At 40.4% G+C, this 118,138-nt stretch overlaps 5 protein-coding genes across 9 annotated transcripts; 3 read left to right on the top strand and 2 right to left on the bottom strand.

The window, feature by feature from the left end:
• Positions 1–32,176: 32,176 nt before the first annotated feature.
• Positions 32,177–36,292, bottom strand: LOC125381163. Its single transcript, XM_048397582.1, has 3 exons — positions 36,128–36,292; positions 34,032–34,369; positions 32,177–33,745 (listed from the first exon to the last, which is right to left on the bottom strand). Exons 2-3 carry the CDS (start codon positions 34,365–34,367, stop codon positions 33,347–33,349), a joined length of 735 nt encoding a protein of 244 aa, XP_048253539.1. The 5' UTR covers positions 34,368–34,369; positions 36,128–36,292; the 3' UTR covers positions 32,177–33,346.
• A 9,879-nt stretch (positions 36,293–46,171) lies between these two features.
• LOC125381162 lies at positions 46,172–51,812 on the top strand. Its single transcript, XM_048397581.1, has 3 exons — positions 46,172–46,282; positions 49,660–50,021; positions 50,330–51,812. The coding sequence occupies exons 2-3, from the start codon at positions 49,662–49,664 to the stop codon at positions 50,726–50,728; spliced, it is 759 nt and encodes a 252-aa protein (XP_048253538.1). The 5' UTR covers positions 46,172–46,282; positions 49,660–49,661; the 3' UTR covers positions 50,729–51,812.
• On the top strand, positions 46,994–97,685 carry LOC124124536. Its single transcript, XM_048397584.1, has 4 exons — positions 46,994–47,042; positions 47,336–47,748; positions 95,682–96,043; positions 96,422–97,685. The coding sequence occupies exons 2-4, from the start codon at positions 47,352–47,354 to the stop codon at positions 96,827–96,829; spliced, it is 1,167 nt and encodes a 388-aa protein (XP_048253541.1). The 5' UTR covers positions 46,994–47,042; positions 47,336–47,351; the 3' UTR covers positions 96,830–97,685.
• On the bottom strand, positions 62,655–93,174 carry LOC124124537. 5 transcript variants are annotated; one of them, XM_048397570.1, is made up of 3 exons: positions 93,042–93,174; positions 91,253–91,829; positions 88,170–90,435 (listed from the first exon to the last, which is right to left on the bottom strand). In XM_048397570.1, exon 3 carries the CDS (start codon positions 90,112–90,114, stop codon positions 88,714–88,716), a length of 1,401 nt encoding a protein of 466 aa, XP_048253527.1. In that variant the 5' UTR covers positions 90,115–90,435; positions 91,253–91,829; positions 93,042–93,174; the 3' UTR covers positions 88,170–88,713. The 5 variants fall into 3 exon arrangements, 4 of the variants coding, with proteins under 4 accessions (XP_048253527.1, XP_046343684.2, XP_048253526.1 ...); XM_048397569.1 differs by having other exon boundaries at positions 92,890–93,168; XR_007221725.1 differs by lacking the exons at positions 88,170–90,435; positions 91,253–91,829 and adding exons at positions 62,655–62,720; positions 62,847–63,066 and having other exon boundaries at positions 92,890–93,168.
• On the top strand, positions 64,323–67,784 carry LOC124124538. The gene is made up of 3 exons (XM_046487729.2): positions 64,323–64,476; positions 66,234–66,571; positions 66,857–67,784. The coding sequence occupies exons 2-3, from the start codon at positions 66,236–66,238 to the stop codon at positions 67,253–67,255; spliced, it is 735 nt and encodes a 244-aa protein (XP_046343685.2). The 5' UTR covers positions 64,323–64,476; positions 66,234–66,235; the 3' UTR covers positions 67,256–67,784.
• Positions 97,686–118,138: the final 20,453 nt, after the last annotated feature.

Genomic DNA, 118,138 nt, shown 5'->3' with positions numbered 1-118,138 from the left:
TGAGGATACACTTGAGGAGAGAATTGACCATGTCAACTCTCCTACCCAAACTTCTAAGTTCGCTGATGACGGAGCAATATGGGTAAAGCACAGAGATATCTCACAAATCAGAAAAAAACTCCAGTCAGCCCTGGACGGAGTAGATCAATGGTGCAATAAATGGGGATTCACCCTTTCAAGTGAAAAAACTGTTGGAGTTCTATTCAAACGCCGGGGGAAAGATGCTATGATACCCCGTGTCTCCATAAAAGGCAAACCTATCAAATTCGAAAAATCTGCAATATTTCTTGGAGTTATCCTTGATCAACACCTCACTTGGCGCAAGCATATCGAATATGTGGAAAACAGATGTCAAAAAGACCTGAACGTATTACGGGCAATTTCAGGCACATCTTGGGGCACATCGAGGGACACTCAGCTGGACCTCTACAAAGCTCTTATCAGATCAAAAATTGACTATGGTTGTGAGGCTTTTCACTCAGCATCAAATACTGTCTTGAGGCGACTAGACAGAATACAATACAAAGCCCTAATACTGGCCACAGGCGCAGCGACAGGCACCTCACTAGAAGCACTACAAGTAGAAACGGGAGAACTCCCATTGAAACTAAGACGAGAGCAGGCAATATTATCGTTCTGGGGACGAACATCAAACCCTTTGGTTAAAAAGATATGGCAAGACAAAAACGCTCGAGATGAGGCCCTAGCTCGAAAAAATCCCTCACTAAAGCCATCTGGGATATTAGTACGTGAACTCATTCGAAGTCACAATTGCGATGACATTCAGCCTCCAGAAAGTCACTACAAAGGGTTACACCCTCCCTGGACTTTACAAACTCCCAAAGTTGACACTGCTTTAACATCAGAAGTCACTAAAAGAGAAAACCCAACCCTACTACGTTCAGTAGCTATCACTAAAATTCAAACTACCTGGGACAGCTGGGCCCATATATACACTGATGGATCCAAGAATCCTATCAACAACAGTGCTGGTTACGGGATCCATATCCACAGCTCCAAACCCCAAGCACATTCAGTTCGCTTGCCCGATGGTCAGTCAGTATTCACGGCTGAATTGGAGGCAATTCATCATGCACTCAAACTCATACCGGAACTCCCGGAAGCAAAGGCAGTCGTCCTATCAGACTCGCTAAGTGCACTTCAGGCCATCAGTGGAAGAAACTCAAACTCCAGGCCAAACACAGTCAACAATATTCTATACGAATATACAAAACTATCGGACCAAGGGCAACAGGTGGAGCTGTGTTGGATCCCCTCTCACATAGATATTCATGGAAATGAAAAAGCAGACTCACTGGCGAAGCTAGCTCTAGACAAAGCGGATATACAGCCTATTCCCTTTAGTAAACTAGAGATAAAAAGCAAAATCAAAGCCTCCATAGCAAAAAGATGGCAAACCCAATGGGACGCAAGTAAGATCGGCAGATGGCTATACAAAATTCAACCCAAGGTCCAACAAAAGCCAAACTCATACTCAAATGAAAGGAAAATTGAAACTGCTATCTCACGCCTCAGACTTGGTCACAAAAAGCACTATGACAAGGTTTGTTCATCTTGCAATCAGGCTGAAACCATTGACCACCTGTTACTAGAATGTCAAGACCATGCCCCGGCCCGGGCTAGGTTAAAACAAGAATTGCAGTTAGATCCGCTATCTGTCATAGATCTCCTAAAGCCAAGAGATGCAATAGCGAAGGCCAAACTAACTCTATTTCTGAGAGATGGACAGCTGCTCGAACGTATATAAACAGAGCAGCCAAGGATAAAAATGAAATCATATCAATATAAGAAAATAGAAATCATATCAATGCAAAAACAGAAATTATGTGAACACCGAACTCACAATAGATATGTGAACCCTTCTCACACACAGGAGTCCCAAAGAGGGACAGGTCAGCCGAAATTGCCTAGGCAGAAGGCGACCTCTTAAACACCTAATGCAACAACAACAGAGGAGAGAATACTAATTACCGTACTACAGGAAGAGACCTGTAGACGTAAGCGCGGGGTTGTGTTTTAGCTGGCCGTTCGATAATGGCCGCCAGGAGAAGTGAGCTTTGACTGCGTCATCTAAAATAAATAGTAAGATACAGCAGTGTTATTTTCACGGGTCTGTTGAATAAACTCCCAGCGCTACGGTCAATGTATCTTCTACTTGATCCTTGATACATCATTTTGGCATTCACAATATATAGTATTTCAACGTACAAAGGAGCACTGATCTAAAGCAATTCCGCGGGAGTAGTTGTTACCTGTGCATCACTGTATTTTCCCAGTGAGTACCCGGATGATATAGCAGAAATCTAGACTTGTTCGCGACCTGTGCTCGCCATTCGTAAGCGCATTTTTATTGATAGTAGAAGGACGTATGGTCACATTGATCAACAAAAATGAAATACAGTTTTGGAAATGTAGGTATATTTGTGGGGAGCATCGGTAATGGTGATGCAGTTTTTGTAAGTCACTTGCTTGGTAATTGTGCGATCTTTGTGTACACTATTTTGACTTGCAACACTAAGTAAATATTTTATCTGAACATTGCTTATTTTACCGTGTGTATATGTTTACATTCAAAATGTAAACATATTTCACTAAGTAAATTTATTAAACGCCTAAATATTCAGTTTATTTTACAAATTAACTGAAAAATATGTCCATCTTTGTTAATATGATAACGAATTCCAAATATTTGTTTATGTTTAATATCATCACCAAGTACAGTTCTGTATTGTTGGGCTTCTTTTCTTAGCATAATTAATATATTGTGATGTGTTTAAGCTCTTTTGATCGTCTTTATCATTTTTAGTCAGTCGGTTAAATAAATGAATGGATTATTCAGTCAATTTGTAAAATGACTGAAATATTTAGATATTTAAAAAATTGCCTGAGTGAATCATATTTTACACATTGACTGTAACATATACACGCTTACAAAAGAAAATACTTGCGAAAACAACGTCTATCGCGCATCGAAAAACTTCCCAACCAAACGGAAAGGAACAAGAATGATTCTGTTCAAAGCTGCAGCGAATGAATGAGACAAAATGCAAATATAATTATTACAACCTACCAAAGTTATAATGTATCCGGGAATATCAACATAAAGGAACAATATCCATTGCGTCTGCAGCTGTACAAAAATACTTATCCGATGTCAAATGTCTATGTGAGAATCAAATACTTTAATAATAATTATTTGGAAACAATATTTGGAATATATATGAAATATATTTAAATATTTAAATATATCGTTTTTAAACGTTATTTAAATGTATCGAATATTATAACCCGTGTTTGTTTCTTAACTGATCACTTAGTTTGTTTCAATTGTTTCACATAGGTGCCAAGTTTGCTGAGAAAGCCCACGTGACAACTATTTTTATAATGTCCTCGGTTCTTAAAAACATACATTGTGTTAAATAACAATGAACAACCAGTCAGTGTAATATCGGTTACTCTTTGAACAAAGTATGTTGTTTTTACATCTGTACTTCACGCCATGATATGAGTGTATTGCCTAGGTCTAGTAAACCTACCTTCACATGTAAACACTTACTTTTGACATATCCACTGTGCAAGATAACAGTAATTAATCAATCAACGTATTTCCTGTTGATCCTTTGATGTCTGGGAATGATCAGTTGATTTACAAAAAAGTAAAGCAACTGACCATGCATCTCTTGCTGGGCTGCCACGTGCATATCACATAACTCACATTCCACCTCACTTCAAACCTGGATTTAGATTGAATAATTACCCCAGGTACAAGAAAGACCAAATTTGAACCTTTATAATCTGAGTGGTGCTACAACTAAGTATACATGTTATAAAGTCATTAACTGAGCAGCAAGTGAATTACGACAAATACACAAGTGTAGGGTTATACCAGTAAATGTGGATGACAACAAGGGAGTAGTAATTGTATCATCCACGCAATCCGAAATCCGCAAATGCTTTCACTCAGGGATACTTTTTTATTAATTAACTGTAACCATCAGGGGTATTTCCAAATAACGACATCCGATGAGCTTTCGCCGTTATTTGTCTGCTTGTTTAGGCTGATGAAATTAATTACCATGCGCCCTTTGTTGAAATCTTCATAGATCACGGGTAACCAATCAGTTTTAAAAAATGCGTAAGCTTATTTAGCTGTCCTTGCAGACTGGTAGCCCAGTCTCTTGTCACGCTCGGTTGCGTTAACGAGCAAATTGACTCACGGCAGCTAGAAAGCCCAAGCGGAAATCCAAAGGTCGTATTACCTGAAGAATCAACCTTTATTTGCGAAATATCTACTGCTCTCAAAATTAAAGTCAGAACTTTCTAACCAAGGATTACCAGTTGAAACAGGTCGATGGCTGAACATTCCCAGGGAAGACAGCCAGTGTCCACTCTGCGAATCTATCGCTGTGGGAGATGAATTGCATTATTTATTCCAATGTGAAGCTTTTCACCAACGGCGATATGAACTCTTAAATAAGCAATATCTTAAGTTTCCAAACATTTAAGAAAATTATGACCACTAACAGTGTAAGAAATCTAAAAGGCCTATCTAAATTCCTTAACAATGTGTACAATACAATTGGTAAATTGTATTAGTATCCACGTATCCTATTTTTATTATTTTTGTTAAATTGTACATAATAAAAATTGTAGATAATTGTATGTCATGTTATTCTAAGAATAAATGAGTTTGAGTTTGAGTCCGACATCCGAGAAGAAGCCAGAGATTAATGCCCCTTTTTGAATAGTTTACAATCATGTGTTTTAGGGTTAGCTGTGTTGGCTTAAACGTATTTTTATTTCAAAAGAAATATGGATCGGTAAACAAGCATAACTTGCTTATGTAATACCTCTCCAGGTAACAACTTAACAACAGCTGGATATATATAAGAGAGTGATGAACATAAACATACAAAATGCACAAATGAAAAACACGAAGCCAATACACTGAAGCAAGTGGTGTCTGTGAAATAAGGTAATGCAGTTTTCCTTTACTACATGCATAAAATTAAGCTACTCAAACCTTTTTCTTTTGACAATGATGTCGTGAACTGATTTAAGAAGAGTCATGTTCGTAGAACTGCTTAACTACTGCCACGTAGTATCATTTTTAGACCATACCCATGTGTGTAGAAATACACAGTGTTTCTGATATTATCGTATTTTTTGACAGTTATAGAAAAAGTAAATTGCATCTTCAAGGTGATATCCACAAGTGCAGTCTGGTATGTCTGATACATGTCGTCTAAACTTATCAGCGTTTAAGTCACTGCATCCGAGCCTAAGTCGACAGTGGACAATTTGGCATGATCTATGAAAATATTTGAAGTCAAAATTATTAGTAATTGCATCAGAACGATTAATTAATGATTTGATTTCTTTTAATGAGCGAGCATTAGTTACTTCATCGGATAGAGGGTTCCGCAGGTTGATCATATCCAGAAGAAATTATTATTAAGCATAGGTCTGTGTTCTACATTTGATTGTTTGTATGTTGAATCTATTTCTAAGGTTATATATGCTGTTATCAGAGAATTGAATATACACTTTTCAAATATTTTGGCTGAGCAACTTGTGAGTGCTACAGGACTATAATTTGAGCATTCATGTTCATTGCTGACACTGACACCGCATCAGCCCGGCAGTGGACTTGACACAGTTATTTGCGCACCGATTATATAACTCCTACAGACAGGGTGGGGTGGTTGTTTAAAGCGAAACGGACGACCCCGTCTGTTATCTAATAAATGCTGTGCGGCGCCTTTGATCTTGCCTCAAAACATACACCTTATAGTAGTAAACGACGATCAGGATGGCCTGGAAATAAACACAATTCTGTCTGCCCAGTGTATCCACAATTAACTAGAATGCTTCATATCCAAAAATTATATATATAGAAAATAGATATTTGCCCACAGCAAATATTCATTTGCTTAATTGCATCAGTATAGTTTATCAGAACATGTACAATGCTTTCTTACGCTTGGTTAGGCAGACTGAAATTGAACATTAGGATAAGGTCAGCAGGGATAAAAGAGGTCATACCAAAGAACTTTAATTACTAGTGGAAAAGTCAGACATTCCGATCAACCACTACAGGGCCCGGCCGGTGTCACGAAATATATTCGCCCCCAGAATAAAATCTCCCCCCCCGGCGAATTTATACCGGTACAGTTCCGCCCCTCTCGAAATAATCTCTCCCCCACCCTACGAAATAAAATCTCCCCCCAGAATATTTCCTCCCCCGGTCGTTTTATAAATACTTGCCATGCAGTTGCCAATAGTTTTAATGTTCATTTGTTTATGTGTTTTTTTATTCTTTTTTTTTATCTCCTTTATTTTTTCTGAATTATACATTTAGTTACTTGTGTGGGGTGTGGGGTGTGGGGTGGGGGGTGTCCCACCTTTCCTTTCGTTTTTCATAATATTATAGTTTTAAGTTGTATATAACGTATGAATCCCTTCTCAGATTACTTTATCTCAGTTCTATATGACGTACTATTTTACTTTTCTGTGTCGTTCTTGTTTTCTCTTCAGTGTTAGGTTAAACTGTATCATTTTTACTATTTTGATATTTTGCAATATGTTGTGGTCATCAGTTATGCAAATCAGTTTCGGTGTGTCTTTTTAACAAGATGTTCTTCATTAATATTCACCGCCAGCACCATTGTAACAATTACATGTACACTTTGCTTTGACGATGCCGGTTGATGTTGTTCAATACAGGTGTTTTCGAATCTATTCTACATGCTAATCATTTCGGGAAGATGATACACATTATCTATATTTTGGGTTACTTTGCTTATAAAGATTATACATATAAACGAAAGGAGTCTTAGTAGATTTTAAAGTAGATTTAATCAGTGCTGAATTAGATAGTTATGATGTTGTATGTTTAACAGAAACCTGGTTGCACCATGATATTCTAGCCCCTGGTATTACACTGATACCATTTTCAAATGGTAGCCTGTATTAAGGAACATATTTTAGATCTTTAATCAGAGTATAACGGCGTGGATATGTTGACAGTTTTTACGTAGTTAGTGTTAAAACCGCATGTTTGCGAGGATTAATAAGATCTCTGAAATCAGTTGCATCAGTAGTTCCGGTGTCACGAAATATATTCGCCCCCAGAATACAGTGATAAAGTCTTATATCAACATGTGGACAATACTACACCATACATGAACTGTTTCGATTTGCGCGGTTTCACCAACCGTTCAAGATAACTAATACTCTCTGTCAAATGCGTTCAACGTGTAAATGTATTTCATACCTGATATATTGACATGGTCCCAGCTGGCAAACAAGACTTCTAAGAGCTTACTGTTGCGGCATAACTTCATCTATTCATCGGAGGCAACAGATGCTCAGTGATCCATTAATATATTTGTACCGCTATTGTCAACGTTCACGCCAAAAGGAATTTTCTCGTTGGAAAATCGAACTTGGTTATTCTCTAGTATTGATGTTTCACATTTCTATGGTTGTTTTCGACATGAGTATTGGTTCATGACAACATCTGGTGTCACATGACACAAAACAATATGTGTATGCCTGAAGTAGATAATATTTTATTCAGGAAACAATAGCTAGAATTGGTTACCCGAACAGACTAAATGGTTATATTTCCCTTTAATATAACAGTGTTTCAACACACAAAAATGTTAAACAAAATACGGTCATCAATTGTTTCTTTCCAATTACCAAGAAGAGTATATAGTCTGGTCTCCTAGTAAAATGAACGAAGAATTTAGTAAAAATGTTGAATATCACTTTGTTTAAAAATTATGGTATGCGTATGAGTAAAAATAATAGAGAATATTTTCATTACAATTTAGTTTAGTCTCATCATCGTTTTTGTGCTAAAAATTCCCTCTATGGTATCATTGATTGACTCAAGGTAGTGGTGAGCTAGAGTCAATTTAACTTAATCTCATGACGATCGTTGAATCGCATCAGCGTTTACACATAAAAAATTCCCCCTGTAGTAGCAGTATAGGTATATAAATCTGGCTCCACTGGGGTTGCGGCAGAATCACCATTACCTATACTACTTTCTGTGACGTTCCTTGTAAGAGCTGAACATTTAATATTGGAAAAAGGCTCAGGGTAGATGAAATGGAAATTTGCAATAACATATTGTGTGATGCATAAATTGGGAGCTTATTGCAATTGCAAATATCGTCTTTCTTTTTTGACAATAAATAACAACAAATTCAATCAAACGAGTCACAGCACGACTGTATGTGCTCATATTTCAACGCCATCATCACTGTTCGTGTGATGATTAACCGATCATTATTGACTTATCAACACTGACTATTGGGCAATCTTTTTGTTCCAAAGGGAAATAACTCTCCTTTGGAAATGACATAAGCGACGGTCCAAACTGTCACTTCCGGTCTGGTTCCCGGATCAATGCGCGCTGCGACAACTACACTCTCCAACCCAGAGTTCCATGTGGCCGGTGTCAATAATACCGGTACAGTTCCGCCCCTCTCGAAATAAATTCTCCCCCTCCCTACGAAATAAAATCTCCCCCCAGAATATTTCCTCCCCCGGTCGTTTTATAAATACTTGCCATGCAGTTCAATAGTTACACCATAGAAGAACTAAATCACGTACTAAACAATAGAAAAAAAGGAACAGCCCCTGGCCTAGACCTCACCTCTTACCAAATAATCAAACACTTACCTACCAAACTACTCCAAACTTTACTTAAACTATACAACCTAGTTTACCTAAACGGACAGGTCCCATCCTCATGGAAGGAAGCTCTAGTAATCCCAATACCTAAACCAAATAAACCAGCAGATCAGACAAACTCCTATAGGCCCATATCCCTAACCTCAAATCTCTGCAAAATAATGGAACTTATGACTAAAAATAGGCTACAGCACTACCTAGACCAAAACAACATCATAAACCCCGACCAAAGCGGCTTCACTCCTGGCCGATCAACTCTCGATAACCTTGCCTGACTAGAACAGGATATAAAAACAGGACAGCTAAACAAGCAATACACCATAGGCATATTCCTCGACTTCTCTAAAGCTTTCGATATGGTATGGCACCACGGGCTAATACAAAAACTAAAAAAAATAGGACTAAAAGGCCAAATAATAAACTTCATCCAAGATTTCCTCAACAATCGCAAAATTACCGTGGGTATAGACCATACGCTATCGGACCAGTGTCCCCTAGAAAATGGCACTCCCCAGGGCAGCATTCTCAGCCCAACCCTCTTCAATATAATGATAAATGATCTATTCGAGGGCTTATCCCCTAAACTAAACACTTCAAAATTCGCGGATGATGGAGCCCTATGGATCCGCACTAAAAGCATTAAAATGGCAGAAAACCTAATCCAAAAATCTCTAAATAAAATACAACAATGGGCAGACAAATGGGGCTTCTCCATTAACTCAGATAAAACAACAGGAATAGTATTCAAACATAAAAACATGAAACCTGCCTACCCAATCCTCCAGCTAAACAACCAAACAATCAAATTCCAAAAACAAACCAAATTCTTAGGACTTATTTTCGATCAACACCTCACCTGGGAGGCTCACGTCCAAAACCTAAAAACTAGATGCAGCAAAGACCTTAACACATTAAGATGTCTCACCGGCTCTAACTGGGGAGCCTCCAAAGATACCCTCCTCTCACTATATACAACACTAATTAGATCAAAACTAGACTACGGCTGCGCCATATACAATACCCTAAACAACTCTCTATCTAAAAAACTTGACTCAATACAATACCAAGCCCTTAAACTAATTACACGCACCCAACATGGCACCTCCTACACCTCACTTCAGGCCCTTACAGGAGAAATGCCACTAAATCTACGCAGGGAACATCTAAGCCTTAATTTCTGGGCCGCGTCCCAAACAAACCCTCTCATCCAAAACCTAATTAACCAAAACATTAGCCCAAGAAACCAAGCTCTAGCTCGCAAACACCCCTTACTCACCCCAATATCCCAAAGAATAACTAACTACCTCAATGAACACCAAACTCAAAATCTTAAACAAAACTGCAAAAAATCAAATATCTTCACCCCTAAACTCAAAATACCCCAAATAGACACAACGCTAACTAACCAAATAAATAAACAAACCGACCCAAACATAGCTAAAACCACCACACTTTCTTACATACACGAAAATTGGCCAAATTGGTGTCACATATACACTGACGGATCTTCAGACCCGATCTCCAACCACACAGGTTTCGGAGTCCATACCACACAACCAGTTATATCCACACAATCTTACCGACTCCCTAACAACCAATCTATATTCACGGCCGAACTTATGGGCATGGCCTCAGCCCTGCATAACCAACAATCAAAAAACAAACAAAAAATCCTAATTCTCACTGACTCGCTTCGTGGGCTACAAGCCCTCCAAAACAAAAATACAAAAAAACGACCTAAATTAATAAACCAAATACTTAAAAGCTCCAACGACCTAACAAAAGCAGGCAAACAAATAACCTTCTTGTGGATCCCCGCCCACGTAGGAATTTACGGCAACGAAAGCGCCGATAAAGCAGCTAAATTATCTCTCAAAATACCAGAAATAAGCCTAAACCTACCCATCTCAAAATCAGAAATTAAAAGTGTAAACAAACAAAAAATAACCAAAAAATGGCATAATCAATATCAAAACTCAAATAGCCAAATCCAAAAAGTGCTCAGAAAACCACTAGCCAAACCTAAAATCCTACACCCCTCTAAAAAAATTGACAGATTAATTACAAAACTCCAAACAGGACACACGAACCTAAATAACCACCTAAAACAACTTAAAAGACACACCACAGGCAACTGCCCCCACTGCAAACAACCCGAAACCACAGAACACGCACTCATCCACTGCACCCACTACCAAACACACAGAACCACACTACAAACCAACCTCAATCTAAATAAGGTTCCTACTCTAGATGAAATACTAAACCCTCAAAATAAACTAGAAAACTTCAAGGCCCTAGGCGTATTCCTAATCAAAACAGGCCTAATTAAGCGCATCTAAAAACTAATTAATCTACCAATCCAAAATCCAATAAACATACAAACACCCACCTCAACCGGCTCCCTTAGTTCCCTCCTCCACCCACCTCGGCATTTATTCATAATTTTAAAATTTCAAAAATCGATATAAGCAACCCCTAAAAGCCCCCTCTTGGGTTGCACACACCACTTTCACCCTTCTCGGAATACACTAAATGGTCCGGCCAGGCCCGTGTGCGAAATACGCTGCAGTCGGAAAGCGCACGTTAAATCTTCTATATCAGTCAGTCAGTCAGTTCAATAGTTGCCAAACACTTCTGATAGAGACGATGTTGGGAATGTGGAGTGAAAAGGGCTTCACTTTCAGCACTGTGTTTTCTTTACTACCGCAATATGAGACAATAAAGTGGTATATAGGTGGATATAATATTAGTCGTTAGATATAAAGAATGTTTAGTAACTTAAGAAGTTCTAGGACAGTTATTAACACATGTCGTGTCAGCCCTATTACATTCGCGATTGTCCACTTCCAGAAAACATCCTGTGTTGGTTTAACATGAATTAGTAAATGTTAATTAGGGATGCCCATAACGTTAATTAATGAAAGACGAGTAGTCAAAACACTGTCATTTCCTGCCCAGGACATCACACCCCTACACGCTAAGGTCGGTGAGAAACATTCTCATAAAAAAACACACACACAGTCAAGACTGTAGATTCCCGTCGTCTTGCTACAAATCCCTGTGATGTATTAAAGGTTGAAGAATTTTGAACTGAACTGTCCGAAAGTTTATATCTAAAATGTTGGAATTGGATACAGTGATAAAGTCTTATATCAATATGTAGACTCATAAATATTGGTTTTATGTTTTAACGGAGATATGATATTTTCTTATGAAATATCGCGTATTAGAGTAATTTGCATGCTTTACCATTCATTGTACCATTCTAAACCATGTGAATGTTGTATGTCAGTCAGTCGGGTGAGAAAACAGCCCAATCCTCGCTCTATAAAGGACTATGTCAATCATTTTGCAAGTTGAAATGACCCCTGATACTTTATGAATATTTTATAACAGTTTATTCATAAACTTAATGCTTCGTACTATAGGCCTGTGGCCTCTTCAGTGCTGAATAAAGATTGAAAATACATCAGTCAATCAAAGATGAAGGTAACTTTATACATCAGAGTTCTTTAGAATTAGTTCATGTTTTGTTCTTAGACTAACATTTCAACCATCGATTGTGTTCGCATGTAGACTCAAACTGGTATATTAAAAAAATGTATACAGACAACAACAACTGTATTAGAAACAACAAGTTCTGTAGAGACACATGTCTCCCATCCTTTGTTTGGTATGATTATGTCTTATAATTATTTTAGGATGGAAGGTACAGTTACCAAATAAAATATTCTGAAATATCAATTCATTATGACCATATTTCATAATCTATTTTTTAAAGTAACCCTCCTTACATTAAAGATAACTATTTAAAGAATATAGTACTTAAAGACATTGCAACAAACCGAATAATCAGGGGGGAGACTTTATACTGAGGGGGGCGCGAAATATATCCGCCCGGGGGAGATTTTATTTCAGAACAGATTCGCCGGGGGAGAATCTGTACCGGTATAAAATCTCCGGGGGGAGAATTTGTACGGGGGAGAGTTTATACCGGGACACCGGATCTCAAGGTTGACCAGATCAACACCCCAAAGGAACATCTCTACGCCAAACAAGGAGTCCCTTTCGTCATGGTGCACAAGAAGGGGGGACAGGACATCGAGTACGACATCACAAACTACACAGACTTGTACCACTTCTTCCAGAGTAGTGGCGTACCGACCTCAAACCACTTCGTCGCCAATACCGCCGCCCTCCTTGCCAAGAGTCTCTACCAGAATCCCAACCCCCAGGATGAGAAGCTGACCAAGAGACTACTAGAAGGATACCGCCACACATGCTCGCCAGCCGACGCCGTGCCCCCCCCCCCCCCCCCCCCCCCCCACCCCCACCCCCAGGCCCAAACTTTTCCATATTATTGAATATTCTTTTATCACCCACTCCAACCAGCCAAACCCCAACCCCTTTAACTTTATTAGAATAGGCTGCAAACTTATATATTTGGGGGGGAGGGGGTGCACTTCTTTATTTAATCATTACACTTTTTTACCCTAATTGTATAAGTGCTTCCACGTGTGCGAGATAGGCTTAAGTCGGAAAGCGCACGTTAAATCTCCGAGGTACCTATCTACCAGAGCTTTATTTGCTGTTCTGGTCATACATAAATATATGTCAGTTACGTACATGGGGAGGCTAGATTATTTACAGCTAACAGCAATATAGTGCAAATATTATGTTCAATAAAAGAAAACGTTGATAGATCTATGACACACTTTTTGTACTATTAAACACTTTTTGTACTATTAAACAAACTGTGGACTTTTAAGACATTTTCGCTTATTGTAATAACATCTAGCTAACAAATCATGTCTATCGCTGAAATCCACAAGCATAGTTGCTGTCAAACCTAAAAAACATATTCAGGGAGGTCAGTTTTGACTTGCCAAGCACCTTAAGGTGAGTTTATTTTTAAACTGTCAAAAGCGATTGTCCCTTCAATACTAGTATATGGCTGGAAGCTGTTTCTCGGACTGTTATGAGTTATGATGTATTTTATGATATTACTGGGGAATGTTCAAATTAGTTACTGTCATTTAATCCAACGTTCTAACTGTCAACTGTCTCAAAAGGACCATAGGTTTGGTTATATATCTCCTCCCTGTCTCTATGTCTTAAGTTGTTAATCGGTAACTGCGGTCCAAATGTATCAACTTATTCATCTATTGTTGCAAACTTGACTGATTTAAACATATCTAATTGATCATGAACTACTCAGTCAGTCAAGCACCTGTATCAGAAATGTAAAACCAGCCAGTTTAATGTAGTCCCAATATCACTGAAAAATGCCGATGAAACGTGACGTATAAATTTACTCACAGACAATATATTTTTCGTGAGAGTGAAGCACAATTTTATTAAAGTTTTATTAACAATTTCATAAACTATAATAATATTAATATTAAAATTCATCATCACTTGCCAAGTTTATGAACATGTCCCCATTTGGGAGATGTCACATATAAACAAGGATTCGAACTAAGTTTGATCGTCTTTGACACTGAGGTTTATCCCCACTTTGCCAGCAAACTGCAGAAGATTAACAGTGAGTGAGCATCGTTTCTATGTTTATACAAGAAGGATGTTATGCCAAAAACGTTCACAGTAGTTAGTGAGTAAACTCACGACCTGTCATGACCTGGTTGAGTGACTTCCTCCAATCAACGTGAAAGGATTACCCACAGAGAAAGAAAGGATTAAAGTCACCCACAAATCTTATCCTAACGTAGTACTCCAACTTCTAAATGCCTCTCAAAGAAGGATTAAAATCCTAAATATATCCTATCTACGTGGTGTAGGTACTCACAACCTCTAATAATAAACTGTTACGTTTGGTATCCCCAGCAATACTCACTATGGTCATTGGGCAAATGTAAAAATCACAAACCCTAACGAGATTCTGTCTACATGGTCACACCCGGTGATTGTGAAGATCTCAAATTCTATCAACAGTCAGACAGCATGGCTGTTCATATTCATTTACAACATCCTCTTATAATTAGTATAAAAGTGTCCCACACAAAACCTTCTTTTATTTATTCTTTCAAAATACAAAACAGAAAGTGGGGTGTGGGGAAATGTGACATATTTCTACGTGAAATAATGAGACATTAGTGTGGTGACGGCTATATCATAATTGTACTGTCTAAAGCATAAATTTGGCGAACGAAAAACGTTATATTTGCAATCAAATGGAATGACTCGTGTGGGCAAATGAATATGTTCGCAATCCACAAACAATCATTTTATTAATGGCGAACATTTACCAACCCGCGACAATCGTGTCAACACGGGGGTTCCCCTAGCAATAAACTCGCATCTAAATTCACTACTGTTCTACTGTCGGCTAGCCACAATGGCTAGACGGGACCCTAGTGGAATGGTTCATGCCATAAAAGTCTAACAACCGAACACTAATTAAGACGGGCCGACCTTGTATTTACGGTCTGGTGAACACAGCTCAATGGCCGCTCATTAACTCAAATTTCACATCTCACTGTTTTGTTTTATCTCATTATTCATTTGATAATTTTGTCAACTTCAACTGGAACCCGGTCCCGTGTTACACACCTGCTACCCGTTGAGCACCCGTGTCACATGCGTGTTACACGCGTTCTCAACGCGTGTTAGGGGAATGAACTTTTAGGCAGTAGTGTACGTCCATGGCAATAAATGGTTTGAAAGTTTGACGGAATCAATCAATAATTATTGACACGGTGATGTAATTAAAATTTGTCACTATTCACAACTCCTATTTTTATGTTTCTATTGTTGAGCTGTATTTTCGACCAGTTTTATATGTATAAAAAATCTTCTCTTGTATTTATAAACCAAACCTAAAAACATTATATAAGAACAATTGTGTTTTTAAACCGTAAGTTTTCTATTAAAACAACCATGCAAGTAAGATTTCAGCCGTAATATTACTTTAGTCACTCCACAGATTACACATCTTATATGCTGCAAACGCAGCGAATGTAATGCTACTACGTCACAGCTGCCTCGGTAATTAAGGGCTGGAATGTTTTTGTGAAGGCAGTTAGAGCAGACGAATTTCCCCCCTCGCTGTATAATGTGCGTGCGTGAGTGCGTATGTATATATGTGTGTATGCATGAGTGCATTATGTGATTGTGTTAGTGAATATGTGTATATGTAGATATTAAGAATGTGCATGATTACTTTTTATATCTAATTGTATTTTAATATTTGTAATACCTTAAGGTGTCATTTCGGCCCACTGAGGCCTGGTGTTTGTATTTTAAGTATGTGCTAAATGTTGTATTGCTTTGTAACACATGACACTGTAATAAACTATATTATTATTATAAATGACGGTCGCTAACCATATATGTGTATTTTTACTGTTTTTGGCTTGATTTGATTGTCCTTTGGTGAAAACAAATGTTCAATTGTGAAAGCAAACCCTTTTCCCTTGAACGTTAAAAGACGGCTGACTTTGTTTTTGTCTGAAATATCAACGTTTGGAGTCGTTTATAAATTCGGAAATCCATATTATGGTTAATACTTATAATATAATATAGACAATGGTAAAATTCATTATCACAGTTTAAGTGCTATTCACAAATGTATGTAAATCTACTTCGTGATAAATGAAGCATGGCAATAAATGTATGCATCTGATTCTTCATTTGTTCTGTATTCTTTGACGAGAATGAGTTTCGTTAATGATGATCACTCTCACAGATTTTTTGATAAGAGGATAGGACTTTAACTGGAGAATAGTTATGAAAATATATATATATATATATAAGTATAGGCGGTCTGTGCACATGTGGTGAAACTGATACCTCATTGATTTGCTAATCGGGACTTGGAAATCATAGTCTGTCATTAAATTGATTTTAAAATATATGGTTTTGAATGTAGTACGTCCTGACATCATAATATTATGTTATAAACAACTTATCTTATCTTATCTTAAGTAAAACAATTATTGATAACTTCCTGAATTCCAATTGTTCAATGAACAGAATTATTCACAGCTCTGGCGTGAGACAACAATAAATTAGATGTTACCAAAGATTGTCCATTTTATGATCTTAGGCACATGTCGGCGCACTTACATGTGAGCCGTCTAGACGACTGTCTGTTTTGTAATTAAATGGCAGCTGTCATCCAGCCGAATACTTAATCTTGGGACCTATTAGTTGTCTCATAATTAACCAAAACATAAGCCCAAGAAACCAAACTCTAGCTCGCAAACACCCCTTACTCACCCCAATATCCCAAAGAATAACTAACTATCTCAATGAACACCAAACTCAAAATCTTAAACAAAACTGCAAAAAATCAAATATCTTCACCCCTAAACTCAAAATACACAAAATAGACCCAACGCTAGCTAACCAAATAAATAAACAAACCGACCCAAACATAGCTAAAACCACCACACTTGCATACATACACGAAAATTGGCCAAATGGGTGTCACATGTACACTGACGGATCTTCAGACCCGATCTCCAACCACACAGGCTTCGGAGTCCATACCACACAACCAGTTATATCCACACAATCTTCCCGACTCCCTAACAACCAATCTATATTCACGGCCGAACTTATGGGCATGGCCTCAGCCCTGCAAAACCAACAATCTAAAAACAACAATAAAATCCTAATTCTCACCGACTCCCTTAGTGGACTACAAGCCCTCCAAAACAAAAATACAAAAAAACGACCTAAATTAATAAACCAAATACTTAAAAGCTCCAACGACCTAACAAAAGCAGGTAAACAAATAACCTTCTTGTGGATCCCCGCCCACGTAGGAATTTACGGCAACGAAAGCGCCGATAAAGCAGCTAAATTATCTCTTATCAGAAATAAGCCTAAACCTACCCATCTCAAAATCAGAAATTAAAAGTGTAAACAAACAAAAAATAACCAAAAAATGGCATAATCAATATCAAAACTCAAATAGCCAAATCAAAAAAGTGCTCAGAAAACCACTAGCCAAACCTAAAATGCTACACCCCTCTAAAAAAATGGACAGATTTATTACAAAACTCAAAACAGGACACACGAACCTAAATAACCACCTAAAAAAACTTAAAAGACACACCACAGGCAACTGCCCACACTACAAACCACCCTTAATCTAAATAAGGTTCCTACTCTAGATGAAATACTAAACCCTCAAAATAAACTAGAAAACTTCAAGGCCCTAGGCGTATTCCTAATCAAAACAGACCTAATTAAGCGCATCTAAAAACTAATTAATCTACCAATCCAAAATCCAATAAACATACAAACACCCACCTCAACCGGCTCCCTTAGTTCCCTCCTCCACCCACCTTGGCATTTATTCCAAATTTAAAAATCTAAAAAATTCAATACAAGCAACCCCTAAAACCCACTCTTGGGTTGTACACACCACTTTCACCCTTTTCGGAATACACTAAATGGTCCGGCCAGGCCCGTGTGCGAAATACGCTGCAGTCGGAAAGCGCACGTTAAATCTTCTATATCAGTCAGTAGTTGTCTCAGCACTAGACAATCAGCAATCTAAAAAACAACAAAAAATCCTCATCCTAACCGACTACCTCAGTGGACTACAAGCCCTCAAAAACACTAAAAAACCACCCCAAACTAATAAATCAAATACTCAATAGCTCAAACAACTTAACTAGGGCAGGGAAACAAATAGAGTTCCTTTGGACCCCCGCCCACGTAGGAATCTTTGGAAATGAAAAGGCAGATAAAGCAGCAAAATTATCCCTTTAACTCCCAGAAATAAGCTTAAACTTACCCAGCTCAAAATCAGAAATCAAAGGTCTCACTAAACAAAAAATCAACAAAAAATGGCAAAATATATACCAAAACTTAAATAGCCAAATCAGGAAAGTACTCAAAAAAAACCCTAAATAAACCAAAAATACTACACCCATCCAAAACAATCGACAGAATTATTACTAAACTACAAACAGGCGGCACCAAACTAAATAATCACCGTAAAATAGCTAATCTACACAAAACAGGAAACTGCCCACATTGCAAACAACAAGAAACACCAGAACACGTACTCATTCACTGCACACACTACCAAACACACCGAACAACACTACAGACCACCCTAAATCTTAAAACCGAACTTACACTAGAATCACTCCTAAATCCATAAAATAAATTAGAAAAATTCAAAGTCTTAGGTTTATACCTAATTAAAACAGGACTAATAAGTCGCATTTAAACCCCAAATTAAATAATAAAACCAAAACTACCTTATCTAACAACCACCCAACACACAGCTCCCTTAGTTCGTCCCCCACCCACTCTTGGCATTCTTTCCAAATCACAAAATTTCAAAATTACTGTATAAGCAACCCCCAAAAGCCCCTAATTCATAGTCTTTTTATTGTTCAAATTACTGATAAAACATATTTTAACTTGTTCCTTCTAACCATATTTCCAAACATTTCCAAACAATTCCAAACCATTCCAAGTCATTCCAAACATTTCCAGTGTTGGAAATATGTTTGGAAATGTTGCCATTCCAATTTTGGATTTTTTGGAAAGATCGATCTTTCCAAGCTTTGGAAAGTTTGGAATGAGCGATCTTTCCAAAGCATTCCAACGTTCATTCCAAATTGGAATGGACGCTATTTGGTCTTGTGAGTGTTCGGGGTGGTCGCCCTTCAAAATGGGTAACAAGAGACGTTGACGCCTGTTGTATTGTTTTGTTATATATGTGTCCTGAATTGACTTCTATTATTTCATCTTGTATCAAGTACAATTAATACCTTAACGAATCGCAATTATATATCAATGAAATATCTCATATATTCAAGGTCACTGGTGAGTCCTCATCGGGCAGGTTATGCTTTTGCGAAGACTCGCGATGATTATAACTGGGACTGAACCGACAGCATTCAAAAGATGCGGCCTTTTTATACAGCCAGTTGTGATATTTGTCAATTGATATCAAGTTATATTTTCAAGGTCTTGTTTTCTTGCATTAAATGAATTCTTAAGTGTACAGTGATCATCAATTCAGTTTATGTGTATGGTTTCGTAAGAGAGGAGCAAATAGTTAACTTAATTTTGCTCCATGTTTAGAACTGACTTCAACATTTCTTTTGCGTTTATGGAACGACAATTTCGGGGTGCACACTGTGTAAATCCGTATAGTGGTAAATGTTAGATCGTCTGGGGAAACTTCCAAGTCAGGAGTGGTTGGTACATCAGACATGTCTTCACAAGGGGGTATAAAGTCGACGCCAAAGGTGTTTGAAGACGGCAAACGACATCATGGAGATTCTGATGGACCAATGTGGAACCAGAGAGTCCTGAGAACAGGCATTCGTTGCAGGCGAAAAAACGTCCATTATCGATACCCCTGATGGAGGCTAGTGATCTATCGACTTACGTTTATGTTGTTCGTTTTTCAGTGTTAATGCCCCAATATGGATTCCGTATTTAATCAAAGTTGTTTGTTACATTGTTTCTTCAGCATATATTTGCTGTGTACTGTATACTAGTGTTGACTATAAGTAATGATATCTTGTAATAGGCGATTGGCTAATTACAAGCACAGAAACCCATTTCCATATGCTATGAAATCTGTCACAAATTTGAAGATCTCCTTATAGCAGGGACGTTGGTTTCCTAGTAACTCTCGGTTCAACTATGAAGCATGTTTCCCTATCTTCTCGGCACCTTCCGCGGTTTTCTTTTGTTTCTGAAAATATGTTCACGGCTGTAAATACCACTTCAAATGATTCCGTGTACAGTCTAGTATAATCCTTGTAAAGAATATAGTACTATGTATGTGTATAGGTATGTGTTTAAAAGTAACATCTGATAGTGTTGGTGTATCTCTGCAGTGGTGGATATTTGTTTTAAGCGAAGCGTATTCTTTTCTCAGCATACAAAACATAATATTATTGAAAATAGTTAAGTACCATGAAGAATATTGTTTGTTGGAATCTTACAAGAAAATCATATGGACAAACAATTGTTTCGAAATAACAGCATACTGAATCGCTAAATATTACATCGTCCATTATATACACAAAACTGTAAATTTGTTTCACAATCTAAGACCCCGTTCATATGCACATGTATTTTACATAGGTATGTAAAATAATATTCTATGAAAGTTTGTTCTGTCAGCAAACTACATGTATGTATCATATGCTATGAAATGTATGAAAATGCTGGTATTATTTGTAGCTGGTGGTATACATGTATACTGAGTTTTACCTTTTATCACGTTATGTTTTCAGTAATTTAAAGAATAAAAAATTATCAACTATTTTATAAGTCTTTGAAATCCATGCTCCAGAGACTACACATGTGTCTGTTGATGCTCCAGAGACTTCACGTGTGTCTATTGGTGCTCCAGAGACTACACATGTGTCTGTTGATGCTCCAGTGACTACATATATGTCTGTTGATGCCCAAGAGACTACACATGTGTCTGTTGATGCTCTAGTGACTACATATATGTCTGTTGATGCTCCAGTGACTACACATGTGTCTGTTGATGCTCCAGAGACTACACATGTGTCTGTTGATGCTCCAGAGACTACACATGTGTCTGTTGATGCTCCAGTGACTACATATATGTCTGTTGATGCTCCAGAGACTACACATGTGTCTGTTGATGCTCCAGTGACTACATATATCTCTGTTGATGCTCCAGAGACTACACATGTATCTGTTGATGCTCCAGTGACTACACACATGTGTATGTTGATGCTGCAGTGACTACACATATGTCTGTTGATGCTCCAGTGACTACATATATGTCTGTTGATGCTCCAGTGACTACATATATGTCTGTTGATGCTCCAGTGACTACATATATGTCTGTTGATGCTCCAGAGACTACACATGTATCTGTTGATGCTCCAGTGACTACACACATGTGTCTGTTGATGCTCCAGTGACTACACACATGTGTCTGTTGATGCTCCAGAGACTACATATATGTCTGTTGATGCTCCAGTGACTACATATATGTCTGTTGATGCTCCAGAGACTACATATATGTCTGTTGATGCTCCAGTGACTACACATGTGTCTGTTGATGCTCCAGAGACTATACATGTGTCTGTTGATGCTCCAGAGACTACACATGTGTCTGTTGATGCTCCAGTGACTACACATGTGTCTGTTGATGCTCCAGTGACTACATATATGTCTGTTGATGCCCAAGAGACTACACATGTGTCTGTTGATGCTCTAGTGACTACATATATGTCTGTTGATGCTCCAGTGACTACACATGTGTCTGTTGATGCTCCAGAGACTACACATGTGTCTGTTGATGCTCCAGAGACTACACATGTGTCTGTTGATGCTCCAGTGACAACATATATCTCTGTTGATGCTCCAGAGACTACACATGTATCTGTTGATGCTCCAGTGACTACACACATGTGTATGTTGATGCTGCAGTGACTACACATATGTCTGTTGATGCTCCAGTGACTACATATATGTCTGTTGATGCTCCAGTGACTACATATATGTCTGTTGATGCTCCAGTGACTACATATATGTCTGTTGATGCTCCAGAGACTACACATGTATCTGTTGATGCTCCAGTGACTACACACATGTGTCTGTTGATGCTCCAGTGACTACACACATGTGTCTGTTGATGCTCCAGAGACTACATATATGTCTGTTGATGCTCCAGTGACTACATATATGTCTGTTGATGCTCCAGAGACTACATATATGTCTGTTGATGCTCCAGTGACTACACATGTGTCTGTTGATGCTCCAGAGACTATACATGTGTCTGTTGATGCTCCAGAGACTACACATGTGTCTGTTGATGCTCCAGTGACTACACATATGTCTGTTGATGCTCCAGAGACTACACATATCTCTGTTGGTGCTCCAGAGACTACACACATGTCTGTTGATGCTCCAGTGACTACACATGTGTCTGTTGATGCTCCAGAGACTACACATGTGTCTGTTGAAGCTCCAGAGACTACACATGTGTCTGTTGATGCTCCAGAGACTACACATGTGTCTGTTGATGCTCCAGAGAATACACGTGTGTCTGTTGATGCTTCAGTGACTACACATGTCTGTTGATGCTCAAGAGACTACACATATGTCTGTTGATACTCCAGTGACTACACATATGTCTGTTGATGCTCCAGAGACTACACATATGTCTGTTGATGCTCCAGTACCTACACATGTGTCTGTTGATGCTCCAGTGCCTACACATGTGTCTGTTGATGCTCCAGAGAATAGACATGTGTCTGTTGATGCTCCAGTGACTACACATATGTCTGTTGATGCTCAAGAGACTACACATGTGTCTGTTGATGCTCCAGTGCCTACACATGTGTCTGTTGATGCTCCAGAGACTACACATGTGTCTGTTGATGCTCCAGTGACTACACATGTGTCTGATGATGCTCCAGTGACTACACATGTGTCTGTTGATGCTCCAGTGACTACACATGTGTCTGTTCATGCTCCAGAGACTACACATATGTCTGTTGATGCTCCAGTGACTACACATGTGTCTGTTGATGCTCCAGAGACTACACATATGTCTGTTGATGCTCCAGAGACTACACATGTGTCTGTTGATGCTCCAGAGACATCACATATGTCTGTTGATGCTCCAGTGACTACACATATATCTGTTGATGTTCCAGAGACTACACATATGTCTGTTGATGCTCCAGACATTACACATATTTAGTCTTGATACTCCAGAGACTACACAAGTGTCTATTGATGCTCTCCAGAGACTACACATGTATCTGTTGATGCTCCAGTGACTACACATATGTCTGTTGATGCTCCAGGGACTACACATGTGTCTATTGATGCTCCAGAGACTACACATGTGTCTGTTGATGCTCCAGAGACTACACATGTGTCTGTTGATGCTCCAGTGCCTACACATGTGTCTGTTGATGCTCCAGAGACATCACATATGTCTGTTGATGCTCCAGTGACTACACATATATCTGTTGATGTTCCAGAGACTACACATATGTCTGTTGATGCTCCAGACATTACACATATTTGGTCTTGATACTCCAGAGACTACACAAGTGTCTATTGATGCTCTCCAGAGACTACACATGTGTCTGTTGATGCTCAAGAGACTACACATATGTCTGTTGATGCTCCAGAGACTACACATGTGACTGTTGATGCTCCAGAGACTACACATGTGTCTGTTGATGCTCCAGTGACTACACATATGTCTGTTGATGCTCCAGAGACTACACATATGTCTGTTGATGCTCCAGAGACTACACATGTGACTGTTGATGCTCCAGAGACTACACATGTGTCTGTTGATGCTCCAGTGCCTACACATGTGTCTGTGGATGATCCAGTGCCTACACATGTGTCTGTTGATGCTCCAGAGACTACACATGTGTCTGTTGATGCTCCAGTGACTACACATGTGTCTGTTGATGCTCCAGTGACTACACATATGTCTGTTGGTGCTCCAGAGACTACACATGTGTCTGTTGATGCTCCAGAGACTACACATATGTCTGTTGATGCCCCAGAGACTACACATGTGTCTGTTGATGCTCCAGAGACTACACGTGTGTCTGTTGATGCTCCAGTGACTACACATGTCTGTTGATGCTCCAGAGACTACACATATGTCTGTTGATACTCCAGTGACTACACATATGTCTGTTGATGCTTCAGAGACTACACATGTGTCTGTTGATGCTCCAGTGCCTACACATGTGTCTGTTGATGCTCCAGTGCCTACACATGTGTCTGTTCATGCTCCAGAGAATACACATGTGTCTGTTGATGCTCCAGTGACTACACATATGTCTGTTGATGCTCAAGAGACTACACATGTGTCTGTTGATGCTCCAGTGCCTACACATGTGTCTGTTGATGCTCCAGAGACTACACATATGTCTGTTGATGCTCCAGTGACTACACATGTGTCTGTTGATGCTCCAGTGCCTACACATGTGTCTGTTGATGCTCCAGTGCCTACACATGTGTCTGTTCATGCTCCAGAGAATACACATGTGTCTGTTGATGCTCCAGTGACTACACATATGTCTGTTGATGCTCAAGAGACTACACATGTGTCTGTTGATGCTCCAGTGCCTACACATGTGTCTGTTGATGCTCCAGAGACTACACATATGTCTGTTGATGCTCCAGTGACTACACATGTGTCTGTTGATGCTCCAGTGACTACACATGTGTCTGTTGATGCTCCAGTGCCTACACATGTGTCTGTTGATGCTCCAGTGACTACACATGTGTCTGTTGATGCTCCAGTGACTACACATATATCTGTTGATGTTCCAGAGACTACACATATGTCTGTTGATGCTCCAGACATTACACATATTTGGTCTTGATACTCCAGAGACTACACAAGTGTCTATTGATGCTCTCCAGAGACTACACATGTATCTGTTGATGCTCCAGTGACTACACATATGTCTGTTGATGCTCCAGAGAATACACATGTGTCTGTTGATGCTCCAGAGACTACACATGTGTCTGTTGATGCTCCAGAGACTACACATGTGTCTGTTGATGCTCCAGTGCCTACACATGTGTCTGTTGATGCTCCAGAGACTACACATATGTCTGTTGATGCTCCAGTGACTACACATGTGTCTGTTGATGCTCCAGTGACTACACATGTGTCTGTTGATGCTCCAGTGCCTACACATGTGTCTGTTGATGCTCCAGAGACTACACATATGTCTGTTGATGCTCCAGTGACTACACATGTGTCTGTTGATGCTCCAGAGACTACACATATGTCTGTTGATGCTCCAGAGACTACACATGTGTCTGTTGATGCTCCAGAGACATCACATATGTCTGTTGATGCTCCAGAGACTACACATATATCTGTTGATGTTCCAGAGACTACACTTATGTCTGTTGATGCTCCAGACATTACACATATTTGGTCTTGATACTCCAGAGACTACACAAGTGTCTATTGATGCTCTCCAGAGACTACACATGTGTCTGTTGGTGCTCCAGTGACTACACATGTGTCTGTTGATGCTCCAGAGACTACACATGTGACTGTTGATGCTCCAGAGACTACACATGTGTCTGTTGATGCTCCAGTGACTACACATATGTCTGTTGATGCTCCAGAGACTACACATATGTCTGTTGATGCTCCAGAGACTACACATGTGACTGTTGATGCTACAGATACTACACATGTGTCTGTTGATGCTCCAGTGACTACACATATGTCTGTTGATGCTCCAGTGACTACACATATGTCTGTTGATGCTCAAGAGACTACACATATGTCTGTTGATGCTCCAATGACTACACATATGACTGTTGATGCTCCAGAGACTACACATGTGTCTGTTGATGCTCCAGTGACTACACATGTGTCTGTTGATGCTCCAGAGACTACACATATGTCTGTTGATGCCCCAGAGACTACACATATGTCTGTTGATGCTCCAGTGACTACACATGTGTCTGTTGATGCTCCAGAGACTGCACATATGTCTTTTGATGCTCCAGTGACTACACATATGTCTGTTGAAGCTCCAGAGACTACACATGTGTCTGTTGATGCTCCAGAGACTGCACATATGTCTGTTGATGTTCCAGTGACTACACATATGTCTGTTGATGCTCCAGAGACTACACATATATCTGTTGATGCTCCAGAGACTACACATATGTCTGTTGATGCTCCAGAGACTACACATATTTCTGTTGAAGCTCCAGAGACTACACATGTGACTGTTGATGCTCCAGAGACTACACATATGTCTGTTGAAGCTCCAGAGACTACACATATGTCTGTTGATGCTCAAGATACTACACATGTGTCTGTTGATGCTCCAGAGAATACACATATGTCTGTTGATGCTCCAGAGACTGCACATATGTGTGTTGAAGCTCCAGAGACTACACATATGTCTGTTGATGCTCCAGAGACTGTACATGTGTCTGTTGATGCTCCAGAGACTACACATGTGTCTGTTGGTGCTCCAGAGACTACACATATGTCTGTTGAAGCTCCAGAGACTACACATGTGTCTGTTGATGCTCCAGAGACTGCACATGTGTCTGTTGATGCTTCAGAGACTACACATATGTCTGTTGATGCTCCAGAGACTACACATATGTCTGTTGATGCTCCAGAGACTACACATGTGTCTGTTGAAGCTCCAGAGACTACACATGTGTCTGTTGAAGCTCCAGAGACTACACATATGTCTGTTGATGCTCCAGTAAATTCACATATGTCTGTTGATGCTCCAGAGACTACACACGTGTCTGTTGGTGCTCCAGACTACACACGTGTCTGTCGATGCTCCAGAGACTACACATGCATGTATACCTATGTCTGGGTGTATAAGTTCGATAAGTTATGTATTTCTCCTCCAGACTTTGTGTTCTGGTGGCCTTATATTTCATGGCCTTGCTCCGACAATACATTTGTGACACACATCACCCCAGGACAAGCCGAACGTGGACTCGTGTCCTTTCTCGAATGATTCCGTGATGGACAAATCATGAGAATCTGTAGAAACCGGTAATAGAATCAACGAGCCCCAAAGGGTCGAGTTGATTCTTCTTCCGGAATGAACAGATTCGAGTGATTGTTTTCCGACTTAAATCATGGTATGGTTGATATAATTTCTCTATTTTGCATAATGTTTTTGCTTTTCATCTTTAGAGTTTAAATATTGGCGTATAAACCCTGAGAACAACTTCAAATAAGAATGATAACTATATTTATGTTTGAGTCCAGTTGTACTCATAAAGTGTTACAGTTGTACTGACATCTTCTTGTTGTGAAAACGATGCAACCTCTCTATAAAAAGAAACATTTTGTTATAGAATAGAGCCAGGTACTTTCTTTTAACGTCTTTAGGTATGGCGCGAGCGGGGATCGAGCCGTCTCAAATGTTTTTTTGTGTACATGGTGTGCGGAGCCTTGTAACGCTTTGATGATGTTTGTAATGTTTTGGTCAAGTCCACGTTTGCAGTGTATCCTTTCTTTTGCCCGGCAGTTTGTGTTAGTCTAGGGAGAGCCAAGCTTAAGGTATATCACTATATGTTTGCCCAGCCTAAGTAAGGGTAGCCACGTTTAGCTAGCTATCAATCCTTGGCAGAGGATCTCAATTTTGTTCTTTGGTCACAAAAATATTGGTTGATCCAGAAAGTTCTTTCTTACAGAATTTCCCATTAACTTGTCCTGTAGCAGATTCAAACAAAGACCTGCATCGCGAATATTAGATTCTGACGCGCACTTACATAACGCACACGCAGGTAAATACATGTACGCATTCACACATACATACACGCACATAAACACGCCATACATGTTATTTCAAAGATATGTCAAGGTGAGTCCAACTAAACTATACACATGAGTGAGATAGGATCAAGACCTATATCACTCCGGGTTTTCCACCCACATCAAGCTGACACACCGTGATAAAACTGGAATACTGTTCAAAGCTGCATGAAACCCAACATTCACTCTTCTTCATAACCACAGCACATTTGCATAGCATATTCTCAAAGGATAATGTAGCTTTGGTCATATATACCCACAGCAGGACATAAATAATAATAAAAATAATATTAATAAACTTGTATTGTGCACTTTTGCACTCATTTACTTGCCTGATGATCTTTTTGTGAAGCATATCAAGACTCATGATGAAAACAAGGCATTCCACAGTTTTCTTAAACGAGCTAAGTATGTAGGACATAATCTCAATGTCACTGTTGATTTTGTTGATTGTTCTGTACTACTGGGCGGTACAGAAATTAGTGTGAACCAAGCGAAGTGCCATATCAAAATCAGTTTTTCAAGGAGAGGCTATCTGAACGACCGCTGCATCGAGTTTATGTGCAATGTGAGTGAGTGAGTGAATATGGTTTTACGCCGCTTTTAGCAATATTCCAGCAATATCACGCTTTAACCACTAGGCTACCCGACCGCCCCTATGTGCAATGTGTTGAGAAGTCCTTCGCTTGGATGAAGGCGGCTGGCGGCTGGCCTGAAAAATGAAACAGAAGGCTTTCTGTTTGCTGCTCAAGACCAGTCACTTCCCACTCGAAACCGTCAATGTGTGATTTTGCATCAAAATGTAAATATACTCAACAACAAAAGTTCCTGTGACACCAATATTTTAGTGTATTTTTCAAACAAGTAAAGTTTGGTTTTCAATATTGTAGTACATGTATGGAATCATGTCATAAAAACGCAACTGCTACAAAAAAGCATGCATTCCATGCAAAAGTTGACTTTTATGCAAGCCCCATGCATTTCACTACCCAAGAATGGGTATAAAAACATGTGCGTTAACGGGATTCCATATGCATTGTTTGGCATCGTGCTGACAACAACCACTCAGAAAAACAACAAAATTACGCAATTATTCAACATTACGAAATGCCACGCCTGTCCCAAAATGAGCGTCTGCGAGCCATTGGTATGCTTGAAGCAGGATCGAGTCAACGTGATGTTGTAAGACAATTTAACATCCACAGAAACACCATTTGGTGTTTATGGCAACGTTGGCAACAGACGAATGCAGTCAGATACCATCCTCGGAGTGGCAGGCCACGCGTAACCAATAATCGACAAGACAACTGGATTCGAACAACACACCTACGAAATCGATTCCAGCCAGCAACAGTGACTGCAAGAAGCATCTCTGGCCTTGGAAGAATATCTTCACAAACCGTACGTCGTCGCCTCAGATGTGCAGGGATTGTCGCAAGAAGACCCGCCAGACGTCCCATTTTGACGGGAAACCTCCGTAAAGCTCGTCTACAGTGGTGCAGACAGCGTCTACGTTGGACGGCCATGCAGTGGGGACAAGTTCTATTCACTGACGAGTCTCGTTTTCCCCTCAGCCACAGCGATGGACGGATTCCAGTGTACCGACGTCGAGGTGAACGTTACGTCAATCATTGTGTCATGGAAGTAGATCGGTTCGGGGGCGGCAGCGTTATGGTATGGGGGGGATTACAGCAGGACAGAGGACCCGTTTGATAGTGGTAGAGGGAAATCTCAATGGACGGTGCTACCGCGACGAGATCATCTGTTGTTCTACCGTTTTTACGTCGTCATGGCCCAGGCATTACCTATAAACATGACAACGCCCGGCCTCATATTGCTCAACTTGTTCAGGATTCTCTTCAACAAAAACAACGTGAATGTCATCCCCTGTTCGGCTCGCTCCCCTGATCTCTCACCAATCGAGCACATGTGGGATGAGATGGATCGACGTCAACCACGTGTTCCACAGACACTCCAGGAACTTCGAAACATGCTCCAGCAGATATGGACAGATATCCCACAGGACTTTGTGCGACGCCTGGTCCATTCCATGAGACGAAGATGTGTTGCTTGCATCGCAACCAGAGGTGGACACACACGCTATTGATTTGTAAATTGACATTTTGGCATGTTCATGGTGGGTTTTTTTATGAAATCACGCATTTTCGCAAAGTTTGTGGTTTTGATACACCCATGGTACGACCCGGAATATGTAGAGGGCGGGTCATAGAAAAGGATAAATACAAAATTCTTTGGAATAGGTCCGTTCACAGCCTCAGACGTATCCAAGCCAACAAACCTGATCTTGTCTTTTTTGATAAATCCAATCATTAATCATTTCTATCATTGACGTTTCTGACTCTTTTGACACTAATGTGATTGACAAGATTCAGGAAAAACATGGCAAATATGCGTACCTCGCTTTCGGAATGTCACGTTTGCATCCCAAGTACCAAGTTGTCCGACTCGGGTTTGCTACCAGGAATACAGCCCTTCTTACAATCTGGATAATGCAGAAGGCTGCAGTGTTGGGGAGTCTGAGTGGGTTTGACAAGGCAGCGCTTCATGGGAGGAGTCCCATTCGCAATCTGGGCTGCGTGTCGAGGGGGCAAGGGCCTTGAGCTGATGATGAGCTTAACCAGCCTGACTGTTCCAGGATCACCCAAACTCTCTTTTCTGCATTTTTCATCACATGTCTTGACTGACTAGTGAAGCGTGATATTATCTAAATGCATATTTCGGTCAAAGAGTAAGTCACGCCCTGATTTTATCCCTTTTAAATTACTGGACACGTAAAGCCATATTGAAAACCCATTTGTATGCTCTTTACTCAAAATGTAATGACGTTTAGAGTGTAGTAGTCGGATTCAACATAAACATATATATCCCGTTTTTGGTTATATTATATATTTTGACATTTGCATTTTCGGGTGTGTAAATACCATCCTCTGTCGGATTGTGGAAGCGATATTTTGGCATGTATGCTTCTTCATTTGATGACATCATACTTTCAAATCATTCGAATTTCATTTATTTTATTTTGCCGAAAACATTAAAAGATGCAAATGTCACAAAAAAGGTTTTGTTCACAACCACGAGGTTTAGATAGCTGAACCTTTGAGAGCATGATAATGACAAACGAAAAATTCAAGGCATAATGAAATGCTTTAACTTCGGTAGACACAGGCGATGTTGCAAAAACAAGTTTTTTCTCTACTTTGCTTAGAAATATTCAAAGAAGAGAGCAAGAATAGTGGAGTCATAAAAGTGTATGAATTGGTTTCCCTGTGAACATGCGGCATGAGTTCGGGAATTGTTTTGCCTACATAGTTGGATCAATAGAACATGCATTGCTTTGCTGATATAGTTTGCTCATGAGTGAAGGAACTGTTTTGCCTATATAGCTGTGTCGTGAGTGCAGAAACTTCATTGTCCATATTAGGTCATGAGGGCAGTATTTGACCCCTAGATGTCGTGGCAGAGCAGGAGCTGCTGAAGAGTCAATCTAATGTTTGTTTGTTTGTTTGTTTAACGCCGCACTCAGCAAAATTCCAGTTATATGGCGGCGGTCTGTAAATAATAGCGTATGGGCCAGACAATCCAGTGATTGACATCATGAACATCGATCCACGCAAATGAGATAGGATGACATGTATCAACCAAGTCAGCGACTCTGACCATCCAATCTCGTTAGTCGCCTCTTATGACAAGCATAGTCACTTTTTACGGCAAGCATGGGTTGCTGAAGACCTATTCCACCCCGGATCTGTCGATCTCATGATCCACGGTACTGGCTTTCCCATGCTCCAGTACAAGTACACATTGTTCCGCCTTGCTTTCCTATTCATGTTTGTGGGGCGGTCGGGTAGCCTAGTGGTTAAAGCGTTCGCTCGTCACGCCGAAGACCCGGGTTCGATTCCCGACATGGGTACAATGTGTGTAGCCCATTTCTGGTGTCCCTCGCCGTGATATTGCTGGAATATTGCTAAAAACTGCGTAAAACCATACTCACTCACTCACGAATTATGTTTGTCTTTTTCGCTGTCGAGGTATGAGGCTACTGTAATTTCAGCAACAGTGCCCCCAGGAATAAAGATGACAGTCTCTGAGCAAATTTTATTTGAATATAAGTTTGAAGGAAATATTTTTTATAAAACAAGTTATGATAAGACCATGTCTTTTCTGTAAAATATGATTATGAGAACAAAAAAACATATGCAAAGTGCAAAAGTTAATGTCAAACATATACTAGTCTAAAGTATAAACATATAAAAACAGTGTACTGTGCACAGGAAGGCAGTAAATACCTCGGATGCGATTGTCTAGCAACCTGTACTTATTATGCTGCCTGAGACGTCATGATAACGATAATGATTAAGTCAAATGTAAATCGTTTACGTCAATATGACGGCGATCGTAGATAACCGATTCTGAACCAGATAAACCGTTGATTGATATTTTAAGTCCCACGTACGCCTTCGGGATTATTCCTGCTCGGGCATCTACTCATAACACATACTCACAGGCATACAGTAAACTACGGTTATAACGAACACGCTTATAACGAACTAACGGATATAACGAACTAACTTTTTAGTCCCGACTATATGCTATAGTTATGCTGTATATATGCTGATAACGAATTACGGTTATAACGAACTAAAATTGGTAGTCCCTTTGAGTTCGTTATAACCGTAGTTTACTGTAGTTCAAAAGTAGGGAAACAGTACATATTAAATTACTGGATACTCTCGTATTTCCTTTGCCTCAGGTTGTATCATATCTAAATATGATGAGTGAGCGACTTAACATTTTACATCGCATCGGCAATATTGCGATGAAAACAAGTTAATTATTTGATAATACCTATCGACAAAAACAGTAAAACAGTATGCCACTGGCAACCAAAGCTAGAGCACCTTACTGGGGATCACACAAAATATGATGAGGTGATTCTAATTCACATTCTGCCCAGCATTATAATGTTCTTATCACAAGATATGTAGAAATGTCTTGTAAATAGAGCTTTGAAAGGTAAAGGAACTTTGAGATGTGACATTTTCCTTCACCCAAATACATGTTCAAACATCATAATCTTCTGTTATACCCTGAGTGGTTTGTTGCATACTGGGGAGTTGGGATTTTACCTACAAATATATTTTCCCAGAAAATCCTTAAAACCACAATTATGCTACAGACTGTTGAGATAAAGAGACATACAGCTACAAAGACGATGCCAGGAGTAGAAAGGTTTCAAACTAAACACTACAATTAGTGGTCAGTTGAAACACGAGAAACATTTTGATTCTAATGGAGTGAAAATTTTGTCTTGAGATCCAAGAGGACCTTCCTTGGATCCTTGCTTTGCAAATTTGAAACACAATGTCGATACGAAAGCTTTTTCCTGCCTTCTCTGCACGTTTGGCAGTGTGGGTCGTCATCCATGTGTGTCAGCCAAGCGATTCGGACATGCTTCTCTTTCAAATTGTTGGGTAAACTTTTCAAATACTTGCTGATGTCTTGTTGGCTTCCACCAGTAAAGATACCACGAAGGTTAGTTAATAGGGGCGTCTTCTTTGGCTCCCCAACATAAATTATTTTTCCCTTCCATAGGATTGTAAACACGCCGCGTTGAGTTTTTGTAAGTTTCTCTTGAAGATGATAATATGTGACGCCAGCATCCACAAATAACGTCTTACAACGTTTCTGAAACATTAAAGTTAAATTTTAAAAGTGCAGCTGATAGAAACCTGTTCAATCAAGTCAATTTCATCCCCCATTCCATAGGTTTGTGGTGTAACAACAAATAACCTACGTATGCACGTGCTTATGTTCAAAGCCTCGGTCGCAGCTAAGATAGTTATCATGTTCTCCATCCATTACTGATGCTTACAGAATATAAACCATACAGAAAAGGTTACATTAAAATGAAACCTCACGAATGACAAACTAACTTCTAAAACTTTCTAAGTTAACTGGGTTGAAATGATACCTGGATTACTGTACGTGATGTACCCTGGTGATTTCGTGAGCCAGTGGGCGACTCATTTCGCCTGGAGGTACTTGGCTGGGCTCTTCTCGACGGACCGCGTGGTGGTCGGTCATCACTCCGCCCCGAAGATCCTGCCCCCTCCTCCCCTGGTTCTATCTTGATGATGAGTTCAGGTCGAGGTTCCACCCTCTCATGATGAGCCGCCGGACACCCGCAATATGTACAGTTGTGTCTGAGGACAGGCTGGGAATACTGAGGACAGTCCTCGGGGCAGTCTCGACACTTACCCCGAACAACTCCGTGCTTGTCTCGGTTGATGTCCGTGAACGTTGCCATGTCTGAAACGTGACCAAATACAATAGGTTTTGCTGTTTGTTAGACATCACGACTCGAAGTCGTACAGAAAAAAAAAAAGTTTTAAAAAAGATGCCATCATGTAGCTGGACTATAGCTGGGCTGAATGCAGCTTTATACAACAAATAACATTAATACTTAAATTTACCCTAAACAATATTGTCATTTAGAAATGTAACCGAGTAAAATGCTGTTTCAACCAGTCAGCAATATTATGGCGATAACGGCCTGTGGCCTGTTCCCAATCATGAATGAGTGAGTGAGTGAGTATGGCTTTACGCCGCTTTTAGCAATATTCCAGCAATATCACGGCGGGGGACACCAGAAATGGGCTTCACACATTGTACTCATGTCGGGAATCGAACCCGGGTCTTCGGCGTGACGAGCGAACGCTTTAACCACTAGGCTACCCGACCGCCCCGTTCCCAATCATGCCAGGTCCGGACAAACTAATGGACGACAGCACGCATAATGAATCACACAATATGACTGCCATGACGAAATCACCAATGTTACACAATATAACACATTTCGTAAGTGTATGTGTTCGAGACAGGTTATTGTTTTGGTCACTTATTATTATATAAAAAATAAATCTTTTAAACCAATACAAATGGTCTGTCGTTCGCTCGTCACGTTGAAGCTCTTTGTTCGATTCCCCACATGGGTACAATGTGTGGAGCCTATGTCTGGTGTCTATCGCCGTGATATTGCTAAAAGCGACGTTAAACTCAATTCACTCACTCACTCACTTTCATGGGCTGCCTGGCTATATTAATAACCAAACTTGTCAGTAAACGTGACGACAACCCTTCTGATGCCATGTCAAATATATGACCTCAAAAATAAAGAAGTTAATCTTCCTTTTGACGATATCTTTATTCAGCTCAACCAAGTCATATGAAAATAATAGGTGAGACAAAGAAACAGTAATTAACCACAACTTATGCAAATGAGAATACATTTGCCCTATTCAAATTCAAAATGTTCGCAAAGTATCCTTTACTCCGATTTTTCGATTTCATGAGTATCCATTTTGTGATCATCTGGGCCAGATTCAGAACAAGAACCGACTCGCTTTGGTCGCGCGATGAAGGCATGGCCCTGCATGTTGTACATTGGCTTTCTTCCTTCCATTCTTTCAAAACACTTAAGGTAGCTACAATTACAGGCATGTTTGATGTTAATATCAAGCCAAAACACTGTTATAAATTCCTCTTTGTATTCTTCGTGTAGGGTGCTTAGATATGCTCCAATGTGTTGTTTGTCCATTCCTTTGAAATGTCTCCTCAGTGCTCTTCTGATTGATGCACTTTCGGCATTGCCCACATAGATTGTCCGACCATTCTCAGCAATTTTGTATGAGCCATTTAGTGCCTATCTACGTTCTCCCACCCCTGTCACTCACACTGTCGCCGATACCAACAAGTGAGGTGAGGTGGGTTTAACGTCGCGTCCAAGATTATTGCACTTATATAGCGACGTGCATGCACGCGTGTGTGTGTGTGTGTGTGTGTGGCTGGTTGTACTGGTCCGGACTGATGCCGATTTATAGTGCAAGCTCACTGAGATACCATGCCGCAGTTTAACATGAATACCCCACTCAGACACAGCATACTTACTCCGAGCCGACCAGTCCTTGTTTTAGCCCCTTAATGCCGAGCGCCAGACAGGGTAACAACAAGTTCCATCTTTTAACGATAAGAGCAATTATACATAAACACTGAATAAACATGTCTTACCTGTGTGGAACGTGAGGGGTGTATTTGGGTTCTGAAATAGGAATCTAGGATGTCTGCACACTGCGTCTCCTGCACCCGGTTGTAAGACTGTGCACCTGACCTACATATAGGCGTCAGTGTTCTGGGAAATCTACTTTCTCTTCCGTTGTGATAAATTCTTAGTAGTGCAGCCCTGCATAACGACAATTAAATCAGTCCTCAACAGAGGTATGCCGTCAACAACAGCCACCCTGTGATATAAGGGTCGAAGAGTGAGTGAGTTAAAAGTTTACGTCACATCGGCAGTATTTCAGCCATATCCTGACGAGAACAGCCCTGCATAACGACAATCAGTCCTTAACGTGTGTGTGTGTGTGTGTGTGTGTGTGTGTGTGTGTGTGTGTGTGTGTGTGTGTGTGTGTGTGTGTGTGTGTGTGTGTGTGTGTGTGTGTGTGTTTCTACTTGCTTGAACAAGTTCGAATTAATGTCGTATAATAGTGCGCTAAATGTCAGCAATTATGAATGAGGGATTTAGAACGGATGATATATAATGTAAGGAGGAGTAATCATAGAATGATTCATCTGAGCGATTCAGTGTTATGAAACAAGCTGTATAATGTCACCGTGACCCTGATAACACACAGTCGGCCCCTGCCAGCATTCTTAGCATGCAGCTGAAACCCACACTTTTTAGGGTCAACTGTTATTGAACGTTATTTCACACGCACACTTTATTCTAGAGAGATTTTTTTACTTTTGGAATGTTGAAACTTTAATAATTGTAGTAAACACTACATTTCCGATCAGCATTGTTATTAAGTGAGACAGTGAGTTGGGTTTAACGCCGCTTTGAACAATATTCCAGTCATATCACGGCGTGTCAGCTTAATGTTGGAGGAAAGGCTGAAGTGCTGCTGGTCACAGACGTTTACCACTTTTGTCAAACGGTAATGGGTTTGGTGCTAGATAAACTAGAAACATAATTGAACACACCGGTATTCGAACCCAAAATCATAGGTTTCTGGCATACCCAAGGGACGCAACTCAACACAGCGAATTGTGGCGACTAAGACGACTGGGTCACCCGTGCCCCCATTATTATTAATGTTTATTATGTGTTAATATGTAATGTTTATCAAGTCTTGTTTTCAGCAATATAAGTCAAGGTTGTGACTTTATTACAGTTATGAAGTAATGGGGTATCAATTGTATGGCGGCCCAGTCTTCCAACGCGCCGCAATGCGCTGTGCAGAGTAGTGGGTCTTTGGAGCGTATCGTTCATGATCGTTTGTTCGAATCCCGTGGTCGTGGACTGCACTAAACGTTTAAGACCTGCATCACTTCGGGCTTTACTACCACTCGTTGGAACGCCATGAAATAACTGAAATATTGTTCAAAGCGGCGTTAAAGCAGACTCACTCACCCACTCGCTCAATACATTAATGTACACTTTCCATTTCAGCACAGTCATGAATAACCGTGGTGTGTTGCCTGGGACGAATGACTCTGGAAAGCCACAGGTGCATCCTCTCTACAACTCACACAACATAAAGCTGTACTCACACTTCATACCAGTGTATGTCCAGCACCCATGGCCGACTAATCTGGAGCTGGTTGAACCGGAACCGAGCCAGGTCTCGACATCTCGTACGAGTTTGCACGGTTCAATCCAACAGACAAAGGTTGTTGCTCATGTTCGAAACAGCTCTGTTCCTCGAGAAAAACCAAGAGATCACACACAGAGAAATGACTGTCCGCCTCCTGCAGCACATGGGGTATTGCATTGCCAGGACGAACAGGGAACAAAGGTTGTTGCACATGTTCGAAACAGCTCTGTTCCTCGAGAAAAACCAAGAGATCACACACAGAGGAATGATTGTCCGCCTCCTGCAGCACATGGGGTATTGCATTGCCAGGACGAACAGGGAACTGCTGAGACAGCACTGGGGCTGATAGCTAGTGCTTCTGATGACGTTACGTCGCAACCTGAAACAAATACCAAACAAGAGTGTGAACGTTTAAAGGACTTCCAGACACCGTGCATTAATAAAGGACAAGATATGGACACAGAGAGATCTTCGAAGACAGAGCGGCCATTGAATAGAAAACAAGACAAACAGGCTATGGTGCCAAAAACAGTCCGCATGTCGATACCCTTGATTGCCGTAAGTAGTTTTAATGAATGAAGTGGTATGGCTTTACGCCACTTTTAGCAATATTCCAGCAATATATCACGACGGGGAACAACGGAAATGGGATTCACACATTGGACCCATATGGGGAATCGAACCGGGCCTTCGGCGTAACGAAGTAATAGGAGTGACTGAGTGAGTGAGTTGGGTTTAACGCCGACAGTTATATCGCGGCGTCTCGGCTTAATGTAGGAGGAAAGCCCGAGGTGATGCAGGTCTTAGACGTTTACCACTTCGGTGAAACCCACGAGCACGGGTATGGTGCTGACAAACCTAGAAACATAATCGGGGCGAACCGGGATTCGAACCCACAATCATAGGTTTCTGGCGTGCCCAAGGGACGCAACTCTGCTGCACAGCGGATCGCGGCGCCTTAGACGACTGGGCCACCCGTGCCCCAAGAAGTAATAGGAATGTTTCATGAACAATATTAGTTAATTTACCATTGATTTCATTTCGTAATCAACTCGTCATGAACACCAACAATGTGCCTCTTGTCTATGTCATAGTCGCCTAAGGCGCTGAAATTCCTTAAGCGTGCCAGAAAACTATGATCGTGGGTTTGAATCTAGATTCTCCTGATTATGTTCCTAGGATTGTCAAATTCGTAAACATCCAAGACCTGCATCACTTCGGGCTTTCCTCCCATGTCAAACTGACACCCCGTGATAAGACAGGAATACTGTTCAAAGCGGTGTTGAACCAAACTCACCCACTCACTCATAATGTTTTACTGGCTCGCTTACTGACTTGTATTGAGGTGTTACCAAAATACTGCTTTTTATTCCAGATGAAACCATGTAAGCTGTTGCACAGAGGTCATGTACCATACTCAGTCATCGTGCGGACGACGCGCAGGCCAAGTGGTGTGTACAAGATAGCCTACAAGTGGGAAACTATCTATGTCAGTTCGCCAACAAGCAATATCATCAAGGAGCTTCGGAAACAGTTCAGTGGTGATGGCAAGCAGGAGATAGTAAAGTTCTTGCTGAATCTTACCAAGGAGGAACTTGAGCTGGTGTCAGTGTTCTGGCTTAATGAGAGCATACACGTCCATCACTGTGGAAGGTCCTACCTGGAATGTATTAGAGACCTGCAGGGAAAGAAACCAATGCTTAACGACATACAACCGATTCTCTGCTCAATGACAAATGCCGGTGTGACAGTTATCAATAATGAATCCAAAACTTCAAAAGATGATAGAGAACAATCACAGCATGTATCTATCCTACCTAGCCATGCTACTGAAGATCCAGACAGATATAGCCCTTTAGATGATCATAGTGCACCTACATTCCGCTTGATGCCGAGAAAGAGACCTGCGTGTGATGATGGAGAGAAATCACAGTTTCATACCGATGCAAAGAAAATAAAGTATGATCAAAATGGACAACTGTCAAGGCATCTTCCGACAAAGAGTCCCAAGGACATTCCCATCTGTCGACGTCAAACAACCTTATCTTCTTCAGCCACAGTGCCGAGTACAGTAATGAACTTGAATATGAAAATAACTGAGATGTCACTGAGCAATGTTTCTACAATACCAGCCTTGGCCGTCTCATCCGGACGAAGATCTCAACCAATACGACCTTCTGAAGATAAGTCAATGAACCTTCAAAACTTTCATGAAAATCAGACAACCCATGATGTGCTTCAGCAGTTAGGTATTTCTCCCCGGTCACCAGAATTTGAAGCCAGGACCGAAAATGATAATATTGGGAAAGTGACTGGACATGCTGTACCAACGAACATCATTAGAAAAGATAAAAGAGTAGATGCGACACTTTCAACTGTCACTAAAGAGTACCAACCTGCCTGTCCTTCCACAATACAGGTAAATAAATATTCCCCAAAGAAGCTACAACGACAGAGCATCAGAAGAAAATGTAAATCTCCCAGTAAAGAGACATTAAGAGATCACTCAACGGTTCTAGGGAAACATTCACAGACAGGATCCCCTTGTTTCGAACCATCCTCTGCAGAGAAGGGCCAGAAACACACTGTCGGTTCTGTACATTCTCAACACACAAAAATAACACCTCGATATGAGCTTATGCAGCCTGAGAAGAGAACGAGGGGCAATGTCTATTCAGATCAAGAACAGAAAGTATCAACAACAAGTGGAAATGACCCTACCAAGAACAAGAAAATGACTCCAGTGTCTTCCGAATCAATTTCCGATAACAGTTTTGCAAACAAACCGTCTGTGGTCACGCCTAATGCTGTAAACCAGAAACCAGAACTAAATGTGTCCAAACTGTTGGAGAGAATGTTAAAAGCTGCACCAACCCAACAGAACCCACCAAACTTTCTTGGTCAGACAAAAACGCCTGGTGAAGGTAGAGGCTGTAAAACCAAGAATCCACAGTACAAAGGCCGAGGCTCCCATACTGGAAAGACTTTGGTTTGTGAGTCCATTGTCTCCAGTACGCAAACATATTCCTCAATCCAACACTCTCAGACAAAAGTTAGAAACAAAACATCCGGAGAAACACGTAAAATCAGGGCACGACAATTGCTTACGAAAGGCACAGATTCAACGCAAGGTGTTGGGGTATTCTCAGTGCTCAAGATCTTTGGCTCGAAAGTTTTGAATATGATGAACCCATTTGTAACTTCAAACGATGGTCAGTAGGGTTGCAAACGCTCAAACAACACTGAGCTTATACACTGCTTTAAACATGAGTGCAGTTGATGCGCGGCAGCAGCCCAAACTGATGTACTCTGTCGGACAAAAGAAAGTATTCACCCGAGGTTGATGATGAATAAAACAAACAGGAAATGGTCATTCGATGGTGATGTGTTTGATACAGGTATCACAGTAAACTGTTGTGTTTTAGACCTTACGTCTGCAGTGCCGCTATTCGCTGTGCAGATTGGGTCCCTTGGGCACTCCAGAAACCTATGATTGAGGTTTCGAATCCCGGTTCGCCCCAATTATGTTTCTAGGTTTGTTAGCACCATACCCGTGTTCGTTGGTTTCACCGAAGTGATAAACGTCTGAGACCTGCATCACTTCGGGCTTTCCTCCCACATTAAGCTGACACGCCGCAATATAACTGGAATACTGTTAAAAGCGGCGTTAAACTCAACTCACTTACTCTCATCCTTTCTGACAAACTTGTTTTATCCCTGATTGTGTTTTGCGGAAGTGTCAGTAATTTATTCCTTGGGGTTTTGCTGCTGATATTACAGGAAGATAATAACTCATACCCCTGCAATGAAGAAGCCAAACATGAATGTGAATGTAAGGTGGAACAATGTGTACTTGTCTAACTGGAGCCTCGGATGATAGAAATGCCAATACGTGAATCATCAACTCATTGGTTAATAATTATTTTTCATGATTTCCTCCACATTATATTATCAGCAATTCTTTTTATAAGCCTGGATCTCACTGGTTCAGAAGACATCCTCCTTTCAGATCACGACCTTCACAGAAGAAATAACGTAATTTTTCCAGCAATACTTTCCGCAAGTTTAAGGAAGAGTTGGAAAACTGACGGGCCAAATCTGGTGAAAACGATCTGTCCTGCATTGTCCTGGTGGAACCAGACACTTCTAGTGAGTTTTCTACAATGACGACGTTTTCCTTGCCATTCACACGTAGTTACCTGTGCAGATGAGCATAATATAGGCCTTTAATAGTCTGACCTTTCGGGAGATACTCCATCAGTTTGACTCCTTTGGAAAACCAGAAAAATGAAGTCATCATGGTCACCTTGCCAGCTGATGGAACAGGCTTTGCCATTTTCGTCGGAGGAGACGTCAGGTTGGTTGGTTGGTTTGTTGTTTAACGCCGCACTCAGCAATATTCCAGCTATATGACGGCGGTCTGTTAATAATCGAGTCTGGACCAGACAATCCAGTGATTGATATCATGAGCATCGATCCACGCAATTGGGATCGATGACATATATCAACCAAGTCAGCGAGTCTGACCACCCGATCCCGTTAGTCGCCTTTTACGACAAGCATAGTCGCCTTTTACGGCAAGCATGGGTTGCTGAAGACCAATTCTACATCGGAATCTTCACGGGTCAGGAGACGTCAAGTGTTTCAACTGCTTTGACTGTTGTTTAATCCGATAGTGGGGAAGCCAAAACACGTCCATGGTTACAAATCACTCAACTCATTGAGCTGGGTCTGCTTCAAAACGATGTTAAGTCTCACTAGAGAGGATGAACCTGAAGCGTTTCTAATCAGAATTCAGAAGACTTGGAACCCAGCGTGCTGAAACTGTTCACCATTGAGAATGTTTTTAACTCTGTTATGAGAGATGCTGATTGTATTGGCTATGTCGCGTATGGTGAGTCGTCAATCATCCCTTATCATATCAGTGAGTGAGTGAGTATGGTTTAACGCCGCTTTTAGCAATATTCCAGCAATATCACGGCGGGGGACACCAGAAATGGGCTTCACACATTGTACCCATGTCGGGAATCGAACCCGGGTCTTCGGCGTGACGAGCGAACGCTTTAACCACTAGGCTACCCGACCGCCCCCCTTATCATATCAAATATTTATATGTTTTCTTTAGCCGTGGCAGTTGAAGGTCTTCTTGATCTTGAAACATCTTCGAGACCGTCTCTCGTGTCTTCACCTCTTGAACTCCGCTGCCCACCTCTTAAAATTGGCAAAGGAAGGATCGTTATTAGATTCAACCTTAACATGAAGGGATATTTATTCGGTGCAAGGCCGATCGACTTTCAAGTCAACGGTGGGTAACTACTGGGCACCTTGGTAACTGATACAATGTAAGAGTTTGTAATGAGTGAGTGAGTGAGTATGGTTTAACGCCGCTTTTAGCATTATTTCACCAGAAATGGGCTTCACACATTGTACCCATGTCGGGAATCGATCCCGGGTCTTCGGCGTGACGAGCAAACGCTTTAACCACTAGGCTACCCGACCGCCCTGATTGTTTTGGAAGTTGTGAGAGATATTATGTTTAATGGCTTGAATGAAGTTCGGGTCGCCTCGTGGTCGCCAAGTCTATAATTGCATAGGCTGCCTATTGGGTATCCTCCCATTAGTTACACGTCCCATTTGTCACACACCTTAAAACAACATTGGTCATGGCTGAAGGCACTGACTGATCTGCACTATGTTACTTAAGTATTAGAGTGGAGTGATCAAAGAAAAGTAGAAACGTAATGTTGAACTTTATGTCGGGTATGAGAACTGCATGAAGTATATTAAATAGACACTTAAGAATTAATTATTTTAAGCCGTTTAAAATTCAGGCATGAATTTTATACTGTTTGAAATTCATGAGGCACAGCATATGAAGAGCTTCCATACTTAGAAGAATTTTCGATAATAATACATTTAATAGTTTTAAAAGGAAGAGAAGATTAATCACATCTATAAAATGATTAGTATACAACAGTATACTACAGTAGGATGCGTATTGTGTTGAGTAGGGGTTAGCCCACAGTGTGAGAAGAAAATTGTCGGGTTTGTGGTGGTAAAAAAGACTTAGGTAATACGTCAGAATCATTTTCTGGCAAAGCACAATTCCAAGTGACCGGAAAATGTATGCGGCTGTGTACAGTGAAACAGAATATGCTGATGTTCCAAACGGCCATGGTCAGCAAGAAGGGGAACACAACTGATGCCCATGGAGATGCCTAGTTCGTGCCCAAATGTCTCATACACACATTTCACTAAGGTGTTATTGGTGAAGAAGTCCATGGCCAGAATTTCACTTATTGTGTTTCCGTGGGTCTCGTAGCGACAGTCCAGGTTTGGCATATAGCATGTCTCCAACTGTCTACACACTGCTGGGCGATTTTGGTGTCAAATGAAACCCTATAGCGGGGCGTATTCATATGGAGTTGGATTATTTAAAACGTACGCACAAGCAAACACACACGCACGCACGAACACACACACACGCACGAACACACACGCACGCACAAACACGTACGCACAAACACACGCACGCATGAACACACACGTACGCACAAACACAGGCACGCACGAACACACGTACGCACAAACACACGCACGCACGAACACACACGTACGCACAAACACGCACGCACGCACAAACACAAGCACGCACGAACACACGTACGCACAAACACACACACACACACAAGCATGCATACACCCAAGCACACACACACACATACGCGGATACAAATGTATGAACATACACACGCACGTATGCACGCACACACTCACGCCTTTACATACACATACAGATGCTGCAATCAACTGGGTGGAGCCATGTTATGAGACCTAAAAATCCTTCCTGTTGGTTCTTCCGTCGAAAAATTTGGTCATGTACTTCCTGGCTTTGCGATCGAAGGGGCATTGAAATATCAATGCTCACACACATAGCAACAAAAATCAATGTGTTAATATATTAAACGATGTCAAACGATACGCGTGATCCCCAACCTCGTTGACAGCGGGGCGGTCGGGTAGCCTAGTGGTATAAGCGTTCGCTCTTCACGCCGAAGACCCGGGTTCGATTCCCGACATGGGTACAATGTGCGAAGCCCATTTCTGGTGTCCCCCGCCGTGATATTACTGGAATATTGCTAAAAGCGGCGTAAAACTATACTCACCCACTCACTCGTTGACAGCGGGTTACCGAGAGAAGACAAACACCGACTCGCGTTGATTTCGCCAACGGCCAGGCGTGATCTGTGGAGGGCGTCTTCTGGGTCAGAATCTTCATCATAGCTTTAAACATGAGCTGGATCAGGGGTATCTCAAAACTAAATTGCGGTCCGCAATATTTCAGCTTAATCACGGTGGCCAGAGCCACGCAAACCGTGGTTGAAAACATAAGCAACGACCCTTGCTGTTGGTGTACGATGACGCCGCCAGCCTTCTCACACAATATTACCACCCGGGCATAATTTGGCCTGACGGTGCGACGAGCTGGGGAACTATTCTACCCAGGAATAGTCCACGGGTTACAATGCTCTGTAGTCTGTCTTACAGACCCTGATACAAATATATCAAATAAAGCCCATGCAAGTCTATAATGTTTGGCAAGTCTAGATACTGCAGTATCTGAAAATGAAGAGAGTCTCTGGGCTCCCCTTTGTTATATTTTTATTAAGATAATTGAACAACTGTTTTTCTGTACGATATGTTCATTTCAGAGACAAGATGTTAGTCTTAATGCTCTGTATCAGGGCGTGTGTCGTGGCGCACACAAATAGGTGTTTTCCCAACCATAACATGAAATAATTATATTACTTTAACTTTTGTCTGTCCAAATTATATGGTCAAGATAATTTCGTTTTTATTTTGAGGCTTTTAACCACAACTATTGAGGATTAATTATTTATGTCTTATATTAATGGCGGGTTATGAGTTACTAAACTCAGTATAGTCCTGTATCTGTATAAGATACTCAGCTAACCTTGGCGATGTGAGATATTCCCCTTTTTGTTTGTCAAAACACTTGCCACCTGCCTCCGTGGTGGATAGAGCGTCTGCCCGGAGACGGAAGGTCGGTGTTCGATCCCGTTAGAAGATGGTACTTGTTGTTACCCTGACTGGCAGTCTGTGGGCTAGCGCACTATTATACGGCATTAGTCCGGACTAGTACAAGCGCACGCACGCACGCACGCACGCACGCACACATACGCACATATGCATACGTGTCGCTTTAGATAATCGCAATAGTCTTGAATGCGACGTTAAAACCCCCATCAACTAAGCACAAGTCTTGCAACATCTCCATGCATACACGCACGATCAGCGTTTTTTCCTCGACCCTTATATCACAGGGTGGCTGTTGTTGACGGCATACCTCCGTTGAAGACTGAATGAGTTATCGTTATGCAGGGCTGCACTACTAAGAATTTATATAAGTGAAAATAGATTTCCCAGAACACTGACGCCTGTATGTAGGTCAGATACACAGTGATAACGCCGGGAGCGGGAGACGCAGTGTGCAGACATCCTAGATTCCGACATCAGCACCCAGACACACCCCTCACGTTCCACACAGGTAAGACAAGTTTATTCAGTGTTTATGTATAATTGTTGTTATCGACGTTTGTTGGTATCCGCGACAGTGCGAGTGATAGAGGTAGGAGAACATAGGGAGATTAATGGTGTGTGTGTGTGTGTGTGTGTGTGTGTGTGTGTGTGTGTGTGTGTGTGTGTGTGTGTGTGTGTGTGTGTGTGTGTGTGTGTGTGTGTGTGTGTGTGTGTGTGTGTGTGTGTGTGTGAGTGAGTGAGTGAGTGAGTGTGTGTGAACATGTCCTGTTATGTGTTTTCTTCTCTACATGACACTCTTTACTTTTGAAACACTAGTAGGGTGTCCTCACCTCGAAGCCACTTACATTGCTCTGTGTTACCCCCAAACAGACATTGAATAAACTTTGACAATGCAGGGGAGGCAACTCTGAGTTGGCGTCTGAAGCGAATTTCCTAAAAATCGGTGGCATGTTTGTTGTTTAACGCTGCACTCAGCAACGATTGTGAACTGTGGTTTGCTCACTTATTTCATAATTCGGGATCCGTCTCCGAATTGTATTACACATCAGTGCAAGGGAAGCAAGTCTGTTTTGTGCAGTTTTTCACGGACAAGATTCAGTTCGACCCCAAACGAGTTAGCGACCGGTCATTATATATTTTTTTCAAAGCGATTGGTGATTTTAAGTGTCATACGGTTGGAATTTTCCGAGGTAAGAGTCTGACGCGATTCCCCCTTTTTCATTCAATCCTCAAAGAAGACGATTACATTTGGACAGTCATTCATACAGGTAATGATAAACCTATTTTGTTTCATTCAAATACCACTGATATTGTTACTGTTTATTATTATCATCATTATTATAATTGTTGTTGTTGCTGTTGCTATTGTTATTATAATACAGGCCAGTATATGCTACAGTTTCAAAGTTCCATTGAATATTTCAAAGATGCAGTTTTGTGACCGATGAATACAGCGATCTTTAAATGTTGGCTTGTGAAGGTGTATGTCCAATGTCTCTGCTTTCAATTGTTTTTTTTACTTGATTGCAAGGTGTAATTATGAGATTGTTCATATCCATAGACGCAATTTGTCGACGATGTCATTCATCGGGCGAGGAGGATGTCGCCACTGTGGATGTAGAGAATACGTGAAGCCACCAGAGGGAGAGAAATGTTACCACTGCAACCACGAGATGGACCTTCACGTCGTCAAATATCAACCACAACCAACTGTTGGGACACCAACCAGCAAGACCGGTGAATCATCTGTTCAGAACACAATGGATGCTGCCACGGTGGATGTTAGTCTGATGCACACGGGAGAGGCGTTTGAACAAGGAGCCCCTGACGTATGTTTCGAAGAGACGTGGGAAGTCCGCGCACCGTCTGACTTGGCGCATGGACATTTCGTCAAGCCCCATGATAGAGGTGCAGTCATCACAAAGCGAGTATCACCAATGACAGGAAAGGATGGAGATATCGGATCTAGTGAAGGTAATAGTCATTCTACTGCAGCACCAAGATCAATAGATGCGAAGCCAGACAAAGAACAGTTAAGTCCAGTTCCTAAACGAACAGCGTCTGAGATCAGTACCACAAAGAGGACACCGATAAAGGCATCCAATGTGTTCGTAGCTCCAGCACCTTACAATGGACCGGTATGTATTGGTACTTTGTAATAGATGTTTTTATGACATATCATACAAAAGCTATAAAGCTTCGACGTGTGATGATAAACTTTGAAGATGATGATCATGGTGTTGGTGGTGGATATATGATGTTTGATGATGATGAAGATGATGAAAAAAATACTATTTTTTTTCGGAATACTTTTTTGAAGACCTTTCAAGTTGATGAGTCCTTAATTCGGAGCCAACACTGTGAATCATCTTGCCCAGTCACCCAAACATGTCTTGGTCATAAACACAGTGTTTGCTTTGTTTGTAGAAACCATCTTGCTGGCGTCTTAGAATGAGCCATCTTGCCTACGGAACTGAACCCTCAGAAGCACTAAATGGCTCATACAAAATTGCCGAGGATGGTCGGACAATCTATGTGGGCAATGCCGAAAGTGCATCAATCAGAAGAGCACTGAGGAGACATTTCAAAGGAATGGACAAACAACACATTGGAGCATATCTAAGCACCCTACACGAAGAATACAAAGAGGAATTTATAACAGTGTTTTGGCTTGATATTACCATCAAACATGCCTGTAATTGCAGCTACCTTAAGTGTTTTGAAAGAATGGAAGGAAGAAAGCCAATGTACAACATGCAGGGCCATGCCTTCATCGCGCGACCAAAGCGAGTCGGTTCTTGTTCTGAATCTGGCCCAGATGATCACAAAATGGATACTCATGAAATCAAAAAATCGGAGTAAAGGATACTTTGCGAACATTTTGAATTTGAATAGGGCAAATGTATTCTCATTTGCATAAGTTGTGGTTAATTACTGTTTCTTTGTCTCACCTATTATTTTCATATGACTTGGTTGAGCTGAATAAAGATATCGTCAAAAGGAAGATTAACTTCGTTATTATTGTGGTCATATATTTGACATGGCATCAAAAGGGTTGTCGTCACGTTTACTGACATTTTTGGTTATTAATATAGCCAGTCAGCTTATCAGAGTGAGTGAGTGAATTGAGTTAAACGTCGCTTTTAGCAATATCACGGCGATTGACACCAGAAATAGGCTCCACACATTGTACCCATGTGGGGAATCGAACAAAGAGCTTCAACGTGACGAGCGAACGACAGACCATTTGTATTGGTTTAAAAGATAGGATATTTTTTATATAATAATAAGTGACCAAAACAATAACCTGTCTCGAACACTTACGAAAGGTGAGGGATAAGGGTGTTATATTGTGTAACATTGGTGATTTCGTCATGGCAGTCATATTGTGTGATTCATTATGCATGCTGTTGTCCATTAGTTTGTCTTGACCTGGCATGATTGGGAACGGGGCGGTCGGGTAGCCTAGTGGTTAAAGCGTTCGCTCGTCACGCCGAAGACCCGGGTTCGATTCCCGACATGGGAAGAATGTACGAAGCCCATTTCTGGTGTCCCCGGCCGTGATATTGCTGGAATATTGCTAAAAGCGGCGTAAAGCCATACTCACTCACTCACTCATTCATGATTGGGAACAGGCCACAGGCAGTTATCGCCATAACATTGCTGACTGGTTGAAACAGCATTTTACTCGGTTACATTTCTAAATGACAATATTGTTTGTGGTAAATTTAAGTATTAATGTTATTTGTTGTTCAAAGCTGCATTCAGCCCAGTTATAGTCCAGCTACATGATGGCGGCTTTTTTAAAACTGTTTTTTTTCTGTACGATTCCGAGTCGAGCTGTCTAACAAATAGCAAAACCTATTGTATTTGTTCACGTTTCAGACATGGCAATGTTCACGGACATCAACCGAGACAAGAGAGGAGTTGTACGGGGTAGGTGTCGAGACTGCCCCGAGGAATGTTCTCAGTATTCCCAGCCTGTCCTCAGACACAACTGTACATATTGCGGGTGTCCGGCGGCTCATCATGAGAGGGTGGAACCTCGACCTGAACTCATCATCAAGATAGAACCAGGGAAGGAGGGGGCAGGATCTCCGGGGCGGAGTGATGACCGACCACCACGCCGTCCGTCGAGAAGACCGGACGGGTGGTCCAAGGCCCAAGTCCAGCCAAGTACCTCCAGGCGAAATGAGTCGCCCACTGATTCACGACATCACCAGTATACATCACGTACAGTAATCCAGGTATTATTTCAACCCGTTAACTTAGCTCTTTAGCTTTAGAAAGTTTTAGAAGTTAGTTTGTCATTCGTGAGGTTTCATTTTAATGTAACCTTTCCTATATGGCTTATATTGTGTAAGCATCAGTGATGGATGGAGAACATGATTAACTAACGTTTGATCTTAGCTGCGACCGAGGCTTTGAACATAAGCACGTGCATACGTACGGTATTTGTTGTTACACCACAAACCTATGGAATGGGGGATGAAATTGACTTGATTGAACAGGTTTCTATCAGCTGCACTTTTAATATTTAACTTTAATGTTTCAGAAACGTTGTAAGACGTTATTTGTGGATGCTGGCGTCACATATTCTCATCTTCAAGAGAAACTTACAAAAACTCAATGCGGCGTGTTCACAATTAAGTGGGAGGGAAAAATAATTTATGTTGGGGAGCCAAAGAAGACGCCCCTATTAACTAACCTTCGTGGTATCTTTACTGGTGGAAGCCAACAAGACATCAGCAAGTATTTGAAAAGTTTATCCAACGATTTGAAAGAGAAGCATGTCCGAATCGCTTGGCTGACACACGTGGATGACGACCCACACTGCGAAACGTGCAGAGAAGGCAAGAGAAAGCTTTCGTATCGACATTGTGTTTCAAATCTGCAAAGCAAGGATCCAAGGAAGGTCCTCTTGGATCTCAAGAGAAATTTTTCACTCCATTAGAATCAAAATGTTTCTCGTGTTTCAACTGACCACTAATTGTAGTGTTTAGTTTGAAACCTTTCTACTCCTGGCATCGTCTTTGTAGCTGTATGTCTCTTTATCTCAACAGTCTGTAGCATAATTGTGGTTTTAAGGATTTTCTGGGAAAATATATTTGTAGGTAAAATCCCAACTCCCCAGTATGCAACAAACCACTCAGGGTATAACAGAAGATTATGATGTTTGAACATGTATTTGGGTGAAGGAAAATGTCACATCTCAAAGTTCCTTTACCTTTCAAAGCTCTATTTACAAGACATTTCTACATATCTTGTGATAAGAACATTATAATGCTGGGCAGAATGTGAATTAGAATCACCTCATCATATTTTGTGTGATCCCCAGTAAGGTGCTCTAGCTTTAGTTGCCAGTGGCATACTGTTTTACTGTCTTTTGTCGATAGGTATTATCAAATAATTAACTTGTTTTCATCGCAATATTGCCGATGCGATGTAAAATGTTAAGTCGCTCACTCATCATATTTAGATATGATACAACCTGAGGCAAAGGAAATACGAGAGTATCCAGTAATTTAATATGTACTGTTTCCCTACTTTTGAACTACAGTAAACTATGGTTATAACGAACTCAAAGGAACTACCAATTTTAGTTCGTTATAACCGTAATTCGTTATCAGCATATATACAGCATAACTATAGCATATAGTCGGGACTAAAAAGTTAGTTCGTTATATCCGTTAGTTCGTTATAAGCGTGTTCGTTATAACCGTAGTTTACTGTATGCCTATGAGTTTGTGTTATGAGTAGATGCCCGAGCAGGAATAATCCCGAAGGCGTACGTGGGACTTAAAATATCAATCAACGGTTTATCTGGTTCAGAATCGGTTATCTACGATCGCCGTCATATTGACGTAAACGATTTACATTTGACTTAATCATTATCGTTATAATGACGTCTTTTGCACTTTGCATATGTTTTTTTGTTCTCATAATCATATTTTACAGAAAAGACATGGTCTTATCATAACTTGTTTTATAAAAAATATTTCTTTCAAACTTATATTCAAATAAAATTTGCTCAGAGAGTGTCATCTTTAATCCTGGGGGCACTGTTGATGAAATTACAGTAGCCTCATACCTCGACAGCGAAAAAGACAAACATAATTAGTGAGTGAGTGAGTATGGTTTTACGCAGTTTTTAGCAATATTCCAGCAATATCACGGCGAGGGACACCAGAAATGGGCTACACACATTGTACCCATGTCGGGAATCGAACCCGGGTCTTCGGCGTGACGAGCGAACGCTTTAACCACTAGGCTACCCGACCGCCCCACAAACATGAATAGGAAAGCAAGGCGGAACAATGTGTACTTGTACTGGAGCATGGGAAAGCCAGTACCGTGGATCATGAGATCGACAGATCCGGGGTAGAATAGGTCTTCAGCAACCCATGCTTGCCGTAAAAAGTGACTATGCTTGTCATAAGAGGCGACTAACGAGATTGGATGGTCAGAGTCGCTGACTTGGTTGATACATGTCATCCTATCTCATTTGCATGGATCGATGTTCATGATGTCAATCACTGGATTGTCTGGTCCATACGCTATTATTTACAGACCGCCGTCATATAGCTGGAATTTTGCTGAGTGCGGCGTTAAACAAACAAACAAACAAACATTAGATTGACTCTTCAGCAGCTCCTGCTCTGCCACGACATCTAGGGGTCAAATACTGCCCTCATGACCTAATATGGACAATGAAGTTTCTGCACTCACGACACAGCGATATAGGCAAAACAGTTCCTTCACTCATGAGCAAACTATATCAGCAAAGCAATGCATGTACTATTGATCCAACTATGTAGGCAAAACAATTCCCGAACTCATGCCGCATGTTCACAGGGAAACCAATTTTTACACTTTTATGACTCCACTATTCTTGCTCTCTTCTTTGAATATTTCTAAGCAAAGTAGAGAAAAAAACTTGTCGCCTGTGTCTACCGAAGTTAAAGCATTTCATTATGCCTTGAATTTTTCGTTTGTCATTATCATGCTCTCAAAGGTTCAACTATCTAAACCTCGTGGTTCTCGTGAACAAAACCTTTTTGGTGACATTTGCATCTTTTAATGTTTTCGGCAAAATAAAATAAATGAAATTCGAATGATTTGAAAGTATGATGTCATCAAATGAAGAAGCATACATGCCAAAGTATCGCTTCCACAATCCGACAGAGGATGGTATTTACACACCCGAAAATGCAAATGTCAAAATATATAATATAACCAAAAACGGGATATATATGTTTATGTTGAATCCGACTACTACACTCTAAACGTCATTACATTTTGAGTAAAGAGCATACAAATGGGTTTTCAATATGGCTTCACGTGTCCAGTAATTTAAAAGGGATAAAATCAGGGCGTGACTTACTCTTTGACCGAAATATGCATTTAGATAATATCACGCTTCACTAGTCAGTCAAGACATGTGATGAAAAATGCAGAAAAGAGAGTTTGGGTGATCCTGGAACAGTCAGGCTGGTTAAGCTCATCATCAGCTCAGGGCCCTTGCCCCCTCGACACGCAGCCCAGATAGCGAATGGGACTCCTCCCATGAAGCGCTGCCTTGTCAAACCCACTCAGACGCCCCAACACTGCAGCCTTCTGCATTATCCAGATTGTAAGAAGGGCTGTATTCCTGGTAGCAAACCCGAGTCGGACAACTTGGTACTTGGGATGCAAACGTGACATTCCGAAAGCGAGGTACGCATATTTGCCATGTTTTTCCTGAATCACATTAGTGTCAAAAGAGTCAGAAACGTCAATGATAGAAATGATTTATGATTGGATGTATCAAAAAAGTCAAGATCAGGTTTGTTGGCTTGTATACGTCTGAGGCTGTGAACGGACCTATTCCAAAGAATTTTTTATCCTTTTCTATGACCCGCCCTCTACATATTCCGGGTGGTACCATGGGTGTATCAAAACCACAAACATTGCGAAAATGCGTGATTTCATAAAAAAAACCACTATGAACATGCCAAAATGTCAATTTACAAATCAATAGCGCGTGTGACTACCTCTGGTTGCGATGCAAGCAACACATCTTCGTCTCATGGAATGGACCAGGCGTCGCACAAAGTCCTGTGGGATATCTGTCCATATCTGCTGGAGCATGTTTCGAAGTTCCTGGAGTGTCTGTGGAACACGTGGTTGACGTCGATCCATCTCATCCCACATGTGCTCGATTGGTGAGAGATCAGGGGAGCGAGCCGAACAGGGGATGACATTCACGTTGTTTTTGTTGAAGAGAATCCTGAACAAGTTGAGCAATATGAGGCCGGGCGTTGTCATGTTTATAGGTAATGCCTGGGCCATGACGACGTAAAAACGGTAGAACAACAGGGCCGATGATCTCGTCGTGGTAGCACCGTCCATTGAGATTTCCCTCTACCACTATCAAACGGGTCCTCTGTCCTGCTGTAATCACACCCCATACCATAACGCTGCCGCCCCCGAACCGATCTTCTTCCATGACACAATGATTGACGTAACGTTCACCTCGACGTCGGTACACTCGAATCCGTCCATCGCTGTGGCTGAGGGGAAAACGAGACTCGTCAGTGAAAAGAACTTGTCCCCACTGCATGGCCGTCCAACGTAGACGCTGTCTGCACCACTGTAGACGAGCTTGACGGAGTTTCCCGTCAAAATGGGACGTCTGGCGGGTCTTCTTGCGACAATCCCTGCACATCTGAGGCGACGACGTACGGTTTGTGAAGATATTCTTCGAAGGCCAGAGATGCTTCTTGCAGTCACTGTTGCTGGCTGGAATCGATTTCGTAGGTGTGTTGTTCGAATCCAGTTGTCTTGTCGATTATTGGTTACGCGTGGCCTGCCACTCCGAGGATGGTATCTGACTGCATTCGTCTGTTGCCAACGTTGCCATAAACACCAAATGGTGTTTCTGTGGATGTTAAATTGTCTTACAACATCACGTTGACTCGATCCTGCTTCAAGCATACCAATGGCTCGCAGACGCTCATTTTGGGACAGGCGTGGCATTTCGTAATGTTGAATAATTGCGTAATTTTGTTGTTTTTCTGAGTGGTTGTTGTCAGCACGATGCCAAACAATGCATATGGAATCCCGTTAACGCACATGTTTTTATACCCATTCTTGGGTAGTGAAATGCATGTGGCTTGCATAAAAGTCAACTTTTGCATGGAATGCATGCTTTTTTGTAGCAGTTGCGTTTTTATGACATGATTCCATACATGTACTACAACATTGAAAACCAAACTTTACTTGTTTGAAAAATACACTAAAATATTGGTGTCACAGGAACTTTTGTTGTTGAGTATATTTACATTTTGATGCAAAATCACACATTGACGGTTTCGAGTGGGAAGTGACTGGTCTTGAGCAGCAAACAGAAAGCCTTCTGTTTCACTTTTCAGGCCAGCCGCCAGCCGCCTTCATCCAAGCGAAGGACTTCTCAACACATTGCACATAGGGGCGGTCGGGTAGCCTAGTGGTTAAAGCGTGATATTGCTGGAATATTGCTAAAAGCGGCGTAAAACCATATTCACTCACTCACTCACTCACATTGCACATAAACTCGATGCAGTGGTCGTTCAGATAGCCTCTCCTTGAAAAACTGATTTTGATATGGCACTTCGCTTGGTTCACACTAATTTCTGTACCGCCCAGTAGTACAGAACAATCAACAAAATAAACAGTAACATTGAGATTATGTCCTACATACTTAGCTCGTTTAAGAAAACTGTGGAATGCCTTGTTTTCATCATGAGTCTTGATATGCTTCACAAAAAGATCATCAGGCAAGTAAATGAGTGCAAAAGTGCACAATACAAGTTTATTAATATTATTTTTATTATTATTTATGTCCTGCTGTGGGTATATATGACCAAAGCTACATTATCCTTTGAGAATATGCTATGGAAATGCGCTGTGGTTATGAAGAAGAGTGAATGTTGGGTTTCATGCCGCTTTGAACAGTATTCCAGTTTTATCACGGTGTGTCAGCTTGACGTGGGAGGAAAACCCGGAGTGATATAGGTCTTGATCCTATCTCACTCATGTGTATAGTTTAGTTGGACTCACCTTGACATATCTTTGAAATAACATGTATGGCGTGTTTATGTGCGTGTATGTATGTGTGAATGCGTACATGTATTTACCTGCGTCTGCGTTATGTAAGTGCGCGTCAGAATCTAATATTCGCAATGCAGGTCTTTGTTTGACTCTGCTACAGGACAAGTTAATCGGAAATTCTCTAAGAAAGAACTTTCTGGATCAACCAATATTTATGTGACCAAAGAACAAAATTGAGATCCTCTGCCAAGGATTGATAGCTAGCTAAACGTGGCTACCCTTACTTAGGCTGGGCAAACATATAGTGATATACCTTAAGCTTGGCTCTCCCTAGACTAACACAAACTGCCGGGCAAAAGAAAGGATACACTGCAAACGTGGACTTGACCAAAACATTACAAACATCATCAAAACGTTACAAGGCTCCGCACACCATGTACACAAAAAAAAACATTTGAGACGGCTCGATCCCCGCTCGCGCCACACCTAAAGACGTTAAAAGATAGTACCTGGCTCCATTCTATAACAAAATGTTTTTTTTTATAGAGAGGTTGCGTCGTTTTCACAACAAGAAGATGTAACACTTTATGAGTACAACTAATATAGATATAAATATAGTTATCATTCTTATTAGAAGTTGTTCTCAGGGTTTATACGCCAATATTTAAACTCTAAAGATGAAAAGCAAAAACATTATGCAAAATAGAGAAATTATATCAACCATACCATGATTTAAGTCGGAAAACAATCACTCGACTCTGTTCATTCCGGAAGTAGAATCAACTTGACCCTTTGGGGCTCGTTGATTCTATTACCGGTTTCTACAGATTCTCATGATTTGTCCATCACGGAATCATTCGAGAAAGGACACGAGTCCACGTTCGGCTTGTCCTGGGGTGATGTGTGTCACAAATGTATTGTCGGAGCAAGGCCATGAAATATAAAGCCACCAGAACACAAAGTCTGGAGGAGAAATACATAACTTATCGAACTTATACACCCAGACATAGGTATACATGCATGTGTAGTCTCTGGAGCATCTACAGACACGTGTGTAGTCTGGAGCACCAACAGACACGTGTGTAGTCTCTGGAGCATCAACAGACATATGTGAATTTACTGGAGCATCAACAGACATATGTGTAGTCTCTGGAGCTTCAACAGACACATGTGTAGTCTCTGGAGCTTCAACAGACATATGTGTAGTCTCTGGAGCATCAACATACACATGTGTAGTCTCTGGAGCACCAATAGACACACGTTAAGTCTCTGGAGCATCAACAGAAACATGTGTAGTCTCTGGAGCATCAACAGACACATGTGTAGTCTCTTGAGCATCAACAGACATATGTGTAGTCACTGGAGCATCAACAGACACACGTGTAGTCTCTGGAGCATCAACAGACACATGTGTAGTCTCTGGGGCATCAACAGACATATGTGTAGTCACTGGAGCATCAACAGACACATGTGTAGTCTCTGGAGCACCAACAGACAAATGTGTAGTCTCTGGAGCACCAATAGACACACGTGAAGTCACTGGAGCATCAACAGACACATGTGTAGTCTCTGGAGCACCAACAGACAAATGTGTAGTCTCTGAAGCACCAATAGACACACGTGAAGTCTCTGGAGCATCAACAGACACATGTGTAGTCTCTGGAGCATGGATTTCAAAGACTTATAAAATAGTTGATAACTTTTTATTCTGTAAATTACTGAAAACATAACGTGATAAAAGGTAAAACTCAGTATACATGTATACCACCAGCTACAAATAATACCAGCATTTTCATACATTTCATAGCATATGATACATACATGTAGTTTGCTGACAGAACAAACTTTCATAGAATATTATTTTACATACCTATGTAAAATACATGTGCATATGAACGGGGTCTTAGATTGTGAAACAAATTTACAGTTTTGTGTATATAATGGACGATGTAATATTTAGCGATTCAGTATGCTGTTATTTCGAAACAATTGTTTGTCCATATGATTTTCTTGTAAGATTCCAACAAACAATATTCTTCATGGTACTTAACTATTTTCAATAATATTATGTTTTGTATGCTGAGAAAAGAATACGCTTCGCTTAAAACAAATATCCACCACTGCAGAGATACACCAACACTATCAGATGTTACTTTTAAACACATACCTATACACATACATAGTACTATATTCTTTACAAGGATTATACTAGACTGTACACGGAATCATTTGAAGTGGTATTTACAGCCGTGAACATATTTTCAGAAACAAAAGAAAACCGCGGAAGGTGCCGAGAAGATAGGGAAACATGCTTCATAGTTGAACCGAGAGTTACTAGGAAACCAACGTCCCTGCTATAAGGAGATCTTCAAATTTGTGACAGATTTCATAGCATATGGAAATGGGTTTCTGTGCTTGTAATTAGCCAATCGCCTATTACAAGATATCATTACTTATAGTCAACACTAGTATACAGTACACAGCAAATATATGCTGAAGAAACAATGTAACAAACAACTTTGATTAAATACGGAATCCATATTGGGGCATTAACAATGAAAAATGAACAACATAAACGTACGTCGATAGATCACTAGCCTCCATCAGGGGTATCGATAATGGACGTTTTTTCGCCTGCAACGAATGCCTGTTCTCAGGACTCTCTGGTTCCACATTGGTCCATCAGAATCTCCATGATGTCGTTTGCCGTCTTCAAACACCTTTGGCGTCGACTTTATACCCCCTTGTGAAGACATGTCTGATGTACCAACCACTCCTGACTTGGAAGTTTCCCCAGACGATCTAACATTTACCACTATACGGATTTACACAGTGTGCACCCCGAAATTGTCGTTCCATAAACGCAAAAGAAATGTTGAAGTCAGTTCTAAACATGGAGCAAAATTAAGTTAACTATTTGCCCCTCTCTTACGAAACCATACACATAAACTGAATTGATGATCACTGTACACTTAAGAATTCATTTTATGCAAGAAAACAAGACCTTGAAAATATAACTTGATATCAATTGACAAATATCACAACTGGCTGTATAAAAAGGCCGCATCTTTTGAATGCTGTCGGTTCAGTCCCAGTTATAATCATCGCGAGTCTTCGCAAAAGCATAACCTGCCCGATGAGGACTCACCAGTGACCTTGAATATATGAGATATTTCATTGATATATAATTGCGATTCGTTAAGGTATTAATTGTACTTGATACAAGATGAAATAATAGAAGTCAATTCAGGACACATATATAACAAAACAATACAACAGGCGTCAACGTCTCTTGTTACCCATTTTGAAGGGCGACCACCCCGAACACTAGTACTGACACTTCCGCAAAACACAATCAGGGATATAACAAGTTTGTCAGAAAGGATGAGAGTAAGTGAGTTGAGTTTAACGCCGCTTTTAACAGTATTCCAGTTATATTGCGGCGTGTCAGCTTAATGTGGGAGGAAAGCCCGAAGTGATGCAGGTCTCAGACGTTTATCACTTCGGTGAAACCAACGAACACGGGTATGGTGCTGACAAACCTAGAAACATAATTGGGGCGAACCGGGATTCGAAACCTCAATCATAGGTTTCTGGAGTGCCCAAGGGACCCAATCTGCACAGCGAATAGCGGCACTGCAGACGTAAGGTCTAAAACACAACAGTTTACTGTGATACCTGTATCAAACACATCACCATCGAATGACCATTTCCTGTTTGTTTTATTCATCATCAACCTCGGGTGAATACTTTCTTTTGTCCGACAGAGTACATCAGTTTGGGCTGCTGCCGCGCATCAACTGCACTCATGTTTAAAGCAGTGTATAAGCTCAGTGTTGTTTGAGCGTTTGCAACCCTACTGACCATCGTTTGAAGTTACAAATGGGTTCATCATATTCAAAACTTTCGAGCCAAAGGTCTTGAGCACTGAGAATACCCCAACACCTTGCGTTGAATCTGTGCCTTTCGTAAGCAATTGTCGTGCCCTGATTTTACGTGTTTCTCCGGATGTTTTGTTTCTAACTTTTGTCTGAGAGTGTTGGATTGAGGAATATGTTTGCGTACTGGAGACAATGGACTCACAAACCAAAGTCTTTCCAGTATGGGAGCCTCGGCCTTTGTACTGTGGATTCTTGGTTTTACAGCCTCTACCTTCACCAGGCGTTTTTGTCTGACCAAGAAAGTTTGGTGGGTTCTGTTGGGTTGGTGCAGCTTTTAACATTCTCTCCAACAGTTTGGACACATTTAGTTCTGGTTTCTGGTTTACAGCATTAGGCGTGACCACAGACGGTTTGTTTGCAAAACTGTTATCGGAAATTGATTCGGAAGAAACTGGAGTCATTTTCTTGTTCTTAGTAGGGTCATTTCCACTTGTTGTTGATACTCTCTGTTCTTGATCTGAATAGACATTGCCCCTCGTTCTCTTCTCAGGCTGCATAAGCTCATATCGAGGTGTTATTTTTGTGTGTTGAGAATGTGCAGAACCGACAGTGTGTTTCTGGCCCTTCTCTGCAGAGGATGGTTCGAAACAAGGGGATCCTGTCTGTGAATGTTTCCCTAGAACCGTAGAGTGATCTCTTAATGTCTCTTTCCTGGGAGATTTACATTTTCTTCTGATGCTCTGTCGTTGTAGCTTCTTTGGGGAATATTTATTTACCTGTATTGTGGAAGGACAGGCAGGTTGGTACTCTTTAGTGACAGTTGAAAGTGTCGCATCTACTCTTTTATCTTTTCTAATGATGTTCGTTGGTACAGCATGTCCAGTCACTTTCCCAATATTATCATTTTTGGTCCTGGCTTCAAATTCTGGTGACCGGGGAGAAATACCTAACTGTTGAAGCACATCATGGGTTGTCTGATTTTCATGAAAGTTTTGAAGGTTCATTGGCTTATCTTCAGAAGCTCGTATTGGTTGAGATCTTTGTCCGGATGACACGGCCAAGGCTGTATTTGTAGAAATATTGCTCAGTGACATCTCAGTTATTTTCATATTCAAGTTCATTACTGTACTCGGCACTGTGGCTGAAGAAGATAAGGTTGTTTGACGTCGACAGATGGGAATGTCCTTGGGACTCTTTGTCGGAAGATGCCTTGACAGTTGTCCATGTTGATCATACTTTATTTTCTTTGCATCGGTATGAAACTGTGATTTCTCTCCATCATCACACGCAGGTCTCTTTCTCGGCATCAAGCGGAATGTAGGTGCACTATGATCATCTAAAGGGCTATATCTGTCTGGATCTTCAGTAGCATGGCTAGGTAGGATAGATACATGCTGTGATTGTTCTCTATCATCTTTTGAAGTTTTAGAATCATTATTGATAACTGTCACACCGGCATTTGGCATCGAGCAGAGAATCGGTTGTATGTCGTTAAGCATTGGTTTCTTTCCCTGCAGGTCTCTAATACATTCCAGGTAGGACCTTCCACAGTGATGGACGTGTATGCTCTCATTAAGCCAGAACACTGACACCAGCTCAAGTTCCTCCTTGGGAAGATTCAGCAAGAACTTTACTATCTCCTGCTTGCCATCACCACTGAACTGTTTCCGAAGCTCCTTGATGATATTGCTTGTTGGCGAACTGACATAGATAGTTTCCCACTTGTAGGCTATCTTGTACACACCACTTGGCCTGCGCGTCGTCCGCACGATGACTGAGTATGGTACATGACCTCTGTGCAACAGCTTACATGGTTTCATCTGGAATAAAAAGCAGTATTTTGGTAACACCTCAATACAAGTCAGTAAGCGAGCCAGTAAAACATTATGAGTGAGTGGGTGAGTTTGGTTCAACACCGCTTTGAACAGTATTCCTGTCTTATCACGGCGTGTCAGTTTGACATGGGAGGAAAGCCCGAAGTGATGCAGGTCTTGGATGTTTACGAATTTGACAATCCTAGGAACATAATCAGGAGAATCTAGATTCAAACCCACGATCATAGTTTTCTGGCACGCTTAAGGAATTTCAGCGCCTTAGGCGACTATGACATAGACAAGAGGCACATTGTTGGTGTTCATGACGAGTTGATTACGAAATGAAATCAATGGTAAATTAACTAATATTGTTCATGAAACATTCCTATTACTTCTTGGGGCACGGGTGGCCCAGTCGTCTAAGGCGCCGCGATCCGCTGTGCAGCAGAGTTGCGTCCCTTGGGCACGCCAGAAACCTATGATTGTGGGTTCGAATCCCGGTTCGCCCCGATTATGTTTCTAGGTTTGTCAGCACCATACCCGTGCTCGTGGGTTTCACCGAAGTGGTAAACGTCTAAGACCTGCATCACCTCGGGCTTTCCTCCTACATTAAGCCGAGACGCCGCGATATAACTGTCGGCGTTAAACCCAACTCACTCACTCAGTCACTCCTATTACTTCGTTACGCCGAAGGCCCGGTTCGATTCCCCATATGGGGCCAATGTGTGAATCCCATTTCCGTTGTTCCCCGTCGTGATATATTGCTGGAATATTGCTAAAAGTGGCGTAAAGCCATACCACTTCATTCATTAAAACTACTTACGGCAATCAAGGGTATCGACATGCGGCCTGTTTTTGGCACCATAGCCTGTTTGTCTTGTTTTCTATTCAATGGCCGCTCTGTCTTCGAAGATCTCTCTGTGTCCATATCTTGTCCTTTATTAATGCACGGTGTCTGGAAGTCCTTTAAACGTTCACACTCTTGTTTGGTATTTGTTTCAGGTTGCGACGTAACGTCATCAGAAGCACTAGCTATCAGCCCCAGTGCTGTCTCAGCAGTTCCCTGTTCGTCCTGGCAATGCAATATCCCATGTGCTGCAGGAGGCGGACAATCATTCCTCTGTGTGTGATCTCTTGGTTTTTCTCGAGGAACAGAGCTGTTTCGAACATGTGCAACAACCTTTGTTCCCTGTTCGTCTTGGCAATGCAATACCCCATGTGCTGCAGGAGGCGGACAGTCATTTCTCTGTGTGTGATCCCTTGGTTTTTCTCGAGGAACAGAGCTGTTTCGAACATGAGCAACAACCTTTGTCTGTTGGATTGAACCGTGCAAACTCGTACGAGATGTCGAGACCTGGCTCGGTTCCGGTTCAACCAGCTCCAGATTAGTCGGCCATGGGTGCTGGACATACACTGGTATGAAGTGTGAGTACAGCTTTATGTTGTGTGAGTTGTAGAGAAGATGCACCTGTGGCTTTCCAGAGTCATTCGTCCCAGGCAACACACCACGGTTATTCATGACTGTGCTGAAATGGAAAGTGTACATAAATGTATTGAGCAAGTGGGTGAGTGAGTCTGCTTTAACGCTGCTTTGAACAATATTTCAGTTATTTCATGGCGTTCCAACGAGTCGTAGTAAAGCCCGAAGTGATGCAGGTCTTAAACGTTTAGTGCAGTCCACGACCACGGGATTCGAACAAACGATCATGAACGATACGCTCCAAAGACCCACTACTCTGCACAGCGCATTGCGGCGCGTTGGAAGACTGGGCCGCCATACAGTTGATACCCCATTACTTCATTACTGTAATAAAGTCACAACCTTGACTTATATTGCTGAAAACAAGACTTGATAAACATTACATATTAACACATAATAAACATTAATAATAATGGGGGCACGGGTGACCCAGTCGTCTTAGTCGCCACAATTCGCTGTGTTGAGTTGCGTCCCTTGGGTATGCCAGAAACCTATGATTTTGGGTTCGAATACCGGTGTGTTCAATTATGTTTCTAGTTTATCTAGCACCAAACCCATTACCGTTTGACAAAAGTGGTAAACGTCTGTGACCAGCAGCACTTCAGCCTTTCCTCCAACATTAAGCTGACACGCCGTGATATGACTGGAATATTGTTCAAAGCGGCGTTAAACCCAACTCACTGTCTCACTTAATAACAATGCTGATCGGAAATGTAGTGTTTACTCCAATTATTAAAGTTTCAACATTCCAAAAGTAAAAAAATCTCTCTAGAATAAAGTGTGCGTGTGAAATAACGTTCAATAACAGTTGACCCTAAAAAGTGTGGGTTTCAGCTGCATGCTAAGAATGCTGGCAGGGGCCGACTGTGTGTTATCAGGGTCACGGTGACATTATACAGCTTGTTTCATAACACTGAATCGCTCAGATGAATCATTCTATGATTACTCCTCCTTACATTATATATCATCCGTTCTAAATCCCTCATTCATAATTGCTGACATTTAGCGCACTATTATACGACATTAATTCGAACTTGTTCAAGCAAGTAGAAAACACACACACACACACACACACACACACACACACACACACACACACACACACACACACACACGTTAAGGACTGATTGTCGTTATGCAGGGCTGTTCTCGTCAGGATATGGCTGAAATACTGCCGATGTGACGTAAACTTTTAACTCACTCACTCTTCGACCCTTATATCACAGGGTGGCTGTTGTTGACGGCATACCTCTGTTGAGGACTGATTTAATTGTCGTTATGCAGGGCTGCACTACTAAGAATTTATCACAACGGAAGAGAAAGTAGATTTCCCAGAACACTGACGCCTATATGTAGGTCAGGTGCACAGTCTTACAACCGGGTGCAGGAGACGCAGTGTGCAGACATCCTAGATTCCTATTTCAGAACCCAAATACACCCCTCACGTTCCACACAGGTAAGACATGTTTATTCAGTGTTTATGTATAATTGCTCTTATCGTTAAAAGATGGAACTTGTTGTTACCCTGTCTGGCGCTCGGCATTAAGGGGCTAAAACAAGGACTGGTCGGCTCGGAGTAAGTATGCTGTGTCTGAGTGGGGTATTCATGTTAAACTGCGGCATGGTATCTCAGTGAGCTTGCACTATAAATCGGCATCAGTCCGGACCAGTACAACCAGCCACACACACACACACACACACACGCGTGCATGCACGTCGCTATATAAGTGCAATAATCTTGGACGCGACGTTAAACCCACCTCACCTCACTTGTTGGTATCGGCGACAGTGTGAGTGACAGGGGTGGGAGAACGTAGATAGGCACTAAATGGCTCATACAAAATTGCCGAGAATGGTCGGACAATCTATGTGGGCAATGCCGAAAGTGCATCAATCAGAAGAGCACTGAGGAGACATTTCAAAGGAATGGACAAACAACACATTGGAGCATATCTAAGCACCCTACACGAAGAATACAAAGAGGAATTTATAACAGTGTTTTGGCTTGATATTAACATCAAACATGCCTGTAATTGTAGCTACCTTAAGTGTTTTGAAAGAATGGAAGGAAGAAAGCCAATGTACAACATGCAGGGCCATGCCTTCATCGCGCGACCAAAGCGAGTCGGTTCTTGTTCTGAATCTGGCCCAGATGATCACAAAATGGATACTCATGAAATCGAAAAATCGGAGTAAAGGATACTTTGCGAACATTTTGAATTTGAATAGGGCAAATGTATTCTCATTTGCATAAGTTGTGGTTAATTACTGTTTCTTTGTCTCACCTATTATTTTCATATGACTTGGTTGAGCTGAATAAAGATATCGTCAAAAGGAAGATTAACTTCTTTATTTTTGAGGTCATATATTTGACATGGCATCAGAAGGGTTGTCGTCACGTTTACTGACAAGTTTGGTTATTAATATAGCCAGGCAGCCCATGAAAGTGAGTGAGTGAGTGAATTGAGTTTAACGTCGCTTTTAGCAATATCACGGCGATAGACACCAGACATAGGCTCCACACATTGTACCCATGTGGGGAATCGAACAAAGAGCTTCAACGTGATGAGCGAACGACAGACCATTTGTATTGGTTTAAAAGATTTATTTTATATATAATAATAAGTGACCAAAACAATAACCTGTCTCGAACACATACACTTACGAAATGTGTTATATTGTGTAACATTGGTGATTTCGTCATGGCAGTCATATTGTGTGATTCATTATGCGTGCTGTCGTCCATTAGTTTGTCCGGACCTGGCATGATTGGGAACGGGGCGGTCGGGTAGCCTAGTGGTTAAAGCGTTCGCTCGTCACGCCGAAGACCCGGGTTCGATTCCCGACATGAGTACAATGTGTGAAGCCCATTTCAGGTGTCCCCCGCCGTGATATTGCTGGAATATTGCTAAAAGCGTCGTAAAGCCATACTCACTCACTCACTCATTCATGATTGGGAACAGGCCACAGGCCGTTATCGCCATAATATTGCTGACTGGTTGAAACAGCATTTTACTCGGTTACATTTCTAAATGACAATATTGTTTAAGGTAAATTTAAGTATTAATGTTATTTGTTGTATAAAGCTGCATTCAGCCCAGCTATAGTCCAGCTACATGATGGCGGCTTTTTTAAAACTTTTTTTTTTCTGTACGACTTCGAGTCGTGATGTCTAACAAATAGCAAAACCTATTGTATTTGGTCACGTTTCAGACATGGCAACGTTCACGGACATCAACCGAGACAAGCACGGAGTTGTTCGGGGTAAGTGTCGAGACTGCCCCGAGGACTGTCCTCAGTATTCCCAGCCTGTCCTCAGACACAACTGTACATATTGCGGGTGTCCGGCGGCTCATCATGAGAGGGTGGAACCTCGACCTGAACTCATCATCAAGATAGAACCAGGGGAGGAGGGGGCAGGATCTTCGGGGCGGAGTGATGACCGACCACCACGCGGTCCGTCGAGAAGAGCCCAGCCAAGTACCTCCAGGCGAAATGAGTCGCCTACTGGCTCACGAAATCACCAGGGTACATCACGTACAGTAATCCAGGTATCATTTCAACCCGTTAACTTAGAAAGTTTTAGAAGTTAGTTTGTCATTCGTGAGGTTTCATTTTAATGTAACCTTTTCTGTATGGTTTATATTCTGTAAGCATCAGTAATGGATGGAGAACATGATAACTATCTTAGCTGCGACCGAGGCTTTGAACATAAGCACGTGCATACGTAGGTTATTTGTTGTTACACCACAAACCTATGGAATGGGGGATGAAATTGACTTGATTGAACAGGTTGCTATCAGCTGCACTTTTAAAATTTAACTTTAATGTTTCAGAAACGTTGTAAGACGTTATTTGTGGATGCTGGCGTCACATATTATCATCTTCAAGAGAAACTTACAAAAACTCAACGCGGCGTGTTTACAATCCTATGGAAGGGAAAAATAATTTATGTTGGGGAGCCAAAGAAGACGCCCCTATTAACTAACCTTCGTGGTATCTTTACTGGTGGAAGCCAACAAGACATCAGCAAGTATTTGAAAAGTTTACCCAACAATTTGAAAGAGAAGCATGTCCGAATCGTTTGGCTGACACACATGGATGACGACCCACACTGCCAAACGTGCAGAGAAGGCAGGAAAAAGCTTTCGTATCGACATTGTGTTTCAAATCTGCAAAGCAAGGATCCAAGGAAGGTCCTCTTGGATCTCAAGACAAAATTTTCACTCCATTAGAATCAAAATGTTTCTCGTGTTTCAACTGACCACTAATTGTAGTGTTTAGTTTGAAACCTTTCTACTCCTGGCATCGTCTTTGTAGCTGTATGTCTCTTTATCTCAACAGTCTGTAGCATAATTGTGGTTTTAAGGATTTTCTGGGAAAATATATTTTTAGGTAAAATCCCAACTCCCCAGTATGCAACAAACCACTCAGGGTATAACAGAAGATTATGATGTTTGAACATGTATTTGGGTGAAGGAAAATGTCACATCTCAAAGTTCCTTTACCTTTCAAAGCTCTATTTACAAGACATTTCTACATATCTTGTGATAAGAACATTATAATGCTGGGCAGAATGTGAATTAGAATCACCTCATCATATTTTGTGTGATCCCCAGTAAGGTGCTCTAGCTTTGGTTGCCAGTGGCATACTGTTTTACTGTCCTTTGTCGATAGGTATTATCAAATAATTAACTTGTTTTCATCGCAATATTGCCGATGCGATGTAAAATGTTAAGTCGCTCACTCATCATATTTAGATATGATACACAGCAAAAAAAATGCAGTTTCCGGTATCCGGATACCTGCCGGATACCACCGGACACTTACCCAAAACGCGTCCGGGTATCCGGTGGCAGATACCTTGCCGGATACCAGATCTGTGGTATCCGGCATGGACACCTCACCGGAAAGTATGTCACCTGGAATCCGGGTATCCGGCACCGGATACCTCACCGGATACCTCAATCTGGGTGTCCAGGGATCCGGCACCGGATACCTCATTCTGAGTTTCCAAAAACATGTCACAATTTGGGGGGTGCATTTTGTTCAATTAAGTGTGAAACACCTAAAAATATATTGGAAACTAACCATGAAAATTGAACATTGCTGAAGGTATCCGGCAGGTATCCGGCAGGTATCCGGCAGGTATCCGGATGCAATTTTTCGAGATGTCTTTCTCCTAGTAAATAATGTTAGCCTGGGCATAGCAGATAGCTGTAGTAATATGCTGTGCTATTTTAGTTGTAAATATCCCCTTGAAGTTGAGATCTATGGGCATGTACTTTTGGTGAAAACATTTTTCAAGTTCATATATATTTCAATTTAGATGTTCAGCGTATTAAATGAAAAGCATTCAGTCCTGGTATGATGGTATCCTTACATTTCATCTTCATATTCCCCGTTTGTTCTAGCCTAGTGGTTGAAGCATTCGATTCACCACATCGGTACATTGCTTGGTGTCACCCATCATGATATTGTTTGAATTTTGCTCATAAAGTGGCATAACACCATACTCACTCTGACAAAAAAATGAAAGTCATTGGCTATGTGCTCACTTGGGCCTTTGTTCCTGATGAGATTAAAAGTTTATTTTGGAATTGTATCAATACTTGTTACATCTTGACAGACGAGTTTCATTGAAGTTCGAAACAGAATATCATTAACCCAAATGGGTGCATAAGACTAATGGCATCCACAGAAAACACCTAATAAAGTACTGGTACATAAAAATATCAATGTAACTTTTCTACTGACATGGAACTAAAAACTTTGTTCAGTGAGCTGTATTAATTGTAGGAAAACATTCAGGGCATTAGTATATTTGATATATGTTAGCACCTACGTTATGAATGATCAATATCATATTTCTTTAAAGAAGCAAAACAAAAAATTTGTTAAGATAAAAAATCATATTTATTGATTTTATGACATTTCATTGGTTCAGTAACCAGAGGTGTTTGCAAGAACATTCAAAAACAGAAACAGATGCTTCAATGCCATTTTCTAAATAAACAAATTAGTCAAATCTCACAAGAATTTCAAGGTAGAAGAATATCTAAAGTCAATTATGTTTGTGCAGTAAACCACAAAAGTCATTCAGATTTGTATAGTCAGCTTCAGTGTACACCACATAAACAGTCTCACTGCTGTGGTATTAATTCCTTTAGACTTGATTAATGTCGTAATAAAACAACCTACAGAATCACACTGATGTGGCATTATTCATTCAGAATCATCACTTTCTGAGGTGAACCTGTTAGTTGTTCTGGGGAGGATTATTCATCATCCGGAGAGTCCTTTGTATGACTTGTCTGATCTGGTGTCATTGTGAAATTCAGGTGCCTGAAACAATTTATAACATCTTTAAAAGCATGTTATTAAAAATATAAGAAACACACATATATTGACAAAGGGTAAAAAGTTGGTTTCTCAATGAGTAAGGTAATGACAATTTATCAAGCAACTGTTAACCAAACCATGTTAACCAATGTAAAAAAGCCATAGCAAACAGTAAATTTTACAGAAAATACAAAATTGTAATTGATCTTCTGAAAACAATTCCTGTAGTGCCATAAGGCAGGCTCACCTGATTTTTTCTCAAATGTTTGCATTACATCAAAACATAAGGAAAGGTAAACAAGGCAATGCAAATTGCATAAAATAGGTTCTTATACATAAAAACAGAACTAAAGTATTTGACGTAATAAGCGCCTCGCTCTAATAAGCGCCCATGGGAATATTTGCTAATATATTGGCTAGTGAACAATCCCAATTAGCACCCTTTCCAATTAATCTATTTATACAAGACTTATTTATTTGCGTATAATACACACTTGTGTGTGATATGCATTATCATATTTTTATCATTTATCCTATCTTTAATTAAGATTTACAATAACGGCAAAAACTGCCAAATATATTGGTCAAGTGTAATCATAATTTAAGTAGTTCTATTTGGTTTTGGAACTTTTCAAGGGTAATTGTAAATATATGTGTATTCCTATTTGAATACTCATTTGATTGTTATAAAATTACACAGTATTGCATCTATCGTCTGTTTCTTAATACAGTGGAACCTATCTTTGACTTGTGTGACATAATTGAATCATACCCCAAGTTCATAATGCATTGTTATGCATCTGCACAGAGTGGTCAAAGTCCTTGTCACACACATAGTTTGCTACAAGGCAGAATCCAATAAGTACAGTTGAGACATCAGGTTGTATCCAGACAAACTGTCTGATAATCTCAAGTATGGTCTTGGTCGCATCAAGGGATGTAGCTAATCCTAAATAAACATTAAACAAGTGACATAATCTCTTCTACAGAACACTTGATCAAAGCCTGCCCCACCTTTGATGTTTATCATCTCGTTACGCTCACAACAGCTCATTAGCATGAGCAAGATGAGCTCAATGTCAACTCATGGTGGATTAGGGATTAACAGGGCAATTAGTGTCAGGTCGGTATTATCACTTGCAATTGTCTGTTAATAACTTAATTGAGTAGTGACGGCTTAGTTAGTTTCCAACCACACTGACTGTTATGCTACTTATCAAGTCAGTTTACTGGTAACATGTGTCTGTGGACCAAGGAAATGTATCATGCCAGATACTTAAAAAGTTCTACTCATAAGTAATAAAATAATGACAGTTTTGATATGCAATTCTCCCTACAAAGACATTTAACATTTGATATACATAAACTGTCTGTTGAAACTATGATGATGCTAATATACAAGTCGCACAAAACAACCTATTCATATACTGGTACCTAGCCAAACAAACATAATTTTTTTACGTGTATGCACATGCTTGTACACATATACCTCTACTGGCATATCACACATACAAACAATCATTAGATGGATGTAATCGTTCAAAAATATTTTACATACAAAAACAAGTGAACAAATTCTGTAATAGCATGGTTAATATTGGGAGATGTTTTAGCATTTCCATTTTCACCGAATCGAAGGCATATCCTTTCATGACTCAGATCAGCTTGTAGTGATTTAAATTCACATAAAACTGATTCATGTCAAATGACCTATCCCGCATGTGTGGGACCTGTTATAAAAATACCATTCATTACTTATTTGTGTGTCCAAATTATGCTATTATTAGAAATAATAGGTATTATTATACAGCATGGATATGATATAAGAAAGCTTTATATGGAATTGTTGAAAATTATGTACAGGAAAACATTGAAATAAATCAATCAATACGTGCATTTATCTCAGAATCTGGTAGATTTAATCAATATGGACTTCTCCTTCATTATCTACTTAAAATCAGATGATTACATTATTGCTCAACTGATAGTTTGCAATGGTATAGAATAAGTATTTTATTAATACTTATTTTGTATTTCAGCATCATTTAGATAAGCCATCGGCTTGTTTGCAAATCCAGTTCACTATAAAAAAAATATATGTTTAAAACACATGTAGTAGAACATATTGCAATAGTTAAGACCAGAAAAGAAGTTATGTGAAGGATCTTCAAAATGGTATCCACAAGAGCAGGTTGTAGAATCATGTTGGTGTTTGTTGTTTAACTCTGCACTCAGCCATATTCCAGCTATATGACGGCGGTCTGTAAATAATCAAGTCTGGACCAGTCTATCCAGTGATTGACATCATGAGCATCGATCCACACAATTGGGATACAATGACATGGATCAACCAAGTCAGGGAGCCTGATCACCCGATCCATTAAGTTATCTCTCACAACTAGCATAGGTTGATCATGTTGATAGGGACTAACTTCAACCTGGAATCCCCACGTGAGTAAGTATGCGGCTGTTAGCTTTGTTTGATGTTTAACGCCACACTCAGCAATATCGCAGCTATGTGGCAGGAATCAAACCTGGTTCTTCAGCACAAAGAGTGAACGCTTCAACCGCTAGGCTACCCCACCACCAAAAATTCCCCCATGATAAAGTTGTCATCATGGTTATTGTTCAACTAGTTCAAGTGAAAATGTTCATACCCTTAAAATGTCTTATCTTCCACTTCACGATGATCTCTGATGCAAAACTTCCCTGTTATTAAAGCTGTTCTTGATTCTTCACATCTGGAAAAATATGTTGAGGCTATTAATCATTCTCACAGAGTACAGGGAGTATATGAAATAAGACAGTGAGTCACATTAGCATACAAATTATCCAGTTAAAGTAAACATATTTCTACATTATATACATAAGCAAATACTAACATATGATAGACAGGCTACTTGTCATATAAAAATATAATTATACATTTACTTACATGTTGGCTATAAAAGTTAATGTGTCACATGTGACAGGCTTACATGTGGTAAATTACTTTAATACGTGATCATTGTAACATTCACATATTCCTTACCTTAATGTGTCACTTCAGCTGCCAGCATGACCTCAGCTGCAATCTCAATATTTGGCCAGTTTTGACGAAATGACCGATCGTGTTCAGTGTATAAGCTGGGCCTCGTCTCTAATATAACTTGGCGCAAGTTGACGACGCGCATAGAGAGCCGGGAACCAGCTTATGTCGTGTTAACCTGGTTCCCGGCTCCCTATGCGCGTCGTCAACTTGCGCCAAACAATAATGTGATATTAGAGACGGGGCCCAGCTTAGTGTTAACCCGGAACAAGCCATTTTACCCATATTCCCCTACGGTCCAGGGCGCCATTTTAGAACATGGATGTAAACAAACCTCGTGTATCGATATACACTGTGATGCTTGATTACGATAAGCTTACCTCGTGTATCGATACATTGTTCTCATTCACCTCCACCACGGAAATGCCGGCCGAAGTTCCTCTCAGCCATCCACAACGCGGAAGTCAACAGTATTTGGAAAGGCGATTGGCATTGCCAGGTACGTAGCAGGGCTTCGAGGCCTTATGATTTCTGTGCAGAGATCTTATGGAACGGATTGATGTAGATATTTTCCTGCTCTACATACTTTACCGTAAACGCCAAGGGTCCTTTTTTTAGTATTATGGTCAACTGTTTGTTAGCATAAGGGGCGTAATGGATTTGTGGTCAAAACAAGATGATCCAAATTAGATCCGCTTTTTTATAGATAATGAAGAAAAATATCAAGATCTAGGAACGATTATTAACTCTAAACTTTCGTGGGATGCTCATACAGATTATAATTTACAATAATGGCCACCAAAGACTTTATTTTTTTTTACGCTTAGGATATTGTTATAATTACACTGTTATGTCCTTGTTTTGTATAAGCTTCATAACTTAATCATTCAATATTTCATGGAATGACTCTGACCTTGGCGAGGATCCTTTTTGCAACAAGTGATTCCTTATGTAAAGTGTATGTTGAATGACCCTGGCTTTGTTGTCAAATAATTGTTTGACAGTTGTTAAATATGGGGTTATGTTTTATCTCTGAATGTTTGGGATGAAATATTTTAATAAGGACAGTTCTAAGTTGGAAACTCAACTGGGGCCTTTTCAATTGAATTCAATGTACAGCATGTACAGTTTGGACATTTCTGTAATGTGAATGCTACTTATGTTTGCAGAATGTCTGGATGAATGAATGAGTCAGTCATCTGCACGGCATCAATGGAAAAAGGGAAGCAATGAGGAACAAGAGAAGAGTAGCAGTGAGTGGTAAATATTTGAAATTATTCTGTTTGGTTCATCATGTTCATGTAGCTATTCTGCAAATATTTCTTCAGTTTGCTTGTTCTTTATCACCTGTTGGCATGGATGGCCTAATTATCAAAGGCACTACAACTTGCTGTGCATAGTTGCATCTCTTGGGCTTGACAGAAACCGATGGTCGTGGGTTTGAATCGAGGGTAGCATCATACACTTGCTTGTGGGTTTCATCAAAGTGGTAAACATGTAAGACCTGCATCACTTCGGGCTTTCTTCCCACATCAAGCTTACATGCCGTGATATAACTGGAATACTGTTCAAAGAGGCGTTAAACCCAATTCACTCATTTAACACCACATCCAGCAATAGTTCGGCTAAATGACAAGGATTATAGATTAATCAAATCTCACTTCTCAACTAGACAAACCAGAGATTAATGTTATGAGCTCAATCCAGACGCACCGATGATGACTGTTATGGACAACATCCCACGTTATTGGGTACGATTACGAGCTTTCAATGAGCCCACTTGCTACCTCATCTATTACTTTGGCTTGTATGGCAAGCATAGGTTGCTAGGAACATTTTTAAGAGATGTCAGTTAATGATTGTTTCAACTCATCAGCATGGAACAATATATATCTCAAATGTTTGGTATATAACAAAACTCAAAGATGATAAATTAAGTGAATTTGCTGCCTTTTATCTGTAAGTACATGTTGCAACAATTCTTTTCTTTTGCTACAATCTTTATACATAATTTTGCAGAAACTGAAGTCCAGCTTGAGATACCCGGATGACAGGTTGACAGTCTAGAAGGACCCTTCCAGATATCCGAAGTGATTGGCAGACAGCGATGAGGAGAGTCCTGTTATTTCAATGGGAGCCTACCGAGAAGTTATATGCCAATTGGCACTGGGACACACTCACAAAGGGTGGTCAGGCTAATGTGAGAAGACCACCCAATGCCAAGTCGGAGTGGGACCCTTCAAGGACGTTGAAGAAATTATTGTCTTTGGCCATGTGGTAATCACTTGAAAGGAATGATGTTTGCGACTACTTGTCTATAAATGTGGACCAAAACACCAAATAGAATGTTCACAATTCTACTAACACAATGCAACAGGGATAGAGCCCATCTGGCCTCCCCTCATCCTGGTTCCTGTTTTTCCATGGCAATATAGAAGGAAAAGGATGTTTGAGGGCAAGTAACTCTGAACTGGTGAGCATGGTCTGCTGATGCTTTCAAGCGAACAGTTATCCCGCTCTGTTATGAGTATTGAAGAATAGGAGGAAAGTGCATACTGCATCAGGAACCATTATGTGAACACTGTTCAATGTGTGATATATGCATATAAATTAAAGAAATTAATAATTTGTTTGTTGTTTGTTTCTTTAGCCAGCTGTGTAAATGGGGATTTTCCAATATTTTGCCTCAGTTTGATAGCCACAGTTATCGTATAAAACCATGCATTGCTTGGACATCTTTGGAATAACACATTGATCTGCTATGTCAAAGGTCAATGTCACAGCCAGACAAAAAAATTGTTAATGGCCAAACTCTTCCTTAGGGCAGGGATAGAAGTTGGCAAAAGGTCATACACTGACTTTTTATCCCCCGGCATATAATACGGGGGATATAGTGATCAGCCTGTCTGTCCGTCTGTCCGTCCGTAATCATTTCCTTTTCCGGGGCAGGATTCCCAAACCATTCAGTGTATTTGATCGAAACTTGGCAACTCTTATCAGGCACATACTGAAGTGGTGCCTTTTGATATTTTGGGATTTTTCTAATTTTTATTTTTTTAAATTTTTATGGAATGAAGTTGGACATAGACTCAATTGGGGATGGGGTTCGTTTCCGGGGCAGAATTCGAAAACCATTCAGTGTATTTGATCGAAACTTGGCAAAGCTATCATGCACATACTGAAGTGGTGCCTTTCAAATTTGGGATTTTTCTAATTTTTATTTTTTTATGGAATGAAGTTGGACATAGACTCAATTGGGGATGAGGTTCATTTCTGGGGCAGAATTCGAAAAACATTCAATGTATTTGATCGAAACTTGGCATTCATATGGATGCGACCATGGTGGATCTTTTTTGGGTAAACAATGTATGCTTCTTAAAGAACATTCAACTGTTGACTCATTACATACAGAATTGCACTAGTGGTTACTTTACAGACAGCTGCCGGGGGGATATGTCATCTTTGTGATGACTCTTGTTCTCTAATGTGCCTTTTCCTGCAGAAGTTTAAATAACTCTTATACATATAGTTGTATATCATTGTCATATGTTTGTCAATATTACACTGAATGAAGCGCTTTACAATTGTTTTTGAAATAGTCGCAACTGATATTGAAGGTCAAATTAGCTTTCAATGTCTTTCAGTAAAAATGTTCAGTAACTGAGGAACAGCTCTCTGTAGTGTGATGAAATCTGGTACATGTCACCCTCAGAGTGAGGCATATTGTGTTTCAAACTTAAATGAAGCTGGTATGCTCATAACAAGTACTTGTACCTTTACAAATAATCATATTATCATCTCACTAGGACCAAAGGCCCAAGTGAGCACACAGTCGATGAGTTTATACTTTCGCTCAGAATAATCTGGAAGTCTGAACATGAAATTTAAGGATATCATCATAAATGTATTAGAACTGATGTTTGTGCATTAAACAGCTTAACATCTAAAAAGAATTATAGATGAAATTGAAAAAAATTGTCTTCTCCAAAAGTACATGCCCATAGATCTCAACTTTAAAGGGATATTTCCAACTAAAATGACACAGAATATTACTACAGCTATCTGCTATGCCCAGGCTAACATTATTTACCAGAAATAAGACATCTCGAAAAATTGCATCCGGATACCTGCCGGATACCTTCACCAATGTTCAATTTTCATGGTTAGTTTCCAATATATATTTAGGTGTTTCACACTGAATTGAACAAAATGCACCCCCAAATTGTGACATGTTTTTGGAAACTCAGAATGAGGTATCCGGTGCCGGATTCTTGGTATCCGGTGCGGATCCTTGGACACCCAGATTGAGGTATCCGGTGAGGTATCCGGTGCCGGATACCCGGATTCCAGGTGGCATACTTTCAGGTGAGGTGTCCATGCCGGATACCACGGATCTGGTATCCGGCAAGGTATCTGCCACCGGATACCCGGACGCGTTTTGGGTAAGTGTCCGGTGGTATCCGGCAGGTATCCGGATACCGGAAACTGCATTTTTTTTGCTGTGATACAACCTGAGGCAAAGGAAATACGAGAGTATCCAGTAATTTAATATGTACTGTTTCCCTACTTTTGAACTACAGTAAACTACGGTTATAACGAACTCAAAGGGACTACCAATTTTAGTTCGTTATAACCGTAATTCGTTATCAGCATATATACAGCATAACTATAGCATATAGTCGGGACTAAAAAGTTAGTTCGTTATATCCGTTAGTTCGTTATAAGCGTGTTCGTTATAACCGTAGTTTACTGTATGCCTGTGAGTATGTGTTATGAGTAGATGCCCGAGCAGGAATAATCCCGAAGGCGTACGTGGGACTTAAAATATCAATCAACGGTTTATCTGGTTCAGAATCGGTTATCTACGATCGCCGTCATATTGACGTAAACGATTTACATTTGACTTAATCATTATCGTTATCATGACGTCTCAGGCAGCATAATAAGTACAGGTTGCTAGACAATCGCATCCGAGGTATTTACTGCCTTCCTGTGCACAGTACACTGTTTTTATATGTTTATACTTTAGACTAGTATATGTTTGACATTAACTTTTGCACTTTGCATATGTTTTTTTGTTCTCATAATCATATTTTACAGAAAAGACATGGTCTTATCATAACTTGTTTTATAAAAAATATTTCCTTCAAACTTATATTCAAATAAAATTTGCTCAGAGACTGTCATCTTTATTCCTGGGGGCACTGTTGCTGAAATTACAGTAGCCTCATACCTCGACAGCGAAAAAGACAAACATAATTCGTGAGTGAGTGAGTATGGTTTTACGCAGTTTTTAGCAATATTCCAGCAATATCACGGCGAGGGACACCAGAAATGGGCTACACACATTGTACCCATGTCGGGAATCGAACCCGGGTCTTCGGCGTGACGAGCGAACGCTTTAACCACTAGGCTACCCTACCGCCCCACAAACATGAATAGGAAAGCAAGGCGGAACAATGTGTACTTGTACTGGAGCATGGGAAAGCCAGTACCGTGGATCATGAGATCGACAGATCCGGGGTAGAATAGGTCTTCAGCAACACATGCTTGCCGTAAAAAGTGACTATGCTTGTCATAAGAGGCGACTAACGAGATTGGATGGTCAGAGTCGCTGACTTGGTTGATACATGTCATCCTATCTCATTTGCATGGATCGATGTTCATGATGTCAATCACTGGATTGTCTGGCCCATACGCTATTATTTACAGACCGCCGCCATATAGCTGGAATTTTGCTGAGTGCGGCGTTAAACAAACAAACAAACAAACATTAGATTGACTCTTCAGCAGCTCCTGCTCTGCCACGACATCTAGGGGTCAAATACTGCCCTCATGACCTAATATGGACAATGAAGTTTCTGCACTCACGACACAGCTATATAGGCAAAACAGTTCCTTCACTCATGAGCAAACTATATCAGCAAAGCAATGCATGTACTATTGATCCAACTATGTAGGCAAAACAATTCCCGAACTCATGCCGCATGTTCACAGGGAAACCAATTTTTACACTTTTATGACTCCACTATTCTTGCTCTCTTCTTTGAATATTTCTAAGCAAAGTAGAGAAAAAACTTGTTTTTGCAACATCGCCTGTGTCTACCGAAGTTAAAGCATTTCATTATGCCTTGAATTTTTCGTTTGTCATTATCATGCTCTCAAAGGTTCAGCTATCTAAACCTCGTGGTTGTGAACAAAACCTTTTTTGTGACATCTGCATCTTTTAATGTTTTCGGCAAAATAAAATAAATGAAATTCGAATGATTTGAAAGTATGATGTCATCAAATGAAGAAGCATACATGCCAAAATATCGCTTCCACAATCCGACAGAGGATGGTATTTACACACCCGAAAATGCAAATGTCAAAATATATAATATAACCAAAAACGGGATATATATGTTTATGTTGAATCCGACTACTACACTCTAAACGTCATTACATTTTGAGTAAAGAGCATACAAATGGGTTTTCAATATGGCTTTACGTGTCCAGTAATTTAAAAGGGATAAAATCAGGGCGTGACTTACTCTTTGACCGAAATATGCATTTAGATAATATCACGCTTCACTAGTCAGTCAAGACATGTGATGAAAAATGCAGAAAAGAGAGTTTGGGTGATCCTGGAACAGTCAGGCTGGTTAAGCTCATCATCAGCTCAAGGCCCTTGCCCCCTCGACACGCAGCCCAGATTGCGAATGGGACTCCTCCCATGAAGCGCTGCCTTGTCAAACCCACTCAGACTCCCCAACACTGCAGCCTTCTGCATTATCCAGATTGTAAGAAGGGCTGTATTCCTGGTAGCAAACCCGAGTCGGACAACTTGGTACTTGGGATGCAAACGTGACATTCCGAAAGCGAGGTACGCATATTTGCCATGTTTTTCCTGAATCTTGTCAATCACATTAGTGTCAAAAGAGTCAGAAACGTCAATGATAGAAATGATTAATGATTGGATTTATCAAAAAAGACAAGATCAGGTTTGTTGGCTTGGATACGTCTGAGGCTGTGAACGGACCTATTCCAAAGAATTTTGTATTCATCCTTTTCTATGACCCGCCCTCTACATATTCCGGGTGGTACCATGGGTGTATCAAAACCACAAACATTGCGAAAATGCGTGATTTCATAAAAAAACCCACCATGAACATGCCAAAATGTCAATTTACAAATCAATAGCGTGTGTGTCCACCTCTGGTTTCGATGCAAGCAACACATCTTCGTCTCATGGAATGGACCAGGCGTCGCACAAAGTCCTGTGGGATATCTGTCCATATCTGCTGGAGCATGTTTCGAAGTTCCTGGAGTGTCTGTGGAACACGTGGTTGACGTCGATCCATCTCATCCCACATGTGCTCGATTGGTGAGAGATCAGGGGAGCGAGCCGAACAGGGGATGACATTCACGTTGTTTTTGTTGAAGAGAATCCTGAACAAGTTGAGCAATATGAGGCCGGGCGTTGTCATGTTTATAGGTAATGCCTGGGCCATGACGACGCAAAAACGGTAGAACAACAGGGCCGATGATCTCGTCGCGGTAGCACCGTCCATTGAGATTTCCCTCTACCACTATCAAACGGGTCCTCTGTCCTGCTGTAATCCCACCCCATACCATAACGCTGCCGCCCCCGAACCGATCTACTTCCATGACACAATGATTGACGTAACGTTCACCTCGACGTCGGTACACTCGAATCCGTCCATCGCTGTGGCTGAGGGGAAAACGAGACTCGTCAGTGAATAGAACTTGTCCCCACTGCATGGCCGTCCAACGTAGACGCTGTCTGCACCACTGTAGACGAGCTTTACGGAGGTTTCCCGTCAAAATGGGACGTCTGGCGGGTCTTCTTGCGACAATCCCTGCACATCTGAGGCGACGACGTACGGTTTGTGAAGATATTCTTCGAAGGCCAGAGATGCTTCTTGCAGTCACTGTTGCTGGCTGGAATCGATTCCGTAGGTGTGTTGTTCGAATCCAGTTGTCTTGTCGATTATTGGTTACGCGTGGCCTGCCACTCCGAGGATGGTATCTGACTGCATTCGTCTGTTGCCAACGTTGCCATAAACACCAAATGGTGTTTCTGTGGATGTTAAATTGTCTTACAACATCACGTTGACTCGATCCTGCTTCAAGCATACAAATGGCTCGCAGACGCTCATTTTTGGACAGGCGTGGCATTTCGTAATGTTGAATAATTGCGTAATTTTGTTGTTTTTCTGAGTGGTTGTTGTCAGCACGATGCCAAACAATGCATATGGAATCCCGTTAACGCACATGTTTTTATACCCATTCTTGGGTAGTGAAATGCATGGGGCTTGCATAAAAGTCAACTTTTGCATGGAATGCATGCTTTTTTGTAGCAGTTGCGTTTTTATGACATGATTCCATACATGTACTACAATATTGAAAACCAAACTTTACTTGTTTGAAAAATACACTAAAATATTGGTGTCACAGGAACTTTTGTTGTTGAGTATATTTACATTTTGATGCAAAATTACACATTGACGGTTTCGAGTGGGAAGTGACTGGTCTTGAGCAGCAAACAGAAAGCCTTCTGTTTCACTTTTCAGGCCAGCCGCCAGCCGCCTTCATCCAAGCGAAGGACTTCTCAACACATTGCACATAGGGGCGGTCGGGTAGCCTAGTGGTTAAAGCGTGATATTGCTGGAATATTGCTAAAAGCGGCGTAAAACCATATTCACTCACTCACTCACATTGCACATAAACTCGATGCAGCGGTCGTTCAGATAGCCTCTCCTTGAAAAACTGATTTTGATATGGCACTTCGCTTTGTTCACACTAATTTCTGTACCGCCCAGTAGTACAGAACAATCAACAAAATCAACAGTGACATTGAGATTATGTCCTACATACTTAGCTCGTTTAAGAAAACTGTGGAATGCCTTGTTTTCATCATGAGTCTTGATATGCTTCACAAAAAGATCATCAGGCAAGTAAATGAGTGCAAAAGTGCACAATACAAGTTTATTAATATTATTTTTATTATTATTTATGTCCTGCTGTGGGTATATATGACCAAAGCTACATTATCCTTTGAGTATATGCTATGCAAATGTGCTGTGGTTATGAAGAAGAGTGAATGTTGGGTTTCATGCAGCTTTGAACAGTATTCCAGTTTTATCACGGTGTGTCAGCTTGATGTGGGAGGAAAACCCGGAGTGATATAGGTCTTGATCCTATCTCACTCATGTGTATAGTTTAGTTGGACTCACCTTGACATATCTTTGAAATAACATGTATGGCGTGTTTATGTGCGTGTATGTATGTGTGAATGCGTACATGTATTTACCTGCGTGTGCGTTATGTAAGTGCGCGTCAGAATCTAATATTTGCGATGCAGGTCTTTGTTTGAATCTGCTACAGGACAAGTTAATTGGAAATTCTCTAAGAAAGAACTTTCTGGATCAACCAATATTTTTGTGACCAAAGAACAAAATTGAGATCCTCTGCCAAGGATTGATAGCTAGCTAAACGTGGCTACCCTTACTTAGGCTGGGCAAACATATAGTGATATACCTTAAGCTTGGCTCTCCCTAGACTAACACAAACTGCCGGGCAAAAGAAAGGATACACTGCAAACGTGGACTTGACCAAAACATTACAAACATCATCAAAACGTTACGAGGCTCCGCACACTATGTACACAAAAAAAAACATTTGAGACGGCTCGATCCCCGCTCGCGCCATACCTAAAGACGTTAAAAGATAGTACCTGGCTCTATTCTATAACAAAATGTTTCTTTTTATAGAGAGGTTGCATCGTTTTCACAACAAGAAGATGTCAGTACAACTGTAACACTTTATGAGTACAACTGGACTCAAACATAAATATAGTTATCATTCTTATTTGAAGTTGTTCTCAGGGTTTATACGCCAATATTTAAACCTAAAGATGAAAAGCAAAAACATTATGCAAAATAGAGAAATTATATCAACCATACCATGATTTAAGTCGGAAAACAATCACTCGAATCTGTTCATTCCGGAAGAAGAATCAACTCGACCCTTTGGGGCTCGTTGATTCTATTACCGGTTTCTACAGATTCTCATGATTTGTCCATCACGGAATCATTCGAGAAAGGACACGAGTCCACGTTCGGCTTGTCCTGGGGTGATGTGTGTCACAAATGTATTGTCGGAGCAAGGCCATGAAATATAAAGCCACCAGAACACAAAGTCTGGAGGAGAAATACATAACTTATCGAACTTATACACCCAGACATAGGTATACATGCATGTGTAGTCTCTGGAGCATCTACAGACACGTGTGTAGTCTGGAGCACCAACAGACACGTGTGTAGTCTCTGGAGCATCAACAGACATATGTGAATTTACTGGAGCATCAACAGACATATGTGTAGTCTCTGGAGCTTCAGCAGACACATGTGTAGTCTCTGGAGCTTCAACAGACACATGTGTAGTCTCTGAAGCATCAACAGACATATGTGTAGTCTCTGGAGCATCAACAGACATATGTGTAGTCTCTGGAGCATCAACAGACACATGTGCAATCTCTGGAGAATCAACAGGCACATGTGTAGTCTCTGGAGCTTCAACAGACATATGTGTAGTCTCTGGAGCACCAACAGACACATGTGTAGTCTCTTGAGCATCAACAGACACATGTGTAGTCTCTGGAGCATCAACAGACACATGTGCAGTCTCTGGAGCATCAACAGACACATGTGTAGTCTCTGGAGCTTCAACAGACACATGTGGAGTCTCTGGAGCATCAACAGACACATGTGTAGTCTCTTGAGCATCAACAGACATATGTGTATTCTCTGGAGCATCAACAGACACATGTGTAGTCTCTTGAGCATCAACAGACATATGTGTAGTCTCTGGAGCTTCAACAGACATATGTGTAGTCTCTGGAGCATCAACAGTCACATGTGTAGTCTCTGGAGCTTCAACAGACATATGTGTAGTCTCTGGAGCATCAACAGACACATGTGTAGTCTCTGGAGCATCAACAGACATATGTGTAGTCTCTGGAGCATCAACAGACATATGTGTAGTCACTGGAACATCAACAGACATATGTGCAGTCTCTGGAGCATCAACAGACACATGTGTAGTCTCTGGAGCTTCAACAGACACACGTGTAGTCTCTGGAGCATCAAAATACATATGTGCAGTCTCTGGAGCATCAACAGACACATGTGTAGTCTCTGGAGCTTCAACAGACATATGTGTAGTCTCTGGGGCATCAACAGACATATGTGTAGTCTCTGGAGCATCAACAGACATATGTGTAGTCACTGGAGCATCAACAGACACATGTGTAGTCTCTGGAGCATCAACAGTCATATGTGTAGTCTCTGGAGCATCAACAGACATATGTGTAGTCTCTGGAGCATCAACAGACACATGTGTAGTCACTTGAGCATCAACAGACACATGTGTAGTCTCTGGAGCATCAACAGACATATGTGTAGTCTCTTGAGCATCAACAGACATATGTGTAGTCACTGGAGCATCAACAGACATATGTGTAGTCTCTTGAGCATCAACAGACACATGTGTAGTCTCTGGAGCTTCAACAGACATATGTTTAGTCTCTGGAGCATCAACAGACATATGTGTAGTCACTGGAGCATCAACAGACACATGTGTAGTCTCTGGAGCTTCAACAGTCACATGGGTAGTCTCTGGAGCATCAACAGACATATGTGTAGTCTCTGGAGCATCAACAGACATATGTGTAGTCACTGGAGCATCAACAGACACATGTGTAGTCTCTGGAGCATCAACAGTCACATGTGTAGTCTCTGGAGCATCAACAGACATATGTGTAGTCTCTTGAGCATCAACAGACATGTGTAGTCACTGGAGTATCAACAGACACATGTGTAGTCTCTGGAGAGCATCAATAGACACTTGTGTAGTCTCTGGAGTATCAAGACCAAATATGTGTAATGTCTGGAGCATCAACAGACATATGTGTAGTCTCTGGAACATCAACAGATATATGTGTAGTCACTGGAGCATCAACAGACATATGTGATGTCTCTGGAGCATCAACAGACACATGTGTAGTCTCTGGAGCATCAACAGACATATGTGTAGTCTCTGGCGCATCAACAGACACATGTGTAGTCACTGGAGCATCAACAGACATATGTGTAGTCTCTGGAGCATCAACAGACACATGTGTAGGCACTGGAGCATCAACAGACACATGTGTAGTCACTGGAGCATCAACAGACACATGTGTAGTCACTGGAGCATCAACAGACATATGTGTAGTCTCTGGAGCATCAACAGACACATGTGTAGGCACTGGAGCATCAACAGACACATGTGTAGTCACTAGAGCATCAACAGACACATGTGTAGTCTCTGGAGCATCAACAGACATATGTGTAGTCTCTGGAGCATCAACAGACACATGTGTAGGCACTGGAGCATCAACAGACACATGTGTAGTCACTGGAGCATCAACAGACACATGTGTAGTCTCTGGAGCATCAACAGACACATGTGTAGTCTCTGGAGCATCAACAGACACATGTGTTGTCTCTCGAGCATCAACATACATATGTGTAGTCTCTGGAGCATCAACAGACATATGTGTAGTCACTGGAGCATCAACAGATACATGTGTAGTCTCTGGAGAGCATCAATAGACACATGTGTAGGCACTGGAGCATCAACAGACACATGTGTAGGCACTGGAGCATCAACAGACACATGTGTAGTCTCTGGAGCACCAACAGACACATGTGTAGCCACTGGAGCATCAACAGACACATGTGTAGTCACTGGAGCATCAACAGACACATGTGTAGTCTCTGGAGCATCAACAGACACATGTGTAGTCTCTGGAGCATCAACAGACACATGTGTTGTCTCTCGAGCATCAACATACATATGTGTAGTCTCTGGAGCATCAACAGACACATGTGTAGTCACTGGAGCATCAACAGATACATGTGTAGTCTCTGGAGAGCATCAATAGACACATGTGTAGGCACTGGAGCATCAACAGACACATGTGTAGGCACTGGAGCATCAACAGACACATGTGTAGTCTCTGGAGCACCAACAGACACATGTGTAGGCACTGGAGCATCAACAGACACATGTGTAGGCACTGGAGCATCAACAGACACATGTGTAGTCTCTGGAGCATCAACAGACATATGTGTATTGACTGGAGCATCAACAGACATATGTGTAGTCTCTTGAGCATCAACAGACATGTGTAGTCACTGGAGCATCAACAGACACACGTGTAGACTCTGGAGCATCAACAGACACATGTGTAGTCTCTGGGGCATCAACAGACATATATGTAGTCACTCGAGCATCAACAGACACATGTGTAGTCTCTGGAGCACCAATAGACACACGTGAAGTCTCTGGAGCATCAACAGACACATGTGTAGTCTCTGGAGCATGGATTTCAAAGACTTATAAAATAGTTGATAATTTTTTATTCTTTAAATTACTGAAAACATAACGTGATAAAAGGTAAAACTCAGTATACATGTATACCACCAGCTACAAATAATACCAGCATTTTCATACATTTCATAGCATATGATACATACATGTAGTTTGCTGACAGAACAAACTTTCATAGAATATTATTTTACATACCTATGTAAAATACATGTGCATATGAACGGGGTCTTAGATTGTGAAACAAATTTACAGTTTTGTGTATATAATGGACGATGTAATATTTAGCGATTCAGTATGCTGTTATTTCGAAACAATTATTTGTCCATATGATTTTCTTGTAAGATTCCAACAAACATTATTCTTCATGGTACTTAACTATTTTCAATAATATTATGTTTTGTATGTTAAGAAAAAATACGATTCGCTTAAAACAAATATTCACCACTGCAGAGATACACCAACACTATCAGATGTTACTTTTAAACACATACCTATAAACATACATAGTACTATATTCTTTACTAGGATTATACTAGACTGTACATGGAATCATTTGAAGTGGTATTTACAGCCGTGAACATATTTTCAGAAACAAAAGAAAACCACGGAAGGTGCCGAGAAGATAGGGAAACATGCCTCATAGTTGAACCGAGGGTTACTTGGAAACCAACGTCCCTGCTATAAGGAGATCTTCAAATTTGTGACAGATTTCATAGCATATGGAAATGGGTTTCTGTGCTTGTAATTAACCAATCGCCTTTTACAAGATATCATTACTTATAGTCAACACTAGTATACAGTACACAGCAAATAAATGCTGAAGAAACAATATAACAAACAACTTTGATTAAATACGGAATCCATATTGGGGCATTAACACTGAAAAAAGAAACAACATAAACGTGTTTCGATAGATCACTAGCCTCCATCAGGGGTATCGATAATCGACGTTTTTTCGCCTGCAACGAATGCCTGTTCTCAGGACTCTCTGGTTCCACATTGGTCCATCAGAATCTCCATGATGTCGTTTGCCGTCTTCAAACACCTTTGGCGTCGACTTTATACCCCCTTGTGAAGGCATGTCTGATGTACCAACCACTCCTGACTTGGAAGTTTCCCCAGACGATCTAACATTTACCACTATACGGATTTACACAGTGTGCACCCCGAAATTGTCGTTCCATAAACGCAAAAGAAATGTTGAAGTCAGTTCTAAACATGGAGCAAAATTAAGTTAACTATTTGCTCCTCTCTTACGAAACCATACACATCAATTGATGATCACTGTACACTTAAGAATTCATTTTATGCAAGAAAACAAGACCTTGAAAATATAACTTGATATCAATTGACAATTATCACAACTGGCTGTATAAAAAGGCCGCATCTTTTGAATGCTGTCGGTTCAGTCCCAGTTATAATCATCGCGAGTCTTCGCAACAGCATAACCTGCCCGATGAGGGCTCACCAGTGACCTTGAATATATGAGATATTTCATTGATATATAATTGCGATTCGTTAAGGTATTAAGTGTCCTTGATACAAGATGAAATAATAGAAGTCAATTCAGGACACATATATAACAAAACAATACAACAGGCGTCAACGTCTCATGTCACCCATTTTGAAGGGCGACCACCCCGAACACTGACACTTCCGCAAAACACAATCAGGGATATAACAAGTTTGTCAGAAAGGATGAGAGTAAGTGAGTTGAGTTTAACGCCGCTTTTAACAGTATTCCAGTTATATTGCGGCGTGTCAGCTTAATGTGGGAGGAAAGCCCGAAGTGATGCAGGTCTAAGACGTTTACCACTTCGGTGAAACCCACGAACACGGGTATGGTGCTGACAAACCTAGAAACATAATTGGGGCGAACCGGGATTCGAACCCTCAATCATAGGTTTCTGGAGTGCCCAAGGGACCCAATATGCACAGCGAATCGCGGCGCCTTAGACGACTGGGCCACCCGTGCCCCCAAAGGATGAGGTCATAAGCGAAGTCATGAAATACGCACGGTTCTTGAAGTAAAAACAATTTTTTGCCTTTTACACCTGGTGGAATCTGTTTCGGCAGATGATCCAAACTTGTCCGGCGTATTTTGCATTTACAAAGAAAGTGTATGTGGTGGTTTGATGGGGTGTGTACGGCTTACTAAAGCGTCCGCCATGTACTGACTGTTCAGAGTGAGTGAGTGAGTGAGTTGGGTTTAACGCCGCTTTTAACATTATTTCAGTTATATCGCGGCGTGTCAGCTTAATGTTGGAGGAAAGCCCGAAGTGATGCAGGTCTCAGACGTTTACCACTTCGGTGAAACCCAGGAGCACGGGTGCTGACAAACCTAGAAACATTATCGGGGCGAACCGGGATTCGAACCCACAATCATAGGTTTCCAGCCAGCCCAAGGGACGCAACTCTGCACGGCGAATCGCGGCGCCTCAGACAACCGTGCCCCCCGACTGTTCAGAGCTGCATCAAGATGCCTCGATTCCAATATTCACCTGATTATGTTTGTCAGCACAATACGAGTGAAGGTGGGTTTTCAGTGGTAAGTGTGTATGTCTGTGACCGGGCAAAAGAAAGGATACACTTGAAAATTGGAGATGACAAAAAATGCCAAACGTTATCAAAACGTTACAAGGCGGAAAACAGTCGCTGCAACACTGCAAACGTAAGGTCTAAAACACAACAGTTTACTGTGATACCTGTATCAAATACATCACCATAGAATGACCATATCTTGTTTGTTTTATTCATCATCAGCCTCGGATGAATACTCTCTTTTGTCCGACAGAGTACATCAGTTTGGGCTGCTGCCGCGCATCAACTGAACTCATGTTCAAAGCAGTGTATAAGCTCAGTGTTGTTTGAGCGTTTGCAACCCTACTGACCATCGTTTGGAGTTACAAATGGGTTCATCATATTCAAAACTTTCGAGCCAAAGGTCTTGAGCACTGAGAATACCCCAACACCTTGCGTTGAATCTGTGCCTTTCTTAAGCAATTGTCGTGCCCTGATTTTACGTGTTTCTCCGGATGTTTTGTTTCTAACTTTTGTCTGAGAGTGTTGGATTGAAGAATATGTTTGCGTACTGGAGACAATGGACTCACAAACCAAAGTCTTTCCAGTATGGGAGCCTCGGCCTTTGTACTGTGGATTCTTGGTTTTACAGCTTCTACCTTCACCAGGCGTTTTTGTCTGACCAAGAAAGTTTGGTGGGTTCTGTTGGGTTGGTGCAGCCTTTAACATTCTCTCCAACAGTTTGGACACATTTAGTTCTGGTTTCTGGTTTACAGCATTAGGCGTGATCACAGACGGTTTGTTTGCAAAACTGTTATTGGAAATTGATTCGGAAGACACTGGAGTCATTTTCTTGTTCTTAGTAGGGTCATTTCCACTTGTTGTTGATACTTTCTGTTCTTGATCTGAATAGACATTGCCCCTCGTTCTCTTCTCAGGCTGCATAAGCTCATATCGAGGTGTTATTTTTGTGTGTTGAGAATGTGCAGAACCGACAGTGTGTTTCTGGCCCTTCTCTGCAGAGGATGGTTCGAAACAAGGGGATCCTGTCTGTGAATGTTTCCCTAGAACCGTTGAGTGATCTCTTAATGTCTCTTTACTGGGAGATTTACATTTTCTTCTGATGCTCTGTCGTTGTAGCTTCTTTGGGGAATATTTATTTACCTGTATTGTGGTAGGACAGGCAGGTTGGTACTCTTTAGTGACAGTTGAAAGTGTCGCATCTACTCTTTTATCTTTTCTAATGATGTTCGTTGGTACAGCATGTCCAGTCACTTTCCCAATATTATCATTTTCGGTCCTGGCTTCAAATTCTGGTGACCGGGGAGAAATACCTAACTGCTGAAGAACATCATGGGTTGTCTGATTTTCATGAAAGTTTTGAAGGTTCATTGACTTATCTTCAGAAGGTCGTATTGGTTGAGATCTTCGTCCGGATGAGACGGCCAAGGCTGGTATTGTAGAAACATTGCTCAGTGACATCTCAGTTATTTTCATATTCAAGTTCATTACTGTACTCGGCACTGTGTCCTTGGGACTCTTTGTCGGAAGATGCCTTGACAGTTGTCCATGTTGATCATACTTTATTTTCTTTGCATCGGTATGAAACTGTGATTTCTCTCCATCATCACACGCAGGTCTCTTTCTCGGCATCAAGCGGAATGTAGGTGCACTATGATCATCTAAAGGGCTATATCTGTCTGGATCTTCTGTCACACTGGCATTTGTCATCGAGCAGAGAATCAGTTGTATGTCGTTAAGCATTGGTTTCTTTCCCTGCAGGTCTCTAATACATTCCAGGTAGGACCTTCCACAGTGTTGGACGTGTATGCTCTCATTAAGCCAGAACACTGACACCAGCTCAAGTTCCTCCTTGGGAAGATTCAGCAAGAACTTTACTATCTCCTACTTGCCATCACCACTGAACTGTTTCCGAAGCTCCTTGATGATATTGCTTGTTGGCGAACTGACATAGATAGTTTCCCACTTGTAGGCTATCTTGTACACACCACTTGGCCTGCGCTTCGTCCGCACGATGACTGAATATGGTACATGACCTCTGTGCAACAGCTTGCATGGTTTCATCTGGAATAAAAAGCAGTATTTTGGTAACACCTCAATACAAGTCAGTAAGCCAGCCAGTAAAACATTATGAGTGAGTGGGTGAGTTTGGTTCCACACCGATTTGAACAGTATTCCTGTCTTATCACGGCGTGTCAGTTTGACATGGGAGGAAAGCCCGAAGTGATGCAGGTCTTGGATGTTTACGAATTTGACAATCCTAGAAACATAATCAGGAGAATCTAGATTCAAACCCACGATCATAGTTTTCTGGCACGCTTAAGGAATTTCAGCGCCTTAGGCGACTATGACATAGACAAGAGGCACATTGTTGGTGTTCATGACGAGTTGATTACGAAATGAAATCAATGGGAAATTAACTAATATTGTTCATGAAACATTCCTATTACTTCTTGGGGCACGGGTGGCCCAGTCGTCTAAGGCGCCACGATTCACTGTGCAGCAGAGTTGCGTCCCTTGGGCACGCCAGAAACCTATGATTGTGGGTTCGAATCCCGGTTCGCCCCGATTATGTTTCTAGGTTTGTCATCACCATTCCCGAGCTTGTGGGTTTCACCAAAGTGGTAAACGTCTGAGTCCTGCATCACTTCGGGCTTTCCTCTCACATTAAGCCGAGACGCCGCGATATAACTGTCGGCGTTAAACCCAACTCACTCACTCAGTCACTCCTATTACTTCGTTACGCCGAAGGCCCGGTTCGATTCCCCATATGGGTCCAATGTGTGAATCCCATTTCCGTTGTTCCCCGTCGTGATATATTGCTGGAATATTGCTAAAAGTGGCGTAAAGCCATACCACTTCATTCATTAAAACTACTTACGGCAATCAAGGGTATCGACATGCGGCCTGTTTTTGGCACCATAGCCTGTTTGTCTTTTTTTCTATTCAATGGCCGCTCTGTCTTCGAAGATCTCTCTGTGTCCATATCTTGTCCTTTATTAATGCACGGTGTCTGGAAGTCCTTTAAACGTTCACACTCTTGTTTGGTATTTGTTTCAGGTTGCGACGTAACGTCATCAGAAGCACTAGCTATCAGCCCCAGTGCTGTCTCAGCAGTTCCCTGTTCGTCCTGGCAATGCAATACCCCATGTGCTGCAGGAGGCGGACAGTCATTCCTCTGTGTGTGATCTCTTGGTTTTTCTCGAGGAACAGAGCTGTTTCGAACATGTGCAACAACCTTTGTCTGTTGGATTGAACCGTGCAAACTCGTACGAGATGTCGAGACCTGGCTCGGTTCCGGTTCAACCAGCTCCAGATTAGTCGGCCATGGGTGCTGGACATACACTGGTATGAAGTGTGAGTACAGCTTTATGTTGTGTGAGCTGTAGAGAGGATGCACCTGTGGCTTTCCAGAGTCATTCGGCTCAGGCAACACGCCCCGGTTATTCATGACTGTGCTGAAATGGAAAGTGTACATAAATGTATTGAGCGAGTGGGTGAGTGAGTCTGCTTTAACGCCGCTTTGAACAATATAACAGTTATTTCATGGCGTTCCAACGAGTGGGAGTAAAGCCCGAAGTTATGCAGGTCTTAAACGTTTAGTGCAGTCCACGACCACGGGATTCGAACAACTGATCATGAACGATACGCTTAAAAAGACCCACTACTCTGCACAGCGCATTGCAGCGCGTTGGAAGACTGGGCCGCCAATACAATTGATACCCCATTACTTCATAACTGTAATAAAGTCACAACCTTGACTTCTATTGCTGAAAACAAGACTTGATATACATTACATATTAACACATAATAAACATTAATAATAATGGGGGCACGGGTGACCCAGTCGTTTTAGTCGCCACAATTCGCTGTGTAGAGTTGCGTCCCTTGGGTATGCCAGAAACCTATGATTGTGGGTTCGAATACCGGTGTGTTCAATTATGTTTCTAGTTTATCTAGCACCAAACCCATTACCGTTTGACAAAAGTGGTAAACGTCTGTGACCTGCATCACTTCAGCCTTTCCTCCAACATTAAGCTGGCACGCCCTGATATGACTGGAATATTGTTCAAAGCGGCGTTAAACCCAACTCACTGTCTCACTTAATAACAATGCTGATCGGAAATGTAATGTTTACTCCAATTATTAAAGTTTCAAAATTTCAAAAGTAAAAAAAATCTCTCTAGAATAAAGTGTGCGTGTGAAATAACGTTCAATAACAGTTGACCCACAAAAGTGTGGGTTTCAGCTGCATGCTAAGAATGCTGGCAGGGGCCGACTGTGTGTTATCAGGGTCACGGTGACATTATACAGCTTGTTTCATAACACTGAATCGCTCAGATGAATCATTCTATGATTACTCCTCCTTACATTATATATCATCCGTTCTAAACCCCTTATTCATAATTGCTGACATTTGCTATATTCTAATTTACGACAGAATGGGGTATTATATGTTATAAGTTATATATTGTTACATTATATATTAATTGGCAAAAAGGATACATAATTACCCACCTTTAGATGTAGTGTAGTTATCAACGAAAGGACATTTAGTCAGAGTGACACTACAAGTACGCATATCCATGTACGCTACTTCTCGCTAAGCTGTTGTCAACTAACGCTGTTGAAAACAGTTCTTAAAATGAACTAGATCGGGATTTACTCACCGCTGTTGGCTTTATCAGTGTTTTCAGCCTTCCTTACGAACAGCAATGTCAAGGACTTTCCGATTGACGATTTGTTTGTCGGCGAAGAGTCATATCGCTCCTTGTAAAATTTAGTCACTCCACATGAATGAACTGAATGATCTTGTTTATTTGTTTGTTTGTTTGTTGTTTCATGTCGCATTGAGTGATATTTCAGCTATATGACGGCGGTCTGTAAATAATCGAATCTGGACCAGACAACCCTGTGATTGACATCAAAAGCATCATTCTTCGCAACTGAGATAAGATGACATGCATCTGAAAGGTCGGCGAGCTTGACCACACACTGATAGATGTCAATGAAAAAGCACATACTGCCTAGTCAATGTACATGCTGTTTTTTTTAATAGTCGCTGATTGGTGATTAAAGAAATAGCGCCTTACTTACAGTGTGCTAGGTTTTGCAAACGGCTTCCGGCAGAGGGAGCCGCAAGCAGACGCAGACAGGTATACTACTATTCACATAGTTAAATAACGTACAGGGTTTATTAAGAAACAGGTTTTCAAGTTAAAATGCTCAGATGTCAAGAAATAGGTGGGTTAAGAAAAATTCAAAACCCTCTAAAATTTGTTGATACCCAATCAAAATGAAACCCCTGGGTAAAATACCCAAAAAACCAAAAGCCTATTTATAGCTCTGCAATTGGGATATATCAACATGTGGGACATATGTGTATCTCTCACAAACCCCTGATTGTCGTTATGCAGGGCTGTTCTCGTCAGGATATGGCTGAAATACTGCCGATGTGACGTAAACTTTTAACTCACTCACTCTTCGACCCTTATATCACAGTGTGGCTGTTGTTGACGGCATACCTCTGAGGACTGATTTAATTGTCGTTATGCAGGGCTGCACTACTAAGAATTTATCACAATGGAAGAGAAAGTAGATTTCCCAGAACACTGACGCCTATATGTAGGTCAGGTGCACAGTCTTACAACCTGGTGCAGGAGACGCAGTGTGCAGACATCCTAGATTCCTATTTCAGAACCCAAATACACACCTCACGTTCCACACAGGTAAGACATGTTTATTCAGTGTTTATGTATAATTGCTCTTATCGTTAAAAGATGGAACTTGTTGTTACCCTGTCTGGCGCTCGGCATTAAGGGGCTAAAACAAGGACTGGTCGGCTCGGAGTAAGTATGCTGTGTCTGAGTGGGGTATTCATGTTAAACTGCGGCATGGTATCTCGGTGAGCTTGCACTATAAATCGGCATCAGTCCGGACCAGTACAACCAGCCACACACACACACACACACGCGCGCGCGTGCATGCACGTCGCTATATAAGTGCAATAATCTTGGACGCGACGTTAAACCCACCTCACGTCACTTGTTGGTATCGGCGACAGTGTGAGTGACAGGGGTGGGAGAACGTAGATAGGCACTAAATGGCTCATACAAAATTGCCGAGAATGGTCGGACAATCTATGTGGGCAATGCCGAAAGTGCATCAATCAGAAGAGCACTGAGGAGACATTTCAAAGGAATGGACAAACAACACATTGGAGCATATCTAAGCACCCTACACGAAGAATACAAAGAGGAATTTATAACAGTGTTTTGGCTTGATATTACCATCAAACATGCCTGTAATTGTAGCTACCTTAAGTGTTTTGAAAGAATGGAAGGAAGAAAGCCACTGTACAACATGCAGGGCCATGCCTTCATCGCGCGACCAAAGCGAGTCGGTTCTTGTTCTGAATCTGGCCCAGATGATCACAAAATGGATACTCATGAAATCGAAAAATCGGAGTAAAGGATACTTTGCGAACATTTTGAATTTGAATAGGGCAAATGTATTCTCATTTGCATAAGTTGTGGTTAATTACTGTTTCTTTGTCTGACCAATTTCTTTTTATATTACTTGGTCGAGCTGAATAAAGATTTCGTCAAAAGCAAGATTAACTTCGTTATTATTGAGGTCATTATTTGATATGGCATCACCTTTACTGACATGTTTGGTTATTAATATAGCCAGTCAGCTTATCAGAGTGAGTGAGTGAACTGAGTTTAACGTCGCTTTTAGCAATATCACGGCGATAGACACCAGAAATAGGCTCCACACATAGTACCTATGTGGGGAATCGAACAAAGAGCTTCAACGTGACGAGTGAACGACGGACCATTTGCAGAGATTTAAAAGATATCAATTCACAGAATAAGTGCATGTTGTTGTTTTTAATGATAAGAAGTGACCAAAAAATATTACGAAAGGTAAGGGTTAAGGGTGTTGTTATTTTGTGCGGCATTGGTGATTTCGTCATGGCATTTGGATAGTAGGGTTCATTATGCATGCTGTCATCCAATAGTTTGTCTTGACCTGGCATGATTTGGAACAGGCCTCAGGCCGTTATCGTCATAACATTGCTGACTGCGGTTGAAAAAGCGTTATACTCGGTTACATTTCTTAATGACAATATTGTTTGTGGTAGATTTAAGTATTAATGTTACTTATTGTTTGTTGTTTAACTCTGCATTCAGCTCAGGAATAGTCCAGCTGCATGATGGCGGCTTCTTTTTAACCTTTTTTCTGTACGATCCCGAGTCGTGCTGTCCAACAAATAGCCAAACCTATTGTATTTGTTCTCGTTTCAGACATGGCAATGTTCACGGACTTCAACCGAGACAAGTACGGAGTTGTTCGGGGTAGGTGTCGAGACTGCCCCGAGGACTGTCCTCAGTATTCCCTACCTGTCCTCAGACACAACTGTACATATTGCGGGTGTCCGGCGGGTCAGCATGAGAGGGTGGAACCTCGACCTGAACTCATCATCAAGATAGAACCAGGGAAGGAGGGGGCAGGATCTTCGGGGCGGCCTGTTGGAAGATCACAACCTGGTCTGTCGAGAAAACAGGACGGGCTGCCTACAGCTCAAGCCCAACCTCGTTCCTCCAGGCGAAATAAGTCGCCAATTGTTTCACGAAAACATCCGGATACATCGGGAGCAGTAACCCAGGTATAATTTCAGTTTAATTAGTTCTTGAGCTTTTGAATGTTTTTAGAAGTTCTTTGTTATTCTTGATTATCTTCGTTTTATATAACCTTATGGCTACTATTGTGTGACCACAAGTGATCGAGGGCAAACGTTATTAATTTATGTTTAATCTCAGCTGCAAACGAGGCTTTGAACATAGCACATATTTACGTCGGTTATTTGTTGTCATACTAAATGGTGTTTTCCCCAAACCCCTCCACCACAAGATATTTAGTAGTTGGTCTCTTAGACATTAGATGCTGAGTTTTTATACTTAGGTTTTTGCAATTAAATATTGAGTTTGGTTGATTAAACGAATTTTCATAACTAACCTTTTTAAATTTTACTTGTATATTTCAGAAACGTTGTGAGACGTTATTTGAGGATACTGGCGTCAATGTTTCTCTTCTTAAAAGAAACCTTAAAAGAAGAACACAACGTGGCGTGTTCACAATCCTATGGAAGGGATATATAATTTATGTTGGTGAGCCAAAGAAAACGCCCATATTATCAAGCCTCCGTAGTATCTTTGCTGGTAGAAGCAACCAAGACATCAGCACATTTTTGAAAAGTCTACCCAAAGATTTGAAAAAGAAGCACATCAGAATCGCCTGGCTGAAACGCATGGATGACGACCCACATCGCCAAACTTGTGGCAAAGGCAAGAAAAAGGTGGTCTCGTACCGACAGTGTATTTCAAAACTGCAAGGGAAGACTCCAAAGGATATCCTCAGGTATTACATGAGTGGACAAAACATCAGGCGATAGAATCAAAATGGTTGTCGTGTTTTAACATTCATCACCACATGTGTCCGTGATCTACAACAAGGCTCGTCCACCTCAAGGGCCGCCATGCGTCTCAACGGCGCAAGCCAATCAGAAGGCGCGTCAGGATATGGGTACTACATTCAGTGTAATATCGTTTTTGTTGGTATACCAAGAGATTGACAATGTATCAAAGAAATTCAGTAATCACCTATCTCAAAACAAATTATCTAATCACAGACACACACACAATGCTTTGACAATGATGTTTAGAGCGGCGTTAAACCAAACTCACTCACTCACTCTAACGTAACTATCATGGACTATCCCTTGTCGCCTTCAAGTGTACCAGCAACATATGCTTGTGGTAAGAGGCGACTTCGTAGATTGGTGGCATCATATGCCGAATGCGTGGCTGGGGCGTTGCTTATAATATATATCACTGGTTTGTCTGGTCCAGATTCTATTATCTATATGGTTGGGGCTAGGAATTCTCATCGTAGCTGTTAAAACGTGTTTATACTAAAAATACCAATCACTGGTTTATCTAGTTCAGATTAGTATTCACCGCCTTTCTGTACACAGTATGCAGTGTTTAATATGTTTTGTACTTTAGACTAGTATATGTCTGACATTTGATTTTGCACTTTGACCATGCCTTTATGTTTATACTTTAGGCGAGTATATGTTTTTTGTTATGATAAATAACAAATTTTACCAATATGTCGACAGAAAACCAAACGTCTCAGCATAACTTGTTTTTAAAAAAAATATTTCTGTTAACCTTATATTCCAATAAAATTTGCTTATGGAGAATGCCATCTTTCACTGGACAAAATATCATCCATTCCAAAAAATCCAAAACTTGGAAATACCACCATTCCAATTGGAAATATGACCATTCCAATATTTGGAAAGGTCATATTTCCAAGCTTGGATTTGTTTGGATTTGTTTGGATTTGTTTGGAAATGTTTGGAAATATTTGGATACAACATGTCATAATCATATCTGTTAAACGTTGTACAACTTTTGACCTTATGTGAGATTAGTAATGACATGAAAGTAAATAATTAAGAGTATTTTGGCACTATGTTCCACGAAAAAGACCAAATCATGAGCAAATTTAACTAAAAGAAATTCTGTCATTTAAAGTGGCTACTCTTTATATCTAATTTCTTATCTTCCTTGCCTATAATCATATGACATTGACTTTGAACTTTGAACAATTAAACAAATATTTTGTTTTCCCATACCGACTTACGGTTGTCGTAGAACAAAGACCGTTTCGAGAATATAGAGGGCCTCATTATTATAATTTGAACTAATATACATATGTACATAATAGTACTAGGTATAAATGAATTTTGATAAGTGTTCGTACAAGAATATGAAATGCGAATTATCTCGGAATTATGCGCAACACATAGGGCTGAAAATTGTATAATTGTTCTGGAACTATCTGACTGTAATTCAAAACAGGGAACAATATTTCGTCAAATGAATTATTGAGCCAGGAATGCAACGATTTAAATGCTGAAAAAATGAATAAACATATCTGGAACAGAGTTGACTGTTCATGTGGACAATTATATGCTACGTCTATTTCCAATGAAGTTTATCACCCCATGTTATAGCATTTGTTTCATATAAAAGATAGAAACCAAATAAATGGGACAATTAGTTGTTATGAATTAGCTTTACTTCTGTGACATATCACACAACTAAATGTGAATATGTTTATCAAATAATCAATTACAGTAAGTAACCTAGTGTCCTTATTTATACACAATTTAATTACGTATTGGGGTACACTATATAATACACATATACACGGATTGATTTTTGTTGTTGACAATTTAATCATAACCCAAATCATACAAATCAAAGTGTGAAAGTAGTGACTAACTTTATGATCAAGGGTATAAATACTCAATTGTTTCTATTAATGAGAGAGAGAGAGAATATTGTTTATTAAAGTGTCACATGTTATATACACTTCGTAATACGATATATACAAAACAGTAAAATATAACATCCGGCCAAATATGACCTACGAGACACTATAAAACATATCAATCATAAAACTATTCAGTTGAAACAGAATAAAACATACATACCTCGTGATGCAGGCGCGGAGCACGGCCGTGGGCGGTTTCAGTGAAGAGCGCACCAGTATGCCAGGATACAGGGCAACTGACTTCGAAAGTCCTTAGTTAAACAGTGCGCTCCCCCTTAACTCCCCCCACAGCGTTGCGCCGCCCACACACCACGTCATACATACATACATACATACATACATACATACATACATACATACATACATACATACATACATACATACATACATACATACATACATACATACATACAAGTCATACATACATACTTGGCTTAAAATGAAATTGCCTTCTTTTAACCATGTTGTAAATTGATTTGGCTAAAATACATTGGAGCGATTCTTCGTTCATAATAAAAATAAACTTTTCTAAACTACTCATATAATGAAATGTTTTATCTACAGAAGTTGCTTCTTTAGCTAAGTTGTATCTTAAATCATCATAAAATGGACATTCTATTAAAAAGTGACATTCATCTTCAACATAATTTACATGATCATTAGTAGGATTGGCGTGACAATATTTACAAGTCCTATCCAACAGTGGGGTAGGTGGCTTGGCGTAGCGGCCGGTCTCAACATGTAAAGGTAAAATACCACATCGAAAGGATGCTAAAAGTCTTCGATGATCTCTAAAACGTACATGACATAAATAAGGCTCAGCAGTAGGTGATGATTTGTACATTCTGTATGTGCGTAATTTATTGCCATTTGGATTATTCTTGTCATTCCATAGCGCAGTATACCACATATCACAATCTTCAGCAGTTAAGAAACACTTTACACGGTCAACACACTGTTTAATGCTGTATCCACAATAAGGTAAATTTGACAAATTATAGTGAGCTAAAATGTTTACGATTTTTTTATCCCAGGATTGTGATCGGATTTTGGACCAATTATGAATGATAAGAGGGAGATGATGGGCCTGCATATTCTGAATTCTAAAATATAATCTAAAGCATTCAACGTGCTGTGACACTTTCACAGAACACCAGCCCATGTCCCCCCTCATAGCAGTAACTGGGGCATTTTTTCTTACGCCTAGAAACAAACGACAAGCCTTATTTTGAATTATTTCTACTTCCTTATACTTATTCAAACCCCAAATGCCAGCACCATAAAATAGAACAGGTTCTACAAGAGCTTTATAAAGCTTGTTAAATACTTCGTAAGACATGCCACCCGCGTGTTTAAACTTTGAATACAACGCAGAAAGAGCTCTGCTAGCCGATTTACACAGTACCTGGACTGTTTTGTGCATATCTAAATGCTCATTAAAAGTTAAACCAAGATATTTGTAAGAGCTTTCATAATCAATAATAGATTTGCCGCATACAAATACTCGCTCAGATCTAGCCACAGATTTGTTTCTAATAGTAATCCTAATAGTATAACAATAAACCCTGTGTATATACTGAGCATATTAAGATACATCCGGATCTACGACCGCAGCCATATAATCAATCAAGGAAAGTATATTAGATTGAATTACAAATGTGCTATCACTTAAACAAAATGTTCCGTTATCCACGTAAGCCTAAACCTGAGAGAAATAAAGTTGTGTTCTGTTCTGAAGACGCCGTCATGATTAGTTGGCGCCAGTCTAGACTGTCCAATCAACGTGAATATACAAACCGTGATGTTACTTGACCAGTTGATGACACCTGTCAAACTCAAAGTGCCCCTGGTCCTCCACCCACCATGTGTAATACTTTAGCGTACTTGATTGTTTAATTTGCAGTTATATCACTGTTAGGCTGAGTGATGAGAGAATACATTTTGTTGTTTTTGTAAATGATCGTTTCCATTTTCAACGTGGTAACCTTATAAGTGACTAACTGTTTTATCATGATGAAATGAAACATATTAAAATAATCAGAGGGACTGACGATCGCATTTTTCGCATAAATGTCATGCTCGCATTAATTTCATGATTTACTGAAGATAGATTTGAACATTTCTGAGCAACGATCATGTTTGGGTAAAGGAAGTAATCTTGTCTCCGCTTGCAATTGGATTCAGTTCCGAGATCGCAGCTTGACTGTTCGGTACGGCCGAAAGGCGGCATCCATGTTGTTCACGCTCCGCTGATCACGGATTCTGTATTCTGCTTATGAGCCGGGATGCGCATGAAACACGGGTGTCAAAACGAATATATTTACCAATTATACGTACGGTCAATTAGCAAGTCCAAGAGACAATACCCTGGTTCTACCACCTTTAGGTGTAATTACGTCGCATGCCCCTGGTTCACGGTTCGTCTGATCTCCCGTCATAAAACCACGATGTTTATTTACCTGGAGCCTCCGACAGCGCCGACTTCCTGTGTACGTGTACACTACTGCCTAGAAGTCCATTCCCCTTACACGCACCCCAACCGCCACTCGTGTGCAACGCGTGACACACTCATTAGAGGGGGAACAAACTTTTGACCAAAGGAGGACCCGTCTTAAGCTGAACCTGGAGGTGGTAACAAGGAGAGAACATTTTGTTATCCTGACGAAAAATGATAATACACATGTATTTGCTAATGTCTCCTTTCTTTATGTGATTTTGTGGGAATAACATGAATACTGTTGTGTTTAAATAGATCTGTCTTGTTTTATACGACCATTGCTTCTAAATCCGATGGTGTTAAGATAATACATGGTCCTGGAACATGTTATTGCAATTAAAATGCTTTTATTGTGATTTGACATTAACCGTCTGTAGTACGACTTTCAGTGATAATATGTATGAGGAAGAAGAAGAAGAAGAAGAAGAAGAAGAATATTTTATTATAGTGTCACCCGCTGTACATATAAAATGACAAGGCAAGATGTAAAACTTCAGCGGCCGGCCAAAATGGCCTACGAGACACTAAAAGACTCATAAAAACATTATTTTATATATGTACACACCACATTTAATAGCAATTATGAAAATAACATTCATAATATTATCCCCCATACAAAAATCCTATATACACACAACCACATCCATTCCCACATCCAGACCTTCACTCACATCAGCTTACGCAAACCACGCAAACACACCCGCACATTCAGACACACCCAAACCCTCATTGACATCACTTCAATCACATCCGAACCCTCACCGTCACAAATCACTCTCACACACACCCTATTTCTTAAACACACCCTCACCTGTATCCGTTCCCGCATCCACACCAACTCCCTCATCCGCACCCATCAACCACGTCCTCACTCGCATCCTCATCCCTCCCCGTCTCCACAAAAAAGAAGCACCAACCACGCACAAAGACACCAACAAAGTAACAATCTACCGCCGCATACACACACTCCCTCCCAACGACCCCCCCCCCCCCCCCCCCCCACCCCACCCCCACCCCACACACACACACACATACAACATGAAACAAGCACCCATCACAACCTCTCGGGCCAGCCACCCATCACAACCCCCACACATCAACCCTACAACACAGCAAAACATGATAGATGATAAGAATTATCACACGCACACAACTACCCAGTTTATTGTTTTATATATTTTCTTCTCCGATACATTGAGAAGATTAATGCAGCAAGTGGTTTAACCAGTTCGTCGCACTGCATTAAGAATACGGTTTGGTCTGCCGGAGACATCGTAATAAACGAGGGGTTAATAAGGGATACTTTCTGCCAAAGATTAAGTCTTAGCTCTCTATAACAGTCACACGTTACCAAAAAGTGAACTTCATCTTCAACAGTTTGGCCGTTACATAGTTTACAGACGCGTTCAGAAACAGGGGTTTTCGGGCGTGTATAACGACCTCTTTCTAATTCTAAGGGTAAAGTTCCACAGCGAAGTTTAGCTAAAGTGCTTCGTCGTGATCTATCCAGAATATGGCGTACATAAAATGAAACATTCAGTGTATTTTTAAACAATCTAAACGTTCTAAGCTTATTGCCTGTAGTATGGCCAGTGTCATTCCAAACTCCACGCAACCAGTTTTCTCTGTCAAGTTCTATCAGTTTTGATTTCAAAATTTGGAAATCTATATTACCAATATTATAGAGATCCAAAAATGGTAGATCAAAAGAACCAAACATTCTTACAACTCTGCTGTCCCAGGACTTTCGGTATGACAGAGACCAATTTCTGATACGAGCTATAATTCTATGAGGTTTGGCGGCGCATTGTTTTTATTGGACCCTAATTACTTTATGATGACTTGGACTCTTTATCTCAGCTCCATAGCCGTGAGGCTGGAAAAGAGCAGCATGTAATTAATGAGGGTGGGTTATATCATTGAGGATACACTTGAGGAGAGAATACTAATTACCGTACTACAGGAAGAGACCTGTAGACGTAAGCGCGGGGTTGTGTTTTAGCTGGCCGTTCGATAATGGCCGCCAGGAGAAGTGAGCTTTGACTGCGTCATCTAAAATAAATAGTAAGATACAGCAGTGTTATTTTCACGGGTCTGTTGAATAAACTCCCAGCGCTACGGTCAATGTATCTTCTACTTGATCCTTGATACATCATTTTGGCATTCACAATATATAGTATTTCAACGTACAAAGGAGCACTGATCTAAAGCAATTCCGCGGGAGTAGTTGTTACCTGTGCATCACTGTATTTTCCCAGTGAGTACCCGGATGATATAGCAGAAATCTAGACTTGTTCGCAACCTGTGCTCGCCATTCGTAAGCGCATTTTTATTGATAGTAGAAGGACGTATGGTCACATTGATCAACAAAAATGAAATACAGTTTTGGAAATGTAGGTACATTTGTGGGGAGCATCGGTAATGGTGATGCAGTTTTTGTAAGTCACTTGCTTGGTAATTGTGCGATCTTTGTGTACACTATTTTGACTTGCAACACTAAGTAAATATTTTATCTGAACATTGCTTATTTTACCGTGTGTATATGTTTACATTCAAAATGTAAACATATTTCACTAAGTAAATTTATTAAACGCCTAAATATTCAGTTTATTTTACAAATTAACTGAAAAATATGTCCATCTTTGTTAATATGATAACGAATTCCAAATATTTGTTTATGTTTAATATCATCACCAAGTACAGTTCTGTATTGTTGGGCTTCTTTTCTTAGCATAATTAATATATTGTGATGTGTTTAAGCTCTTTTGATCGTCTTTATCATTTTTAGTCAGTCGGTTAAATAAATGAATGGATTATTCAGTCAATTTGTAAAATGACTGAAATATTTAGATATTTAAAAAATTGCCTGAGTGAATCATATTTTACACATTGACTGTAACATATACACGCTTACAAAAGAAAATACTTGCGAAAACAACGTCTATCGCGCATCGAAAAACTTCCCAACCAAACGGAAAGGAACAAGAATGATTCTGTTCAAAGCTGCAGCGAATGAATGAGACAAAATGCAAATATAATTATTACAACCTACCAAAGTTATAATGTATCCGGGAATATCAACATAAAGGAACAATATCCATTGCGTCTGCAGCTGTACAAAAATACTTATCCGATGTCAAATGTCTATGTGAGAATCAAATACTTTAATAATAATTATTTGGAAACAATATTTGGAATATATATGAAATATATTAAAATATTTAAATATATCGTTTTTAAACGTTATTTAAATGTATCGAATATTATAACCCGTGTTTGTTTCTTAACTGATCACTTAGTTTGTTTCAATTGTTTCACATAGGTGCCAAGTTTGCTGAGAAAGCCCACGTGACAACTATTTTTATAATGTCCTCGGTTCTTAAAAACATACATTGTGTTAAATAACAATGAACAACCAGTCAGTGTAATATCGGTTACTCTTTGAACAAAGTATGTTGTTTTTACATCTGTACTTCACGCCATGATATGAGTGTATTGCCTAGGTCTAGTAAACCTACCTTCACATGTAAACACTTACTTTTGACATATCCACTGTGCAAGATAACAGTAATTAATCAATCAACGTATTTCCTGTTGATCCTTTGATGTCTGGGAATGATCAGTTGATTTACAAAAAAGTAAAGCAACTGACCATACATCTCTTGCTGGGCTGCCACGTGCATATCACATAACTCACATTCCACCTCACTTCAAACCTGGATTTAGATTGAATAATTACCCCAGGTACAAGAAAGACCAAATTTGAACCTTTATAATCTGAGTGGTGCTACAACTAAGTATACATGTTATAAAGTCATTAACTGAGCAGCAAGTGAATTACGACAAATACACAAGTGTAGGGTTATACCAGTAAATGTGGATGACAACAAGGGAGTAGTAATTGTATCATCCACGCAATCCGAAATCCGCAAATGCTTTCACTCAGGGATACTTTTTTATTAATTAACTGTAACCATCAGGGGTATTTCCAAATAACGACATCCGATGAGCTTTCGCCGTTATTTGTCTGCTTGTTTAGGCTGATGAAATTAATTACCATGCGCCCTTTGTTGAAATCTTCATAGATCACGGGTAACCAATCAGTTTTAAAAAATGCGTAAGCTTATTTAGCTGTCCTTGCAGACTGGTAGCCCAGTCTCTTGTCACGCTCGGTTGCGTTAACGAGCAAATTGACTCACGGCAGCTAGAAAGCCCAAGCGGAAATCCAAAGGTCGTATTACCTGAAGAATCAACCTTTATTTGCGAAATATCTACTGCTCTCAAAATTAAAGTCAGAACTTTCTAACCAAGGATTACCAGTTGAAACAGGTCGATGGCTGAACATTCCCAGGGAAGACAGCCAGTGTCCACTCTGCGAATCTATCGCTGTGGGAGATGAATTGCATTATTTATTCCAATGTGAAGCTTTTCACCAACGGCGATATGAACTCTTAAATAAGCAATATCTTAAGTTTCCAAACATTAAAGAAAATTATGACCACTAACAGTGTAAGAAATCTAAAAGGCCTATCTAAATTCCTTAACAATGTGTACAATACAATTGGTAAATTGTATTAGTATCCACGTATCCTATTTTTATTATTTTTGTTAAATTGTACATAATAAAAATTGTAGATAATTGTATGTCATGTTATTCTAAGAATAAATGAGTTTGAGTTTGAGTCCGACATCCGAGAAGAAGCCAGAGATTAATGCCCCTTTTTGAATAGTTTACAATCATGTGTTTTAGGGTTAGCTGTGTTGGCTTAAACGTATTTTTATTTCAAAAGAAATATGGATCGGTAAACAAGCATAACTTGCTTATGTAATACCTCTCCAGGTAACAACTTAACAACAGCTGGATATATATAAGAGAGTGATGAACATAAACATACAAAATGCACAAATGAAAAACACGAAGCCAATACACTGAAGCAAGTGGTGTCTGTGAAATAAGGTAATGCAGTTTTCCTTTACTACATGCATAAAATTAAGCTACTCAAACCTTTTTCTTTTGACAATGATGTCGTGAACTGATTTAAGAAGAGTCATGTTCGTAGAACTGCTTAACTACTGCCACGTAGTATCATTTTTAGACCATACCCATGTGTGTAGAAATACACAGTGTTTCTGATATTATCGTATTTTTTGACAGTTATAGAAAAAGTAAATTGCATCTTCAAGGTGATATCCACAAGTGCAGTCTGGTATGTCTGATACATGTCGTCTAAACTTATCAGCGTTTAAGTCACTGCATCCGAGCCTAAGTCGACAGTGGACAATTTGGCATGATCTATGAAAATATTTGAAGTCAAAATTATTAGTAATTGCATCAGAACGATTAATTAATGATTTGATTTCTTTTAATGAGCGAGCATTAGTTACTTCATCGGATAGAGGGTTCCGCAGGTTGATCATATCCAGAAGAAATTATTATTAAGCATAGGTCTGTGTTCTACATTTGATTGTTTGTATGTTGAATCTATTTCTAAGGTTATATATGCTGTTATCAGAGAATTGAATATACACTTTTCAAATATTTTGGCTGAGCAACTTGTGAGTGCTACAGGACTATAATTTGAGCATTCATGTTCATTGCTGACACTGACACCGCATCAGCCCGGCAGTGGACTTGACACAGTTATTTGCGCACCGATTATATAACTCCTACAGACAGGGTGGGGTGGTTGTTTTAAGCGAAACGGACGACCCCGTCTGTTATCTAATAAATGCTGTGCGGCGCCTTTGATCTTGCCTCAAAACATACACCTTATAGTAGTAAACGACGATCAGGATGGCCTGGAAATAAACACAATTCTGTCTGCCCAGTGTATCCACAATTAACTAGAATGCTTCATATCCAAAAATTATATATATAGAAAATAGATATTTGCCCACAGCAAATATTCATTTGCTTAATTGCATCAGTATAGTTTATCAGAACATGTACAATGCTTTCTTACGCTTGGTTAGGCAGACTGAAATTGAACATTAGGATAAGGTCAGCAGGGATAAAAGAGGTCATACCAAAGAACTTTAATTACTAGTGGAAAAGTCAGACATTCCGATCAACCACTACAGGGCCCGGCCGGTGTCACGAAATATATTCGCCCCCAGAATAAAATCTCCCCCCCCCGGCGAATTTATACCGGTACAGTTCCGCCCCTCTCGAAATAAACTCTCCCCCACCCTACGAAATAAAATCTCCCCCCAGAATATTTCCTCCCCCGGTCGTTTTATAAATACTTGCCATGCAGTTGCCAATAGTTTTAATGTTCATTTGTTTATGTGTTTTTTTATTCTTTTTTTTTATCTCCTTTATTTTTTCTGAATTATACATTTAGTTACTTGTGTGGGGTGTGGGGTGTGTGGTGGGGGGTGTCCCACCTTTCCTTTCGTTTTTCATAATATTATATTTTTAAGTTGTATATAACGTATGAATCCCTTCTCAGATTACTTTATCTCAGTTCTATATGACGTACTATTTTACTTTTCTGTGTCGTTCTTGTTTTCTCTTCAGTGTTAGGTTAAACTGTATCATTTTTACTATTTTGATATTTTGCAATATGTTGTGGTCATCAGTTATGCAAATCAGTTTCGGTGTGTCTTTTTAACAAGATGTTCTTCATTAATATTCACCGCCAGCACCATTGTAACAATTACATGTACACTTTGCTTTGACGATGCCGGTTGATGTTGTTCAATACAGGTGTTTTCGAATCTATTCTACATGCTAATCATTTCGGGAAGATGATACACATTATCTATATTTTGGGTTACTTTGCTTATAAAGATTATACATATAAACGAAAGGAGTCTTAGTAGATTTTAAAGTAGATTTAATCAGTGCTGAATTAGATAGTTATGATGTTGTATGTTTAACAGAAACCTGGTTGCACCATGATATTCTAGCCCCTGGTATTACACTGATACCATTTTCAAATGGTAGCCTGTATTAAGGAATATATTTTAGATCTTTAATCAGAGTATAACGGCGTGGATATGTTGACAGTTTTTACGTAGTTAGTGTTAAAACCGCATGTTTGCGAGGATTAATAAGATCTCTGAAATCAGTTGCATCAGTAGTTCCGGTGTCACGAAATATATTCGCCCCCAGAATACTCCCCCCCACCCCCCCACCCCCCCCCCCCACCCCCCCACCGCCCCCCACCGCCCCCCACCCCTCCCGGCGAATTTATACCGGTACAGTTCAGCCCCTCTCGAAATAAACTCTCCCCCACCCTACGAAATAAATTCTCGTAGGGATTTTTATAAATACTTGTGTTTGGCTTGTGTTGGGTCCGAAAGTTTATATCTAACATTTTTGAATTGAAGACAGTGATAAAGTCTTATATCAACATGTGGACAATACTACACCATACATGAACTGTTTCGATTTGCGCGGTTTCACCAACCGTTCAAGATAACTAATACTCTCTGTCAAATGCGTTCAACGTGTAAATGTATTTCATACCTGATATATTGACATGGTCCCAGCTGGCAAACAAGACTTCTAAGAGCTTACTGTTGCGGCATAACTTCATCTATTCATCGGAGGCAACAGATGCTCAGTGATCCATTAATATATTTGTACCGCTATTGTCAACGTTCACGCCAAAAGGAATTTTCTCGTTGGAAAATCGAACTTGGTTATTCTCTAGTATTGATGTTTCACATTTCTATGGTTGTTTTCGACATGAGTATTGGTTCATGGCAACATCTGGTGTCACATGACACAAAACAATATGTGTATGCCTGAAGTAGATAATATTTTATTCAGGAAACAATAGCTAGAATTGGTTACCCGAACAGACTAAATGGTTATATTTCCCTTTAATATAACAGTGTTTCAACACACAAAAATGTTAAACAAAATACGGTCATCAATTGTTTCTTTCCAATTACCAAGAAGAGTATATAGTCTGGTCTCCTAGTAAAATGAACGAAGAATTTAGTAAAAATGTTGAATATCACTTTGTTTAAAAATTATGGTATGCGTATGAGTAAAAATAATAGAGAATATTTTCATTACAATTTAGTTTAGTCTCATCATCGTTTTTGTGCTAAAAATTCCCTCTATGGTATCATTGATTGACTCAAGGTAGTGGTGAGCTAGAGTCAATTTAACTTAATCTCATGACGATCGTTGAATCGCATCAGCGTTTACACATAAAAAATTCCCCCTGTAGTAGCAGTATAGGTATATAAATCTGGCTCCAGTGGGGTTGCGGCAGAATCACCATTACCTATACTACTTTCTGTGACGTTCCTTGTAAGAGCTGAACATTTAATATTGGAAAAAGGCTCAGGGTAGATGAAATGGAAATTTGCAATAACATATTGTGTGATGCATAAATTGGGAGCTTATTGCAATTGCAAATATCGTCTTTCTTTTTTGACAATAAATAACAACAAATTCAATCAAACGAGTCACAGCACGACTGTATGTGCTCATATTTCAACGCCATCATCACTGTTCGTGTGATGATTAACCGATCATTATTGACTTATCAACACTGACTATTGGGCAATCTTTTTGTTCCAAAGGGAAATAACTCTCCTTTGGAAATGACATAAGCGACGGTCCAAACTGTCACTTCCGGTCTGGTTCCCGGATCAATGCGCGCTGCGACAACTACACTCTCCAACCCAGAGTTCCATGTGGCCGGTGTCAATAATACCGGTACAGTTCCGCCCCTCTCGAAATAAATTCTCCCCCTCCCTACGAAATAAAATCTCCCCCCAGAATATTTCCTCCCCCGGTCGTTTTATAAATACTTGCCATGCAGTTCAATAGTTACACCATAGAAGAACTAAATCACGTACTAAACAATAGAAAAAAAGGAACAGCCCCTGGCCTAGACCTCACCTCTTACCAAATAATCAAACACTTACCTACCAAACTACTCCAAACTTTACTTAAACTATACAACCTAGTTTACCTAAATGGACAGGTCCCATCCTCATGGAAGGAAGCTCTAGTAATCCCAATACCTAAACCAAATAAACCAGCAGATCAGACAAACTCCTATAGGCCCATATCCCTAACCTCAAATCTCTGCAAAATAATGGAACTTATGACTAAAAATAGGCTACAGCACTACCTAGACCAAAACAACATCATAAACCCCGACCAAAGCGGCTTCACTCCTGGCCGATCAACTCTCGATAACCTTGCCTGACTAGAACAGGATATAAAAACAGGACAGCTAAACAAGCAATACACCATAGGCATATTCCTCGACTTCTCTAAAGCTTTCCATATGGTATGGCACCACGGGCTAATACAAAAACTAAAAAAAATAGGACTAAAAGGCCAAATAATAAACTTCATCCAAGATTTCCTAAACAATCGCAAAATTACCGTGGGTATAGACCATACGCTATCGGACCAGTGTCCCCTAGAAAATGGCACTCCCCAGGGCAGCATTCTCAGCCCAACCCTCTTCAATATAATGATAAATGATCTATTCGAGGGCTTATCCCCTAAACTAAACACTTCAAAATTCGCGGATGATGGAGCCCTATGGATCCGCACTAAAAGCATTAAAATGGCAGAAAACCTAATCCAAAAATCTCTAAATAAAATACAACAATGGGCAGACAAATGGGGCTTCTCCATTAACTCAGATAAAACAACAGGAATAGTATTCAAACATAAAAACATGAAACCTGCCTACCCAATCCTCCAGCTAAACAACCAAACAATCAAATTCCAAAAACAAACCAAATTCTTAGGACTTATTTTCGATCAACACCTCACCTGGGAGGCTCACGTCCAAAACCTAAAAACTAGATGCAGCAAAGACCTTAACACATTAAGATGTCTCACCGGCTCTAACTGGGGAGCCTCCAAAGATACCCTCCTCTCACTATATACAACACTAATTAGATCAAAACTAGACTACGGCTGCGCCATATACAATACCCTAAACAACTCTCTATCTAAAAAACTTGACTCAATACAATACCAAGCCCTTAAACTAATTACACGCACCCAACATGGCACCTCCTACACCTCACTTCAGGCCCTTACAGGAGAAATGCCACTAAATCTACGCAGGGAACATCTAAGCCTTAATTTCTGGGCCGCGTCCCAAACAAACCCTCTCATCCAAAACCTAATTAACCAAAACATTAGCCCAAGAAACCAAGCTCTAGCTCGCAAACACCCCTTACTCACCCCAATATCCCAAAGAATAACTAACTACCTCAATGAACACCAAACTCAAAATCTTAAACAAAACTGCAAAAAATCAAATATCTTCACCCCTAAACTCAAAATACCCCAAATAGACACAACGCTAACTAACCAAATAAATAAACAAACCGACCCAAACATAGCTAAAACCACCACACTTTCTTACATACACGAAAATTGGCCAAATTGGTGTCACATATACACTGACGGATCTTCAGACCCGATCTCCAACCACACAGGTTTCGGAGTCCATACCACACAACCAGTTATATCCACACAATCTTACCGACTCCCTAACAACCAATCTATATTCACGGCCGAACTTATGGGCATGGCCTCAGCCCTGCATAACCAACAATCAAAAAACAAACAAAAAATCCTAATTCTCACTGACTCGCTTCGTGGGCTACAAGCCCTCCAAAACAAAAATACAAAAAAACGACCTAAATTAATAAACCAAATACTTAAAAGCTCCAACGACCTAACAAAAGCAGGCAAACAAATAACCTTCTTGTGGATCCCCGCCCACGTAGGAATTTACGGCAACGAAAGCGCCGATAAAGCAGCTAAATTATCTCTCAAAATACCAGAAATAAGCCTAAACCTACCCATCTCAAAATCAGAAATTAAAAGTGTAAACAAACAAAAAATAACCAAAAAATGGCATAATCAATATCAAAACTCAAATAGCCAAATCCAAAAAGTGCTCAGAAAACCACTAGCCAAACCTAAAATCCTACACCCCTCTAAAAAAATTGACAGATTAATTACAAAACTCCAAACAGGACACACGAACCTAAATAACCACCTAAAACAACTTAAAAGACACACCACAGGCAACTGCCCCCACTGCAAACAACCCGAAACCACAGGACACGCACTCATCCACTGCACCCACTACCAAACACACAGAACCACACTACAAACCAACCTCAATCTAAATAAGGTTCCTACTCTAGATGAAATACTAAACCCTCAAAATAAACTAGAAAACTTCAAGGCCCTAGGCGTATTCCTAATCAAAACAGGCCTAATTAAGCGCATCTAAAAACTAATTAATCTACCAATCCAAAATCCAATAAACATACAAACACCCACCTCAACCGGCTCCCTTAGTTCCCTCCTCCACCCACCTCGGCATTTATTCATAATTTTAAAATTTCAAAAATCGATATAAGCAACCCCTAAAAGCCCCCTCTGGGGTTGCACACACCACTTTCACCCTTCTCGGAATACACTAAATGGTCCGGCCAGGCCCGTGTGCGAAATACGCTGCAGTCGGAAAGCGCACGTTAAATCTTCTATATCAGTCAGTCAGTCAGTTCAATAGTTGCCAAACACTTCTGATAGAGACGATGTTGGGAATGTGGAGTGAAAAGGGCTTCACTTTCAGCACTGTGTTTTCTTTACTACCGCAATATGAGACAATAAAGTGGTATATAGGTGGATATAATATTAGTCGTTAGATATAAAGAATGTTTAGTAACTTAAGAAGTTCTAGGACAGTTATTAACACATGTCGTGTCAGCCCTATTACATTCGCGATTGTCCACTTCCAGAAAACATCCTGTGTTGGTTTAACATGAATTAGTAAATGTTACTTAGGGATGCCCATAACGTTAATTAATGAAAGACGAGTAGTCAAAACACTGTCATTTCCTGCCCAGGACATCACACCCCTACACGCTAAGGTCGGTGAGAAACATTCTCATAAAAAAACACACACACAGTCAAGACTGTAGATTCCCGTCGTCTTGCTACAAATCCCTGTGATGTATTAAAGGTTGAAGAATTTTGAACTGAACTGTCCGAAAGTTTATATCTAAAATGTTGGAATTGGATACAGTGATAAAGTCATAATTATATCAATATGTAGACTCATAAATATTGGTTTTATGTTTTAACGGAGATATGATATTTTCTTATGAAATATCGCGTATTAGAGTAATTTGCATGCTTTACCATTCATTGTACCATTCTAAACCATGTGAATGTTGTATGTCAGTCAATCGGGTGAGAAAACAGCCCAATCCTCGCTCTATAAAGGACTATGTCAATCATTTTGCAAGTTGAAATGACCCCTGATACTTTATGAATATTTTATAACAGTTTATTCATAAACTTAATGCTTCGTACTATAGGCCTGTGGCCTCTTCAGTGCTGAATAAAGATTGAAAATACATCAGTCAATCAAAGATGAAGGTAACTTTATACATCAGAGTTCTTTAGAATTAGTTCATGTTTTGTTCTTAGACTAACATTTCAACCATCGATTGTGTTCGCATGTAGACTCAAACTGGTATATTAAAAAAATGTATACAGACAACAACAACTGTATTAGAAACAACAAGTTCTGTAGAGACTCATGTCTCCCATCCTTTGTTTGGTATGATTATGTCTTATAATTATTTTAGGATGGAAGGTACAGTTACCAAATAAAATATTCTGAAATATCAATTCATTATGACCATATTTCATAATCTATTTTTTAAAGTAACCCTCCTTACATTAAAGATAACTATTTAAAGAATATAGTACTTAAAGACATTGCAACAAACCGAATAATCAGGGGGGAGACTTTATACTGAGGGGGGCGCGAAATATATCCGCCCGGGGGAGATTTTATTTCAGAACAGATTCGCCGGGGGAGAATCTGTACCGGTATAAAATATCCGGGGGGAGAATTTGTACGGGGGAGAGTTTATACCGGGACACCGGATCTCAAGGTTGACCAGATCAACACCCCAAAGGAACATCTCTACGCCAAACAAGGAGTCCCTTTCGTCATGGTGCACAAGAAGGGGGGACAGGACATCGAGTACGACATCACAAACTACACAGACTTGTACCACTTCTTCCAGAGTAGTGGCGTACCGACCTCAAACCACTTCGTCGCCAATACCGCCGCCCTCCTTGCCAAGAGTCTCTACCAGAATCCCAACCCCCAGGATGAGAAGCTGACCAAGAGACTACTAGAAGGATACCGCCACACATGCTCGCCAGCCGACGCCGTGCCCCCCCCCCCCCCCACCCACCCCCCCCCCCCCCCCCCCCCCCCCCCCCCCCGCACCCCCACCCCCAGGCCCAAACTTTTCCATATTATTGAATATTCTTTTATCACCCACTCCAACCAGCCAAACCCCAACCCCTTTAACTTTATTAGAATAGGCTGCAAACTTATATATTTGGGGGGGAGGGGGTGCACTTCTTTATTTAATCATTACACTTTTTTACCCTAATTGTATAAGTGCTTCCACGTGTGCGAGATAGGCTTAAGTCGGAAAGCGCACGTTAAATCTCCGAGGTACCTATCTACCAGAGCTTTATTTGCTGTTCTGGTCATACATAAATATATGTCAGTTACGTACATGGGGAGGCTAGATTATTTACAGCTAACAGCAATATAGTGCAAATATTATGTTCAATAAAAGAAAACGTTGATAGATCTATGACACACTTTTTGTACTATTAAACACTTTTTGTACTATTAAACAAACTGTGGACTTTTAAGACATTTTCGCTTATTGTAATAACATCTAGCTAACAAATCATGTCTATCGCTGAAATCCACAAGCATAGTTGCTGTCAAACCTAAAAAACATATTCAGGGAGGTCAGTTTTGACTTGCCAAGCACCTTAAGGTGAGTTTATTTTTAAACTGTCAAAAGCGATTGTCCCTTCAATACTAGTATATGGCTGGAAGCTGTTTCTCGGACTGTTATGAGTTATGATGTATTTTATGATATTACTGGGGAATGTTCAAATTAGTTACTGTCATTTAATCCAACGTTCTAACTGTCAACTGTCTCAAAAGGACCATAGGTTTGGTTATATATCTCCTCCCTGTCTCTATGTCTTAAGTTGTTAATCGGTAACTGCGGTCCAAATGTATCAACTTATTCATCTATTGTTGCAAACTTGACTGATTTAAACATATCTAATTGATCATGAACTACTCAGTCAGTCAAGCACCTGTATCAGAAATGTAAAACCAGCCAGTTTAATGTAGTCCCAATATCACTGAAAAATGCCGATGAAACGTGACGTATAAATTTACTCACAGACAATATATTTTTCGTGAGAGTGAAGCACAATTTTATTAAAGTTTTATTAACAATTTCATAAACTATAATAATATTAATATTAAAATTCATCATCACTTGCCAAGTTTATGAACATGTCCCCATTTGGGAGATGTCACATATAAACAAGGATTCGAACTAAGTTTGATCGTCTTTGACACTGAGGTTTATCCCCACTTTGCCAGCAAACTGCAGAAGATTAACAGTGAGTGAGCATCGTTTCTATGTTTATACAAGAAGGATGTTATGCCAAAAACGTTCACAGTAGTTAGTGAGTAAACTCACGACCTGTCATGACCTGGTTGAGTGACTTCCTCCAATCAACGTGAAAGGATTACCCACAGAGAAAGAAAGGATTAAAGTCACCCACAAATCTTATCCTAACGTAGTACTCCAACTTCTAAATGCCTCTCAAAGAAGGATTAAAATCCTAAATATATCCTATCTACGTGGTGTAGGTACTCACAACCTCTAATAATAAACTGTTACGTTTGGTATCCCCAGCAATACTCACTATGGTCATTGGGCAAATGTAAAAATCACAAACCCTAACGAGATTCTGTCTACATGGTCACACCCGGTGATTGTGAAGATCTCAAATTCTATCAACAGTCAGACAGCATGGCTGTTCATATTCATTTACAACATCCTCTTATAATTAGTATAAAAGTGTCCCACACAAAACCTTCTTTTATTTATTCTTTCAAAATACAAAACAGAAAGTGGGGTGTGGGGAAATGTGACATATTCCTACGTGAAATAATGAGACATTAGTGTGGTGACGGCTATATCATAATTGTACTGTCTAAAGCATAAATTTGGCGAACGAAAAACGTTATATTTGCAATCAAATGGAATGACTCGTGTGGGCAAATGAATATGTTCGCAATCCACAAACAATCATTTTATTAATGGCGAACATTTACCAACCCGCGACAATCGTGTCAACACGGGGGTTCCCCTAGCAATAAACTCGCATCTAAATTCACTACTGTTCTACTGTCGGCTAGCCACAATGGCTAGACGGGACCCTAGTGGAATGGTTCATGCCATAAAAGTCTAACAACCGAACACTAATTAAGACGGGCCGACCTTGTATTTACGGTCTGGTGAACACAGCTCAATGGCCGCTCATTAACTCAAATTTCACATCTCACTGTTTTGTTTTATCTCATTATTCATTTGATAATTTTGTCAACTTCAACTGGAACCCGGTCCCGTGTTACACACCTGCTACCCGTTGAGCACCCGTGTCACATGCGTGTTACACGCGTTCTCAACGCGTGTTAGGGGAATGAACTTTTAGGCAGTAGTGTACGTCCATGGCAATAAATGGTTTGAAAGTTTGACGGAATCAATCAATAATTATTGACACGGTGATGTAATTAAAATTTGTCACTATTCACAACTCCTATTTTTATGTTTCTATTGTTGAGCTGTATTTTCGACCAGTTTTATATGTATAAAAAATCTTCTCTTGTATTTATAAACCAAACCTAAAAACATTATATAAGAACAATTGTGTTTTTAAACCGTAAGTTTTCTATTAAAACAACCATGCAAGTAAGATTTCAGCCGTAATATTACTTTAGTCACTCCACAGATTACACATCTTATATGCTGCAAACGCAGCGAATGTAATGCTACTACGTCACAGCTGCCTCGGTAATTAAGGGCTGGAATGTTTTTGTGAAGGCAGTTAGAGCAGACGAATTTCCCCCCTCGCTGTATAATGTGCGTGCGTGAGTGCGTATGTATATATGTGTGTATGCATGAGTGCATTATGTGATTGTGTTAGTGAATATGTGTATATGTAGATATTAAGAATGTGCATGATTACTTTTTATATCTAATTGTATTTTAATATTTGTAATACCTTAAGGTGTCATTTCGGCCCACTGAGGCCTGGTGTTTGTATTTTAAGTATGTGCTAAATGTTGTATTGCTTTGTAACACATGACACTGTAATAAACTATATTATTATTATAAATGACGGTCGCTAACCATATATGTGTATTTTTACTGTTTTTGGCTTGATTTGATTGTCCTTTGGTGAAAACAAATGTTCAATTGTGAAAGCAAACCCTTTTCCCTTGAACGTTAAAAGACGGCTGACTTTGTTTTTGTCTGAAATATCAACGTTTGGAGTCGTTTATAAATTCGGAAATCCATATTATGGTTAATACTTATAATATAATATAGACAATGGTAAAATTCATTATCACAGTTTAAGTGCTATTCACAAATGTATGTAAATCTACTTCGTGATAAATGAAGCATGGCAATAAATGTATGCATCTGATTCTTCATTTGTTCTGTATTCTTTGACGAGAATGAGTTTCGTTAATGATGATCACTCTCACAGATTTTTTGATAAGAGGATAGGACTTTAACTGGAGAATAGTTATGAAAAATATATATATATATATAAGTATAGGCGGTCTGTGCACATGTGGTGAAACTGATACCTCATTGATTTGCTAATCGGGACTTGGAAATCATAGTCTGTCATTAAATTGATTTTAAAATATATGGTTTTGAATGTAGTACGTCCTGACATCATAATATTATGTT

Source organism: Haliotis rufescens, unplaced genomic scaffold, assembly GCF_023055435.1.
Source record: "Haliotis rufescens isolate VD_foot unplaced genomic scaffold, xgHalRufe1.0.p SCAF_17, whole genome shotgun sequence".
Lineage (NCBI taxonomy): Eukaryota > Metazoa > Mollusca > Gastropoda > Lepetellida > Haliotidae > Haliotis > Haliotis rufescens.
Note: the sequence above shows the minus strand (reverse complement) of the source record. Positions and strands in the feature narration are given on the sequence as shown.

What these genes read in the sequence shown, in the direction of transcription:
- LOC124124538 (XM_046487729.2), top strand. Translation starts at nt 66,236, where the DNA reads ATGGCAACGTTCACGGACATCAACCGAGACAAGCACGGAGTTGTTCGG. An exon ending in CATCACGTACAGTAATCCAG is followed by an intron (nt 66,572 to 66,856) that starts GTATCATTTCAA and finishes TTAATGTTTCAG; the next exon opens with AAACGTTGTAAGACGTTATT.
- LOC125381162 (XM_048397581.1), top strand. Translation starts at nt 49,662, where the DNA reads ATGGCAATGTTCACGGACATCAACCGAGACAAGAGAGGAGTTGTACGG. An exon ending in CATCACGTACAGTAATCCAG is followed by an intron (nt 50,022 to 50,329) that starts GTATTATTTCAA and finishes TTAATGTTTCAG; the next exon opens with AAACGTTGTAAGACGTTATT.
- LOC125381163 (XM_048397582.1), bottom strand. Translation starts at nt 34,367, where the DNA reads ATGGCAACGTTCACGGACATCAACCGAGACAAGCACGGAGTTGTTCGG. An exon ending in CATCACGTACAGTAATCCAG is followed by an intron (nt 33,746 to 34,031) that starts GTATCATTTCAA and finishes TTAATGTTTCAG; the next exon opens with AAACGTTGTAAGACGTTATT.
- LOC124124536 (XM_048397584.1), top strand. Translation starts at nt 47,352, where the DNA reads ATGTCATTCATCGGGCGAGGAGGATGTCGCCACTGTGGATGTAGAGAA. An exon ending in AGATATCGGATCTAGTGAAG is followed by an intron (nt 47,749 to 95,681) that starts GTAATAGTCATT and finishes TTCTCGTTTCAG; the next exon opens with ACATGGCAATGTTCACGGAC. An exon ending in CATCGGGAGCAGTAACCCAG is followed by an intron (nt 96,044 to 96,421) that starts GTATAATTTCAG and finishes TGTATATTTCAG; the next exon opens with AAACGTTGTGAGACGTTATT.
- LOC124124537 (XM_048397570.1), bottom strand. Translation starts at nt 90,114, where the DNA reads ATGCTTAACGACATACAACTGATTCTCTGCTCGATGACAAATGCCAGT.